Consider the following 144,179-nt stretch of genomic DNA (forward strand, 5'->3'; position numbering starts at 1 on the left):
TCAGTATGTCAAAAGGACCAAAGATTGAAAAGTAATTTTTTTGTTGTTTTGTTGTTGTTTGTTTTGTTGTGCTGCTGCAGCTATGCCACTGTAGTGCTTCAGTATAAGACATCGCCTATGCCGACAGGAAGGGTTCTCCTGTGATCCACCTCCCTGAGAGGTAGTAGCTAGGTCAGTGGATGAATTCTTCCATTGATTCAGTGCTTTTTAAATGGGGACTTAGTCATCTTAATTATACTGCTGAGGGCTGTGGATTTTTCAGCCCCCTGACACTTTGTTTAAACATATCTAATTATCTAGTGTAGACCAGGCCTAACGGTTTGGAAGTCTTTAAAAGCACAGTGCATTGATTAAGGATCAATCACATAAATACATTGTTATTACTAATGAAGAAAAGGATGAATTAGCTGTTTTAGACCTGGTAATTAATTTCACTAGAATTAGGTTCAGAAACCCTATCTATTCAAAGGTGTTAAAGATGGTTGGAACACTTGTGCAACACTTTGCATCCATCCACATCAGCTCTGGAGGGGTTTTGATAAGACTTAATTGTTCTGGTTGGCTGCAGTACCTGGGCCTATGGACCAGATCCTCAGATGGTATAAATGATTGTAGCGACATTAACTTCAGTGGAGCTACACTGATTTACATTAGGTGAGGATCTGGCTGAAGTTCTTTAAAAACAAGTTGAGCTGAACCATTGCAATCTGTGGTGACTTTTCAGTGGGGCTAGGAAACATCAGCTTTCCAGCTTCACTGGTTCCACAGGTCCTTCTGGCTCCATCCCATAATTCAGTCCCTCTCCTCTGGCAATTTTCTGAAAAATCCATGCTCCAAACACCACTCTTGGACAGTCTGGCATAGCTGTGTCCAGAGTCTCAGAATGTGCCACTATAACCGTGGTTGTAAGGGGTACTACACCTCTACCCCAAAATAATGTGACCTGATATAACACGAATTCGGATATAACGTGGTAAAGCAGTGCTCTGGGGAGGAGGGGAGCTGCGCACTCCTGTGGATCAAAGCAAGTTCAATATAACATGGTTTCACCTATAACACGGTAAGATTTTTTGGCTCCTGAGGACAGCATTATATCAAGGTTAGAGGTATATGTAGGGAAGCAACAAAATCATTCTGGGAGGGAGAGGGGAGAAATAGCTCTGTGGATCTGCTAAAACACTGAAAAGCCATTTACCATATGACTGGTCAACTTGCTTCTTGCAGTGAAAACACCCACACAGTATGTGTTATGGTAGTTGGACACAAAAGGTTAAGTGATTTACCAAGAAACAGCCTGGAGTTTAAGCTTTGACTCTGAATTTTCCTTGCTTTTGTAGCTTAGCTAAAAACAAGTTGGTTTTTTTTTAAATAATCAAAACAAAAGAAATCTTCGGGGGAAAAAAACCTTCCATGTCACCTGAGAAACATGGCTTGTAGTACAATGGTGATGGAGGCTTAATTAAAAAGCTGTAAGAGATACTACTTTGAGAACATAAATCCTTTATAATAATACTCAGTTGTCTGTTTGGTTAGTTTCTATGAGCAGCAAGTGCCATCTACAGTTTGGATCCAATCTGGAGAAGTGGCATGTCTTTTGTACTGCATTCCTCATAGCGTCCATAAAAATAAACAAATGTTGTAACCTAGTCTGGCAGCCTTGCTCCTAGGTTCCCAGTGACCTTCGCCAACATCCTCACAGCATCATACAGAATGCTTTTTGCCCTTTTATTACTTGTTATTACATGACTTGTACATACTCTTGTACATACTCTTGACTCAGCATCCTCTGAAATTTAGGTGCAATTTCCTTTCCTCTGTGGTACCAAAAGGATAACTAGATTTGGATGTGATGACTTGTGACAGAGTTATCTTTAAGAGAAACAAAGTGGGTTTTTTTTGGCATGCAGTAGAAATGAAGAAAAGTCAACACAGTAAACATTAAGCAGAGTGTAAACCTTAGTAGGTCAAATTAATCCCTACTATAACTCAATATACTTCACTGGAGTTACTCCTTAGCCCATCTCATTTAATGACTATGAAACATCTAGCTAGATAGGCTATATGCTTAATTATTTAGTATGGTATATATGAAAAGGGTTTGTTGTGACTCAACGTACAGGCTATCTACGTGAGCCATGTACTTAAGATGTACTTCTTTCTCCTCTCTTTGGCTATAGTCTCTTCTCCTTCTGAGCCAATAATAAATAGCCCAAAATTCAGTATACCATAGCATAAGTGACAACTGTGTTATTTGAGTCAGTTACCTTCTAGAATAATTTCCTCCTGTTTCATCCTAAATTAATTTTGAATATAGTGGAGTTACATCAGAGGTTAATTTGGCTCTTTGTGTTGTGTAACAGCTACCACTCATGAGTCATCAGCGAGGTTTGAATTCAGGAACTTCAGTAGTAATGCACAGAGCTAAAAGACTAACGCCATTAGGATTTGATCCAAAGCCCCTGGAAGTCAATGGGTGTCTCTCACTCCATCCTATTTATATCATCCACCTAAACTTAACTTTGTCCCTTAAAAGTGCAAAAATATATGCAATGAGCTTCTAATTATCCCTTTCCCTATCTACCTTATCACAGAGCAGTGGTTTTCAAACTGTGGGTCGGAATGTAAGGCACTGGGTCATGGTGGCTCTGGTCAGCACTGCCAACCGGGCTGTTAAAAGTCCCGTTGGTGGTGCTGCTCGGCTAAGGCAGGCTAGTTCCTACCTGTTCTGATACCGCACTGTGCCCCAGAAGCGGCCAGCAGCAGATCCAGCTCCTAGGCGGAGAGCCACAGGGCTCCGCATGCGGCCCCTGCACCAAACACCAGCTCTGCATTCACATTGGCTGCTTGGTGGCGGGGTGCCTGCGGGCAACAGCTGCACAGAGCCACTTGCGTGCCTCTGCCTAAAAGCCGGACCTGCTGCTGGCCGCTTCCGGGGCGCAGCATGGTTTGCGGTACCAGGTCAGGCAGGAAGCACGCCCGCTGTGCCGCTGACTGGGAGCCGCCTGAGGTAAGCCCGTGCCCCAACCCTCTGCCCCAGCCCTTAGCCCCCCCATACCCAGTGTGACAGGTTGGATCACAGAAGCTCCCTTGGGGCTGCTAACTGATGTGCTAAGACTACTTCTGCCCCTGCTTTCCCTGCCCTCCCAGCTTGGGACTTCAGTGCCCTGCCTGGTTTGAGTCAGACCCACTAGCTTGCTGCAAACCCAGACCCAGGTCTGAACCATGTTCCCTAACAGCTGTAGGCTTAAACTGAAAACAGCTTAAGAAGTGTTCCTCTCTTTAACATTCAGGTGCCCATCTACCAATGGGGTCCAAACCCCAAATAAACCTGTTTTACCCTGTATAAGGGTAAACTCATAAATTGTCCGCCCTCTATAACACTGATAGAGAGATATGCATAGCTGTTTGTCTCCCCCCGCCCCAGTATTAATACATACTCTGGGTTAATAAATAAGTAAAAAGTGATTTTACTAAATACAAAAAGTAGGATTTAAGTGGTTCCAAGTAATAGCAGAGAGAACAAAGTGAATTACCAAGCAAAATAAAATAGAACACTCAAGTCTATGTCTAACACAGTAAGAAAACTGAATACAGATAAAAACCTCACTTTCAGAGGAATTCCAGTAAGCTTCCTTTTACAGACTAGTCTCCTTCTAGTCTGGGTCCAGCAATCACTCATACTCCCTGTAGTTACTGTCCTTTGTTCCAGTTTCTTTCAGATATCCTTAGGGGTGGAGAGGTTATCTCGTTAGCCAGCTGAAGCCAAAATAGAGGAGTCTCTCAGGGGTTTAAATATACTTTCGCTTGTGGGTGGAGACCCCCTCCTCTCTCCTATGCAAAGTCCAGCTCCAAGGTGGAGTTTTGGAGTCACATGGGCAAGTCACATGTCCATGCCTGACTCAGTTTTTATAGGCAGCAGCCATTGTTTACATGCTACCCTGAACGTCCTCAGGTAGACTTCTTATGTTGATTGGAGCCTTCCAAGATTCATTGTCCATTAAGTATTTCTTGATTGGGCACTTGATTTGCACATTCCTTTCTCAAGAAGCTTACCAAATGCTTTACTGAGGCTACTTAGAAATCAAGCAAGTACACAGCCAATATTCATAACTTTGAATACAACAATGACACATGCATACAAAGAGGATGAATAGACTCAGTAGATTATAACCTTTACAGAGATATGTTACATGGCATATGTAGCATAAAACATATTCCAGTTATGTCATATATACATTCATAAGCATATTTCCATAAAGCCTTATGAGGTGCACCGTAACACCCAGAGCCCCCTTCTGCACCCCAAACACTTCATCCCCGGGCCCAACCCATAGCCTGTACCCCCAGCCCAGAGCCCTGACCTCCTCCTACACCCCAACCCAGTGCCCCAGCCTTGAGCCCCTCCCACAGCCCAGCCTTCTCAATCCCAGCTCCGTTGGGCCGAGGGCATCAACAATTTTCTTCAACTAGGTTGCCAGAAAAAAAGTTTGAAAACCACTGCCTTAGGGTATCAGACATTTTAATATAAATTTTATACTGTGTGTGTATGTATCCAAACTTTTTATATATTACTTTTGAATTTCCCCAGGAAACACTCCCTGGTTCTGCTCCATAGTGGACCCTTCCACCACACAGAGCCCCACTGAAGTAATAGCGATGTGTGGAAGCAGTGTGCAGAATTGGGTCCCATATTGGAGTTTCTAGGCCATGCTGTTTTGGAGATATAAAGAAGCCAAAAGAGTATGACTGTCGATTAATCGCAATTAACTCACATGATTAATTCAAAAAAATTAATCGCGATTAATTGCACTTTTAATCACACTGTTAATAAAATACCAATTGAAAATTATTAAGTATTTTGAATTTTTCTACATTTTCATATACATTGTATTGTGTGTTGTAATTGAAATTGAAGTTATTATTTTTATTACAAATGTACTGTAAAAATGTACTTTTATTACAAATGCACTGTAAAAATGATAAACAAAAGAAATAGTATTTTTCAATTCACCTCATACAAGTACTGTAGTGCAATCTCTTTGGCATGAAATTGCAACTTACAAAAGCAGATTTTTTTTTGTTACATAACTGCACTCAAAACCAAAACACTGTAAAACTTCAGCGCCTACAAGTCCACTCAGTCTTACTTCTTGTTCAGTCAATTGCAGGGCCGCCCAGAGGGGGAGGCAAGTGAGGCCCCAGGTCCTGCAGGGGCCCCCATGAGAATATAGTGTTCTATAGTATTTCAACTTTTTTTAATGGAAGGGGGCCCCGAAATTGCTTTGCCCTGGGCCCCCTGAATCCTCTGGGCAGCCCTGGTCAATCGCTAAGACAAATAAGTTTGTTTACATTTACAGGAGATAATCCTGCCCTCTTCTTATTTACAATGTCACCAGAAAATGAGAACAGGCACTCACATGGCACTTTTGTAGCTGGCGTTACAAGTTATTCACATATCAGATATGCTAAACATTCATATGCCCCTTCATGCTTTGACCACCATTCCTGAGGACATGCTTCCATGCTCATGACACTAGTTAAAAAAGTAATGTGTTAATTAAATTTGTGATGGAACTCCATAGGGGAGAATTGTATGTCTCTGGCTCTGTTTTACCTACATTCTGCCTTATATTTCATGTTATAGCAGTCTTGGATGATGACCAAGTACATGTTGTTCATTTTAAGAACACTTGCACTGCAGATTTCACAAAACGCAAAGAAGGTACCAATGTGAGATTTCTAAAGATAGCTACTACACTCAACCTAAGGTTTAAGAATCTGAAGTGCCTTCCAAAATCTGAGAGGGGCGAGGTGTGGAGCATGCTTTCAGAAGTCTTAAAAGAGCAACACTCCGATGCGGAAACTACAGAACCCTAACCACCAAAAAAGAAAATCAATGTTCTGCTGGTGGCATTGACTCAGATAATGAAAACGAACATGAGTCGGTCTGCACTGCTTTGGATTGTTATCGAGTGGAACCTGTCATCAGCATGGATGCATGTCCCCTGGAATGGTGGTTAAAGGATGAAGGGACATATGAATCTTTAGCACTGTCGGGGATCTCTCTTATTCCAGACGGCTCAGGTTTCGTTGTCCGACCGCAAAGAGACAGGCAACGACCAGCAAGAATCCAACTATCAAGTTATTTATTGTAGCATGCCATACAACAGAGAACTGCCCATCTCAATGCATACAGAACCAGCTCCTCCCCTCTGCAGATGCACACTGTTTTTATTAGCTACTCCGTCGCGTCATCACTTACGTCACGTCATTACTGTACCTTCCCAGTTATACGTTCCCAGCATACAAGAGAGGAAAAAAGAACAACTGTTTCTCTTGATAAACCGAGGTTTATACGATGAAATACAAATTACTTTAAAAAGTGTCTGCCAGCATTTTTCCCAGCATCTACAAGCATTCTCTTATCTCGCAAGGTCACACAGCTGGCCTATCTACCCCAGCCAGTAAATTTTTCAGTAAGCCTTGATCGGTTGCTAAGCTGAACTGGGTTGCTAAGCAGAACAGAGCCATCAAGGCAAACTCATCATCACTTTCAGGTGATATTGTAAACAAGAAACAAGCAACATTATCTTCTGCAAATGTAAACAAACTTGTTTGTCTGAGTGATTAGCTGAACAAGAAGTAGGACTGAGTGAACTTGCAGGCTCTAAAATTTTATGTTGTTTTATTTTTGAATGCAGTTTTTTAGATACATAATTCTACATTTGTAAGTTCAACTTTCACGATAAAGAGCTTGTACTACAGTACTTGCATTAGGTGAATTGAAAAATACTATTTATTTTTTTTTACAGTGCAAATACTTGCAATAAAAAATAAATATAAAGTGAGCACTGTACACTTTTTATTCTGTGTTGTAATTGAAATACCGATAATTATATTTGAAAATGTAGAAAATGTCCAAAAATATTTAAATAGATGATATTTTAGTATTGTTTAACAGTGTGGTTAATCACGATTTTTTTTAATCGCTTGACAGCCCTACAAAAGAGTTAGAAAAAATGTCAAAAGTGAAATTCAGATACAATTTTCAAAACATCAGTTTAAAACTCTTGTGGTTTTTTTTTTAATTTTTAAAAGCAGACATCCCAGAAGAATCCTACGCTGGGGTAAGATGTAAAAGTTAAAATGTCTGGAACAGTGCTTTCTTTTAGAGACATTAAGGGAAACAAATCAGTCCTATAATGGGAGCTGGCCTGGGGCCCAGTAGTGTGTGTCTGTGTGTGTGTAAGGCGGATCCCAGGGGGGGCACAGGGACGTGTAAGGGACCGGGAGGGGCACAGAGGGTGTGTGAGGGGCCGGCCGGGCACAGGGGTGTGAGGTGCACAGGTGTGTTGGTGTGTAACACAGAAGCTAAGACCCGACGTGCACCCCCCCATTATTATGTGCGTCACGGGCGGCGCCCTCAGCTCCGTGCTCCTCCGCAGGGAAGCGGCTGTCGCGCCCCGCCCCCGGAAGGCGGGTCCGAGGCGGGCGCGGCGGTGACGGAGCGAGGAGGCCGGCTCCGGTTCAGAGGCAGCCGCATCCGGAGGGGGAAGGCAGGGCCTGGCCGCTGCGGCAGGGAACCAGGGCGGTAGCCGCGAGGGGAGAGCGCGCGGAGGAGCCGGGCTTGGGCCGCGCCACTGTCTGTCCGTGGGCGTCCGGGATGGATCACCACCAGCCCGCCAGCCGCTACCAAGTGGTGAGTGACCGGCCCGGCTCCGGCTCCAGCTCCTTCCGCCGCGCGGGGATCCCCGCTGCGACCCAGGCGGCTCTGCGGGGCCGGCGCGGGGGGCGCTCACTGCGGCCGCTTCCCCGGCTGCGGGGCCTGTGGCTGGAGCCGGGGAGCGCGGATCCTGCCCGAGCCTCTCTGCCCCGGGTGTGGCGGGACACGGAGCTTCCGCCCCATGTTGGGGGGTCCATAGGGAGCCTGTCACGGAGGAGCCGGCCTGGGGCAGGTTCGGTGCTGTGTTGTTTCGCGGCCGGGACGCGGGGAGGGGAGCCGGGAAGCCCGGCTTGTTGTGGCCGCTGTATCGGGGTCGGGGGTGGTTAGTTCCCAGCTTCCGCGAGGGTGGGACGCTTGGAGGCCTTAGCGAAATGGTTCCGCAGCGCTTAACCTTGATCCCCTCTCGTGCCCCGGCGGCCTAGTGGCTGGCACGTAGGTCGTCCTCGCCCAACTGGGCTCGGCCGCCCTCCTCCTGGCTCCTGAACGGCCTTATTTTTGGAGAGTTGGGGGGAAGAGAGGGTGGCTTCAGCGCTTCTGAAAGTTAAATCACAGACCGATGTCTCCAATCATTGCTCGACAAAGGTTTATCCACAGGAGGAGTGAATCTCAAATTAATGATTTATCTTTACATCTGCCCGGCATTGAAAACATGGAAGGGAAATGAAGAGGGGCAGGGGAATTTCCCCAGTCTGGCCGGCCTTCCTTCATATGTGGGCTGGAGTGAATCTGTTTCTTTTCTTAAATCCTTTTCTGGGTAATCTGTAGTTACCTGATTTGGGAATATAATTTGTTTGTATATAGGCTTATTGGGAGAACTATTCTCCAGTTTTTCAAAGAATCACGTTCAGTTGCTTCTAGATGAAATGTACCTTCCTCACTGTGTCTTCTCCCTTCCCCAAAACAGTTCATTGTCAGTGGTGACACTCCATCCTGAATTGATTGTATTATGTCTCTAGTCCCAGTACCTATATTTAACATCACATACATTACAGTTGTAAAATGTAGGCTCAGCAATAGTCGCAAGAGTGAGTTAGAGGCAAGCCTGAAGTTTTAGCCTTACCCATTAACTTCCTTGTTTTTTGTGTCTTTTAATCATATTTTTAAAGGACCATAATGTTAAAGGTTAATTTTGTGTGATGTAATAATTATGTTTTATTAATGTGAATTGTAACTAACTCACTGGTTGTTCAAATTCAGAAGTAAATAATGAAAACAAACTAGTCAGTTTCAGGTTTCAAAGTAGCAGCCTTGTTAGTCTGTATCCCCAAAAAGAACAGGAATACTTGTGGCACCTTAAAGACTAACGTTTATTTCAGCATAAGCTTTTGTGGGCTACAGCTCACTTCTTCGGATGCATAGAATGGAATACACAGACAGGAGATACTTATACATACAGAGAACATGAAAAGGTGGAAGTATGCATACCAACTGGAAGATTCTAATCAATTGAGATGAGCTATTGTCAGCAAAGAGGAAAAAAACCTTTGAAGCGATAATTGAGATGACCCATAGAAGGTTTTTTCTCCTCCTGTTGATAGCTCATCTCAATTGATTAGACTCTTCCAGTTGGTATGCATACTTCCACCTTTTCATGTTCTCTGTATGTATAAATATCTCCTCTCTGTGTGTTCCATTTTATGCATCCGAAGAAGTGAGCTGTAGCCCACAAAAGCTTATGCTGAAATAAATGTTAGTCTCTAAGGTGCCACAAGTACTCCTATTCTTTTAGTCAGTTTTCACTTACATTTAGTCCATTTCCTAGTCTTTCTGGATCACAAACCTATTTGGATATAAACATTTCTACTGCATTGTTTGCAATCCAAAATAAATGTAGATATTTGTGTTGAGAACATTTTTACAGTCCTAAAAAACTTTGTTCAGAACCCACAGATGGGGTAGTTGTCAACTCTCTCTTTGATGGATGGGGTGTCTTTCATGTGTTACTTGATTGCTTAAGCTGGGGACAGTGCTGGATCCCCATCTGCTCTTGGAATATCACACTGCAGCAGCGTCCTGGAGCGTTTTTACCACCTGTACTTTGCCTGTAGTGTATTTCTTTCTGACATAGGCCTTGCTTCCATGATTGATGCCTTTGTCATGTCAAGACTGGATTATTGCATTGTATTCCATGGCTACACCTTAAATCTTTCTAAAGAATTCGAAATGGCCCAAACTGTGGCAGCCTGCTTGCTTACATACACTGCAACCAAGAGGCACTATGTTAACAAGGCTCTCTGATTTGCACTGGCTGCCTCTTGGTTTTCAGGTAGAATTCAAGGTTTTATCTTTGACCTATAGAACATTAAACTCATTTGGACCTGCCTACCTGAGAAACTGTCTCTCTCTCTGCTGTATTACTACAGTTGCAATGCATATGAGGAGAGGTTAAAAAGACTGGGACTATTCTTCTTGGAAAAGAAAGGACTAAGGGGGGTATATCATAGAGGTCTAAAATCACGAATGGTATGGAAAAAGTGAATAATGAAGTGTTACCCTTCACGTAACACAAGAACCAGGGATTACCCAATGAACCTAATAGACTTCCTAAAAGGAAGTCTTTACACAATGCAGTGTCAGCCTGTGGAACTTGTTGCCAGTGGATGTCGTGAAGGCCAAAACTATAACTGGATTAAAAAAAATTACATAAATTCATGGAGGATAGGTCCATCAATGGCTATTAGCCAAGATGGTCGGGGTGCAATATCCTGCGTTGAATGTCCTTAAGCCCTTGATGCTGGGACTGGATGTTGGATTGGATCACTTGATGATTGCCCTATTGTGTCAAAGGGAACTAACTGGTCTAGCATAGGTCACTGTCAGACAGGCTACTTTGGTTTGACCCACTATGGCCTTTTTTATATTCAACAGAGGTCTTGCATTTTGTTCCAACTCATTATAAACAGGAGAGAGGGATGCTGATAGAGAGTTCTTCATATGGGCTCCTTCCTCTAAAATACCCCATTGCTCGAAGGTCTGAAATAATCTTCTCAGCATACTGTAAAGCCTATCTGAGCAGAATTGGCAGAGGGAGGAAGTTGTTGAAAGTCTAATTCATATGGTAGGAGTTTGAAGTTGTATTATTCATTTAATAGATGTATGTATGATGGAAGGAAGAAGCATTAATCAATTCGTTTTGCATGTCCTTTTATTTTTTTAAATATGAATAAGGTGACCAGAATTTTGGATGAGTGCCATTTTGGGTGGAGTTCTGACAAGTGAAATTGAAATAAAGGCAAGACTTAGTTCTAATAGCTCACCACATAAATTACCTGAAAATGACTACATAAAGGTTAATATAAATGAATTTTGTAATTATAGCAATATTTGCTATTAACTTCATTAAACTTTTTTACATTAAAATTGTGTGGACTGAACTTGGATTAGGTCACAGTGAGAATAATATGCTTAACTTGCAGTATATGTCAACAATTGGGTAGGATTTTGTCATCCTCATCTTATGGGGATATGACATCAGCTAATTGTCACCCTTTTTTTCGTACTTTCCTCTTTTCCCCTCAGTAACTTGTAAACTGAAGTCTTATTGGTTCAAGTGCTTTACAATTCTAAAATCTCATTATGAACGTGAACAGTGCTGCTATGCCCTTTCCTGTTTTGTCCCTTTGTCTCCTTTTTCCTGCTTGGTTCATTGTCAGGTAATTGAAGGGAGACATCAACCCTAGTGGAATTGTAACAGCAGAGAGAAATTTCTTCAGCAATCAGTTTACCCACAACTTCTTATTTGTATGCTCGTTTTCTTCTTTAATTTGGATAGTATTATCCTGGTGTCTAATTGTTTTTATTTATTTATTTATTTATTTTTATTCAAGTGTGTCTGCAGAAAAGTGTGTTGGGTTGTTTTTTTTTGTTGTTGACATGTTGGTCCCTATTGGAGTAAAACAGTAGCAATAGAGTAGAGTAGTTAACTGCAAATATATAGAAGCTAGGGCTGTCAAGCAATTAAAAAATTAATTGCCATGAATCCTGCAATTAAAAAAAAATTAATGGCGCAATTAAACCATAATAAATACCATTTTTAAATATTTTTGGATGTTTTCTACATTTTTCAAATATATTGACTTAAATTACAACACAGAATACAAAGTGTACAGTGCTCACTTCATATTTTTGATTGCAAGTATTTGCACTGTAAAAAACTAAAGAAATAGTATTTTTCAATTCACCTAATACAAGTACTGTAGTGCAATCTCTTTATCATGAAGTTGAACTTACAAATGTCAAATTATATAAAAAAACTGCTTTCAAAAATAAAACAACGTAAGATTTTAGAGCCTGCAAGCCCACTCAGTCCTACTTCTTGTTCAGCCAATCACTCAGGGCTTGGCTACACTCGAAACTCCAAAGCGCTGCCGCGGCAGCGCTTTGAAGTGCGAGTGTGGTCGCGGCGCCAGCGCTGGGAGAGAGCTCTCCCAGCGCTGCAGGTACTCCACCTCCCCAAGGGGATTAGCTTACAGCGCTGGGGCACTGTTTACACTGGCACTTTACAGCGCTGTAACTTGCTGCGCTCGGGTGGGGGGTGTTTTTTCACACCCCTGAGCAAGAAAGTTGCAGCGCTGTAAAGCACCAGTGTAGCCAAGGCCTCAGACAAACAAGTTTGTTTACATTTGCAGGAGATAATACTGCTCGCTTCTTGTTTACAATGTCACCTAAAAGTGAGAACAGGCATTCTCATGGCACAGTTGTAGCTGGTGTCACCAGGTATTTACTTGCCAGATGTGTTAAAGATTCATATGTCCCTTCATGCTTCAACCGCCATTCCAGGGGACATGCGTCCATGCTGATGACAGATTCTGCTCGATAACATCCAAAGCAGTGCAGACAGATGCATGTTCATTTTCATTATCTGAGTCAGATGCCACCAGTAGAAGGTTGATTTTCTTTTTTGGTGTTTTGGGTTCTGTAGTTTTGCATTGGATTGTTGGTCTTTTAAGACTTCTGAAAGCATGCTTCACACCTCGTCTCTCAGATTTTGGAAGGTACTTCAAGTTCTTAAAACTTGGGTTGAGTGCTGTAGCACTCTAGAAATCTCACATTGGTACCATCTTTGCGTTTTGTGAAATCTGCACTGCAAATATTCTTAAAACGAACAACATGTGCTGGCTCATCATCCAAGACTGCTATAACATGAAATATATGGCAAAATGCGAGTAAAACAGAGCAGGGGACAGTTCTCCCCACAGGAGTTCAGTCACAAATTTTAATTAACGCATTATTTTTTTTAATGAGCATCATCAGCATGGAAGCATGTCCTCAGGATTGGTGGCTGAAGAATGAAGGGACACATGAATCTTTAGCACATCTGGCAAGTAAATACCTGGTGATGCTGACTACAACAGTGTCATGAAACGCCTGTTCTCACTTTTAGGTGATGTAAATAAGACGAGGCCAGCATTATCTCCTGTAAATGTAAACAAGCTTGTTTATCTTAGTGATTGGCTGAACAAGAAGTAGGACTGAGTAGGCCTGTAGACTCTGAAGTTTTTACATTGTTTTGTTTCTGAGTACAGTCATGTAACAAAAAAATAAGTATTTGTACGTTGCATTTTTCATGACCAAGAGATTGCACTACAGTACTTGTATGAGGTGAATTGAAAAATACTATCTCTCATTGATCCTTTTTACAGTGCAAATATTTGTAATAAAAATAATATGCACTTTGATTTCAGTTACAACACAGAATACAATATATATGAAAATGTAGAAAAACATCCACATTATTCAAACAGAAAAACAATTGAAATTTATTAACAGTGCAATTAAACTGTGATTTAATGGACAGCCCTTATAGAAACTAGTAAACAATTAAGTTTTAAAGTTCGGGATAGCTTTCATGTTTGTGCCTTTTTAGGAAATACGTTGTTTTGCATTACTAATAAATTCCAGGGTAAAATTTTCAAAAGCAGCTGAGTGCTTTAGGTGTCTAAGTCCTATTGAAAGTCAGTGGGACACAAGTGCTTAAGTCTCTTAAGGAATCTATACAAATTTTACCCATAGTACTTGACTAAGATCCTTGATTATCTTTGGGCAAGCAATGTTTTTTCACTACTGAAGAGTTGCCATAAGATCCAGAATGAAGTTATTGTGGGACCCAAGGCAAAGTAATATGGTTCATTCTGCCTTCCTCTTCAGCGATGAGTAAACCAACCATGTTCATGTACAGTTACACTCCCTGCCTGCCCATGAGCACCCCTCCATTATGAGGTTCAGTGGTCCCTGATGAACATTCCTTCCCACTTGCAACACACACAGTGAGAAGCCAGGAAATGTAACCAAAGCATAACCCTCTATTAGGAACTTCCCATTTAGCTTATAAAACCTGTTGCAGTCTGCCATCTCTGAGTCACATAAAACCACATATGGGAATTAGGGATGACGCTCTGGCTGCTAGGTCACGTATGTGTGATGTCAGGCTCTAAGTACAGGATGCTATGCAGGGTGTAGGCTACCGATGATTGCAGTGTTTTACCCTAGTGGTAGACACATTCATTACTCTCTACATTTTCTAAATAACTTATCTATCTTGATTAAAGTCATCGTATAAATGTAAGATAGTTGTTCTGCAAGGTACATGTCTGGACCTCTTGATGTTACAGTAGAGGCAGGTGTAATTTAGAAAATCTAACACCATACATAGAGCATTAAAAGATAAAAAATGTTCTTTCGCTTTACATGCGGTTATACATTGTGATGCGCAGTTATTTTGTGATATCCATCTAAACAAACTTTCTTTCAAACTTCTTCACATGCTAAATTTTCTTAGTTGTCTTTTCCGTTCTGTGAAATTGTGCATCTTTCTGTATCATTACAGTATGTTAAGTGCTTGTAGGGTTTTTGGTTTATAAAACATGCATCCAGTGTAAACTCTGGCTATATTTGCAACTAATTAAAGTACCACATGCTAGAAATAATAAAATACATCAAAGTCATACTCAGGAAACTAGGAAAAAGCTTTAGTCAAGTCGCCTCTCCCCCCTCCCCCCCCCCCGGCTCCCCATGGCACTGAGCCTAAAATTTGACTGTCAGAGAAAGATATTAGCTTTCCATTTTTTATTGTATTATGATATATAGAGAGACTGATATTGTTTACCTTAGAAATTCTGATTGTGTCAATCTTGGAGAACCTTCTGATGACTAGTATCACTGAATAGATCAAACTAATTATATAATGATATTCCACTGACTTTTTTTTTCCATTGAAGCAATTGTGATACAGTAGATACATGGTGTTGCTGCAAACAAGCAAGAGCAGCCACTGCTTATGAGCAACATTTCCTCTGAGAACACTTTTCCCTGCTGTGGAGTTATTGACGCCCCCCCCACCCCCAATAACAGCAATAGCCACTTAAGAGCAACATAACAAAAGGGCACCCATATGTTGCTATTATTGAGCATCCACTGTAGCGTAAATTGAAGATAGCGTTTTGCTTTTAAACATCTGTTTAAAAACAATGAAACATTGCCTCATCCCAGTGACCACCTTCACTGTCATCACTGTAATGCCTAAGACAGTCATATTGACATTTTTAATGAGTATAAATCCACTGTCCATTGAAGGTTGAAATTTTCTTCAATGCAAGTGGGCTTGTGCAAGACTTTGTCCCCCTTAAGCTCCATGTTATATAGCACAGAAGAACTAATGTAGTGAGATGAGTTGTAGCCTCAAAGAACAGGCCTCTTTCATACTAGCTCAGTCTGGAATTTAGTACTGCACTGAAATATAGAGAGAGTAACTTTTTAAAAATGAGAACGTGAGTTGATGTAATCATGAATGGGCAATACTTTCAGCTGCAAGTAAAAGCATTTTTTTGTTTAATGGCCCAAGTAGGTACATTTTTGTTTGAGTAACTTAAATCAGTTTTTTACCCTACAAATTGAAAAAGACCCTCTCATTAGTGAATCAAGGAAGATAGCTATCAAATTTCCTCTTGATATAACCTCAGATAGGGTGATGCTGTTTTAAATCTTTTTTAAAAATTATATATATATATAAATAATATAAAACAGCAGATTCTGTTTGACCTATTGTTTAACTTTTGGATTTGTACATAATTTCATTTGGAAGCTAAACATAAAGTACATGGTTTTTACATATGTGGTAAACTTGTATTACCTCACGAATGTAAACTAATATATGTCTAGCTTGGCCATGTACACCTGACAGATCAGGCAAAATGGAGTGGTAGACTTGTACTTTGAGTAATCCAGTAAATTGAGCAATATAAATCTGAGTTCCTCCGCTGTTCTGGGTTTCTCACCTTCATGTTCCCCAAACTTTATTGTGAAATGCAAGTGCTCATTGACCGCCAGTTCCTTTTTGAATTGCCGATCTATTCAGTAATAAGCCAATGTATGCCTTGGGTTATTGTGAAAGATAAGGTCAACTACTTTCTTATGTTTGCATCATACCTTATTTTTGGTATTATCGTAGCACCTAGAAGTCCCAGTCATGGACCAGTATATCTCGTGCTAGATGTACAAATGCAGAACAAAAAGACAGATCCTGCCCCAAACAGCTTACAATCTAATATGTCACAGTCAGGTATGAATACACCTAAAAGAATAATGCCAGTGAATAATAGTCAAATAGTCAAGGCTTGAATTATTCTTCTTCCAAATTATTTTCTGGTGATTAAGTATTCTTAATACTGACTGGCAAACCCATTGGTTAAAAAGGGTAAAGTGTAACATTGTGACATACCATATATTTTTTCAATTATTAGTATTTTTTCAAAGGTATTGGTTCTATGCAGGGTGGATTTGATTGAAATCAAATTGATTTAAATCATGATTGAAATCACTAGTCAGGAAGACTCAATTTAATAATGGATTTCTGCATAAAAGTGCATTCTTATTGGTTGTTATAACCTTAATATATATTCTTCACAACTCCGAGATGTAGGTTTCATTTTTAGAAGGTACACACTATACATTATTAAAGTGGTTTAGTTTGAAAACTTTTCAGATTAGTTTTACAGCTATATCAGAAATGAATGATTGTTTGGTTATTTCATTTACCAAAGGAAATTGAAGCAGATTTTATGAAATCATTGAGCGGTAAACTAGCTCCAGTTCAACAGGTTAATCTTTAATATTTGGTGGATTTTCTTGTCATGCTGTATTAGGAGGAGAACATCACCAGACATTTAAATTGTTTTATTTAACTGAAACAACAACGTTATGTATTCTGGATTTTTTTCTTCAACAGCAAACATATTTTAATAAAACCAAGCATATTAATTTTTTAATGTAGTTAAACATTCAAGTTTAACAAAAACAAACCTGATTTTTAAATTGTTAATTAAAATAGTTAAGTGAAATATTTAAAAAACAAAAATTAAATTGACTGTCAGCCAAGTGAACACGAGAAACTTTAAAATATTGGCTTCTGCAGCTAACTCAGTCGTCTTCACCTTCATTTTCCTGTTTGTTCATAATCGGGAAAAGAAAAGCAAGCTTTCCTGCTTTTTCAGGTCCCAAACCATTTCTCAGTTTGGAATGAATATTCTTTCTACACTGGCAGAAGAAGCTACTGCTGTTAAAAGTGGGATTATCACTTCAGCAGTCTCTGAATCCAGGTGCAGAAGTGACTTTTTCCAGTTCACTGGTGTGACTTGCTTTAAAACCTCATCTGCAAACATATATTTCTTGAATGGTTCACTTTTAGCTCTGAAGTTTATTATAGTTGGCATTATGGAGGGATGAGTGCTGGATGTCCATGTCATAGCCAACTCCTCTTCTTCATCAGTTAAGGTTTGACCCTAATACCGAGTATTGAGAATATTTGCATGAAAATGAGCTGGAGATAGTACTTGTCCCATTCATTTTCCGTCATTGCATATTTCTTCATAGAATCATAGATTATTAGGGTTGGAAGGGACCTCAAGTGATCATCTAGTCCCACCCCCTGCTCAAGCAGTACCAATCCCCAAATGGCCATCTCAAGGATTGAACTCACAACCCTGGGTTTAGCAGGCCAATGCTCAAACCACTGAGCTATCTTCCCCCCCATATGATTTTATGAAAATATGCTAATGAGTGAATATAATGTAACTGGAGTATGCTTCATGAAAAAGGTCTCTTGTAAGGTATCAATGCAAAGCTTATAATTTACTGAGTGTGTTCATTCTATATGTGCCAATATATATTTATGCCTGTATCTGTAATTTTCACTCCATCCATCTGAAGAAGAGGGTTTTTTTACCCACGAAAGCTTATGCCCAAATAAATCTGTTAGTCTTTAAGTTGCCACTGGACTCCTCATTGTTTTTGTGGATACAGACTAACATGGCTACCCCTCTGATACATTCAGACAAATAGGATGAAGTATCATTGTATCTGAAACTAGAAATATGGAATATAACTCTGAGGTCCTATTGTAATTATGCAAAGTGTGAGCCATTAATGGTGGTTTTGAATCTTGATGGCTCTGATTAACCAGGACAATTGACTGTAGACGGCTCTATTTACTTGCAAGTCTTCCTGTGGGTCAGGCCAGGAAGAATGAAGGCTTGGGGTCTCACAGGACATGTCACCTGGTCTTAAACTTGGTGCTTTTCCATTTAGAAGGAGGAGTGGGGACCCAGAGAGGCAAAAGATTCCCACCTTGTGCTAAAGCTATAAAAGGGGGTGGAACAGAACAAAGGGGATTTCTCATGACTGGAATCCCCTAGCTACCACCTGAGTCGGAACAAGGACTGTACCGGGGAAAGGATTGGGTCCAGACTAGAAAGAAGTCTAGTCTGTGAAAGAATAAAAAAAAAAATTCAGTAGTCTGCTTTTTGCTTACAAGGTTAGTGAACAGTTAAATCAGTGTCAGTAATTAGCCAGATTCTGGACAGCAGCCCTACTAGAATGAAATTAACACATGATTTTTTGAGGGTGAGGTTTCATCTGTAATCAGTTTCTTACTATATCAGGCTTAGACTTGAGTGTGTTTGTTTTATTTTGCTTGGTAATTTACTTTGTTCTGTTTGTTATTACTTGGAACCACTTAAATCCTACTTTTTATATTTTATAAACTCACTTTTTGCTTATTAATTAACCCAGAGCAAGTAAGTAATACCTGGGGGAGCAAACAGCTGTTCCTATCTCTCTATCAGTGTTATATAGGGCAAACAGTTTGAGTTTACCCTGTATAAGGTTTATACAGAGTAAAATGGATTTATTTGGGGTTTGGATCCCATTGGGAGCTGCGTGTCTGGGTGCTAGAGACAGGAGCACTTCTTAACTGAAAACAGCTTAAGTCTGCAGCTTTTTAGGGGACGTGGTTCAGACCTGGGTCTGTGTTTGCAGCATGCTAGCATGTCTAGCTCAACAAGACACGGTACTGAAGTCACAAGCTGGCAGGGAAAACGGGCTCAGAGGTAGTCTCAGCACATCAGGTGGCAATCCCAAGGGGGTCTTTGTGACCTAACCAGTCATAATCTCACTCAGTTCCTTCCAAATTTCAACAGCATCAGCAATAAAACAGCTATTTCCCTGCATTTTGTTCAAGGCTACAGAACTTTGGCTATGACAGTGCCATCTACAGTAACTCCCCACTTAACGTCCTCTCACTTAATGTTGTTTCGATCCTATGTCCTTGCTCAATAACAGAACATGCTCCATTTAAAGTTGTGCAATGCTTCGCTGTAACGCAGTTTGGCTTCCTGTTTTGTCCACAGTTGGCAGCCCCCCCATCAGCTCACCTACGCCCCCCTCTACAGCACCTCCCAACTGCTGGCAGACCCCACAGATCGGTGCCTTACCCCTTTTTCTCCTGCCCACGGCAGTCAGCTGGTTTGCGGTGTTCAGGAGGTAGGGGGGAAAAGCAGGACTCGGCGTGCAGGCTCCGCCTTCTTCCCCTGCCTCCCGAATGCCACAAGCCAAATGATTTGTCATGGGGAGGAGTGAGGCTGCGGCGCACCTCCCCCCTCTCTCCTCCCCGCAGCAATCAGTTGGCTTGCGGTATTCAAGAGGCAGGTGAGGGAAGGGGAGCCTGTGTGTTGTGTCCTTGCTCCTCCCCCCTGCCTCCTGAACACCGCAAGCCAGCTGATTGCTGTGGGCAGGAGGGAGGAGCGAGATGCGGCGTGCAGTTAAGGGGGAGGGAGGGGAAGAAGAGGTGGGTTAAGGGTGGGGAGTTGGGGGAAGGAGTGGCGTGGATGGGCTGAGAGTTGAGCTCCCTGCCCCTGGTGCTTGCAGAGTAGGGGAAGCTGCTGCTGCGCAATGTGCTTCTCCTAGCCAGAGCACCATTAGCCTCCTTGCCTGCCTCATTGTCTCCAATGCCAGTGGGCTGTGCCGTGTCTGTGTGTGGTAAGGAGGGGGCACCTCCCAACTAGAGTACTGTATGGCCAAAAAAAAAAAATCCCTGGAACCTAACCCCCCCCCCCCATTTATATTCATTTTTATGGGGAAATTGGATTAGTTTAACATAAGTTTCACTTAGTCACATTTTTCAAGAACATAACTACAATGTTAAGTAAGGAGTGACTGTATTTATTTTTTCACTATTTTGTTCAAACTGTCATCAGATTAGGCCCAACACTCTGCCTCAGCCCTGAACATCATCCCGCCCTCTGAACTCCTTGGTCCCAGCCTGAAGCACTCTCCTGCACCCCCAACTCATCCCCAGCCCCACCCTAGAACCAGCACCCCCAGCCATAGCTCTCACCCCTTCCTGCACCCTAACCCCCAATTCCATGAGCATTCATGGCTCACCATACAATTTCCAGACCCAGATATGGCCCTCGGGCCAAAAAGTTTGCCCACCCCTGCTCTAGACCTTTTTGCACAGTGCTCAATTTCTCTTTCATATACTTTATCCAGCAATTTGCCTGTGACAGCTGCTCTGTTGCATGGACTTTATCCTGGTCTTAATGACTGAACCATGTTAATGAAGTGTGGGTTTTCAATCATATGGAAAGGAGAGTGTTGAATAAACAAACCGGGCAATTTTTCCATCAGTTACCGTGTGTGTGTGTGTGCGCGCGCGCGCGTAATCTGCTGGTTCTTATCACAAACTTATCTATGGTTATTTCTGGATGATGGAGTTTTTTTTGCTACAGGTGATATACTGTGGCTATGTGACATACATGATGTGACTGAAATGCTATCATTGGCAGATAACTCTGAAACTATATAAAGTGATGGTGATCTTGAAGGTGGATAGTCTTCAGAATCCTGTATGTTGAGGATGGATTCTCCTAAACAAAATAAGTCAGTGCAGTTATTTAATTATTATTACCGTACTGCTCATTTAGTAGTATTCATTGCATTCACTGACACTCAGTACTACTTTAAAGGTGAAATTGTAAAAGGAAGATCTGCCTATTTCAGCTATTTATTTTTTATCACAACTGCATCTAAAATGATAGTACCATAGAGTAACAACTATATTTTTTTACTCAAACATGAGAATTCAAGGATAGTCCAGAAGGAAGATAGGCAGTCCTTAAGAAGGAAGTATGAAATAAAAAAGTTTACCAACCTGAAGATCCTGCATGTTCAGACATGTTCCTCTCATCTTCAACCCTGCTTCCTCCTGAGCATGTTATCTCTGGAGACACACGTTCACAGTTTGAGAACTGCAAAACTAAGTATCTCTGATGGTATCTTCTAGACTAGTGGTTCTCAAAGCCGGTCCGCCGCTTGTTCGGGGAAAGCCCCTGGCGGGCCAGGCCGGTTTGTTTACCTGCCACTTCCACAGGTTCGGCCGATCGCGGCTCCCACTGGCCGCGGTTCGCTGCTCTAGGCCAATGGGGGCTGCAGGAAGCGGCGTGGGCCGAGGGATATGCTACCGCCCTTCCCGCAGCCCCCAATGGGCTGGAGCGGTGAACCGTGGGAAGTGGGAGCTGCGATTGGCCAAACCTGCGGATGCGGCAGATAAACAGCCCGGCCCGCCCCGCCCGGGGCTTTGCCTGAACAAGCGGCGGACAGGCTTTGAGAGCCACTGTTCTAGACTGAGCATGGAGTCCCATTGGGTAGTTAGAAGATTTAGGTTAATTTTTCTATAAAGAAGCCCCTGGAAGCCTATATGGTTGGGTCCCTAATCCACACACTACTGGAACTCATTTAGAAAACTTTTCTTAGACATCACGTGAATATATTGTCTCATATTATAGAATTAGAGTTTATAATCCCTATTCCATGATGATATCTTTGAGCTATAATGTATCTTTGTGTTTTTCCCTCAAAAAAAGCTTTTTTTTTTTTTAAAACCATTGATTGATTTACCCTGGGTCTATGCATTTTTTTTTCACTCATTACTTGTTTTCTGGGCAAGTAATACCATTTTTGCTCTGGTAATTGTGATTCTCAGTGTTTGAGGGGAAAAAAATATCCTCTTACTTAGCCTATACTTGGAAGTTGTTAGTATATTTATATAAACACGTAGAAGTTATTTTCTCTTGTGGGCTTTCCAAGATGTCGCATCTTCTCAGTTGATAGAACCGTAGAGGACTATCATACGTTTGTCATCTTGAGTGCTTGAAACAAATTTAATTTCTTTTATCTTACTAGTAAGGTGGTTTAATTAAGGTAATGTAACATTTTTATTATTGGCTCATTTATTATACTTTTATTTTTAACTCCTTTCATAGAAATTTACATTAAAAATCAATGAATTGTGTGTCAAAGCAAAGAATCTTATACACAGGGCATGTAATGACACCTACAGTTAAGGTTGCACAGGTGTTTCCATTTTTAGCTGCTTAAACTTTGTCACTATTCTATCCCTGGGGCTAAAATTTAGCAGATAGGTTCTTATCCCTGGGGTGTGTGTTGTTTATGCAAAATCAGATGTTTTTGATGGCGAGAACTTATTTTCCCGCTTTTTTAAAAAGCAACTATTTTTGCACCAGCTTTAGGTGATAGATTTGAAATTTGTCTAGGAGACAATTCTTAGGTTGTGGCGGAACCTTTTGAATAATCTGCGGCCCCTCATCACAACCTGCACTTAGTGTGAAGCAGTCTTGTCTCTGCCTGCTGTAGATCAGCTCGCTGAAACCACCAGCCTCTGGCAGCACACAGCGCTACTTTCCAGGCTCACTTTTTCCGTACTGGTAGCGATAGACACACACCAACCCCCTTGTTGGAGCATTCCATACAGCATCCAGTCCCTTATCCCCTGAACACTCACAGAATTATCGGGCCTGCTAGTGTCAAAGTAACAATATACACCAGCTTGTAAGATTCACCCCATGACCAGCACTTTGCTACCACTACAGGCTTAGGTATATTTATTTTGTTAATATCACAGAGTCCAATTCCTTGTTTTCAACCATGCCTGGTTGTGACCCCATTTTCATGAAGCAAAACCACTGTCACCCCCCCCCCCCCCCCCCGGCCGAGTGAAGGGTGCCAGAGTCTTGTCTTGCCTCCAAATAGTCAAGCAAACCTTTGGAGTGCACCCCCCAGGTAGGATTTTCTCCCCCTGCAGATTTCTTTTTTTTTCCTTCCTGTTTGATTCTTTTGGAAGTCTCCACAATTCTTCATTTGCATTCAGTTAAGGTTTGTGATGCGAGGCATGTTGTGAATCAGTCAATATTCAGTTTGCATGGACATTTCTTGTCTGATAGAACCTGTTGGGCACCTTTGCTGGTGACTAATGCCTTAAAACAGGCTAAGGTCATATTTTGTGTATTTTTTTATATATATGTATGTGTGTGTGTGTGTGTGTGTATATATATATATATATAAACCACACATTATATAATATAAAAATTCCTTACATAGTATTTGTACATACGTTTCACAATAATATGAATAACCAGTGACACACTGGATTTCATTTGAGACTTCACATGGTTTTCTTTGGTGAACTTGAATGTACATACCAAAATCAGAAGATTGCTGTAACCCCCTTGCCAATTGGTAGTGAGGTTCTTGGGACATGTGTACATGTGCAGAGCCAACCATAGGAAGTTCATGGGCAGAGCTGTGCATTTCTCTGTGCTGAGTGAAAGAAGCACCATTAGTTTTGAGACTTGCGTTCATGCCTGAGGGAGAGAGCATTGAGAGAAAAAATCTAGGGAAAATGATTCTGCACAGCTACTTTCCCCACCAAAATGGCGTGGGGGTAAGAAACTGCAATTGCAGCAGTTTAAAGAAAGGTGTTTTCCTGGCTCAGAGCCTAGAACATTTAGTTACAAACGTAACTGGGTTTCATGAGGCTGAATGTTCACAGCCCATATTTAGCAAGACCTCACACCTCTAAGACAAATATAATGTGACTTATGCTTTGCAGATGACTGAGAATAGCAGTGGCCCACGGTTAAAGCAAGTTTTTGGGAGAATTGAGACTAAACCCAGGGTTTCTGATGTGGTAGATCCAAGTCTGCTCCATTATGCCCTAATGTATCAAACAAAAAAGTATTGCATCTCTGTGTTTGGCCTTGATATCTGAAAGATGTGGCAGCTACTTTGTGCTCACTGGTGCAATGCTCTTAAATCCTCTATTGAAAAAACACAATGTAAATCCAAACTGTCATGAACTATGTGTTTTCCAGATTTGGAGGGAGAAAACCAGGGATTGAGGGCAAGAATTTAAAAAATAGTGGTCTAAAGTTAGGCCCTTAAGTGAGATTCTTAGAAATGCCTAAGTCATTTAGGTGTGCAAGTTCCAATGATTTTCTGACAAATAATTAGGAGTTTCACATTCTACCCCTACATCTGTACTGAACTTTTAAACTGTTTTAGAAAAACTTGGCAATAGGCGTTTGATAGTCAATAAGCCTGGAAGCATAACCACTGGGTGTGAAATCAACAGGCCTTCTAATCAATATTTGAGTGAAAGTGTGCTGTGTTGTGCATGTGGGGTGAGCAAACTTAGCTGTGTAGTGAATGTCATTGATTGCATATTTTAAATGCTGCACTTCACCATGTGCATGCAAGCTTGGGCAGGTCACTTAATTTTTCTCTTTTCCTCTCACCTGTAAAATGATGCTACTTATTAGTACACATCTTTATAAAGTGCTTTTTAAACCTACAAATAAGTGCTGCTATTTCCATTTCATAAATGTGAAAATGGACACAAATTTGACTTCTCTGGTTGGATTTGTGGTTAGTGGATTTGTGTGAAAATTGGCAAATAAGCTAACTTCTATTTACTTTACTAATCCCATATCTGAAATGGGACTACACCTCAATAAATTGCTTTAAGATTTACAGTGGAAGCAGAAAGTTATTTCATAAGACTTTTTGCTAGTTTTAATTGATCTTGTTTTTTGCATCTACTCTGCACCAGTTACATGGAATACTAGGCACTGGATGCATGTAAAAGTGGATCCTGTGGCTTGACCCTTGCTCTGTCTTAGCTCACCCTATCGCACAGTCTTTCGTGCAGGTCTTTGTGGGACAGGCAAAGATTCTCTGATTTAGAAAAATAAAACACTAACTTTGAATGTTGTGGACCTAACAAGATGTGCAAAAATCTGTCAGTTTGTTTCTGTTTGCAGTCCCATTCCTCTCTTTTTGTGTCATCTTAGGTTGCCAGAGACCTGTCTCATCTTTTTTATTTTTATTTGGTGAATAAATATTTCTAAAAATATTTAATATAATTATGTAATGCCATTAATATTTGTAATAGTATAATACTACATTGACTCATAAATAGAATAACGGTCTTACTGCGAGCAGTATACCACTAGAGAAATTGTATCAGACTAAAAATTTGTGAGTACATTTTAAGGAAAATAAGTCAAGCCAGCAGACCACTTTAAAAAACAAACAAAAAAAACAACCCTTCCTTTCCCTCCCCATGCTTACCTGTCCAAGGCCTGTTCTACCAACCGTATGAGTATCTTAGCTTTTAGTGGTCCTATTGATTAGTCACAGAAATTGAGTGACAGTAAATATAGTGAACTTAAGGAACGATTAGCCTTGTTCTGAGTGAACAAGTAAAATTTTGCAAGAACTCTGCACATAAACTTTTGTTCAGTCTTAATCAGAAGTATATTAATTTCTTTTTTTGACAGGCATTTTTAAAAAAAAAATACTATTTGGTCTCTCTTCTGTGCTAAAAGGTGGATGAGTAGATTTTGTGACCTTTTTGCAAGGTTGATGTACAATATATTTCACAATTTTTAGTGTGCCAGAGCAGATTAACAGGGTTTTGGCAGTCATTAGTATATTTAATAATAATTGGCATGTTCACTTCCTAAAACTCTGTATTTTTTGGTAAAGGTATCATTTAAGCGTGGGTTTAGCAAGAAAAGAGAAATGGTACTAAGGAGGTATTGTTAAGTCACTTAAGTGTTCAGAGCCTGTCATCATCACATGCTGGAATTAATGTTTCCGGGCAGTGAAATACTCATGTTTTGACTAGGGCTGTCAATTAATTGCAGTTAACTAAAACAAATTAATTGCAATTAAAATTAATCTCTATTAATTGCAATTTTAAGCAATTGAATACCAATGGAAATTTATTAAATATTTTTGTGTATTTTTCTACATTTTGAAATATAGTGATTTCTATTACAACACAATACAGAGTGTACAGTGCTCACTTTATATTTTTATTACCAATATTTGCACTGTAAAAATGATAAACTAAAGTAATAGTATTTTTCTATTTGCCTCCTACAAGTACTGTATTACAATCCCTTTATCATGAAAGTGTAACTTACAAATGTAGAATTTTTTGTTACATTGTTTTGTTTTTGAGTACAGTTATGTAAAACTTTAGAGCCTACAAGTCCACTCAGTCCTATTTCTTGTTCAGCCATTTGCTAAGACAAACAAGTTTGTTTACATTTATGGGAGATACTGTTGCCTGCTTCTTGTTTACAGTGTCACCTGAAGGTGAGAACAGGCGTTCCCATGGCACTAGTGTATTTTTCTCCAAATGTCTTGAATGGTGGGCTCACTGTAGTGTTGTGTACTCTAGTCCTATAGTTCCTAGTATAAAATTAAGAAATTGGTGAGCATTTCAAAGGTCTCTAATATGCTCTTTGGTGTCTCAACACTTTTTTTCTAAATGAGAACATTGTGGAACGTGGAATCAGTTCTTGAATATAATTTAATTTTAAATGAAGCCTTTTTTGAACTTATTGAATGGTCTAATGATATGTGGCTTTTAAAGTTAACGTCACAAACATTTATTATTGCATAGGCATTACTAAAGTTATCTCCATTAGTCTGTTTACTCCTAGCATTACTGATTGTCACAGTTCCTAGGCTAACTACACCTCTGACTGCTTTTGGTCTCCTTGAGTGCACTTTCTCAGGCTGCTAGCTGTCACCTTTCTCAGGATAGAATCGTGATATCCCCCACTCTTGTACTGGGTTCTGTGGGAGTAGCCCTCTGGGTATCAATTGTGATTACCTCGGCTGGTCTGACGTTTGCCCAGCACCTAAAATCTGTTTCCTCCGGCAGTAATGACAGTGGTAACGAGTGACCAAACAGCCTTTTTAAAGTAAAATATTATTTACTTAGAACAAAAATATCTCAGCGAAAACATTTCAAAACAATAAATACTCTGCCTGTATGCTTGCTTCTTTCGAAGGCTTACCGTTCCCTGGAACTGGAGAAAACTCAGGCTTGTTTACATGTCTGCAGGACATGTGGCTGTCTGAGATCACTGACAACTTCCAGCCCCTGGCAACTGACAGTCACCCCACCTCTTGTCAGGGCTTTTAGCTGTTCAGTATCCTTTTGATCTCCAGGCTCCCAGCCTGGAAATATTAAGACTTGTTTATTTGCTGGAGACAGGACATAGAATTGTGAAAGTCAGTAGTTTCACCTGTTGTCTTTCAAGTGTGTGCTGCGATATTCTTATCTGAGGAGCAATTGATTTGCCTCCCTAAACAGTCTCTGTTGCATTCAAGCATTATAGATGAATAATAAACATATTGGGGCAGTAGAATAAGTAAGTCTATTTCTGTTATTAGGTTACATATCAGATCTTAAACTATTCAAAGGTATTTCCATGTCATCACACTTCATTTCAGATTTATTTTAAGGAGGAGTCTCATCTTTGACTCACTGTTGCATATAATTACTCTGATCTAGGAAAGGGATGTACTTTGTACAGGTCACAGCAGACTCACAAAGCTACATGCAGTGTAACTGTAGTCAATTACCTGTGACTGAACCGAGAAACACAGGTAATTGAAAAGTCAGAAAATTGAATGGTGGAAGCTAATTCAGTTTGCCTTTTTCCCCTTAAGCAATAGCTTCATACAGTTATTTCTGTGTACATCAGCAAGCATACACAAGGCAGCTTCAGAAAGGTACCTTTTCTATAAGTAGTTTTCATTTCTAAGTTAGCATGTTAAATAATAGAACTTAAGATTTAAATGTTATAAATTTGCATGTGATTTAAGCGAATGAATACACACACACACACACACGATAAAAATGTACTTGGATTTTTAAATATATCAAATTTAAAAATCCAAGTACATTTTTATCCCATATGTAATTTACATCTAATGTCCACCTTCTTACTGTGTATACCAGGGGTTGGTAACCTACAGCACGCGTGCCACCTTTGGCACACAAGCTGATTTTGCCTGGCACACGGCTGCCAGCCAGGGTCCTGACTGCCAGCCCCGCTCAGCATGCGCGGCCGGCTGAGTGAAGTGGGGCCGGCGGCTGGGACCCCAGACTGGTGGCAGGCGCGCCCCCCAGCTCCCCACTCACCGTGCTCAGGTTCTGCGGCTCCCGGGAGTGCGAGCTGCCGGGGCACGGGGCCCTGAGCCTACTGCGGGAGGGACGGCGGCGGCAGACCCCGAGGGCGGCAAGGGGGGAGCCAGGGGGTGCATGAGGCCCGCTGCCTGCATGCATCTGCTGCAGGAGCCTCCTCCGGGGGGGAGGCACCGGGCCGCAGCCTGGGCAGGCACGCCCCCTGACTTCCCCCCTCACCGCACTCGGGTTCTGCGGCTCCCGGGAGTGTGAGCCGCCGCTGCCTCTCCCGCAGCTCCCCCTCTCCCGCTGCCTCAGCACTCTGCGGGAGAGGGGCTGTGTGCACGGCAGCCCGGCAGCATGTTTTGCCTCCACATGGAGCCAGCGTCTCTCTGGCATGGGCATGGTAAGGGGAGTCCTGGGGGGGCAGTCAGGGAGCAGGGGGGGTTTAGATGGGTCGGGAGTTCTGCGGGTCCTGTCAGGGGGCGGGGAGTGGTTGGATGGGGCCTGGGAGTCCCCGGGAGTCTGTCTGGGGGCGGGGGTGTTCATAAGGGTTCGGGCAGTCGGTACAGGTGGGGGTAGGGTCCTGGGGGGCAGTTAGGGTCGGAGGGTTTCATGAGGGGACAGTCAGGGGACAAGGAGCGGGGGGGGGGCGAGTCTGACCGGGGCAATCAGGGTGGGAAGTGGGAGGGCGTGGATGGGCGCTAGGGCAGGGCTCTCCCCTCTATTTTGATTGTTTGTTTGAAAGATGGTAACCCTAGGCGAGGGGGGAGCTAGGGGGCACATGGGGGCTGGCACCTACATACATCCACTGCAGCCTACAGGCGCCCCCGGGGGGGCTCAGCTTGGGCAGGAGGGGCGCAGCTGCTCCCTGCTAGTGGTGCCACCACTGCCTTTGCAGGGCTCCTCTCCCCCTGCACCACGCTGGCTCCTCCATGGCTGGGGCTCGCTGCTGCTGCAAGCGGGATGCTCTGGCTCTCTGGTGCCTCCAGAAGGTGGCTCCTCCCTGCTGAGCTGCTGCAGTGGCCCAAACCCGACAAAGCCCATGAGTGGACTCAGGGCAGGGTCCACCTGGGTGGGGTTGGGAGGGCTTGCCGGGGGGCTGTGCACCTTCCAGGGGAGTTCAGGGGGCGGGGAGGGGGGAACCTGGTCTGGGGAGCAGCCCCTGGGCATGGCTGGCCCCTGGGGTCTATAAAGGCTTGTTGAGGATTTGCCCCTCAATGAACTGATGTGCAAGGTGGAAGTTTCGCTTAGGTGGCAAAATACCCAGGGGGTGCGTGCGCCCCAGGTTAAGAACCACTGCATTAAACTGATAAGATCTGCATTTTAATTAAATTTTAAATGAAGCTTCTTGAACATTTTAAAAAACTTGATTACTTTATATACAACAATAGTTTAGACTTAGAGAGAGACCTTCTAAAAATGTTAAAATGTATTACCGGCACGCAAAACCTTAAATTGGAGTGAATAAGTGAAGACTCGGCACACCACTTGGGTATACTGAAACATCTACAGACCATTTTATAAAAACAATTCCTCCTCTGTTTGGGTATGAAAAGATTAGGAAAAACTTGAGCTGTGTGCATGCATGTATGAGGTGTTCTTATATATCATTGGTTCTCAACCTGCAGCCCGCTGGCCACTTGCAGCCCAATCAGCACACAGCTGTGGTTCTCGTGACCTCATTGGCATACAGGTAGTGTGTGTGTATATATATTGTGTGGCTCCTGCCCATATAACCCAGAGAGCTGTATATGCAGCCTACAATGGTAAATAGGTTGAGAACCACCATTATATATGAGCACACATGGTAGCTGTAAGCTGGAGTTGGGAGTAGCAGGAAGTTCTGCTCAGGGAACCCAACCTTTAGGCAGCAAAGATGATCCACTGAAGAGCATAAGGCGGAATTGTTTACAGATGTCTAAGGCTGTGTGTCTGTCATGGAAGTCACAGATACTGAGACTTTCCATGACTTCTGCAGCAGCTGGTGCTACCTCAGGGGTTGCCTGAGCTGGGCAGGTGCTGGGGCAGCAGCAGCAGTTTGGGTGTATGGGAGGGGGCTCAAGGCTAGTGCTGGGGGTTGGAGTGTGGGGAGAGGAGGGCTCTGGCTGGGGGTGCAGGCTCTGGGGCGGGGACTGAGATAAGGGGTTTGGGGTGAGGGTGCAGGCTCTGAGGTAGGGCCAGGGATGAGGAGTTTGGGCTGCAGCGGGGAGAGAGGACTTCCCGCCCCGACCCTCTCTCACCGCAGCAGCCCGAGGCTGGGGGAGAGGTGCATCTGCACGGCCCTTGATGGCTTGCTGCATGGCTGTGCAGCTTAGAGGGAACTTAAGAGGGGAGGGGAGTTGGCGTCTTACATGGGGACTGATGCTGGAGACTAAAGACTCCAATATTTTGTATTTCTCACAGACTAGCAGGTTTAGTCTTCAGGTTGTTTGGAGTGTGGTAAAACATTCAATACATATGTTTGAGTAGGTGAATGTGAAGGCATGTGAGGGGACAGGTGGAAGAGAGATCGTATATAATAAGTTAAAAAGTCAAGTATTGAGAGATTTGAGAGTGAAAAGTGGAGAGAAAAAAATAGGTCAGAAGTAGACAATACAGTGTAAGACAAGAAGGTGGGGAAAGACAGCTATAAAGAAGTGGAGATAGAGAAAGAAAAGAAGAAACAAACACTAAGGAAAAGAGAGAGGGAGAGATTCCAAGATTTCTTTCAGGAAAGAAGGGAATAGAGGAATGAAGTCATGATGGAAAAGAGGGGATAAAAAAAATGAGAAATGTAGTAAGTTACACTTTTAAGTTACTAAATAAAAAGTTTTCATAGTTACTGTATTTAATGCTATGCAGCAGTGGTTCTCAAATTTTTGTACCGGTGACCCCTTTCACATAGCAAGCCTCTGAGTGCAAACCCCCTTATAAATTAAAAACACTTTTTAATATATCTAAGACCATTATAAATGCTGGAAGCAAAGCGGGATTTAGGGTGTAGGCTGACAGCTCGCAACCCCCCTATATAATAACCTCACAACCTTCTGAGGGGTCCCGACCCCCAGTTTGAAAACCCCTGAAGAAATGGTGCACAATGTTATTCCTTTAAATTGCAAGGGTCGTGACTGCTTAGATATTTTTCATCCTGGCCAGTAGGCACAGTTCTTGGGTCAGGTAAATTTTCAGATCTTGATAATACATACAAACGATGGGAAATCCTGAATAGGTTCTAAATTGGGCTGGCTGGAAACACACACATTCTGTTGTGAAAAACTTTGAAGTTTTTTCATTTGTTTCCATTCTGATGAAATTTTTGTAAACTTGAGCCACTCCAAAGTAGCCAGTAGCCCGCTGCTTAAGGCTGTCATTTGGGAAGTGGGGGACTCAATTTCAGGTCCCTGCTCCAAAGGCATGGAAAAGGCTGTAATGTACATGTACAGACTTACACATTTTAAAGTGTGTATGAAATTTTAAAATAATGAACCAACTTTAATCAGACTTGGATTCTTTCTCCATCCTATGTGAGGAATATGAAATAAATCAAATTTGACATTTGATATCATCCCTCATTGTCTTAAGCAAAAGGTCACCTATATGATGTGGAAAAAAGTCTCCTCTGTATTTTTCCCACCATCTCTGGGAATTTTGCTGAAACTTGATAAATATTTCATTTTTTTGGCTGAGATGAGACACTGAAAACTTGAGCCCAAATTAATTTGGATTAGGGAAAAATAAGTCGAGTTTAAAATAGAACCTGGAACTCAATATTAACTATAGAGTTTGCTACCAATGAAGCCCATACAGACAAACCCTGTCTCTTGCAAACTCCAGTTCTTTCAAAATTGTTTTTAGTCTAAAGCATCTGTGTGTTCCCCAGTCTTAAGCTACCATATCTCCCGGATTTTACAAAAGTCTTGCCTCCCCCGCCAAGATACTTGATTTTACAAAAGTTTACTTGTAATAGCCTAAGAGAAACTTTGAACCCCAGCACCATAGAGATGCTTATTGGCAAACATAATTATTTCTTAATGTGGAACTCCTGCATCTAAAATGAGTTGCTATTTATAATTATTTGTCTTAATTTTATCCAGATTTTCTGCCTGTCTAAGGCATATGCCCTCATTGAGTTCCAACTAGGTGGTGAATTTTATGTTAACTGGAAAACATAAAATGCTTTTTTTTTTTAAGCAAGCTTGTTTTAACTTCAAACTTTTTTTAATTGCAGCATAACTCCACAAATTTACCAGAAATATTTCTTCAGACAGATGAAAATGAGACGTTTCAGCACAAACAGCCTTTTTTAATATAAATGATTAAAAATAGTGTCTTACTATTTGACTCTGACAGATTTATTGATGGTCTCTGGAGTGAATTTGCAATAAATAATAGTTATTGGTTTGACAATTATATAATTTCTTGCTAGATATCCAGCAACTTATTGATATGTTTGATACTTGAAAATTGGAATTTTGGTCAATCCAGAGTTAACATTGACTAACTATGATGGCTAGGGAAGAGACATTCTGAGTAAAGTGAAGGAGAGGAAAGGGAACAGTTAGAAAAGAAGAAAAAATAATGGTAACTAAAGATATTTGCCCTTGTCATTCAGACTAGAAATATTGTTTTCTGAAAATCCGTTTTGAATGTTAATATGCAAAAGTATTTGTGGGGAGGGGTCAGTAACCTTAAGAAAGGAATGTATACATGACCTTTACTTCTAAATATTGACTTTCTCTCTCCCCTCCCCTTTTATGGTTGGATAAAGCCGGATATAAGTTTAATTTTAGACACACAGACATTGGGGTCTCCTTATTTGAGTGTGTCTGAAATTTATTTTCATGGTCTCTCTCCCTATCTAAGTGCTAGTACACCCTGTGGATTTTTAGGACAGCGTATCACAATGTGACACCTATTGTTTGTGTGGAATTTACTTAATGGAAGTCTAGTTTCAGCAGAAAAGCTTTTGTTGCAACACACTTTCAACCATATTCAGCCAAATATCCCTTTGGAGTCTATACAGATAAGTTTCCATGGCACCTAATACTTACTTAGCTGACACATTTGGTATTTCTACACAGCTGTAGAATACCAGCACTGGCTTTCTGTTCTGTTTCGTTGCTTGTGTAGACATTGCACCTATGATGGTATAATGGTACTGGCTACTACTGATACCCTCTGTCAGAGCAGTATCTAAAAAACAAACTGTCAGCACAGGCATACCAAATCCAGATATATATATAATGGCAAATACTTGTAGAATAATGGGGGAGGGGATTAGGGGGAAAACTTGCATCAACCATTTGAAGGTAGTAGTTCTGCTCCCAGAACCAAAAGATTGTGTATCAGTTTTACACATCTTAATATGCTTTGAAAACTTTTTATTTAGTAATAGTTTTGTTGCATGATACATAAAGACAAAGCAGTGAATGCGCCAACTTGGCAGGAGCCGATGTGCTTTGGTTTACTTGTTGAAATGCTTTAGCTATAGAAGATCTTTGATTAGCGTATTAGTAGGGTATTTAATGGTTTGGAAAGGTCCAAGAACAACATCCCTGGATACTGGATTGTTCTCTTAGGTAACAGAACTACTATGAGAATATAGAATTTGCCATAGTAGAACAGACTGGGGGTCTCTAACAGACAGTACTAGATGTTTTGAAAGGAAGTGCATTGGACAGTTACAAAATAAACTATCAAGGGTGGAGGTTTCTTCCTAACTCCCGTCAGTTAGGGATAGTCTACACTGCAGCTGGAAGGGTTTTTCCCATCATGGGTAGACAGATATGCTAGCTCTGCTCCAGCCAGTATGCTGAAAATAGCGTTGTGGCCATAGCGGTACAAGCGGCAGCTCAGGCGAGCCATCTGGGCACAAACTCCCCTGATGTCATGAGTATGTAGTTAGCCGCTGCTGCTGTGACCACAGTGCTATTTTTAGCACACTGGCTTGAGTGCATCTGTCTGCCTGCCCAGGATGGGAAGTCTGTCTCAGTTTTTGTTTAGATGTTACCCATAGTGCTTGAAACCATGAAGCTGAAGGTTTGTCTGTGCTGGGTGATACCATAGTAAAAAGAGGCAGTGCTTGATGGCAGGCAGGAATCTAGGTCCCAGTCAAGGTCTCATGGGAGTCCACAAGGAAGAAGGCAAGACAGATGAACCCAATTCTATAGTTGCTGGTCTGGTTGATGTTGGCAGCTGTTGCTGTGGAGCTTCATAGATTTCAAGGGCAGAAGGGATAATTATGATCATCTGCTCTAACCTCTTGTATAACACAGGCCATAGAACTCCCTGAATTACTTCCTATTTGAACTACAATGTTTCTTGAAAACAAATCCATTCTTTACTTAAAAGTTTCCAGTGATGGAGAATCAGTAAATCGTTAACTATTCTCACTGTTAAAAATGTACACCTTATTTCTAGTCTCAATTTGTGTAGTTTCAACTTCCAGCCATTAGATCTTATTAAACCTTTGTCTGCTAGACCGAAGAGCCCCAAAAGACTCTAGGAAAGACTGTTTTCTGGTGACTGTCATGAAAGAGAATTATTTCTTATAAAGCATTTCCTATGTGAAGGTCGTTGGTACTGTTATATGGCACAGTATCCCTTAAGATAAAATTGATCTAGTGTAACAGGATATTCTCATTATCCATATCTTACTTTAAATTGTTTGTATTTAGTAGCTCATTGTGGCCCAAATGCAGCAAGAGTTGGCCAATCCAGTTTTAAGCCACTACTCCTTGAGATGAGCAAAGGTGGTAAAATACAGTATTACATTATGACAACAGCAAAATAATGTTTGAAATCACATAGAAACAGATAGTTTGAGGAAAGGGTTGACAAGTGACAACCACATCCTGTATGGCTGCATAATTAGTTATGAAGATAGCAAAAATATGTTGAGACTGGAAACCAATAAATGTCAATGACGAAATTCATCTCTGTAGTAACTGTCAGCTCTTGTGAAGTAACAGGGATGAACTGGGCCGAATGTGTTACAGGATATGTCCAATTCTCCTGTATAGTTACTTTGCATTTTTGGCTGTTATGGGGTAACTGTGCTTAAAGAGATCAGCAAAATGTCACTACTATCTCAACAAGCTGAGAATTCAACATATGTGAATGAGATCCTTATTCAACTGCGTTGTTGTTCTTTCAGCAATCAGTCAGCATTACAACAGAGGAGAGGCAGACTCAACTTATGCAAGTAATGAGATTTATGCAAAACACACAAAACCTTCTGAAGGTAAAATGAAAGGTATAGACAGAGTATACGATATAGATTTTTTTTTGGTTTGTATTTAGATTTAGAAATATAATGGGGGAGGGGGGTAAAGCAGGCCACCTGCAGCCATTTCTTCTTTCTTCACCACCCCACTCCAAAGACTTTTGCAGGAGTAAGCAGATGCCATATTGTTGGTGTCACCAGGCATGGCCCAGTGTTGACAGAGGGGTGGAAAATGACAGTGCCAGTAAGGCCTCCCTGTATCAGGTCTTTGGCCAGCTTGCTTGTCCGAACCGCTTCCATGTTTAGACTTTAATTAACCCCACAGGCCAGATGGAGAGAATGGAATGTGTGGCAACTAGTTATCAGTACCAGGAGGCAATTATACAGCCTGCTTGCACCTGGCTGAAGGGAGTGAAACAAAATAACCGGTCGGGAAAAAGTTACTAACGAGATGATGTATTTTCTGCCAAGTATGATTTAACCTGTTTAGAGTAATTGCTACGTTATAATGTATTTGCTGTATGGGAACTAAAAGGGAGGAAGAAGGCGGGGGGGAGGGAGAGCTGGGCAGTGGGGGGTAATAAAGATGCTTAGTTGAAATCATGTATAAAGAGAGAGAGCTGCTTGTATGGGGTGTGCTTGATTTGAGACTTGTTGTCTCCAAGTGCTGGGCTTTGAGATCTCAAATAAACCTGTTTTGCTTCTCCACCCTGGTGTGTCTATTGGAGCGAGGCACTCCGGGCAACGAACCACTGTTGCTGTCGCCTCGGGCCTTTGTGCCGGCAACAAGGTGTTTTTATAATTACTTGGTAACTCTCTTTTCAAATAATGTATCTGCAGTGGAACTAAGTTTTTGGGTCTGTAATTCCCACAATATCTCCTAGTACCGTTTTAAAAAAGATAGGCTTTGGGACAATATTTACAACTTTTCAGTCCTCTCTGGTATATTAGGTGATCTTCAAAGTTCCTCCAAATTTTTGCCATCTGTTTGGGGACTTTGTTATCCCTTACCAAATTTATTCAACAACCTCCTCTTTTGACATATCAGTCTCCAATAGCACTTTATCTTTTTTATTCAAAGTAAGACTGAGATCGGTATCTCACCAATATCTCTTATAATGAAGGTTGATGTAAAGAAATAATTTAACTTTTCTGTAATGTCTTTATCTTCCTTAATTCTGTTAATCCAAAGAAACCACTAGTCTTCATATGCTTAATTTCATATGTTTTATCTTCTTAGCTTTTTGATCTTCAAATCTTTTAGCCTTCCTAATACCAGTACTTTCTACCTGCCATGGCGTGTGCTCCTTTATGTTGAATTTGTTAGATTGGATTTTCATTTTCTGAAGGATATTTGTTTTGGCTCAAATAACCACAAGGATTTTATGTACTTAAGGGTGTTAGTGCAGCATCATAGCCAAATAAGGTTTTTTTTATTTTTCTTTTAAATCAGTATACTTGCCTACCCAAATTCTTCTCCTATAGATCATGTTTACTTGTATACTTCACTGTAAAATATCTCTAAAACACAGAGCTTTAAAAAAATCCTATTTATACTGTAATTGATTATTATAAAAGTACACCTCTACCTTGATATAACGCAGTCTTTGGGAGCCAAAAAATCTTACTGTGTTATATTGAACTTGCTTTGATCCACGAGAGTGCACAGCCCTGCCCCCCACCCCACCTCGGAGCACTGCTTTACCGTGTTATATCCAAATTCGTGTTACACTGCTACCTCAATATATGTGGGAAAGAGATTCTTGGTAGAGGCAGGGGCTTTAATAAGAATCTAGACTGTTGCAGAATTTGAATTGAGAAGACCATAAAACAGAATATGCATAGGTACAAATCTCAGATAATTCTATAAACAGAATAGGGTGTATTACCTGCCTTTGGATTAATACAGTGAAAGGGTAAGAATTGTTCATCTGTTTTGTTTTTAAATGGATTCATTTTGTTCATCTACACATACATACCATGTATTCTTTAATGGTTTAGGATCTTCAATACTTTTTTTAAAAAGCGCTTTGCGTTTCAGTGAAACCCATTTTAAGCATCAGAATCAGTTTGATAGCAGAGGAGGTTTTAAAGCAGAATGGAATTGTACTGAATACATTGAGGTACTTTGGAAGTGACTGCTTAAGAAAGGTTGCTGTTAGAAGTACTTTGATAAGTCTCTTGTGTCTATTAAATCTTAACTGTTGGGTATATTAGCTTAGTCCCTGAATTTATTAGCAGAAGTTTTTAAATTATTCCAATAACCTAAAAGTAGTGCTAAATTTCTATTCTTTGGTAACATCTGAAGGGGTTAATGTCAACATTTGACTTGTATATAAAGAATTCCCTGAATGTGTTTTTGAAATTTTTGTCTTGTTTTTTAAGCTTCACAATGAAGATGATCCTCCAGAGTCAACTATTGAGGAACCATCCACTTCTACAGAGACTGCACAAAATTCTCAACCAGCAGCTTTATCTGAAGCAGATGTTTCTCCTCCACCTTATTGTAGTATTGCTGTAGAAGCAGCTGCAACCTCAGGTATCTTTCCTTTATTAGATAACAGCTCTAGGTAATATTACCGCTGGAGAGGTACAGATATTGAGAGGCAGCTACTGATTTGGGGGCATATGATGTCATCTGTTTTTTTTCCCCGTGCTTACTGTTACCTGATTAAAGGTGACCCACAGATGTTTTTCTCTTTTTCTGTGTTTTAAACCAAAACCCAGGCAATTTTTGGAATTGTGCTGACTGCCCAAATTACCAGACTGCGCAAGTAGCGTATTAGTTTCCCCCCCCCCCCCCTTCAAGTTCTGTGTACTTTAACTCCACAGTCATTCTTTGGCTCTTATTCAGAATAGTCACCAGGTTTGCAGGATCAGGGCCACAATGCATATATTTCCCATGTGAATACCATGAATAAATGTCCACTGTGATAGACCCAGGCCAGTTGGGAACAGCAGAGTAGTTGAAGGGAGATATACTGGCCACTGGATAAGCAGTTTTCTGTTCCCTGAGTGACCAGAGCAGGGGCTGCTCCAGGCTAATGAGAACACCTGACTCCAATTAACCGAAGAGTCAGGTGAGGCTGTTAAGCACCTGACTCTAAGGCCCCTCTGATGCTATAAAAGGGCTCACTCCAGTCAGGCTAAAGGGAGCCAGAGGAGAGGAAGTGCGTACGAGGAACTGGGAGCAAGAGGTGTGAAAGAAGCTGAGAGTGAGTAGACATACTGCTGGAGGACTGAGAAGCACAAGCGTTATCAGACATCAGGAGGAAGATCCGGTGGTGAGGACAAAGAAGGTGTTGGGAGGAGGCCATGGGGAAGTAGCCCAGGGAGTTGTAACTGTCGTGCAACTGTACCAGGAGGCACTCTAGACAGCTGCAGTCCACAGGGCCCTGGGCTGGAACCCAGAGTAGAGGGCGGGCCCAAGTTCCTCCCAAACCTCCCAACTCCTGATCAAACATAGGAGAAATTGACCTGGACTGTGGCCTCTACCAGAGGGAAAGGTTTCTGGGCTGTTTCCCAACCCATGGGGTGAATATGTGAGGCAAGCAAATCTGTGAAGCAAGCAAATCTGCGAGGTGAGCAAATCTGCCAATAAGCACAGGACCCACCAAGGTAGAGGAGGAACTTTGTCACACCACACATATGAAGTATTTGCAAGAGAAGCACCTCTGCTGGCATCATTTAATCAGCTGCAGAATCCTGTTATATGCTGATGCCGGGGTATAAAGGAAAGCCAACTACTAGACACTTATTAATATTGCTTGATTTTGTAATGTATTAATATTTTGTACACTTTGGAATATAAGTAAAACATCATTAAACAAAACTTGTTCGTTACTTTTTTAAAAGCAATACTTTACATACTAACTTAGCAAAATTGAGCCATTCCAAGAATAAGCAATTGTCCTGCCTCGGTAGACCAGCTGCAGTTTGCAGCAGGGCTCCGCAGTTGATAAGATGTGACATGATCAGGATAGGCCTCAGTTCACTTTTTTCTTTCTTTTTTCTTTTTTTTTTTTCTTTTTTCAACACTAAGAACCTGAAACTCTTCTTTTAGGATGTTTCTTTACACCCTTCTTCCACCATCAGATACAATAATTTGCATATGAGTGGAACACTTGCATTTGTTTTTCAGCAGAATGTAATCTTAGTTCCAAAACTCTTCGCCCTTTTGCAGTATCTAGGTCAAACTTTAAATTAATTACTTTTGCGCTGCAGCACTAGGCATCTTTAAATTTGTGATTCACTCTTTCCTGTTCATTAAATAAATAAATAAATAAAAAACTCAAAAAACTTCTCACAATGTCTGTAAACACTTATAGGTCAAGTTGTTGTAGAACAAAGAGACTGAAATTAATGACTCTGCAGTTTAAATGTCACCAGCCTTGCTGTTACTTTAGTTTGCATTCTTTAAGATTGCTGTAGTCTATGGTTCTTGTTGATATTTTTCCGGGATACAAAGCATTAATCTCATTTTTTGTTTTTAACAGAAACAGAAACACATAATGAATTTTATCCTGTACCACCTCCATATAGTGTAGCTACCTCTCTTCCTACTTATGATGAAGCAGAGAAAGCCAAAGCTGCAGCAATGGCAGCTGCTGCAGCAGAAGCTGCCCAAAGAGTAAGTGAAATATCTCTAAAAATCTTTTGGGGGAATCTGTGAACAAAGTTGATTTTGATAATGTACAGTACTCTAAAGTAATGCTTTAAAAAGCATTTAGGCCCACACTTCAACCTTTTTTTATAATCAGTGTTATCAAATGATGTCTTGGATGCTAAATATAGCTGTTTGCTAAACACTTTAAAAAGCCACATTCTCGGTTAGATTTTGACTCTCTAGCTCGTACATATCTGGAGGGAGGGGAGGAAGCAGATTCATTGAGTTAACAATTACAATTCCTGGGATAGTGCTGTGATATTGTGAATGGCTTCTGATGGTAACAAAGAGGTAACTTAAGTCAGAGAGGTATGTTGCTTTTTATTGTTGGCAAAGAAAAAATGGACAAATTAAAACCAATATTTTTGATCTTTTAGGGCAGGGGTTGGCAACCTCTGACATGCGGCTCGCCAGAGTAAGCACCTTGGCTGGCCGGGCCAATTTGTTTACCTGCCGTGTCTGCAGGTTCGGCCAATCGCAGCTCCCACTGGCCTGGAGCAGCGAACTGCGGACAGTGGGAGCCGCGATCAGCTGAACCTGCGGACACAGCAGGTAAACAAACCAGCCTGGCCTGCCAGTGTGCTTACCCTGGCGAGCCGTGTGCCAGAGGTTGCCGACCCGTGTTTTAGCGTGTTAAGGATGACGATATTGCACTGGCAACCTTAATTATGGTATTTCCTAACTTTTGAGTGCTTGACTTTTCAACCTTACTGTCTTTTTTTCATGTAGCGTTTTTGTGTGTAATCTGTTTTATATAATATCAGTATATGTGCTATTCCACCCTCTCCAGCCCCAAGTTTCCCCTTGTTAATTCATTCCCTTTGAAAGATTCTAATTGCACTTTCCTAGTTTTCATTATACATTTAAATTCTAAACTAAGTGACATTTAAAAAGTCATATAAGTGAAAACAGAATATTTAAAATAATTAAATGATTTGTTTGTCTGTAATAAATGGCTTTCTCTTAACACTGTTCTTTAGTTCTTTTGTCTTATGTTTGTTTTACATGCTTAGCACGGCCAGTTTAGGGAGTCTAGGAGTCTGTTTGATGAAATATTCCTCAGTCCACCAGAGGTATGGTTCAGTTCTATCTAGTTTAGAAATTGCTGTGAATTTTCCTGCTGGTAAACAATGATGGGTTCCCTTACCCACTTCAGAATTATCTTATCACCATTGAAATCTCAGAATTGTTGCATATGCTAAATATGTGCCATTTTAGAATCTGTGTATTTGAATTTACAGGTTTGCCCTGTACAGTAACGCCTCGCTTAATGCTGTAGTTATGTTCCTGAAAAATGCAACTTTAAGCAAAGCCATGTTAAGGGAATCCAATTTCCCCATAAAAATTAATGTAAATAGGTTCCAGGGAAATTTTTCTCACCAGACAAAAGAATAAGTTTTAAACTAACAATTTAATATTGTACACAGCTTGATGATTGTGAAGCTTGGTTGAGGTGGTGAAGTAAGAGGGTGGGATATTTCCCAGGCAATGCCTTAATGCTAAATGATGAACTAGAACAGCTGAGCCCTCAAGGGTTAACACATTATCATTCTGGGTTATGGCTGTGGGCACTTCACCGTGTGCAGAGTGAAGCTGACCACCTTTTGCAAATTTGTCCCAGTTGTCTGTCCTTCCTTTTGTAATAAAAACTTACCTGGTAACAGGAGGGAAGGGGGCACTCATTTTTAACAGCAGATGAATTAATCAGCTGTCTTATCTACAGATCATGTAGTGTTAGTTTAACACACTTGAAAAAGAGTTAGATGTCATGGAAGATACAAAGCAAAGGTTAGAACAGCATCCGGGAGGTATTTTTGATCATACCCTCTGAAATATTACTTCATTTGTAAAATTATATGTTTTTATTTTGTTGTGGATAAAAACAGTAAATAAGCAAATAAATAATCTTGCTAGTTTGGTATTCTGTCTGGTTTTCCATTAATGTAGATGAACTAAAATATTAACATAAAATTAGGGCTGATGGGCGGGGGGAGAATATTTAAGAAGCTACAGGAATTTATATTTTCTCTCCTGACCATTATGCTATTTGCAGCAAGAGGAAGCCTGTCTTGCCACTTTTAAACAACGGCATCATTATTTTTAGCTTTCACTTTTATGCACTTAGCCTTAAGTACAAATCTTAATTACACATTTTCCAACCTTCTATTAAAATTCCTCTAAACAGATAATACAGATTTCACATGTATGGATAAGAATTTTAGTGTGTGAAAGTTGCTGTTTCTAGTTTAGTATTTGAGATTGGACCTGGAATAAGGTCAAGTAACAGTGAAAGAGTCAATGTTTGGGTGCCCAAAGTTGCATGAAGTGGCTTTAAAATATGTATATTTTCTGTACTTTAAAGAGGACTGTTGTATACTATTTTTTGGTCAGTTACAACTTTGCATTTTTGCCATGTAAATTCATAATTCTCAAATTAAATTAATATATTTCTCTAACTTTCATGACACCTACAATTCTATGTGTAGGCAAGACAAATGCTAAACTACGTATACATCTTATTTCTTATCAGAATCGAAGATTGAGATGAGACGTTTAAATCATTAAAGCAAAACAAGGATTAGGGATTTCAGTGTTTTAACATGACTGAGGAATTTTGTGAATCATTATCTTGTAGGTGTCTCCTTGTCTGTGACTTGACTTCTTAAAGAAGTTAGAAAATAAACGGTAATGCTTATCCTGAGAACTGGTTTACAGTTGTGCTAGAGGTCTGCTAGGGCCATATTTTGAAGCCCAACCTGGATTTCCCACCCACCCGGAATCTGTCAGCACTACCATCTCTTTTGGGCTCTGCTTGGTGGGGACTTTTCTGTGCCTGTGATCTGTCTCTAGCTGCCTCTTGCCCACGGGGTGGGTGCAGCAGCAGCTGAATGCCCCATTCCTGCCCATCTACACCTCACTGCACTGTATGGCATGCCGAGTGATTGGCACTCAGATTCATCAGCACACTCACTCCTCAGCGTGCACACCCAAACCTAACACTTGTAATTGGCTCTTGTTGGGTGCAGGTACATGTTGAGTTGCAAAGTTCTAAACTGTGCCCTCTGGTGGCACCATGTTAGTGAAGCTTTTGATTTGCTTTGATATTTATTTTGAAGTGTGCTACCACATGTGAGATTGTCTAGGATGACAATCGTTACTGTAACAGGAGCTTATTTTGTGCTCATGACAGTAGTTCATGCTAGAATTTCCCAAAATGTATATCGGGAAGCCCTAATGCAGTGTAGTTAGGGCCTGAAAAAAAGTATATTTTGTCAGAAAAAAATCACAGCTCTAATATAAAATGTGTACTACATAGGTTTGATTGGATATGTTTAGTGGTATAGTGCATTTATATTTAAATCATTTTATTTAAACTTAGATTATTTTAAAAAGTGTGTATATAAATGTCTGAATTTGGGACTATGTAAGCCTGCAAGTTTAGCATCTTAAGAAACTAGGTACTTCACTGTGTGCTATATTAAACTGACTTTTCTTATTCCAAATACTTAAATTTGGAAGCTTAAAGCTGGAACTTATCTTAGTTTAGTCTACTTTGGTAGTGTAAAATGTTCTTATGTAAGTTGTCCCCTCTTCTAACCCAACAACTGAAAACTGTATGAAGATCTCACTTTAAAAAGATGAATTAAAATACTTTCTAGCTCTTGCATATGGATAAATATCTTAATGTCTTAGATTTTTGTAGGTTGCACAACCTGTACAAATACAAACTTATTGCTAGTGCTAGGATCTGAAGCTTCCAGTAGACCCTTAAAATCCAGTCTTCACCAAAAGTATTTAAATGTGATTGAACTGTCGTTACATAAAAACTGTTTACAAATAAGGAGCTAAAATGGTGGTCATAGCTATGGGAATTATTTTAAAATGTCTCTACAGTAGACATCCTTGTGTATAGTTTATAAAGTATGTTGTGATGAAAGATGACATTTTACTTAAAAACAAAATACAGAAACCTCTGTGAATTTTGTGGTTCTGAAAATGTGATGATCCTTTGAACTTTAGTAAAAATGTCAGATATTTCTAATATGGTGAATATTAGTCAACATACAAAATGTGAATTCCTTGACAACTTAGTGGTATCCTCTCAAGTTGGAAGAAAGTAATTACCTGTTACATGAGGATAAATAGCACAAACAGTGACAATGGACATTAGTTATTATATCTACATATTTGGTTGGCAAGTACATTGCAATTGTTTTCTTCTGTTTACACTGAGTACATGAACAGGGTATGTTAAAATACACTGGGCTAAATTCATCCACAGTATAACTCAACTACTGAAGATAGTGGAATTACATTGAGGATGGATTTTTTTTTTTCTGCTAGGTGTTGAACATAACTTTTTCTCTCAAATGGTCTGTAGCTCAATTTAAATTGAATAAATCAATTCCAATGTACGTGTTCCAGTTTCTTTCTCGGAAGTTGATTTGAGTTTCATTGATAACTGGGCTTTATCATAGTAAAGCAATAAACTTAATTTGTCTATAGCTTAATAGATTTAATAGTATTTTGTTCTTTTGAGGTTCATTTATGTAGATTTGTCAACAAATGTGAGTCTGTTTTGAAAAACACAATTAATAGTTTAAATCTACAAGATGGTGCTTTAGCCTAAAGTTAACTGTACTTCACTGAAATATCTCCAACCTATAAATTCAGGAAGAAGAATATCCACCTCGGGATGACTTCAGTGATGCAGATCAACTTAGAGTTGGCAATGATGGCATCTTCATGTTGGCATTTTTCAGTAAGTTATTTTTGCATTCTAGATCTTTGAGGTGTATTGTATAGTTTAGATTTCCACTGGACCAGCGGAATATGAAAGATAGCCACAGTAAATTGCATGAACACAGTGTAACAAATGGAATCTTTTTACTTGTATACAGATGTAAAACAGTACCTGTTACTCAGAAAAAGCAAGTATGTTGTGTTTTTTCAGTCACTTCTGAGAATGGTGTTAAAACTAACTTACACCTACCACAGATAGGTCTGAACAAATCCTCAGTTGATAGCCTCAGGAATATCAAGATTATACGGTGGACCGCATCATAAAGTTCTAACAGCTGCAGAACTGCTAACCTGAATTAAAAAATCTGGATGGCAGAAATGTGATTAATTACTCTTCTACCTGAAAATCTACCTGTAATACACTTATATGGGTGGCCTACAGACTGAACTGCTATGGAGGGATTTGTTCAGACCACATAGTATTAATTTTTTTTCAGGTTGAACTAACTTAGATATGTAAAATATAACTTTCTAAATTATAATCAGTTTAATAATGTAAAACACTGTCTCCAGATAATCTTTGGATTGCCACCAACACTGCCTTAGCACTTACATTCACTGAAACTGTGTGCTGTGCACCATTTATTTTCTATCAGATATACAGTAAAAGCTTTATCTGGCATGTTAGGGGAATGTGGGGGTGCAGGTAAGTGGAAAAATTGTGGTTAAGTAAGAGGGAAGGAGTTTGGATGTGGGATGGGATGCAGGAGGGGGTGCCAGATCCAGGCAGTGCTCACCTTGGGCAGCTCCCTGTAAGTGGCAACCTGTCCCTGCTGCTCCTAGGTGGAGACATGGCTAGGCAACTGCCTCTGCCCACAGGTGCCACCTCCTAGCCAATGGGAGCTGCGGAGCCAATGCTTGGATTTAAACACCCACAGGGAAGAAGGAAATTATTTGAAGTTCTGCAAGTGGCTATGTTAAAGAGAAATGGGGTGAAATAATGAAAGAGGTACTTCAGCATGGAAATAAAAACTACACACTTTCCAGAGGGTGAGATCTGTAAGAGCTTGGAGAATTGTCCCCATTCCTTGGGGTATGTAAAACTAGATAATTCTGACTTATTCCCTACAGTACATTTTCTTGTGGTTTGTCCTAAGAGGGACATAACTCATTTTCTGTTGCTATGTCTACACTGCACATCAGTGGCAATGGTGTGTAGGGTATGTTTTGGTACACACCACAGTGAAAAGTAGGTACTGTTCACGCTGCACTGTGTAGCTACATGCTTCTGTGAAAGGCCCTGGTGAGTAGAGGCAGCAAGGAAAGGCTCGGCAGTGGGGAGCTGTTTGAGCAGTGAGGAAACTACACTGCTAAAAATAGAGTTGATGTGGAGACACTGCTTGAGTGAGTAGGGTTCAGATGTGTCCTTACTCCATTCGCCTAAGCATTGCCTTACCATCTGTAGTGCTATTGCTGGGTTCGTGTAGTGCATGTGCTGTACACACTGCTGAAAGGAGTGTGTGGTGTAAACAGACCCTATGACTGACTGACCTAGCTTCCAGCATTACATTGTGATTTTTGAAACCAAAGGTCCCCTAAAACCAGATTTGCTGCTTTTAGTTTTAATTGTGTAAAACAGCAAAGAGGTCATTCATTATCTAAACTTGTTTTAGCCCAACTGAGAGAGAATCAGACAAACTTTTACTGTCAAGCTGGTGTTAAGAATCAGTTTATGATCTGTAGCTACCATCTAGTGGTAAAACTCTAAATTGCACAAGCCATCTAGTGGCCATGACTGTATTTTACGAATGGAGGTGGGGAACCTGAGGGCTGGTACTTTATTTTAAAAAAAACAAACCCCACCATATAATCCAGAGTTCTATATAAGCAAAAATGTTTCCTCATAGAAATATAAATACAGCATGTGCTGGAAGTGGTACATTGTAGGAGTAAAATAGTGATTCATATAGATAAAAATGACAGCAGAATGAATAGTAAATACATCTTTAGTAGAAGCTGTCGCTGACATTATCTGCCTATGATTCATGTAAAAAATTAGACATGGGAGTTCAGTAGCATCTTATTTTTATGCTGTAAAATATTTGTCTCAGAAGCATTATAGCTGAACAGCAAATCTGGACATAAATTATGTTCAATATTTTTACTTTTAATCATTTAATTTATTTTTTTCATCCAAAATATATAGCAAAATTGTATGTGTCTTTAGCTGAGCCCTCTTCAGGATCACATCTTAATGTAGACTGGTTATGCGTTGAATTCCACATTCAAATAGATTATCCAAAAATCAGATAGTATAAGGATAGAAATGAATAAATATGAGAGAGAGCCAGGATTAGCAATGTTGAAGAACATGGCAGTAGTTTGGAACAATAAATGAATCCATCAGACCAGATTATGCCACGTTTCTACCGATATTTGGACATAGTTGTAAAGGGAAATGCTGAGCTTAAGGAGTATAAATGAATAACCAGAAAAAAGTGCCATGCAATGAGGCTTTATGGCACATGGTAGAAATTGTGGGGCTGTCAAGGGAGATATTCCTAATTGTTCTTAGGTGTGTATTTCTGGTATCCTAGAGCTTAAGAGTAGCTAGTTCTTGTTCGAGTAGCGTCCCTGTGGGTGCTCCACTTGAGGTGCACGTGCACCCCATGTGCCTTCAATCAGAGTTTTTTGGCAGCAGTACTTGTTTGGTCTTCCCATGCACCTCAGGCATCCTCTTGGCCTGTACTGACGGTATTTAGAACTGCGACAGCTGAACTGCCCTGAGTTCCTTCTCAACCATGCTTGCCAAAGATGGAATGTGCATAGTATTCAGTACTTGTTCTTAATATTTTCTTTTTATAATAGCTTTTCTCTTAGTTTGTTAGTGTTATTTTCTTTTGGGGGGTCTTTTTTCCATTGGTTGAGGCTTTTGCCTCCTACCGCCACGCCCCCCAGTATAGGGTAATCCCCTGTTTGAAGAAACCTGTTTTTATTTGGGGCATGCCTAAGTCCCCAAGCTTCTAACATTGCCTCATTTGCTGGGAATTCTTCCCGGTTAGCGATGGCACCTTGCACTGTCTCCTGTCTTCAAGGATTCACACATGCTTTCATAGTGCAAAATCTGCTTTAGTTTTAAGAGCTGCTCCAGAGGGGGGCAGGGAGATTAACTTCATCTCCTTATGATGAGACGCTCCCTTTGTCCAGTGTCCAATCCAGCTCTGGAGACCACATCCCCCACCCCACCCAGTACAGTGGCTTCCAAGCGACCATTGTTCCCCATCAGCCTCTGGGAGACCTACAGATGACATGGGAAAGACTTCTGCCTAGAGCAGTGGTTCCCAAACTTTAACAACCCGTGAACCCCTTTCATTAAAATGTCCAGTCTCGCAAACCCCCTCCTAAAAATGAATATTTCCAGGGATTTTTCTCCTTTACCTGAGTATAAATTAGAAAAGCAGTGATCTTGGAAATATAAAATTGGTTTTTAGGACATGGCTGATTACACACTATGTATTATTAATTATTTATCATGACAGTATTTTTATTACATTATGAAAACAGCAACACTCTTCCAAGCTCTCACTTTCGTCGCTTGTATCACTTTGAATAAGCCTGTTATAATATAAGGGTCATAGGTTTCATCAAGGAGTGTCAGAGGTGAAATAGCATGATGGGATTTAAGAAGCCAACTCACAGTTCCTCCTACACAAGTATTCAAATCTTGAACAGTCCAAGCAAACAATGCTCGTTACAACAAAGCTTAAACTTGTTCTTAAAATGATTATGAAGAACAACACTAGCTGCCTATTTAATTTTAAAAACAGCAAAAAATATTCACCTCCCTTTGCATTTCTTATAAGGAATCTTGAAGTTTAAATTTCAGTGTGATCGATTATGCTTGCTTTCATCTGCTTAGCTCTTGGAAGTCCAGGGGCTCTGGGCTGCTGGCCCTGGGGTTCCTAGGGACAACTCTGTCCACCATTAGGGATTTTTTTCCCCGAGAACCCCTGTAACATTTTGCGAACCCCCACACAACTGCACCCAGTGTTGCAGGAGTTCAGGTTTTCCAGGGATTTGCTTGTCTTCAATGAACTTGTCTCCTTTATTGATCTCTGTCAGACCCCCAGTACTGCAACCTCCATTACCTCACATGTGACAGGTATATCTCCATATTTCTACCCATCTCATAGAGCTGGAAGGGACCCTGAAAGGTCATTAAGTCCAGCCCGCTGCCTTCACTAGCAGGACCAAGTACTGATTTTGCCCCAGATCCCTAAGTGGCCCCCTCAAGGATTGAACTTTCAACCCTGGGTTTAGCAGGCCAATGCTCAAAACACTGAGCTGTCCTTCCCCCCCAGGGAATACTACCTGATTCCCCAGTACCCATGCACACACAGAGACAAACCATCATTCCTCCCTTTTGCCTCCATGAAACTGTGTGGATGAGAGCTCTTCAGACTCCGATTTTGTTCAAGGCTCTTAAGATTCCTACCTAGACCACCCTGTCCTGAATTTGCTTCATTGAGGGGTAGTTGTAGGCTTGGGAGACCTCTATGTGCTCAGCACCCTCTTCGGTACAATCAGTCTTGGATGCCTCTTCAGTTCCGTTGTTGCTCCTCTTTGGCCCTATTAGGACCCTTGGGCTGTTTATCACCAACAGTTCTCCAAGTTCGCAGGAAATGCCAGTGTCAGCACTCATTCGATTCCCTCCATTCCCCCAGAACAATCTACACCACTGGAGGAGAAGGTTGAGGATCAAGAAGGAGAGCTGATAGAGGCAGCCCCAGAGACTATTATTTCATCATCCTCCCAAGATCAAGTTGTTATGCCATCTCTGTTCCATAGGTGACTTGAAATAATTTCAGGAGTTGATACAAAGAGTAGCCGATGCTCTTCATATCTCATTAGAAGGATTACCGGAGACTCAGCACACATTGCTGGTTGTTCTTCACACACCATCTTCAACACAAATAGCCCTTCCGGTAAACCAAGTTTTGTTAGAGCCTGCCAAGACAATTTGGGAGACACCTCCCCCCTGCCCCACCACTGGCTCCCTGAACAGCTGAGTGAGCAGACACAGTACTACATTTTGGCTAGTGGTTCAGACTACCTTCCCATTTTGCCCCAAACTCCCTAGTTGTGGATTCAGTAATGAATCCATAGTCCCAAATGATAAAGGCCAAAAGTGCAAAGACTTTGGTTGTAAAAGTTAGTTGTCTGCCACCCTGCAATGCAAAATTGCTAATTGCTAGGTGATTGACAAACCATAACCACATTAACTATTCAAAATTTAATTCCTTTATTGAACATCTTCAAAAGCAGAGGGAACATCTTCACGCTCTCATCACAGAGGGAAAATTTCTTGCAAGGACATCTTTGAGAGCTTCTCTTGATTCTGCAACACAGCAGCCCACGCTGTCTTCACAGCTGTAGTTCTGTGTCCAGTGTTGTGGCTGCAGTCTTCAGGATTTCCACATGAAGTCCAGAACACTGTAGAGGACCACCCCCGTGATTGTCTTAACTTATTCAAGTCCACAATGATTTCCTGCATTTGTTGAAGGAGTATAGGGCCACCTTTTGGTTGTTGGGCATATATAGGCCTGTAAACAAGGAGATTTAGTTTGGTTTCAGACAGCTCAGTTTCCCATCTCTACCATAGGATGCTGGAGCCACCTAAAACAAAAAAAAATTCAGAATGCAGAGGTGAAAGTTCTTGATCATTGCACCTGAATTTGATGCAACAGCCTTCATCTACAAAGTTTTCATTCTGACCACAAATATCTCCATTATCCAGATCTGATGCTGTACATCCCTGCCCTCTCAATCCTCTCAATTTTGGGGATCATCAAATTACCTCCAGCAAATGGATTTTGGAGGTTATAACATTGGGCTGTTCCATCCATTTTTTAGGACCCTATCAGTATAGGCTCCTCCCTTGAATTCTCTACCGTCCTCACACAGCTTCGCCAATGGTGAATAATAATCTTCTTCGAGTGCTTGCATGTGTCCATTCCAGTGTAGGTGTGTGTGCGTCCCTAGCATAGTTAGCATATCCTTTGGGTCTGCTCTAGCACCCCCTGGTGTTACATACTCACAGCATCTGTATAAAGGGCCCTGCCGAGCCCACTCCCCTTCAGTTCCTCCTTACTGCCCATGACGGCTGCTGGCACCCTCGTTGCCTAGGCAATCCTTCTCTTAGTGGATTTTCTGTCAATTTTAGTGTAAATAGTTGTTATAGTTTTTAGTTATTAGTGGAGTTTTAGTAGTTCTATATAGTTTGGGCTCCTCTGCTCTTAGATAGTGGAGCTGTCCACTGTCCTGGTGCTGAGGCTTGCCTCGGTCACTGGGGTTCAGGCCTTGCGCTTCATACAATAAGTCTATGCCTTTGGGCGACCTGCACTTGATCTGTCTCAAGTGCTTAGGGAAAGCTCATGAGAAAGTCCACTGCCAAATTTGCAAGGAGTTCAAGTCCCGGACTCAGAAGGAGTCGTCTTTTTTTTTTTTTTTTTTTTTTTTGGAAGGTCCTCCTTGTGGAGGCATCCCTTAGTCTGGCCTCAGAGCTGTGTTCGGAGTCGGCACCAAGTGCCTTGACCTTCATGCAGAGCGCTCCTCCATCTTAGGTCTCCTGGCATCGATCATCTTCCCCAGTGCCCAAGAAAAAACATGTGCAGCAGTCCTCCGTGATTCCTGTTCAAAGGATAGAGTTCATGGGGGCAGTACTTGACTCGATGCAAGCAAGGGCTCTACTTCTGGACAAATGGTTCCTCTCGATTGTATCCCTGATAAGATCTCTCCAAAGTCATTGGATGATTGTGGAAAAGTGCCAGAGCCTTATAGGTTACGTGGAGTCATGCACATACATAGTGCAACATGCAAGACTAAGACTCTGACCTCTACAAGCCTGGCTAGCCACAGTCTACTCCTTGTCTTGCCATCACCTGGCCTCTGTGCTCATGGTTCTGGTACAGGTCCTAGAGTTGCTGACATGATGGCTGCACAGCCACATGGTATGTGCAGGTGTAGCCTTCTCAAAACCCTAGCCATCCTTGTCTCTGGTAAGCAACACATCAGCCCTTGGCTGGGGAGCCCACTTGGTGTCCCTCAGATCTCTAGGTCTTTGAACTCCAAGAAGAGCTCTTCCTGCACATCAATGTCGGGGAGCTCAGGGCCTGCCAGGCATTTCTACCCGACTTGACACACATCTATTTTGATCCTCATGGACAATATGACTGCTATGTTCTACATAAACAGGCAGGGGGTCATGTGCATTCTTCTCTCTCCCACCCCAACCAGGAAGCAATCAGCCTGTGGGAGCTCTGTGTCAATCACTCTGTCAATCTAGGGGTATCTTGCCTTCCCAGGACTCAGAACCAGCTAGCAAATTGCCTCAGCAGACCTTTCTTCTTTCACTACGAGTGGTCTCTGTCCAGACATTGAGGAATATCTTTCAAGAGTGTGTGTGGGGGGGACTCTTTGTTGCACTTTATTGCATGAGTCCAAATGAGCCCATGGGTCACTGCCAATTCATGCCTGCAGCTCCTCAGGCACATGGCAGCATGAGCTTTTGTAACAGTTAGTGCCTGTTTACATTTACTCTGCTTTCAGGATAGTTTATACCCTTAACAGAGACACTCTGAACAAGTTGCTCTCTGTTCTCAGCCATGTGCTAATTTCTCTCAACTAGTGGAAGAATCTGAACAAGGTATGCTCAGGAGTTCCCTTCGGCCACCTCTCTCCCATTGTCACAATAGTTTTGGATGCATCGCACAGGACCACGCTGTCCAGGGCACATGGTCCACCAAGGAGTCTGCCCTACATATCAACTTTCTGGAGCTCAGGCCTGTAAGATGCTTCCCACCATTTCCTCCCTATGGCACAGTCCTGGACTCGACAATGGCCAGAGCTTTCCTACCTCAGGTGAGGCTTCATACAACGCCGAGCTTTATTGTAGACTTTAAAGGCTCATCCACTCACCACAATGAGAAATTGTTCAGGGCTACTCAGTAACATGTCAGAGTGCACTTAAGTAGTCCAGTATGCCAGACTGCATTTCAGACTTCTGCCACGCTGGTTGGCTGAGGTGCACTCATCAATGAGGCACCACATAGACATGTTAGTGCACATACCAAATTGGATCCAATCTGCCTTAGATTGGAGGATGGATCTGGCCCATGTCTGAGGAATTTCCCTCTATCTTGTCTCAACTATCTTTTACCTTAGTCACAGATGTCTCGGACCTGGGATGGGAAGCTCAATTGGGATCCCTGCAGATATAAGGTTTCTGGTCTCTTCCAGATTTGTGTCTCAACTCCCTGATATTTGTGAAGCTATCTGATTAGTTTGCATGGTGTCCCTTTTGCTGATGCACAGAAGGAACATGTTGGTGCTGACTGACAATACCATGGTCATATTTTATGTAAACAGATGGATGGTGGGATGTCCAGTCCTCATTACTTTGCCCCAAAGTTATTCTGTTTTGTCTGCATTGCCAGCTCTATACTTTTGAAAGCAGCCCACCTCCCAGGGGCTCAGAATAGGCTTGCAGATTGCCTTAGCATGTTGTTTATCACGACGAGTGGTCCCTTCACCCAGATGTAGTAAGGTCCATTTTCCAGCTCTGGAACACTCCAAGTGGATCTGTTTACAAGAAGACAACAGAAAACATCATCAGTTTTGCTTCTGGGCAGGTTAATTAATGGATATTTTTCCACTGCAGTGGTCAGGGGTTCTACTGTACGCTTCTTCCTCCCCCTTTCTGCGCAGAGCTCTGTGCCAGGTCAAGCAGGACAAGGCCCATGTTATACTGGTGATTTTGGTATGGCCCATCAGCATTGTTTTTCAGAGCTCTTGGACTTTTCCATCAGTCCACCATTGTCACTCCTGCTTCACACAGACTTGATTTCACAGACTTGTGGTCATTACCTCCACCTCAGTCGTCAGGCCCTCCATCTGACAACCTGGATTCTTCGTGTTTAACGTTTAGCAGAGAAGTCCTGCACTAGAGAAGTTCAAGATGTGCTGCCGAATAGTGGAAAATCATCAACTAGAATCTGGCTAAATGGAACAGATTTTCAGTCTGGTCCAGACTGGAAGGGGTTTGCCTGGTTCTTGCTTCTATTCAGCATGTGCTGAATGTACTATCTTCTGTCTCTAAAACATCAAGGATTGGCAGTTAGCTTGGTCGACATCTAGAGGCTATATCAGCATTTCATCCACCTGTTGATAACCGTTCTTTTCCAATCCAATGGCTGTAAGATTTTTCAAGAGTTTGGGCTGACTATTTCCACAGGTATAGAACCCCATTCCTTTATGGAGCCTGAATCTAGTCTTAACAAAGCTGATGGGCGTCTCTCTTCCCTGCCCCCCCCCCTTCCCTCCCACAGTGACCTATCTGTTGCACCTTTTGATGAAGCTGACATTTTTAATAGCCATTATGTCTGTTAGGGGGCTTATTCCTTCACCCTCTCACTTCCCTGGTCCTTCTCGCATGAACAGAGAGCAACAATACCCGAAGTCCAAAGGCACAAACAATTTGATGTTTATTGGGGTGAACTTCCAGCAAGCATGATTCCAGTTTCCTTCCTTAGTGTCTCCCTTCCCAGCTCTGACACCACAGAGCCTTGCCCGTGTCCCTGTTCCTGTTCCCATCCCCGTTCCCATTTCTCCTCTTTAGCAAAACATGATCCCAATTCCCCCACCCCCATCCCCAGTCATTGTTCCTATTTCCCCCTTACTTCCTGATTGACTGCAGACTATATAGTAAAACTTGAGCTCTGCTTAGCTATACCATAACCAATCATTTTACTGAAATTTAACTAACCAAGCCTAACATATTGTAACATGGTTATTTAACCAATTATATCCCACCACCTTAATTGGTTTATACCCAACAAAATGAATTGTACAGCAGGCAGAAACAATCACAGAACCCGAGATTATACAGACAAACAATAGGGAAGTGGAGACTACAGTGACAGAATAATACAGAAATGAGGATTTCACATCCTAGCTATTGATAGGTGAGTTCTTGCCAGACAGGATGCTATCAAACTAAGTTTCCTTTTACATCTTCTAGGCTCTTCCCTTTCTCTGGCGGTGATAGAAATATCAGGACAGGATTGTATTCATAACAGCCCAATAGCACCTTATTTCAATGTGACTGGTTTGGAATGTGAGGATGTGAGCATACACTTCCCAGCTTATGGCTGGTCTCTGCTGCTTAGCTGAAGGCCTTAGCCTAAGGACCAGGCCTTACACTGTCACAGTAAGAGAAGGCCATTACACAGACAGACAGTGATTTTGATTGTTTCTTTTATACCTCTATAACTAGCTAAGTGATAAGAATGCACCTAAATTCTTAAAGTATAGGCCTTTCCAGACAGACCTGAATATCTATATCCTAACAATGTCATCCAGGAGAGTGGTGGAGTTGAGGACGCTAATATCAGATCCGGCATATATGATTTTCTATGCAGAGAAGTCTGTTTTGTCATCACCCAAGATTTCTTATGAAAGTGGTCTCCACTTTTCACATTAGCTAAGCAATCTTCTTAATGACCTTCTTTTCAAAGACTCGTGATAATACGGGGGAGGAGAAACTGCATACTCTGGATGTTCGAAGAGCTTTAGTGTTCTATCTGGAATGGACTAAACCTTTTATGACTTCAACTCAATTGTTCATTGCATTTGTGGACAGAATGCAGGCCAGTCCTGTTTCCACTCACTGGATTTCTTCTTGGATATCCAGTTGAACTTTTCAGTTACAAGTTGGCTAACATGAATCTGCCAGCTACCGTTGGGTCAATCAACTAGGTCCCAAGCAACCTCCATGACTTTTTTGGCCAGCGTTCTGGACATTGATGAAGCGGCAACCTGGTCATCATGTCATGTTTTGGCTTTCACTACACTACCTCTCAGCGACCTAGAAATGGTGCTAAATTTGGACCAATGGTTCTCCAGTCCCTCTTTAAAATATACTCTGAACCCACTTCCAGTTGGAACTGCTTGTGAGCAGCTCCTTATAGTAGAATGGACATGTTCAGTCACTCAAAAAAGAAACTGTTACTAACCTTTCTGTAACTGTTTGAGATGTTGTATGTGTCCATTCTACAACCTGCCCACCTTCCCCTTTCTATTGGCGTCTTCCACTAGGAAGGAACTGAGGGGCGGGGGATTGTAGATGGCTCCACCCTTTATGCCTGAGCTCTGTGCACAAGGCACCAGAGGGTGCTTGAGCCACTCCAACTGGTACCACTAAAGGAAAAATTTTCTGAGAACTGTCAATTGGAGTATGCACGCACTTGCAGTGGAATGGACATGTGTAACGTATCTCGAAGAACAGCTGTTATGGGAGGGTAAGTAACTTCCTTTTGTTTGTTTTTTCAAGGGAAACTTGTCTGAGCTGTTTCTTTACCAGTTCTCCCACCCTGCTGTAGTTGCTTGGAAGACTTCTTTGTCCTAATTTGGGCCCCTACATTATTTAGTACAGTAATAATGAGAAGGAATGGTTGAGAATCTGAGTAATGGTGTATTTTCATGTGCTCATTTCTCCTTGAGCAATTTTATAGTCTCTTTATACAGCAAGGATTTTTGTATAGGATACTGAAGTATACACAGAAGAGTAAAATGAAAATGAAACAACTTCATGAAAAATTGCTGATATCCCTTTTCTCTTTGGTCTGCGGATGTGATCCCTTGATATTTTTAGCCTGGACCTTGGCTCATAGGTTAACGCATCACTATTTAACCTAAACATCTGGCCCCCCTCTAATGTAAATGTCTCGTAATGTACTATTTCAGAGAAAGATGCAGATACAAATGGCAATCTTAACCCATTGCCCATTTTTGTGAGAATCCTCTTAGGATGGCTCATTATTATACTACTATAATTTCATGAGCCTGGGCTTGGAATTGAGCACTAATATATCAGGTGTTCAATAGTAGAGTGGAATATTTTTTTTTAGTCTTCATTTTGAAATCCAAAGACTTTGGTAGGTGTTACTTTTGTAGGAGCTTTAAGTGAAAGTTTTAGCTGTTCTTTATCCTTAGAATAAATAGATAAGTATCTACTATTCAAAAATTTAAACAGTATAAAAAGTTAATGTATACACCTGCCAAGTATCAACTCTTGGATGTAAATACTGGAATAACACATTTGTATGTATTAACAATACATGGGCATATTGACATGTGAATTGGCTAAAATAAAACCTTAAATGTCAGATATGCAGGAAGGCATCTTTAGTTTTGCTTCAGCTCTTCAATGTTGAATGAAGCACATGTGCATTGTAGTGATGCATCATGCTTCTTGGAGGCTGCTGCTGTTGATTTTAAAAAAACGGATTCCAGTGTTGTCATTGCAGGTAAATTAAAAAATGTTTAATTCTGAGAGCATGACTTTAATGAAAGCCAAGAAATTCGAATAAGACAGGCATTCTGTACTTAACTTTAATGTTACAGAGGCCGTGTCTGCAGGAGTGTGAGGGATAGAGAACTGCAAGTTCAGAGGACATTAACATGCAGCTATGTCTTGAAGTCAGTTGAGGGTTGCCTTGCCCCTTGCTTTATGGGTAATTTCTGAAGTCTAATGGTGTTCTTACTCTACTTACAGACTAGTTTTAAACATTAATACAAAAAGTTTTCTTTGAATCTTTTTTTAATAGTGCAAGTTTAGTAGACAATTACACATTAATAGTGTTTTTTTCATGTTTTATAAATAGCCAAAAACTATTTTGGGGAAAAATGGCTTTAAAACTGCTGCAGAGACCTTAGCTAAAGTAATAGTTTAAGGCCAGGAGAGAAGACCCCTAGATCTAGTCTGACCTCCTGTGTATTACAGGCCACCAAAACCACCCTAAACCCTCACTAAATCCAACAAACAAAACTAGACCAAAGTGTTACAGCCCAAAGGAGACTAAAATATTGTATGCTCAATTAAGAGACTAGGCAGGACCCAGGTGCGCCAATGCCTGAGCCCCCTGCGATGGCAGGAATTAATTGAGATATACCCAGATAATTGGGATCAACTATCTGAATTCCATGCTGCAAAAAGAAGGCGAAAACGTTCCAAGGTCACTGCCAATCCCACATATAGTGATCAGTTAGACCCTGATCATGTGGGGTGGGGGAAACTGGTGCCACTTCAGAGCACTCATCCAGCATCCTTCAGAGTAAGGAGACCAAAACAAACAACCAAAAAAAGCAGAATATACTGGCAGTAGGGATTGGAACCCCTTCCTTACCCTGTAGCTGACTGGCTGAAGCCCTGAAGCACAAGATTTTAGTGCTGCGGAACCAGGTGTCAGGTCATTGCAAGCAACCCAGTGATACAGAGTCATAGAATTCAAGATCAGAAGGGACCATTATGATCATCTAGTCTGACCTCCTGCAAGATGCAGGCCACATAAGCCGATCCACCCACTCCTTAGCAAGCGACCCCTGCCCCATGCTTCGGAGGAAGGCGAAAAACCTCCAGGGCCACTGCCAATTTTCCCTGGAGGAAAATTCCTTCCCGACCCCAAATATGGCGGTCAGCTGAACCCCGAGCATGCAGGCAAGACTCTCCAGCCATACCCTCTGGAAAAAGATATGACCCTGTTCATAAATTTGTTCATCTTTCTTAAAAGTATTTACATTGTTTGTCTGCACAGCTTCTAGTGGAAGGCTGTTCCAGATCACGTTTTGCCTCTTTTGCAGCTGCATCCCATTGGTGACTCATTGACGTCCTATGATCAACCAGTACCCCAAATCTTCTCCTGTTACTTCCAACTGATGAGCCCCCAGCTAGTAGCAGAGATTATTAGGCACTAAGTGCATGATCTTGCACTTTATGCTATTTGAATTTCAGTCCATTTCTGTTACTCCAGGTTTCATGGTCATCAATGCTTCCTGACCTTGTACCATCAGCAAATTTCATTAGGACATTCCCACTTTTTGTGACAATAATACAAATATTAAATCACATTGGTCCTGGGGAACTCCAGTAGTAACTTCCCTCCAGTCTGATGATTTACCTTTTAGCACAACCTTTGCCTTCTCTTTAAGCAATAACTTACCCATCTTACTGGTCTTGTCCTAAATCCCATTTTTCTAATTTAATTAATAATTTCTTACTTCATTCATACTACTTCAGAGTATGAGGGGCAGGGGAAACAAACAAGGCCTGCCTCTGGCCTTTCCTATTTTCTACTAAGTTCTTACATATTATTTTCTTTTCCCTTTCATTTTCAGTGGCTGATCTGTCTCCTTGTTTCAGCTGTCATAGTATCCCTGTCATTTCTGTATTACTGTAAATTTTGTCTGTCCAATCTTAAAGTCGGTATGCATTTCTTTATAAATCATGACTTTTTGGATTATGTATACTCATCTGAATATGAATCCAAATAATTTTCCAAGTAGACTTTGGGCCCTGGATACAAGCTCCTGAATATGCACTAAAGGTATAAATATTTATAAGTGTTCTGCAGTTGTGTATCACTTAATCTCACTTCTTGTGTTCTACTCTAGAAATGTTATTGCCATTTAGATTGTGCTTGTGTATATTCTTTTAAAGCTTAACATTTCAATGGTTGATATTACTGTTGGTTCTTTAAGTAGTTAATGTTTTTGCAGTTCAAATCATTGAATTGTTTTTTAATTTTTAGTTTTCTTTGATGTATTAGATTTTTTTTCTTCAGAATGTGTCCCCCAACATAGATCAAAGTTAAGTTGTCATCAAAGCTGTTTTAAAGATGTGAGGGATAATCATACCACTAACGCTTGCAAATATTACTCTTGCTTGATTCTCTCAGAAAATCTATATTAGAGAGAGCAACTACAATGCCTTTGTTATGAATTTAGGAGCTTCTGAGCCTCAGTTTCTCAGATCAACAGCCAGACTTTCTAAAGAGCAAAAGAGGAGTTTTATTAGTATTGATAAATACAAGTTCCAGCTTCTTGTGGGCCATTGAGTCTAATGACCGTTTCGCTGCCAGAATCCATCACACTTCTCTCTTCTGTCAATTTTGATGATATTGAGATTTGAGCCTGTGCAATTCAAAAACAAAAAACAAATCCTACCAAACCAAAAACCAAAACCCACAATTTTCCCCCGGAAGAGGGTCTGAGGGGGAGAATAAACATGTATCAGATGTTAGTCTGGTGATTTAGTGTACTGCTGAAAGAGACTCAGATAGTGGTGGGGGCAGTATAACAATCGGTGTAAAACAGAATGGAAAGGGAGTAGAGTAGAGCTCCTTTGGCACTGAAAATATTAGTGGTATTTTAACTGCTGACACTTTGAGGCTTATGACTTTTTAAAAAAAACAAAAAAAAAAACCTTATGCATCCTTTGTTGCATGCAGTTCTTCTCAGTGAAGTTGTCCTGTTCCCAAGCCCTTAAGGACACAGAAGGCCATGTTTGACCCAAATAGGATCATAATAGGAAGTGGCAAAAAAGTTTCTTCATAATTTTTCTTGAGTGCCAGAGAGATGTTACTTGTAAAGGTTTTTTTAAATGTGGCAACTTATGTTGCTGACTGACTTCTTAAGGTATATTCAGCTGTTTGAATACTGAGTGAAGTGGTAGTGTTTTTTGGCAAATCTTGGATGGACAGTCTTGGAGACTGAAATCTTTCCATGGTACAGTACAGTATGAGCCGCAGTGGTGACAGCTGCTCTGCTAATAGGCTTCAATCATATTTTGAAACATCCTTCTAATGAGAGCGAAGAACCTAGAACTCCTTTTTGTCCCTTACACGGTGGTGCCTCCTAGCCCACAAGATAGTGTATTCTATACAGAGGACCAAAGAGGGGCTGCATTGCAACCTGTCCCAAGGTTGGCAGAGGGTAGAGTAATTCCATCTTTCCCATCAACTTAATTCTGTGCACAATCCTCTTTATGCAAGACATGGCAGTTGGGAGGTACAACCCTAGAGGGTAACTAAACTGTAAGTGAGAAACCGCATGGGCTTTATATAGCACTAGTAATGCCAGAAAAACTTAATCTTTTTTTAAATCAAACTACAGAATTAGTGGAAGAAAGGCAACAGATGTTGCTGAACTTCAGAAATCCATCTTATGATACTTCCTTGAAAATTTCATATTATCTGGAGTCTAGGAGGAATGTTATTTAGAAATGAACACTGGCAAGAAGTGAAGACTACAAAGGTTTAAAAAAAATTTGCACTTAGTCAGGAAATTTATGCTGAACACTGCCTCTAATCAGGATAGGGCTTTGTGTGCAAAAATAAGTTTGGTGGTGTGGTGTTTTTTTGTTGTTGTTTTTTGTTTTTGAACTTGCAAGTTTTTAAATGGTAATCACATATATTGAAAACTGTTTCCACAGCCTTGTTATAACCTTGGTAAAGACTTGAGGGCTTTCAGGACAAATTTCTGGGTTGAATTCAATTTTACTTCGTGTGCACTTCACATATAAAGTAAACAAAATGTAATGATAAATAGGTTCCACTACAGTAGATAACAAGAGTGCTTTATATAATAAAACTAAGGGTATGTTCCCCCCCTCCCCCCGCCTGCCACCTCCCCCCTTATTGATATGCTTGCGAGATTCTTTAACCTTGATGCATGTTTGATAAAATAACTTTGGACTTCTGTCATTTTCCCTTCAAAATGTTTAGGCAATTCTATATCAAGAAGGGAAATTTTTGTCATACTTAAGTTTCACTTGAGTTTTCGCAAGTGAGTGCACAGAAGTTTGTAATAGCTTGAAAGTAAGCTCTTTATTTTTGAAGTAGAACATCCACTTTTGATATTTATTTTTTGTCAGTTAAACTATTTTCCTTGGAGAGATTTTTATACAATTCTTTAGACCAGTTTTTTTAAAAAATGCTTAAGAATTCCAAGATGTACTGATATCTAGCTCTATCGTACTATACTATAGACGTGCTATTTAATTATTATTGTTCACTATTGAGTGCAAGAGTCTGCACTTAATACCAAATAATTTGCTGTCTAAATAACTCCTCCCATTGAAAAACCTATTCTTTTCAAGAAGGAGTAATAAAGTAAAAGGGTTTTGATCAATGTAGTTGTAAGAGTGAGTGTCAAAAGTATTAATTTTATTTTGTAAAGCACCTTTTGTGTTTCACAATTGTGTTCAGAGTACAAATAGCAGCAAACTAGCAAGATTGACTGCACAAGTGATATAGTGCTAAAAATGAATGTCACCAGTCTATAAAGAAAGCAGGATAGAAGTGCATTAGTGAGAGAGTAGCTGGACTAACTGAAAGAGGTGTGGTCTGTATTGTAGAGTTAATTGATTTTTCAGTGAGAGCACCCACTGCAGGAACCCTGGGCAATGTTCCTGGAGCCCAAGGCCTTGTGAGAAGGAGCATGTCAGAAGAGCAGTAGCTGCTTTATCAACTTTTGCCTGTCTAGATACTGTCATGGACCCACATCAGTACTGTGAAGCGGCAAGGAGGTGCCAATGGGGCCTGTTGTGCTGGTGGGGAGAGCTGGTCCCTTGACAGTGGGGCTTGGCACGTCTCTGGTCAGTACCCATAACAGATATTCCCATTGAACAGCATAATGGGCAGCTGTTTCCCACTGTCTAGCACATGGCCCAGACCTGCTCTTCTAGCTGTACCCCTTTATTGCCCTGGGGGATTCTGTGGGGAAGAGTCACCCTGATGTGCTTTTACTCTGTCCTGCCAATGAAGTTACTGCAATTGTAACTTTGCAATTGTAATGTATGTCACAGCAAATGCTTGGAAGGATTGTCTTTAACAAAGATAGCACCTGCAGCTCATCAACTCAGCTTTGCCTTGTGATCATGACCTGTTCAGGGCAGAGAGTACTCCTTGCCTGTTGTCCCTATGCAGGAGGTTGCTTTAACCCTTACGGGACAGGAGTCAGTTTTGCCACTGAATCTGTTTTGAGGGGAGGAGGAGCAAATATTAAGAGGGGACTGGAGAGGGAAAGAGCCCCCTGAGGCGTCTCAGTGTTGGGGAAGGCAGGGACTCCTGAGCACAGAGACCTTAATCTAACCCTGGACTGGGGGGTGCAAGGACCTGCCTTATGGAAAGGGCGGGCCAAGGTCACAGACCCTTCCTGGATCTTGGGCTACTGTATATCTCGAACATTGGTGTTGGGGGGACTAAAAGTAGGGGGAAAAAAAGTATGCAATTACCTCCAGTGTATTCAAATATCCAGAAACCAAGCATTTGAAGTGCTGCTTTTCTGACTAACATTAACTGTAGCTCCAGTCAGCTAAGTTACAGTGAAAAGTATATTGTTTTACACTGGATTTCATTTATGGCTAGAAATTCTGACTACTGAAAGACAGCTCCCTTTGGAATATAAATGTACTAGACAGTAATCAGGAGGGGACAAACTCAGCTCACATCAGCCCTGTATGGCTAAGTCATTGAAGCTTACAGCTAGATATTTGTAAGGAGATTTTACTGATCTCCCTTTCTTTAAGCTAAGCAAGCATTCTGGCGGACCAACTTAGCCTCTGTAGTGTCTCCCAGGTGGTTGATGAATCAGGAAGTAAGACACAGAATGTCTGCGCTGCAGATAGGGCCATGCCTCCCAGCCCAGGTAGACAGATATGTACTACTTTTGTTTGCACTAACATGCTAAAATAGTTACAAGGATGCTGCAGAGCAGGCAGTGACACAGGCTACCCACCCAGGTACGTACCCATGGACTTAGGCAGGTTTGTACTCAGGCAAATAGCTTATGCTGCAGCATCCGCACTGTTCTTTTTCACACACAAGCTTGAGCAGAGGTTGCATGTATCTGTCTACCAGGCTCAGAAATTATGCTCTCAACTGCAGTGTAGCCAATACCCTTTGATCTCTTCAGTTTCCTATTGTCTCATCCACTCCAGAACTCTTTAATCTTTCTTGTCCTACTCCTCTCTAAGTGTTCTGGTCTCTTTAAGAAAAGAAAAAGGCAAAAAGCTTCCAGTTACTCCCACGGCTTGGAGACCATTTTACTGAGAATTCGTGCACATTGTCCATCACATACAAGCTGATGTCCGCACAGACACGATCATTCTCACTTGCTGACTGCTGCTAAAAATGTAAAAGGCCAATCATTGAGAACTTGGATGAAGAATGAGATTGGTCTGTTAGTGAGAGCAGTATGGAAAATTTTAAGCACAGTGGTATTTGTTTGACTTCCCATGAAAATAAGAGATGTTATCAAAATGTATCCCATTTACCTGAATAATATATTGCAGATTGTATTATACCACCAAGTCCTGGTATCAGATTTCATTGATACCAAATCATGGTGATCAGAGTCCTGTTTTTGTAATGTGTCAGCCTCCCAATAGATCTTTTTTCATCCTATCAATTTATAGTGCAAAATAAATATAATTTTTTATCCAGACTAGGCAAATCTCTGCATAGAATCACTCAAGTGTTTGTAATTGAGTTTTCCTTATTGTTAGAGCTATGAAAAGCGTAGCAAGATTAAGACAAATGTATCACTTCATGTATTTATCTAATTCATAGTGCTTATTTGATCATTCCTGTGGTTCTATAGCTTCCAGTCAAAGTTCTGTGGAGGATATAACACTTTTTTAAAGAGGGAATCTACTTTTATTTGGTTTTCTTCTCTGTTTTAAAATAGCTGGTTGATGGATATTAACTAGTGTACTTTTTAAGATGTGTATATACACCTAAATTTCTGAAGGATACTATTTTATTATCTGAAATAGTAATAGGGATCAATAATCTTTTATAAATATACTTGCTTATTAGTACATTAAAGTAAATTAGTTATATTTTATATGGCTAAACGAGTGAACTGTCACTAACACAACTACTGTTTCTCTTGGTCTTAGTGGCATTTATTTTCAACTGGATTGGATTTTGTTTATCCTTCTGTATAACTAACACCATAGCAGGAAGGTATGGTGCAATCTGTGGATTTGGCCTATCGCTGATCAAATGGATTCTCATTGTACGGGTAAGGTTCTTGATGGATATTTTGTGCCTATGTCTTTACGGAATGAAACTAGAAAAAATGATTCATGGTGTCTAGTTTCTTTAAATACAGTTTAAACTGATGTATTGACTTTTATTACATGTTCTAATATTTTAAGTTAATGCAATAAATATTTACTAATGTGGAAATTGCAACATTTTGTCAGTGAACTGGATTGTTTTAATTCTCTTAACAGCTTTTACTGTCTTCTAATATGTAGATTCTTGAATGTTGTTACTTTTTATCTGCTGTAATAGTTTTACCTTGTTACGTGCCTATTTCTGTCAAAAAGGATTCAACTGTGAAAGATTATTTGATTTTTTTTGTGTAAAGGTGCATAATAAGTTTAGGTTCTTATCTGCCATCAAATCTATCTGTACAAGAGCCTATGTAGAATATAATAGAGGACTTTTTAAAATGGTTCAGGGCCTCCTTTGATCTTTTGGGAGGTGAAGGCATCTTAAGGCTCTGTCCCCTTTCTGAATAGCTCCAATGCCGTTTTCTGTGACATTCCCCAAATCTGTCAACACAGTGACTCCACTGGCAGACCTTTGTTTTCCCACTAGGATACTTGCTTATATGTCTGTCTTTTTAGATTTCCCCCATTGATTATTTATATTAGAAGAGAATAGACTAAGAGGAGACAATATGGTAAAGTATATAAAATAATGAATAATAAAGAGGAGGTAATACAAGACCAAGGAGGCATTAAATGAAACTGAAAAGTGAAAAATTTAAAATTAAACGAACACTTTAAAAAAATAAATAAAAAAAAAAACTATGGAACTCATTACCATGCTGTTGAAGCCAATAATTTGTCAAGATTCAAAAAAGATTTGGATGTTTTATATGGATAACAAGAATAGCTAGAATGATACTGGAATACTGTATCCAGTTCTGTTAACTTTTTTAAAAAGGATTTTGAAAAATTCAAGTGTGTGCAAAAAAGAGCTGCAAAAAATGATTTATGGACTGGAGAAAATGCCTTACCATGAGAGACTTAGAGCTCAATCTCTTTAGTTTATCAAAAAGAAGATTGAGAGGTACCTTGATTAGTGTATAAATATCTTCATGGGGAGAAAATGACACCTATGAAAGGTCTTTCTAATGTTATGCCTTTTCCCACTACAAGAAGCTGGAAGCTGAAGCCAGACAAATTTAAAATAGGAAAAAAGGCACGTTTTTAACAGTGAGGATTATTCACCACTGGAGCAAACTACCAAAGGAAATGAGAGATTCTCCTTCTCTTGATGTCTTCTCTGGATGCCGTTCTGGGGGATGCGCTTTAGCACAGCACAAGTTACCAGGCTTGATGCGGGGTTAACTGGGAGCAATTTAACATTTTGTGATGTGCAGGGCAGACTAGATGACCTAATAGTCAATTCTGGGCTTAAACTCTATGAATCTGTGAAACTGCAGCACCTCTTTAGAGGCACAGCACAGAACTTTCAGCCCAATCCAAGGAAGGTGGAGGCTAAGGCATTAAGCCATCTTTTGTGCCCTCCCAGTTCTGGGCTGTTCCAGGGGCTGCAGCAGCTATTGATGTAATTCAGCCCTGGAGGGTTGTCTAATTTATGACAACCTTATTTGGCTGCCTTGAATGCAGCATCATTGCCAAGAATCTCTGTAGCACTATATGCTGTGGCCTCTCCCTAATATGTCCTACCCCTCCCAGCCATGCCTCCTCTCCAGTACTTCTGAGCGGCTTCTGAGAAAGACAGCCTATAGCTGTTCCCTCACTTTCTGTGCCAGGGGAATTTTCTCTTTGCTGATTCGGGACTTTGAGTCCTTTTACGCTGCTTTGGTCCTTTTTACCTAGTGTACAAAGGCCAGGATGGTGTGTGTGTGTGTGTGTGTGTGTGTGTGTTTCAGAATCTCACCCTTGTTAGAAATTAGGAGGATCTCCTGAGACTATTCAAAATAAGCCTACTATTGGGTTTCTTGCATATGAATGGTCTGTTTACTTGGTCCTGCCTCAGTGCAGAGGGTTGGATTTGTGACCTCCTAAGGTCCCTTCCAACCTGCATTTGTATGATTCTGTGTGTCTGAAGCAACTGATGCTAACCATCTAGGAATCCATGAGATATGGATTTGAGACACTTCTATAACGGTTTCAGTTATCAACGCCCAATTCCAACACTGACTCTGACTCTTCTCTTGATTTTTTTTTTTAATGTTTTTTTCTTGGAGTGAGTGAATGCTGTTAGAAACAGAAACCTTTTGTAATTAACTTTAAAGAATGAAAATTATTTTTACTCTGAAAAAAATATTAATGAAAATCATAAACTAAATCCTCACTCGTCTAAATCTATAGAAGAACTCCATTGATTTACTTCAAGTGAGGATCTGAGCACATATCTTCATTTTAGTATAAGTGATGTCTGGACTTAAACATTAATTAGCTATTTTACAAAATGTGCTGGAAATGTCTATATAGGCAAACTCTTGATGCATATTGTCACAACATGCTGAGTAGTGGTAGGACAGGAAATGTACAGAAAATTATTGAACTACAACTAAACAAATTATTTTTGTTCGTTTTTAATAGTTTTTAGAGAAGAGTTAGAGTTGGAAGTAGGAGTAGCGAGAGATCTGAAGTAAGCTCTGGAGGCATTTGATGAGCCTTTTTTATCAGTGAAGCATGCAGTCTGGTAAAGGAAAAGATACCGGTCTCCAATACCATCACACCCTGCCCTCCAGCTGCCTGTTCATATTCCCACATCACAGAGAGGACAAGACTGTCTACCATAGTCACTAACAGGAACAGTTGAAATGCCACTTCAAGGTTCATTTAGCTGTGTTCAGTTCACTGCTGGGAACTGAATGGTGGAGCATCTAGTTTGAAAATGAAAAGACTTTTTAATGAGTTGGGGGTCTTTATGGGACTGGTATTCTTGGCAGCGATTAACAGTAGGGGTTGTACAGAAGGTCAAAAGCTCTTCTTTTGAAGGGTCAGCAGAACATCCCTGTCTGATAAGATTAAACTAATGTGGCTTTTAGTGTTAATATCTAAAGCAGCAGGCTGCTGTAGTGTGTTTGGGATGGCAGACACTGAAAGAGCTGACAGTAATTCATTATAATAGAAAATGTCAGATGATTCAAATGGGTAATAAGATATTTTTTTCACGAGAGCTTGAAAATCCTTTGGTTGAAAAACACAACACTGAAGCGATTTGTATATTTTACAGCTTCTCAAAATACTCGTTTGCTTTTCTACTCAAATGCATTTTTTTATATTTAAATGTGCTAGTTCACTGTTTTTTCTTTTGTCCTAGATGCATTTAAAATATTAAATGTAATTTATATTGTGTATTACTGTGGTTAATCCTTGTCTGTTTTAGTTCTCAGACTACTTTACTGGATATTTCAATGGACAGTACTGGCTTTGGTGGATATTTCTTGTACTTGGTAAGTTTTTTTTTATAATTCAAAAATCTTATTTTGATGGAGAATTTCTTAAAGATGAGTTGGGTATATGTTTAAAAAATCAAAACATTACAGTAAATACTAGAAAGCTGTGTGTTTTTTTCTCCATCTATTAAAAATCGTCTTTTGTACTTTTTTCCCATTGGTGAAAGCAAAGTCTTTGTTGCCGTCCTATTCCTGTGTGAATTTCTGATTGCTCTATTGATCTTCAGTTCAGAGTTCTATGCTGGAAATATTATAATTATGCAGATGCCTGTGATTTGTAACTTGTGTTTTAAAACAAAAATAAACAAACATGGCTGATAAGAGTATAGAGTTACAGTTAAAACTATAAACTTAAATTAGACATGGTAGCTATAGGCGTTAATTTTCAATATCTACATGTGTAACTTGTACATATTCAGTCATTAAAGTTCTCAGAAGATTTTAAGGGATATGACAGATACTACCGTCCAAAATCACTCTGAGTCATTAAAGTATCCTTTTTTTTGCCTTTGAAATACATATTACATTAATCATTACTCAGTCAGGCAAGGGGGAAGGCGTCATGCTTCTTCTTCACAGTACTTTTGTTCAGTCTGTTCTTGAGCATGAAGCTAAACAGACTTTTGAGAAGTTTTCATAGATTTCTAATTTTTGCTCCTTTGTCTCTGCTTTAGTTAAATAATTATGCTGTATAAACTTACTACCATTGTAGCTTTTTCCTTATGTGAGAGTTCAGTCTATACCATTAATTTATTTTAATTCCTGCCATTTTCTAACTGGAGAAATGCATTAAAATGTGATGTTGCTGAATCAGTAGGTGGCACTCTTTCCTCTGAGATGTAAGGGACCCAGCAACAGTATGTTAGGGGCCTTACGCTGTTGGGCGAGATGTAGAACCCAGATATTGACTGTTTATGATCATTAAAGATCCTTGGAACACTCTAGCAACTTAACATTTCCCCTTTCACTTTGTTAGCTGTGAGGGGTATTCTTCACTTTTTATCCTCAACTTGCTTTTGTTCTGTTGCGGTGTGCTGTTGGGGCCAGAAATCAATGGGAATTGCAATTGCTGAAAATCTCTTAGCAACAGGTCTTTAAATAGCTTTAATGTTTTATGCCAGAGGTGACTGCATTTCAGCAGTGGATGAAATGATTCCTTGCATACATATAAAATAATTTTAGGTCAAAATTTTTAAAGGTGGGTTCCTAAAGTAAGGACTTTTAACTCATCTTTTCCACCTATATAAGAGGAGGGTGCTTTTCAGAGGTTCTGTGCACCTGCAACTCCCATTAATTTCAGTAACATCTTGTGGGTACTCAGGACCTCCACACACACACACAAAAAAATCAGGCCACTTTTGTTTAGATGCCAGATACAAATTAAGAAGCTTAACTACAGTTTCAAGTTTGAAAATGTTGACCTTAATTTATAATAATTTTTGGAATCCTTTTGGGATGAAAGGCACTACCTGGCATTTAGATGTATTGAATAATTAGAATTCACACTTTCTAAAGATAGCTATGTCAGTCCAAACATTAATTTTTGTGAATATTTTAAAATTACAGTCTTTTAATACCTTGGGCTATGTATTACATTGACTGCATTCTGACCCTGTAATTTTTGTCAAGTAGAGATTCTTAACAGAACATGGAAAAGAATACTGTGAGCTTGAAGGGACATAGACATTTTTATTTTTATTTTTACTTTATTTATTACTACTTTAAAAAAAACAAAACTTTCTGGTTGGAACACCATTTAAAGGACATGATCTGTCCTTTTTCTTTTAAAATCCTTTAAAAAAAGGAAAAACAACTGAAAGTTTTTCTGCTGTCCTGCTTATATTCAGAAGGATCTTTTGGACAATACTTTGAGTAGCACCATCAAACATGCTCAGGCTCATTCATCTCCCTTCTCTTTTTTTCATGGTTTAGACGCCTGCTCCATGCATACTTCTCTTTTTTTAGGGTCTGGAGAGAGGGGTGTACTACCCACAAAAGAGTCAGACTGGCTGCTCACGAAGTACTGTCAAATGCACAAAGTAAACACACTGGGAAAAAAAGAATACTAATTTTTTTTAAAGAATTGCTTTGTTTCACTTCAAACCACTTCTCCCCCCCTCCCCCAAATATTCACTGCTGGCTACGTTTCCCAATTGGGAGAAATACAGAACGTTGATTGAGCTTGGATCTGCTGCTCAATATACATGCTGTGCAAAAAAAAAAAAGCTTTCAGTTGTGGCTCCTTGAAAGCCACCTGCCCTCCCTTCCTGTTCTTGCACAACCCCCACAGCTGGACATGGAAGCAGTTTGTGTTCATGGTTGCAGGTTCATGCAGTAGAATGCCAGTCTAAACTTCACTTCTCTGTTCCCACAGCATTCAACTTAGTCACAAAAACATATGACCTGATCTTAGGTAGAGCTGGGTGAAATGTTTTGGCTAAAACTTTTTTTCACCGAAAAATGCAGAATCATATCAACCGAAATATTTCAAGAATTCATGTTGATTTTGGTGAATTGTTTCAGTTGAAAAAAATTAAATGTTCATTGGACCAGAAAGAGTAAGTGAGAATGATTGTTTTTAGTTCAGTTAACAAGGTACACGCTTTAGGGATTGGTGGGGAGACACCTAGGTTCCAATCCCTGCTCGAGTGAATACTTAGTTTATACAAAGCAGAACAGCTGCAATGGGAGAGAGAGACACCACCACAGAATAGTCTGGTGGTTAGGGCACTCACCCGGGAGGTGGGAGACTTGGGTTCAAATCCGTGCTCTAGAATGGGAATTTGAATCTGGATCTTCCACATCCCAGGTGGGTGCCCTGATCACTGGGTTATTAGGCATGTGGAGGGCATCCCTACCTACTCAGTCTTGTAAATGTTCCCTTGTGAATTTAGCCCTTTGTTTCCAAATTTCCTTTTTGTTTTAAAGGGTTAAAAATGCCCAGAAATGAAACATTTAATTTCAGGTCAAACAAATGTTTAATTTGACCCTAAACTTTTTTTCTATTTGCTGAACACTCAGGAAAACTTTGGATTTGGGTTGTTCTGAAATTAATTTTTTCCAGAGGTTTTTGGAACTGCCAATGAACCAAAAAACAAGTTATTCACATAACTCTACTCTCAAAGTCAACAATCTGCAAAACTTTCCCTGGCCCCTAGCACCATTTGGTGGTGGCTGGGTAAATGAGTTTACTTTTTTTAGTAGGGTGATTTCTACACAACAAAAAGCAAGAGTTGATTGGTTTGGCAGGGCGGGGGGGGGGACACAGGAAAGAAATCAGTGAGAAGGAAACAGAAGTCCTAGGCATGGATAGTGGGGGAGGGGGGAATGAACAAAAGCAGGGCAATTACAGTAACTGCTTTGGGACATAGCCTGTTGGTATACAGAGGAGGGGAGAAAGTGTGCCATTCCCAGAGCAAGAAGTGGTTTTGACTAACACAAAAGTTTGGGATCCATTGGTATATAAACTTCAAGACAAATGTAAAATATTCAGTCCTCAGATGAGCATACAGCTCTAATTATGGTCTGGTCTATACTACAGAGTTAGGGTTGACCTAAGGCAGCTTATGTCAACCTAACTTTGTAAGCATCTACTACACTAAATGTAGCTCCGACCAATGTAACTCTCCCACAACACCAACGTAATAACTCCACCTCTGCAAGAGACATAGCGCTTAAGTTGATGTAGTTTGTGTCGACACAGTGTTAGTGTAGACACCGTGTTGCTTACATCGACTGATGCCTTTCAGAAACACTCCCACAATGCCCAACACTAGCAGTTAAATTGGTACAAACATTCCTGGTGAGAATGTGCACCACTAACACAAGGCATAGTGTGGATGTGTAAAATAGATTGGATTACCTTGCTGGCTGTATGTCGACGTAACTTAGGTTGACTTAATTTTATAGTGTAGACTTGCTCTATATAAGCTTAGCTGTACTAGTGAGAAATGTACACATGGGCTGGTAAAATTAATTTTTCAGTATTCTAAAAGAAGCTTGCTAGCCCTAAAGGGGCACCGTCAACTTGAACATAGGAGTTGCTGTGCTAGATCAGACCCAGAATCCATCTAGTCCATTGGCCAGAAAGTGCAAAAACAAACAAACAAACAAAAAAAACCCTCACAATCGGCAGATGTAGTATTAGTGTCCTCTTAATGCCTAAAAGTTAGAGACTGCTTTAAAACCAGAATCATGAAGTGTGATGTACCTTCTACAGCTATTTTTTTCAGTATTTACTGTAATAATAATAAATAATACCACCTAGCTCTTAAATAGCCCCTTTCATCAGTAGATTTCAAAATGTTTTACTTATCTCCTTTATCCACATCTTATAGATGGGGAAATTGAAGCACAGGGCGGTAAAGTGAGTTGCCCAAGGTCACCCAGCAGGGCAGTAGCAGAGCTGGGAATAGAACCAAGGTTTCCTGAGTCCCAGTATAGTTTATCCCCTAGGCCATACTACCTGCCTTATACTCCTTGATAGTCTTTTTAGTCAAAAAATGTCCAGTCTATCATTGAATTGCTAAATTGTCATCAACATCATATGAAAGTGAGTTCATCTAATTATGCATTGAAACTTGAAAAATAACTTTCACCTGACCAGTTTGTACCTACTGTTATAAGTAACTCCCTCATCTTTCAGCTCTAATAATTTAGAGAAAGTGTGGTGTTAATTTCTAAATGACTTGCACCGAAAAATCATGTGTTTACAACTAATGCTCAACAAATCTTGTGTTAATCAGTCAACACTCTGCCTCTTCTTTTAGCCAGCCAAAAAACTTCACCCGTCCAAACATCAAGCAGTCAGCTACTGCCATTTAGTATCTTCCTGCTAGAGCATTTTATTTATTTATTTGGCTGGAAGTACATTTACTCTCCTACATCATCTATATATTTCTGGTTATGTTTTAGAATTCAGATGCTCTTCTGATACAGCAGCAGTTTTATTGTTCTGAGTTAAAAGCTATATTTAAAAAAAAAAAGGAAGACACATAGAGCAATGCTGTAAAATTGTATTGCAAACATTCTTTGTGTACGTGAAAAAAATTGTTTTGTATGTTGATACTTTACATGGTTAGTAATCTAAAACCCTGAAATACATTTTAAATTCTTTCCTGATGTTAGAACTATCATATTTATATAATCTGTATATCTAGATATAATGGGCTGAGACACTACTTTTGAGACTCTCAGCTCATGAGTTGATTTGTGGAAGATCAGGGTTATACAAATAATACTGACTTCTTACATTATTTTAATGCAGCTAATAATCTAAGTACATTAGCACTTCTCATGATGTGTATTTTAAATGTTTTCAGGTCTCCTCCTGTTCTTCCGAGGGTTTGTCAATTACCTTAAAGTCAGAAACATGTCTGAAAGCATGGCAGCCGCTCATAGAACAAGATTTTTCTTCTTGTATTAGAGGTAAGCATTTTTGTAAATATTTAATATTAAAACTTGTGTCTCTAGAGCAGTGGTTCTCAACCTGCGGCCCAATCAGCACACAGCTGCAGCCCACATGACATCCCTGGGGCCATACAGGTAGTATTGCATGTGGCCCACAATGATAAATAGGTTGAGAACCAATGCTCTAGAGATAAATGCTGAGCACAAAGAAGCTGAAATCAAGATTTATTTCAAGGAACATTAAATCTTGGTCAGCAAAAAAAGAATTGTGCCATGCCTTCTGAAAGTACTTCAGAAGTATGATGCTTTTTATAACTCTACATTTTGAAAGTCAAACTATTGTTTTCTTTTGAAACTAGGATTCTAAAACTAAAACAAACTTAGAAATTAAAGTGAAAATTGTTCATCTTGCATAATCAATCTACAGCTAATCAGGATAGAGGCATTAGCAAATGTGAACTGATTTGGCTCATCAGTCAGATCAATGCTTCCTTACTGGCGATCTCAATATTAAATTTGATTGACATGATTGACTCTGTACATGACTGTTTTAAGCCAGTTGTGAGCCATGATTTTTATTATGTATCTCACAGTGTACTCTGTATAACCTTAAGTTAGCTGACTAATCAGTTTGACACATGCCCACTTTTATGCTCCTGGAGACTTTTTATCCATTAGGTAGATCTTTTACAGGGAGACACCTTTGCCTTTAGCATTACTAAATACTATCTTCATGTCCATAAGTAACTATTGTAGCATTTTCCTTATTTCATGAACAACTTGAAATGTTTGGTATTGGTTTTTAATTTGATTTCATTTAGAAATTATATTTAACTTAATAAAGATTATTTTTCTTAACTTTTTTTTTCAAGATTGGCCGCAGGATCAGTATGAAGTAACCAGCAACACAGTATTGGAAGTCTGGGGGAATAAAAACTGAGACATTTAGTCTAGAAATGTTGGGTCTTTTATTTAAGATGGTGACATCCACTTAGACACCTACAGATAAAATATGGGAAATAATTACTTGTGCTGTGCTTTACAGATCTTGATCAAGAAATAAATCTAAGTGCGCGAAATTGCAATGTACTGTGTTTTTACTTTGTGCCATTTTGTCAAAACTATGCAGTAAGGTAAACTCTTAATAATAAAGAAATATATGGCATTTAAAGATCAGCCTGAGTTAGTGGTGTCCACACTGCAGTATTTTATTCTTTTCATAGCAATAACATCTCTTTCATTTTCTGAGCAGTACAGTGGCCTCTACATAGTAAGGAAAAGTTTAGTAAACACTGCATGAAAACCTCTAGTATCTATTTCCTAAATAATTAAGTTATGGTGATGAATAAAATATATGTGCAGGCATAAAACTTTTAAAACTCAGGAGTACTAAAAATTAACTGCATACATTGTATCTGAACACAGTGGCTTTGAGGAAGAACTAGGAGAAACTGTGATGGTTTGGTGATGGATTGAAATCTGGTATAGGATGGAAGACGGGATTTATGCAGCATCCGCTGACGTCAACTCATTGACTTCAGTGGCTGCTCGGTTGGTCCCCAGACTTCTGACCTCATCACAGTGACGACTGTGGGGGGAAAAAAAGCTCTTCAAGAGCTGGAGAGAGTTTATATTTGTTCAAATGTTTTAAGTATTAAATTGAAATAATACATTCAAAGCAAATGCCAACAAGCATAAATGAATAAATTTTATTAATTTAATACAAGGAATAATTGTCCTGGACAGAAAGTTACTTACCTGTCAATGTTAACAACTCTAAAATATCATGATACACACATCTTTCAAGAGAAAAACTATAGAATATTTTTGAAAGTTAAGGGTTGGTTTTTTTTAATCCTGTCACTTACTCTCCAAATCAGGATAACAGAAGAAACTGCTCCCCTCACCCCCTGCTGTAAATCTTAACTCAATTATCAGTGTTGCTTACAGGTAATCAGTCTGATGAACTGAAGTATGATTCTTTCTTTATCTCCAGACTGCATCAACCAGACATTCCTTTCCTTTACCAATGTGAAATTTCCAGATGATCGGTAACCTTCTATCTTATTAACTTGGAGGACTACTAAAAACAGAAGACAAATTTGTGAAGAAAAGATACAGCTTCTAAAATGAATGACAGGGTGGTTTTTGCTTAAGTGCCAGTTCTGTTCATTCTAGTAAATATTTATATTAAGTATTGCCTTTGTTTTTGCACATTTGAATATGTGCTAACTAAAGGATAGGATTGAAATGAGAACAAACCATACATACAGTCTAATTATAGAGCTTAAGTACAGTCAGACTTGGTTAATCTGTGTTTGTTGTTTGTGAAAGATTTAAGTGACGGGTTGTCTCATAGCATGTATGTACCATTGTCTTGTTGACCTGAAGTTAAATTGAAAGTAAAAATGGGATACAGTAAATGATTCAGATTAACCAGGTCAGACTTATAGGTTTTTTTATATATATATATAATTTAGGTTCATCTAATGATTGTGCAACATGCAACCTTTTTGTTATAAAGTTTACTAAAACTTGCAGCTTCTGATTATTATAAACCTCTATTGATCGGCTTTTATCAAACTCTGACCAAAATATCAATTGATTTAAAAATGAAATACCCCTTCTAGCTCTTATGTAAATAACTATGCATAGATTACTGTTTAGATTGCTTCTTAGGAATTATGTCAAAATATATTTGTAACCACAGTATTTTGTCATTCACTGTAAATTTTGTTTAATCTTAATATGGACAGTATATATACACACGCTATTTTTTTGCTAATTTGGATGTTAAAGTATAATTTTTTATTTTGGGTAATTCTAAAAGAGGGCAAAAGCTTTAAATGTCCATCTGAACAATTTAGTTTTCTCACAGTATGATTTGAATAACTAATTTGGGCCTGATCCTGAAAACCCTTACTCGTATGGAAAGTCCCATTAAAAGGGACAGCGCTACTTTCACAAGAAAGTATTGGGACATCAGGCCTGATTCTGTAATTGGATCCATGTAGTTGGGCCTCTGCTTCTGCATAGGTGCAATTGCAGATTAGTTCCTTGGTTTGTAACATTGATCATCTTACTTAAGAAGATTTGTGTTTATATAAACACAATCTGTTTTATTTAAATTTCTCAAAAGGGCTTTTATAGTTGTCTTACCATGCTTGTTTAGAATAAATACTCCAATGTTACATAAGAATGAAGCTGATGAGTAAATTTTTATTGTCACTTTGGAAATAACATTTTTTTTCTTCATGGGTGTTTTTATTTGTTAAGGCTGTACTAGCAAAAATAGGAACAATGGGCTCTTGACAGTATTTACTTAAAAGTAGTGGTATTACTCTAAAATATATCATCTCTAGAAGGGTGCATTCTCCTGTTCATACACATACATAACTACCACTAATGTCTGTGAGACTTATGATTCTGACGCAATGGGAGAATAGACCTCTTAATTCTTTACTACAACTGGAATCTCCGTTACAACCAGTAATCAATACATTTTGCTTCTTTGAAAAACATTTTATTTCTTTTTTGTATTGGAGCTTTGCTTTAATGCTAACATTAAAAGAATGAGATTTATGTTGTCTTAAGTTAGTGCTATATTCAATTTTGTATCTATACTGAATGTTTTAAAAAATGCATATGTAAACTGGTCACATTGCTCATTATTCTTAATCTTTCAAAACTACATAAAAGGTAAATGATCATGGACTAACACTTCAGGGGAAAACTCTTCTTTCCAGCCTTTCCTGAAAAAAATAAAATAAAATTCATTATGTTTAATAGCTGATTTGCATTTCCCTTTGAATTTCATCTGTATTTTTTTGCATTCATTGTCCTTATGAGAGAGAGCAAATCAAACATTACGTTTTGTTTTGCTAATTATGATGTTTGCTTTTGGATTTTGCACCTTACATTAGAGAATTACACATTTGTAGTATTCACGCATGTCATTTAGCATGTAATTACAAGTAAATTTCTGGCTAAATGAGTACAAATCCCAGCCTTCTATACTTATTCTCCCCTTCATTCCATGCTTTATTACTTAAAACTACTATATTGACATTTCTTTTCACTACTTAGTACAAACATGAAAAGCACGTAATGCTGATTTCCGTTTTAAATTTACCTTGGTCACCTACTACAGTAAATACCAATTTTCCCAAGTTAAATATCAACCTTCCAGTTCATTTCTCTGTTTACACCAGTACATTTCACAGTATTCTTTCTTCTGAATCAGAATGTTTGTTATTTTTGGGCTAGCTTGAAACATTTCTCCTTTGTTCTGACAAAAAGAATGGGAAGAGTTAAAGCCTACATGTTATCTAATCCTCTATAGATGATGTAGCATGTTCGTATCCTGAAATCTCATCAGCAGGAGGAAAGGAATTAGGACAATATTTTCAAAGACTATGCAATCTCTTCCAGATGTGTCAAATGCTGTGTACTTTTCTTGCTATTTCCTGTGAACTTGGGTAGGAGCAGCTGCCTCCATGGTTTGGAGAAATTTGGCCAGATTTGCTTTGTGCTTTAAAGTTGGAAAACAAACTAATAGAGTGAGGTTGACTGTAAACAGTTGTATGAATGCAGAATAGAGCTTTGACATTTTGAGGAAAAAAACATAAAATTTTTGAGTAACTTGCACAAACCCTATTTATATAGCTTTCTTCTTGCCTGTTTCCTTTGTCCAGGACACCAGGAATGTGGTTCAGCTAGGCCACAGTTTATTAATGCATCTGGCAATAACTTGTCTGATGCAGATGATCCTTTTGTAATCCGAACCACCTGGTGAGGGCTCCCTTCACCCATCCTCCTCAACCCAATTAAGATGGTCCCACTGCTGTTGCTGGGACCCCGTACTGCCATTCCCATGTACGCAGGTTAATGAGGTGGGGGAAGAGGGGTTGACCTCTCCTAACAGTCATTAGGAACCCTAACCCCATTCTCTACATTCTTTTAGAGATGCTCTCCCCTAATCCAGTTCCGGTTTATCGAGGAACCAGACTTGTTCTGGACATCTACCAGATTGCCAGAACAGGAACTTTACAGCTGACCCTAGCCACTGGGTCCTGGGTTGCTGCAGGCCAATCAGGCAGTGAGGGAAGTATTCTTTCCAGGCCAAAAGCAACTAGTATGGTGCCCACTGTAAGGACCAGAAACAACTAATCCCAAAGGGTGGAAGGATGGTAGCTATTGCTCTCCACTGCAGAATGGTCCCCAAGCAGGGGAAAGGGCTTACAGAAACACAACCATCCTCCTGGATGCATGGGAACCAGTGGGCTTCTGATGTGCCCTTCCATCCAGCCAGTTCATTAGGAACCCCCAGTGCCCCAGATGCCCATAACAAAGCTGAGCTCCCACAAGGAGTGAAAGGGGAGGGGAGCAATCCTTACAGGTGCACCAGTGTTTTCTTTCCCCTACTGACCCAGACAGTTTTCCCCACCCTTGAAGTTCGGAGTGGAGAGAATTTTAGCCATATGGCATATGTGTCTTGGATAATACTTAGGGCGTTCTGATAACGGAACTACAGAAGGAGCCTACTCACTGTCAGCCACTCTGCTGCATTGTTTTGATATTTATAAATGGCTGGATTGGTGTGTTTTTTACCAATTTCTAGCTGATTTGGTTTTAATACATATTTAAGCTAATACTAAATATGGGCAGCTAAAGTTAGTCTCCTAGGTCCATCAGCACACTTGAAAAGCAGACTACTTAGGGGGCTACATATGTATTTGGGAGCTTAATTTTAACTTGCATCTACTACTGAAAATCTTACCTAAGCTTTTAAGGGGGAAACCCTTCACACAAATGAACTCTGGTCCACAATCTGATTTTTATTTTTTATTTTTATTATTGTATGTTTCTTTTGACCTAAAGTTTAACAGACTTTATTCCTCCACAAAGTAATCTAGGAAGCTCTTGTCACATGTTTATGTATTTTTCACAATAGAAAGTTAAACCATTTTAAATATTAGTCAAGAACTAATATATCTATTCCTGGCTTGACAGCTAGTCGAATGGATCTCTGTTCTATAATACCAACAGAAAGCAGTTGTCAGCTAGCAATGTCAGGCTTGTATCCATGCAGGTATTTTCAAACATAATTTGTGTGATGGTACATGGGTAGGTGTAGTACAGTGGTTGCAGTTAAACATTTTTCCACCAGTTTGATTTGTTTTTACTAACACTGGTATTGTTCTTTATGCATAGATCCTTATTTATAAAGGGAACTCGCTCAAACCAGTGACTTTTGAACAAGTGGAAATTTTACACATAGCCACTGTGTGGTTGCCATTCTGCACCTCCTAGAATTGTTACATCTGTAAGGGTATGTATACACTATGGGATTATTCCGATTTTACATAAACCGGTTTTGTAAAACAGATTGTATAAAGTCGAGTGCACGCGGCCACACTAAGCACATTAATTCGGTGGTGTGTGTCCATGTACTGAGGCTAGCGTCGATTTCCGGAGCGTTGCACTGTGGGTAGCTATCCCGTAGCTATCCCATAGTTCCCGCAGTCTCCCCTGCCCATTGGAATTCTGGGTTGAAATCCCAATGCAAAAACAGTGTCGCGGGTGATTCTGGGTAAATGTCGTCACTCAATCCTCCGGGAAAGCAACGGCTGAAAATCATTTCGCACCCTTTTCCCCTGGATTGCCCTGCCAGACGCCATAGCATAGCAATCATGGAGCCCATTTTGCCTTTTGTCACTGTCACCATGTGTGTACTGGATGCTGCTGACAGACATGGTACTGCACTGCTACACAGCAGCATTCATTTGCCTTTGCAAGATAGCAGAGATGGTTACCAGTCATATTGCACCGTCTGCCATTGTAAATTGGCGATGAGATGATGGTTATCAGTCGTTCTGTACCGTCTGCTGCTATCATGGGTGCTCCTGGCTGGCCTCGCTGAGGTCAGCCGGGGGCGCATAGGCAAAAATGGGAATGACTCTCCGAGTCATTCCCTTCCTATGTTTTGTCTAAAAATAGTCAGTCCAGCCTAGAATATGGGGCAAGTGTACTAGAGAACCAGAGAGCACAGCCGCCCTGTGTCAGAGCCTCAGAGATCCCGCAGAAATGATGAGCTGCATGCCATTCTAGGGAGTGCCCCTGCAACAACCCCACCCATTGCTTCCCTCCTCCCCCAACCCTCCTGGGCTACCGTGGCAGTGTCCCCCCATTTGTGTGATGAAGTAATAAAGAATGCAGGAATAAGAAACACAGGCTTTAGTGAGATAAAATGAGGGGGAGGAAGCCTCCAGCTGCTATGGTAGTCCAGGCAGTACAGAATCTTTTCTTTACACATGAAAGGGGGGTGAGGGGCTGATGGAGCTCAGCCCCCAGTTGCTATGATGAGGACAGTTACCAGCTGTTCTGTACCATCTGCTGGGAATGACCAGGAGTCAGGCGCCCCCGGCCGACCTCACCGAGGGCAGCCAGGAGCACTCACAGGATGATGACGAGGACGGCTATCAGTCCTTTTGCACTGTACCGTCTGCCACCAGGGAGGGGAGAGGAGAGGATGCTGCGGTTTAGTGCTGCGGCACCCCGTCTACCAGCAGCATGCAGTAGACATAAGGTGACATTGAAAAAAGGCGAGAAACGATTTTTTCCCTTTTCTTTCGGGCGGGGTGGGGGAAGTGTGTAAATTGACGACATACACCCTGAAACACCCGGGAACATGTTTTTAACGCTTCAGGCATTTGGAGCCCAGTCAAGAATGCAAGTGCTTTCCGGAGACTGAGCGTCCGTTTGATTCTTTGGCTTTCCGTTATGCTTCTCACGCAGCACTGTGCTGTGGCCTCTGTCTATCATAGCCAGGAGACTTTCAAATGCTTTGTCATTTCGTCTTCTGTAACGGAGCTCTGATAGAACAGATTTGTCTCCCCATACAGCGATCAGATTCAGTATCTCCCGTACGGTCCATTTTGGAGCTCTTTTTGGATTTGGGACTGCATCGCCACCCGGCTGATCAGAGCTCCCCGCTCGGCAAACAGGAAATGAAATTCAAAACTTCGCGGGGCTTTTCTTGTCTACCTGGCCAGTGCATCCAAGTTCAGATTGCTTTCCAGAGCGGTCACAGTGATGCACTGTGGGATACCGCCTGGAGGCCAATACCGTCGATTTGCAGCCACGCTAACCCTAATCCGACATGGCAATACTGATTTCAGCGCTACTCCTCTCGTCGGGGAGGAGTACAGAAACCAGTTTAAAGAGCCCTTTATATCGATATAAAGTGCCTCATTGTGTGGACGGGTGCAGGGTTAAATCAGTTTAACGCTGCTAAATTCGGTTTAAACGCGTAGTGTAGACCAGGCCTAAGTTACCACACAATACTGCAAGTCAGTACTGGCTTGAGAATTATGGTTTGGGTGGGTTTTCCTTTGCTTCCACTGCCTGGTCAACCTCATGCCTTCTGATATCACACAAGAAAGAACAATTAAACAGTGACAATCTCATACTCCTTTTCTGTATCTTGTGCTCCTTGTGTGTAACCTCTTTCTAGACTAGCAAACTAGTTACCAGTGAGATTTTAAACTATTACAAATAGCAAAGGCTGCGCAGCAGTGGTTAATATTAGGGTTGTCGATTAATCACAGGTAACACACTTAACTCAAAAAAATCGGGTTTAAAAAAAATCTGTTTTAATCACACTGTTAATAGAATGCCAATTGAAATTTATTAAATATTTTGGATATTCTACATTTTCATATATTGTATTCTGTGTTGTACTTGAAATCAAAGTGTATATTTTCATTACAAATATTTGCACTGTAAAAATGATAAAATAAATAGTATTTTTCAGTTCACCTCATACAAGTACTGCAGTGCAATCTCTTTTACTGCGAAAGTGCAACTTACAAATGTAGAATTTTTTGGTTACACAACTGCACTCAAAAACAGCAATATAAAACTTTAGAGCCTACAAGTCCACTCAGTCTTACTTCCTTGTTCAGCCAATCACTAAGACAAACAAGTTTGTGTACATTTACAGGAGATAATGCTGGCCTCTTCTTATTTACAGCACCAAAAAGTGAGAACAGGGATTTGCATGACACTGTTGTAGCCGGTGTTGCAAGATATTTAGGTGCCAGATGCACTAAAGATTCATATGCTCCTTCATGCTTCAGTCACCATTCCAGAGGACATGCTATTATGCTAATCATGCTCTATATATTCTATCACATATTTCATGTTATAGCAGTCTCGGACAATGACTTGTTCATTTTTAAAAAGACTTTCACTGCAGATTTGACAAAATGCAAAGAAGGTACCAATGGAGACTTCTAAAGATAACTACTGCACTCGACCTAAGGTTTAAGAATCTGAAGTGCATTCCAAAATCTGAGAGAAACGAGGTGTGAAGCATACTTTTGGAATTCTTAAAAGAACAACACTCCAATACAGAAACTACCCCTCTACCACTCCAATACGGAAACTACAGAACCGGAACCACTAAAAAAGAAAACCTTCTGTTGGTGGCATCTGACTCAGATAACGAAAATGAGCATGCATTGGTCCATACTGGATTGTTATTGAGCAGAACCAGTCATCAGGATGGATGCATGTCCTCTGAAATGGTGGCTGAAGCATCAAGGGACATATGAATCTTTAACGCATCTGGCCCGTGAATATCTGTGACGCCGGCTACAACAGTGTCATGAGAGTGCCTCTTCTCACTTTCAGGTTACATTGTAAACAAGAAGCAGGCCGCATTATCTCCTGCAAAGGTGAGAAAACGTGTTTGAATGATTCACTGAACAAGAAGTAGGACTGAGTGGACTTGGAGGCTCTAAAATTGTATATAGTTTTATTTTCGAATGCCATTTTTTGTATATAATTCTACATTAGTAAGTTCAACCTTCATGATAGAGATTGCACTGCAGTATTTGTATTAGGTGATTTGAAAAATACAATTTTATTTTTTACAGTGCAAATACTAGTAATCAAAAATAAATATCAAGTGAGCACTGTACACCTTGTAATTGAAATCAATATGTTTGAAAATGTAGAAAACATCCCAAAATATTTAAATAAATGGTATTTTTATTGTTTAATAGTGTGATTAATTGTGATTAATTTTTAATGGCTTTACAGCTCTAGTTAATACCCATCTCTTCATTAAAATGAAAATGGATACTTGATTAAAGACCACATTTTAAAATATTTTTGGTTGGATATAGCAACCTTGTACCTCTTCTTCTGTCTGCCTGTCTTTGTTGTTCATTTTTCTTTTCCTGTGGGCTAAAGACCTGTTTGTTTTGGGTGGGACCCTTAAACAAATGAGCAGTTACTCGTTGCTTCCTCATTATACATGACTACTCAGATGGATGTCCCTCTTGCTTATAGTTTTGTAGATTGGTATCATTCTGTGATTTGCAAATATCCAGATGTGGTCTCATAAATACAGACTGCTGCTGGCATAATTTGTTCAGTTTAAAAATAACACAGCTATAAAGCAAATTGGCACACATACACATTCATCTGCAATACTCATTTGGCATCTTCCCGTTGCTCGCTTTGTTAAATGTGCTCCCCTTCTTCCTTCTGTCTGCTGTAGTATCAGTCAGCCGCTGCTGCAGCCACTGTATTGTTCTTGGCAGCTTCACAATCCATATTCTGACGTGTGTATTATATTTTTCTATCAGTGGTGTCTGGGTGTTGCAGAGTTAAGTTGGCAGGCCTTTCTGGGGCATCTATTGGAAGAAGTCACTGCTTAACTATTGTAAAACTACTCATGGGAATGTCTGTGGGATCAGTCTGCAGCTCAGTTTTGTCTTCCAAGGTTTTTTCTTTAACTTATTTACCCTTGCATTTGAGAAAGTTTCCTGCAATTTTCTTAGAAGCTTAATGTGCAGATTTATTTTATAATTACATCGGGGTGGGCAATAATTTTCACAGGGGGGGGCCACTCCATGAATTTTGGTTGGTCATCATGGGCTGCACATTTCTACTATATTAATGGAGGGGATGCGAGGTCTGGGAGGGAATTTGGGTGCAGGAGGGGGTTGTGGCCTGGGGCAGGGGATTGGGGTGCACAAGGGGGTGGGATGTGCAGACTCTGGCCAGGAGGTGCTTACCACAGGGGGCTTCCAGCTGGTGGCAGCAGGACTTAAGCAGGCTGCCTGTATGCCATGGCCCCACGCTGCTCCTGGAAGCAGCTGCACTGCTGCTGGCATCTCTCCACGTGTCCCTTAGGGGCAGGTGGATAGTGGGTCTCTGTGCGCTGCTCTTGCCTGCAAGCACCACCCCCGCAGCTCCCATTGGCCAATTTCTGGCCAATGGGAGCTGTGAAGATGGTGTTAGGGGTGGGGGCAGTGCATGGACCTGCCTTACCTTCCTCTCACCCCCCCCCCCCAAGGGCATGCAGAGACGTGCTAGCAGTAGTTGACCACTGCTGGGAGCAACTTGGGGCCACGGGGGACTTTTACCAGCCCGGAGATCGCGAGGGGGCAGCCAAAGAGCCTGGCAGGCTGGACAGAAATGTTAGGCCAGATCCAGGCTGTATTTTGCCCACTCCGATCTATATGAATGAAGAGAGGTGGAGCTAATTATTTTGCCTGGGTCAAATTCATCCCTTATGTAACTCCAGTTAAATCAGTGGTAATACAGTACTGCTGAATTTGGACCAATGTGTTCATTTTCTGTATACTTCTTGCTTTTCAAAGTCATTGTGCATCTCATTGATAACCCAAAGACATTTATTTGTTGTAAATTTAGAATAAAGTCTGTTCTAAGTCATAAACTATTTCAGAACATGGTCTGGGTGTGTGATTCAATGCGATCTAGAATTTGCATTTATAAATAATTATCTTGTTACTAGCTAGCTAACATTCTATTTCCCTGCGTTTTTGAAGTAGTGTCACTTTTGCCGTTAGCATGCTAGAGAGTCAAATTCGCTGGTTAGATAGATATTTTGAATGGATACTCTAGGTTTCTTAGGTTGGCGCTCAGCACTGTAACACTGTTTAATGAAGTCCATGACATTTGGACTTTTTCATTTAATACATACTTTTGTAATGTTAATGTAATGCCGTGGTTGAGAAATCCCAGTATAGGTATTCAGGAAACTCAGTTAAGGGACCAAATTCAGACCTGTTGGAATTACATCAGGTCCCTATTTGGCACATTGTTTCTCATGTAGTGTTAAGTTTGTCACATTACGCATCCTGGATATGTTAGGGTATTGCAAACCTTAGATATTGCTTTTAGTTTATTTTCCACTATTTTGTATCAGAGAAGTGTGCAAAATAAATAACTAGCAGTAATTTTGACTTGCTGGAGACCAGCTATGAAACAACCTTGCCCTTTGTTCTGGACACTGAAGGAGGCCTCCCATTTGTTGCCCAGTACTCTGAGGCTTTGTCTACACTAGAAAGCATTTGTTAGTATACAGAGATGACCCAGGCCTGCGGATAGTGAGGCGGCAGAGTGAAGGCAGCTGGCTTCAGCAGTGTTACTGAGCATGCTTCATATGAGCCAAGCAGCAAATCTGGGTGGCACATGATCCCGTATGTTCCCCCATACGTTGCCTCTGCTGGTATAGATAGCCAAGTATAACTATATTAGCAAAGTGACAGGTTTCAGAGGGGTAGCAGTGTTAGTCTGTATCAGCAGAAACAGCGACGAGTCCTTGTGCACCTTAGAGACTAACAAATTTATTTGGGCATAAGCTTTTGTGGGCTAAAACCCACTTCATCAGATGCCTGGAGTGGAAAATACAGTAGGCAGACCATATGTACACAGTACATGAAAAGATGGAAGTTGCCTTATCAAGTGGGGGGTCAGTTCTAATGAGACAATTCAATTAAAATGGAAGTGAGCCATTATCAATAGGAGGAAAAATCACTTTTGTAGTGGTAATCAGGGTGGCCCATTTCAAACAGTTGACAAGAAGGTGTGAGTAACAGTAGGGGGGAAATAGCATGGGTAAATTAGTTTTTAGTTTTTGTAGTGACCCATCCACTCCCAGTCTTTATTTAGCCCTGATTTGATGGTGTCTAGTTTGTTAATTAATTCCAGTTCTGCAGTTTCTCGTTGGAGTCTGTTTTGTTGAAGAATTGCCACTTTTAAGTCTGTTATTGAGCGTCCAGATAGATTGAAGTGTTCTCCTCTGTCTGCTGCTGGCTCAGGAGCAGGGTTGGGTAGGCTAGGCCAAGGCCTGGGGTGCCTCAGGACCAGGGGTGCCTTTCCTTCCCTCCCCCTCCCCGCTGCTCTGCTGCCCTCTGCAGCCGCTGCTGCTCTTACCCTCTCTTCTCCCACCACTTGGAGCTGCTCCTGGCCAAGCTGCTTGGGACCAGGAGTCTCCTGTCTGCTGGAGGGAGGTGGGGGCTGATGTCACAGTGTCTCCATTCCCTGCCTATGTGACCGATCTCCACTGAGCTGGGGTGGAGGGACAGGGAACCTGTCTCTGCTGCTGCCTGTGGGTCAGGAGTGGGAGCTGCTGGTGGCTGCTGCTGTCTGAACAAGCCTTCAGGCTAGTAAGTGCTCTGTTTAAAGAGGCAGTATGCTGACACGCACTTCCCCCACTACACACTGTCTCTCCTACATGCTACACACACACACACACACACACGTCTCTCTCACCCACTTTCCCAAAACACAGTCTCTCCTACACACACACTTCCCCTCAACATCCAAAAATATTTAAATAAGTGGTATTTTATTATTCTTTTACAGCGCAATTAAAACTGACTAAGCATGGTTTATTTCATGGATTGTACATAATAGTACATGTATGTGTGTATCTTCCACTACGTTGCCTTATCTTAGCATACAGCCTCACATTTGCACTTGGACTGATTTATTATTGACATACACACATATGTAATGTAAAGTATTGGATTTTCATAACATAATCAGCATTTTCATGTATGTAACTGGTCCAAAATTCAGGTGAAAATCAGTAAAAACTGAAAACAGAGGCCTAAACTAGCTTCTGAAAGAGAGGCCTTTGTCTGACTCAAGACAGGGGCTTTGGAAATCTGGGTTCATTTCCAGACTTCCTGTGTGAACTTCAACAGGTCATGTGATCTCTCTCTGCCTCTCTTCCCCATCTCTAAGATGGGAATAATAATACTCCCTTTCTTCCACCATTTTAGGTCTTCACTATTTAGGCTAAAAGCTCTTTTTGCAGCAAAGCATTTGTGTCTTGTACAATATTTAGCATAATATCTATCCACAAGGCTTGTTACCCTGTCAAAGAAAGCTATCAGGTTGGCTTGACACGATTTGTTCTTGACAAATTCATGCTGACTGTTACTTATCACCTTATTATCTTCTAGGTGTTTGAAAATTGATTTCTTAATTATTTGCTCCATTATCTTTCCAAGTACAGAAATTAAGCTGACTGATCTGTAATTCCTTGGGTTGTCCTTATTTCCCTTTTTATAGATGGGCACTATATTTGCCCTTTTCCAGTCTTCTGGAATGTCTCCCGTCTTCCATGACTTTTCAAAGATAATTGCTAATGGCTCAGATATCTCCTCAGTCAGCTCCTTGAGTATTCTAGGATGCATTTCATCAGGTCCTGGTGATTTGAATACATCTAACTTGTCTAAGGCCTGGTCTACACTTGGGGGGTGGGGAGAATTGATCTAAGTTACGCAACTTCAACTACGTGAATAACGTAGCTGAAGTCGATGTACTTAGACCCACTCACCACGGTGTCTTCACTACGGTGAGTCAACTGCTGCCACTCCCCAATTGACTCTGCCTGCGCCTCTCTCGGTGGTGGAGTACAGGAGTTGATGGGAGAGTGCTCGGGGTTGATTTATCGCGTCTAATCTAGACGCGATAAATCAACCCCTGCTGGATTGATCACTGCCTGCTGATCCGGTGGGTAGTGTAGACATACCTTAAGTAATTTTTGACTTGTTCTTTCTCTATTTTAAGCTCTGTTCCTATCTCATTTTCACTGGCATTCACTATGTTAGATATCCAGTCACCACCAACCTTCTTGGTGAAAGCTGAAACAAAAGTCATTAAGCACCTCTGCCACTTCCACATTTTCTGTTGTTGTCTTTCTCCCCTCATTGAATAACAGGCCTACTATCTCCTTGGTCTTTCCCTTGCTTCTTATGTATTTGTAGAATGTTTTCTTGTTACCTTTTATGTCCCTAGCTAATTTGATCTTGTTTTGTGCCTTGGCCTTTCTAATTTTGTCCCTACGTACTTGTGTTATTTGTTTATATTCATCCTTTGTAATTTGACTGACTTGCCACTTTTTTTGTAGGACTCTTTTTTGAGTTTTAGATCATTGAAGATCTCCTGGATAAGCCAGCATGGTCTCTTGCCATACTTCCTATCTTTCCTACACAGTGGGATAGTTTACTCTTGTGCCCTTAATGTCTCTTTGAAAAACTGCCAACTGTCTTCCCCCTTAACTTGCTTCCCATGGGATTTTACTTACCAACTCCCCGAGTTTGCTAAAGTCTGCCTTCTTGAAATCCATTGTCTTTATTGTGCTGGTCTCCCTCCTATCATTCCTTAGAAACATGAACTCTACCATTTCACGATCACTTTCACCCAAGTTGCTTTCCACATTCAAATTCTCAACCAGTTCTTCCCTATTTGTCAAAATCAAATCTAGAACAGCCTCCCCACCAGTAGCTTTCTGAAATAAAAAATTGTCTCCAATACATTCCAAGAACTTGTTGGATAATCTGTGCCCTTTTGTGTTATTTTCCCAACAGATATCTGGGTAGTTGAAGTCCCCCATCACCACCATGTCCTGTGCTTCGTTAGTTATTTTAAAAAAAGCTTCATCCACCTCTTCTTCCTGGTTTGGTGGTCTATAGTAGACCCCTACCATGACATCACCCTTGGTTTTTTTACCCCTTTTTTCCTTACCCAGAGACTTTCAACAAGTCTGTCTCTGATTTCTATCTCAACCTCAGTCCAAATGTATACATTTTTAATATATAAGGCAACACCTCCCTTTTTTCCCTGCCTGTCCTTCCTGAGCAAGCTGTACCCTTCTGTACCAATATTTCAGTCATGCATATTATCCCACCAAATTTCCATGATGCCAACTATGTCATAGTTGTGTTTATTTACTGTCACTTACTAGCTTGACTGTGAACCACTGATAACTACTCTGATGCTCAGATTCTGCTAAGAATTTACAATCTCATAAGACTCCTACCCAATTTTTGGATGGTATTTGTAATTAGGGCTGTCAAGCGATTAAAAACATTAATCGTGATTAATCACACTGCTAAACGGTAATAGAATACCATTTATTTAAATATTTGTGGATGTTTTCTACATTTTCAAATATATTGATTTCAATTAACAGAATACAAAGTGTACAGTGCTCACTTTATATTTTTGATTACAAATATTTGCACTGTAAAAAACAAAAGAAATAGTATATTTCAATTCACCTAATGTGAATACTGTAGTGCAATCTATTTATCATGAAAGTTGAACTTACAAATGTAGAATTATATTAAAAAAAACTGCTTTCAAAATTAAAACAATGTAAAACTTTAGAGCCTACCAGTCCACTCAGTCCTTCTTCAGCTAATTGCTCAAACAAGTTTGGTTACAATTTTCAGGAGATAATGCTGCCCACTTCTTGTTTACAATGAATCTTTAACACATCCGGCCCGCAAATATCTTGCGTTGCCAGCTACAGGGGTGGCTCTAGGCATTTTGCCACCCCAAGCACGGCAGGAAGGCAGGCTGCCTTCGGCGGCTTGCCTGCGGGAGGTCCCCGGTCCCGCGAATTCGGCGGCTGCCTGCGGGAGGTCTGCTGAAGCCGCGGGACCAGCAGACCCTCTGCAGGCATGTCGCCAAAGGCAACCTGCCTGCCGCCCTCGCGGCAAACGGCAGAGCGCCCCCCCGTGGCTTGCCGCCCAGGCACGCGCTGGAGCTGCCCCTGCACCTGAATGTGAAAACAGGTGTTCACATGGCACTGTTGTAGCTGGCAACGCAAGATATTTGCGGGCCGGATGTGTTAAAGGTTCATATGTCCCTTCATGCTTCAACCACCATTCCAGAGGACATGTGTCCATGCTGATGACTGGTTCTGCTCGATAACGATCCAAAGGACTGTGGACAGATGCATGTTCATTTTCATCATCTGAGTCAGATGCCACAGCAGAAGGTTGATCTTTTTGTTTTGTTTTGTTCAGGTTTTGTAGTTTCCACATCTGAGTGTTGCTCTTAAGACTTCTGAAGCATGCTCCACACCTTGTCCCTTTCATATTTTGGACAGCACTTCAGATTCTTAAATGTTGGGTCGAGTGCTATGGCTATTTTTAGAAATCTCACATTGGTACCTTCTTTGCGTTTTGTGAAATCTGCAGTGAAAATGTTCTTAAAATGAACAACATATGCTGAGTCATCATCCGAGACTGCTATAGCATGAAATATATGGTAGAATGTGGGTAAAACAGAAGACATACTGTTCTCCCCCAAGGAGTTCAGTCACAAATTTAATTAACGTGTATCATCAGCATGGAACCATGTCCTCTGGAATGGTGGTCAAAGCATGAAAGGGTACACATGTTTAGCATATCTAGCATGTAAATACCTTGCAATGCTGGCTACAAAAGTGCCATGCGAACTCCTGTTCTCACTCTCAGGGTACATTGTAAATAAGAAGCAGGCAGCAGTATCTTCTGTAAATGTAAACAAACTTGAACAAGATGTAGGACTGAGTGGACTTGTAGGCTCTAATGTTTTACATTATTTTGTTTGAGTGCAGTTATGTAACACAAAAATCTACATTTGTAAGTTACACTTTCATGACAGAGCTTGCACTACAATACGTGTATGAGGTGAATTGAATAATACTATTTCTTTTGTTTATCATTTTTACAGTGCAAATATTTGTAATGGAAAATAATATAAAGTGAGCACTGTACACTGTACACTTTGTATGCTGTGTTGTAATAGAAATCATTATATTTGAAAATGTAGAAAAAAATCCAAAAATATTTAATAAATTTTAATTGGTGTTCTATTGTTTAATAGTGCGTTTAATTGCGATCAATTTTTTTTATTTGCAATTAATTTTTTTTTAGTTAATCGCGTGTGTTAACTGTTATTGCTCACTTGCTGGATAAATTTAAGATCTAAAATGATCCAAGTCTTTGTGATGCCGCAGGTCCCTTAGATTCCTGAATTAATCTCACTGCAAAAAAAGGCAAGGGCTCTGCCAGTGATGAGTCCTAACATGCAGCTTGTCTCATATAGGGATTGCTGAAACCCATTGAAAAAGGATTGCTCTGAAAATATTAGTGAACAGTGTATGGACAAGGTTTAGGAAGGTATGAGATGTTCTGTTTGTTACTAGTAAAACTAGTTTTTGCATGTGTTTTGGGGGTCTTTTTTCAGACCCTTGTGAATTTATTCTGAATTTATTGTGAATTTATTCTGTGAATTTACTCAGTTGCAAGTTCAGGCAGGTAATCCTGGAGCAAGGCCATACACGCATTAAATAGGTAACAATAAAACTTTTAAACCCGTCTCTCTGAGCTACTGGGAGCCAATTCAATATTGAGTTGAATACAACCAGCACTAATAAAAGAGAGATTTCTTGAAGGTATTTCTTCAGATGCTTTTGTGTATTGTAATGACTAAATCTGAACATTTTAATCTTGTATGTGAAATGAGACCAAGGTCAAGGAGCATGAAGACAGAAATGACTAATACTGTCATAAAGTAGGGAGAGATGTCAAGCCGTACTCCACAAAGGTCAGTATGGTATGGGAACCAGGGTTAGAGAATATTTCGAAACCTCCAAAACCATTAAGTTTGCAAAACGCAAGTCAGGTAGCAGGAGATGCACATTGTGCAGTCTAGATTGATAGGCATGTTATCTACTATCAGGCCCCAAATCTTTTTCTGTGGCATCAATTCCTAACCAGTATTCTTGGAGTAGAATGTTAGGTGGTGTAAATTTGTCATAGCCCCATTGAAGTCAGTGGGGCAGCACTAATACCGGGGCTATTGTTTTGGGGAGTATGTAGAGTAACTTGTGTGCTGATTGTTTTCAAATAGGGAAAGTTTCAAATTCCAGTGTGAGACTGTATATCTAGTTTCACAAATTCTAAGGCCCCCATCCTGCAAACACTTACACACATGCTTAGCTTTATATGTGTGAGTAGTTTTATATGTGCGAGAGTCAGTGAAACTACTTGTGTGCGTAGAGTTAAGCACAAGGGTAAGTGTGTGTAGGATTGGGGCCTAATTTGTTAGGGTCCTTCCTTTGTTTTTCAGGTTGCTTTATAACATTCCCTTATTGGTAAGAAGCAGCATGAAGGTGACTTGTTTAATATTGTAGCCAAGTTTTACTACTTAAGGTTTCTGTAAAGAGGAACAAAAATGATTACTGAGTTGTTTGCATAAGGGTAAATAATAACTGAATGCTTACTGAGTGGCTAGATAAGTATCTGAAAGGTAATGTTTTATGTAAGCTTTGGATTCTGCCTGATGGTTGTGCCCACCCAGAAGGCTCAATAAAACCCTTTTTTCTTTACGGTTGTTCAACTTAGAGGTGGCCTTCCTGAATTCAGCTATATAAACTTTTAATGAGTGACCTATTTGCGAAACTCTTTTCCGGATTGGCAAATAAGAGTTGATATGGAACTTCTAATGCCTTTTGTTTTGTAACCTCCCTTTCCTCTCTTTCCCCTCTGGCTGGAACATGACCAAGGCAGGAATAGCATAAAGTAAACTTAACAGCAATGAAATATAGTGCTGACAACAGCTGTCCACAGCATTTCTGCACTTTGCTCTCACTGTGCAGCAAATTAGGCACATTGTATTGATCCTGATGTTGTGTGTGCTGTCTGCTTCAGTCTATGTGGAAGTTTTTAGGCTGAAAGTAAATAGCTCTTGCTAAATGCTGGGCCCTGTGCAATTGTTGATAACGATAAAGCAGCGTTCATAGAGTACAGTGTTTTCTTTCAGTGCTCGATTCCTTTTTTTTTTTTAAAGGTGCTAGTGACTCCTGGAACTAAAAGAGCAATGGATTTGGAGATGGAATGTGTTCTTTAAAAGGAAAGCACTAGTGTTCATCTTGATAGGGATAACAATGTTTAAAAACAGCGTCTTTTTTTTCTTGCTGCAAACATAGGAAACTTTTTTTAGTTTGTCCATACAAAGAAAAGGCTCTTTACCTGTGGTACTGTTTACTGTACACTTACATTCTTCAGAGGTAGTATATTAATTGCTTAAATGGGTATTGTGGACCATAAATTTCAAAAAAAAAAAGACGAATAATGGATAAAAAGTGACTTTTAAAAAAAAATAGTTGAGTTGCCCTGGTTTCAGGCTATGCAGGAAAACATGGTAGAAGTAGGTTTCAGAGTGGTAGCCATGTTAGCAAAAAGAATGAGTACTTGTGGCATCTTAGAGACTAACAAATTTATTTGGGCGTAAGCTTTCTTGGGCTTATGCCCAGATAAATTTGTTAGTCTCTCTGGTAGAAGTAGTTTCTAATGGAACAGCCAACATATCTTATGGCACTCCATCAAATATTGCAAGAAGAGCATCGCTGCACAAGTGCTTACAATTAAGTGCTTTGATATCATGGACAGGAAATAGGGAAGAAGACATCCAGACTTGCCTTGAGGTTCTACTTACACAATGAGAGTAAAGTGCCTGTTTTAAATATCCACTGAGACACTGTCTTAGTATCTAGTTCCCTCCAGTCAGCAGCGCTGTGTGTACACCAGCAGTTCAGGAAGTACGATATAAAAATATTTATTCTGGGTGTATTAAATGATGATTTGCACGCACAGTTCATTGTGTCTGAATAGTCCTTCAGCAGTTGACTTCAGGCACAAAATTAGATTCAGTTTTTGAAAGTTTGGCCCTAAGATGCCAACTTTTTGGTCGCTATGTAATGCGGGGGTTTGTGTAGCTGTCTGTCACCTTGAAACTTGAGTTCAAATACTAGTTTGGTCACATGTCAGTAAGAGTTTGCTGGTTTAGTTGTGTGCCTCTCAAAACCACTGCATAATTTGGCACAGGTCATGAATAGCTGAGATTTTGCAGGTCAAGAATTGAGGTCAATTGGCAGAGCTGTGAGGAAGCTTGCACAATACCTCCCCACAGCATTTCTGGCTCTAGCCAGTACCAACAGTCCCTTACTGTCATGAACAAGAAAGTCTGCACCCACAAATAAAAAAAAAATAAAGGAAACCCCAACAACTTTGTCAACGTTTATATAAAACTGCCAAGAAAGGTGCAGTTTATCAATAATCTGGGGATTAGAGGGGGAAAGACTCAGCCTTTTCAGACCCTTTCTGTCCTGCTGTGTGCATGTATTTGGATTCAGGTAAGGTCTTCTGGAGCTTTGCTGTCAAAAGCCTTAGTGAAGTTCTCTGCAGGAACATGAGGTAATAGAGTGGAGGCTCAGTGAGAAAACGAAGGGGACAAAGCTAGATTTATAGAGCTGGCCCGGCAGACCCTTCTTCCATATGTTGTCAGCATTAGCTGGCTGGAGAAATTAACTGTTGCTTCCTGTACACATTTTGAGCCAACGCAACTTGAAAACAGCTTATAATAAATGAAAAAGGTAAAATGAGTTTTTGTCAAGTGAGAACTGATGGCAACTTTCCAGGCTTCCAAAGTCAGAGCAAAATTTACCATGAGCAGAGGCCTGTACAGTCCATGACATGATGAGACCACATTCTGCTGCATGAACTAAATTATACAACACCATTATTTCATCACCTTGACCTTTTTGTAACCATCTTCCCTCCCACAGAAGCAGTCACAGCTATGGCTTATAGCTAAAAACACTCATGGGACATAAAATTCCTTGATGTCTTTTTTGCAACAATGCTTTCTACTCTGGATGTTTTTTTCCCCTCACTGTTCTCCAATGGTTCAGGCTCCCCAGGAGGGAGCAGTGATGTTGTCCAGACAGAACAGCTCAGACGCTCTTTCCCTTCATGTGGGGAAACTTGTTGTTGGCTTCAGCAGCTCATCTCCCCAGCAACCTGGGCCTCAGCTGGCCAGCCTATACTTCTGGCTTCCTCCACTCACTGGTTACAAGCTGGAGACGAGCTTTGGTTCCTCAGACCCCTATTGCCTGGCTCCATGAAACAATGCAGGGAGCACACAGTGTAATCACTTGTGGGAAAAGCTAGAGAGTGAGAGGCAGCTGCAGGCATTTCCACATGAGAAAGAGAGATTGAAAATTAAATATTGTGAACTACCTGCAGCAAATTGGTGATCTTGGAAAAATGCCAAATGTCATGGTTGTAGAATCACAGACCCGATGTGACCCTGAAGGAGCTGAGTGGAGCAGTTCATATGTCTGAGCTATTGTTTCAGGATGTTTGCAGGCACAGGCAGACATCACTGCAGTAATTGTACACCAAGTTCATGTTTTCAAGCTTCTCTTTGCCACCAGAAAGGCTAGAAAAACAACGTTTTCAATGTAATCTGAGGTTCTGGAGCATAGTTCTACAGCAAGCGGTGAATTTTGGGGACTCATGGAATACACAAAGCCTTGAGTATAACTCCTGTTTGCCAACAACTGGGCTCTCATTTGGCCTACATCTAGCACAAGTTAAGTAAGCACACACCACTTTGAAGCCTCAATAAAATGATGCAGACTTGGAGGGGAAGACTGAAATGTTGCACCAACCAGCACCAGTGGACTTAATATTACTATAAACAAAGGGTATGTCTACACTACGGGATTATTCCGAATTTACATAAACCGGTTTAACAAAACAGATTGTATAAAATTGAGTGTGCGCGGCCACACTAAACACATTAAATCGGTGGTGTGCGTCCACGGTCCGAGGCTAGCGTCGATTTCTGGAGCATTGCACTGTGGGTAGCTATTCTGTAGCTATCCCATAGTTCCCGCAGCCTCCCCCCGCGCTTTGAATTTCCGGGTTGAGATCCCAGTGCCTGATGCGGCAAAAATCATTGTCGCGGGTGGTTCTGGGTAAATGTTGTCAGTCACTCCTTCCGCTGGGAAAGCAACGGCAGACAAGCATTTCATGCCTTTTTTTCCCTGGATTGCCCTGGAAGATGCCATAGCATGGCAATCATGGAGCCTGTTGCGCCTTTTGTGACTGTCACCGTATGTGTACTAGATGCCGCTCACAGAGGCGATTCAGCAGTGCTACACAGCTGCATGCTTTTGCTTTTGCATGATAGCAGAGATGGTTATCAGCCATATTGTACCATCTACCATACCATAAATTGGTAATAAGATGGGCATGGCTACCAGTCCTTTTGCACTGTTCCATTTGCTGCTGTCATAAGTGCCCCTGGCTGCTCTTAGCCAGGGGCGCAAAAGCCAAAATTGGGAATGACTCCCTGAGCCAATCCCTCCTTTTTGGTTTCTAAAAATAGAATCAGTCCTGCCTAGAATATGGGCAAGTGTACTAGAGAACCACTGTATCAGAGAACTAGAGAGCACAGCTGCTCTGTGTCAGATCCTGCATAGATTATGAGCTGTATGCTATTCACAGGGGGTGCTCCTGCAACAACCCCACCTGTTCATTCCATTCTTCCCCAGCCTTCCTGGGCTACCATAGCATTGTCCCCCCACTTGTGTGATGAAGTAATAAAGAATGCAGGAATACTTGTTAGTGAGAAATGAGTGGAAGGCAGCCTCCAGTTGCTATGATAGTCCACATAGGACATTAAGGAGTGTGGAGGAGAGGAGCCCAGCATCCTGCTGCTAGTCCAGGGGCAATTGAATCTTTTCTTTACACATGAAGGGTGGGGGCTGATGAAGCTCAGCCCCCTGTTGCTATGATGATGATGATGGTTATCAGCCATATTGTACCATCTACCAGGAAAAATTAGGGCCAGGCACCCTTGATCGACCTGACGGATGCTAGTACGCATGGTTACCAGTCCTTTTGCACTGTCCCATGTGCCAATAGGCTGATGATGACGATGGGTATCAGTCTTATTGTACCATCAGCCACCCATGGCGGGGGGGGGGGAGCAAGGATGTTGGTGTTGAGTGCTGCACCATCGCGTCTATCTGCAGCATTCAGTAAAGATAGGGTGACATGTAAAAGAGTCAAGACAGGATTGTTTTCCCTTTCACTTCTGGGGGTGGGTGGGGGGGTGCGTAAATTGTCTAGCTATGCCCTGACCCACCGCGGACACTGTTTTTGACCCTAGAAGCATTTGGAGCTCAGCCAAGAATGCAAATGCTTTTCAGAGACTGCAGGAACTGTGGGATAGCTTGAGTCCTCCAGTCCATGAGCGTCCATTTGATTCTTTGGCTTTCCGTTACGCTTGCCACGCAGCAGTGCGCTGAGTCCCTGCTATGGCATCTGTCTGGAGATGTTTAAAAAATGATTTTGAATTTCGTCTTCTGTAACAGAGCGCTGATGGAACAGATTTGCCTGCCCTTACAGCGATCACGTCCGCATCATCCATGCTGGAGCTCTTTCTTTATTTTGATTTTTAACTGCATCACCACCCGTGCTGATCGGAGCTCCACTCTGGGCAAACAGGAAATATTCAAAAGTTCGCGGGGCTTTTCCTGTCTACCTGGCCACTGCATCCGAGTTCAGATTGCTGTCCAGAGCGGTCAGTGGTGCACTGTGGGATACCGCCCGGAGGCCAATACCGTCGATCTGCGGCCACACTAACCCCAATCCGATATGTTAATACCGATATTAGCGCTACTCCTCTCGTTAGGGAGGAGTACAGAAACTGGTTTAAAGAGCCCTTTATACCGATATAAAGGGCCTCTTAGTGTGGACGGGTGTGGCGTTAAATCGGTTTTACGCTCCTAAAACCGGTTTAAACGCGTAGTGTAGACCAGGCTAAACTTACTCATGATTCCAGTGTGTATCTGTGTAATCTACAATTTTACTTGGCTCTCCACATTCCCCTCAACGGAGCCATCTGCCATGGCAACCGGGACAAGCACTGCAGGAAGTGCGGCTACGTGAACGAGACCCTGCTGCACGTCCTGTGTGGATGCAAGCAGCACTCCGGAGCTTGGCGGCACCACCACAACGCCATCCAGAACCAGCTAGTGAAAGCCATCCCACTGTCCCTAGGGAAGATCACCATCGACTCCTCCATCCCCGGGACAGACAGCTGACTGCGACCCAACATCGTCGTGACGGACGCAGAAAAGAAGGTGGTCCTCCTGGTAGACATCACGGTGCCTTTCGAAAACCGGTCACCAGCCTTCCACGAGGCCCGAGCATGGAAGGAGTCGAAGTATGCCCCGCTGGCCGAGACCCTGAGAGCCGAGGGCTACCAAGTCCAGGTACACACCCTGATCGTGGGAGCCTTGGGCTCGTGGGACTCCCGCAACGAGCCGGTTCTGAGAGCGTGTGGGGTCGGTCGACGCTACGCTCAGCTCATGAGACAGCTCATGGTGTCTGACACCATTAGGTGGTTCAGAGACATTTATGCTGAACACATCACCGGACACCGCCAATACCACACCGAGTAACCGAGACAGCCGACCAGGGAAATAACACACTTCCTTCCCTGACGGACGAAGGGACGGACCCCACTTATGTACTTACCTGCTACACCGATATCGACTTGGACTCCTTATTCATTCCATGGGTGGCGTACCCGAGCCCACTTATTCACTGACACTTTAAAAACCCTTGCACCTTGGGTTATGGGGGGTTATGCGATATGTATCTTTTCATCCTTGCAAACGATATCTGTAACCCCCCATAACCCAAGCCTGACCCCAGATGTACAGTAACTTCCCTCTCAACCTGTGTATATTTCATTTCAAACATTTACTTTAATAAAATTTTTAAATCGGAACTTCTCAGGAACAAGTTATCCAGTCATGTAACAACTGGCCAGGAAGTTGGTTGTTTATGCTAAAAAGTCTTTCTTTCATCAGACAAAAGAAATGAGCATGGATGAAGCATAATATTTGTCTAAAGATGGAGATCAAAATTTACCATGCAGACATGATGATCTTCCATGATCTGAGGAAAGTGATCTATCCCCTGTTGCCCATTCCCAGCGTCTGGCAGACAGAGGCTAGGGACACTTCAGAGAGTGGTTTTGCATCCCTGTCCATCTTGGCTAATAGCCATTGATAGACTTATCCTCCATGAACTTATGTAGTTCTTTTTTGAACCCTGTTATAGTTTTTGCCTGCACAACATCCTCTTGCAAAGAGTTCCACAGATAGACTGTGTGTTGTGTGAAGAAATGCTTCCTTTTGGTTGTTTTAAATCTGCTGCCTATTAATTTCATTTGGTGACCCCTAGTTCTTGTGTTATGAGAAGTAGTAAATAACACTTCCTTATTTAATTTCTCCACATCGGTCATGATTTTATAGGCCTCTATCATATCCCCCCTTAGTTGTCTCTTACACCCTGAAAAGTGCCAGACTTATTAATCTCTCCTCATATGGAAGCTGTTCCAGACCCCCATTTTTTTATTTTTTGTTGTTGCCCTTCTCTGTACCTTTTTCCAGTTCCAATATATCTTTTTTGAGGTTGGGTGATCAGATCTGCATGCGTGGGCATGCAATGGATTTATATAGAAGCAATATGATATTTTCTGTCTTCTTATCTATCCCCTTTCTAATGATTCCCAATGTTCTGTTAGCTTTTTTGACTGCTGCTGCACATTGAATGGATATTTTCAGAGAACTATCCACAGTGACTCCAAATTCTTTCCTGAGTGGTAACGGCTAATTTAGACCCCATTATTTTATATATATAGTGGGGATTATGTTTTCCAATGTGCATGACTTTGCATTTATCAACATTGAATTTAATCTGCCATTTTGTTGCCCACTCACCCTCTTGTGTGAGATCCATTTGTAACTCTTCACAGTCTTCTTTGAACTTAGCTATTGAGTAGTTTTGTATCATCTGCAAATGTTACTATTTCACTGTTTACCCCTTTTTCCAGATCATTTATGAATATGCTGAACAGTACTTGTCCCAGTACAGATCCCTGGGGGACATCACTATTTACCTCTTTCCGTTTTGAAAACTGGCCATTTATTCCTACCCTTTGTTTCCTATCTTTTAACCAGTTACTGATCCATGAGAGGACCTTCCCTCTTATCCCATGACAGCTTACCTTGCTTAAGAGCCTTTGGTGACGGACTTTGTCAAAAGCTTTCTGAAAATCTAAGTACACTATGTCCATTGGATCACCCTTGTCCACATGCTTGTTGACCTCCAAGAATTCTAGTAGTTTGGTGAGGTATGATTTCCCTTTACAAAAACCATATTGATTCTTCCCCAACAAATCATGTTCTTCTATGTGTCTGATAATTCTGTTCTTTCTTATAGTTTCAACCAATTTGACTGGTACTTAAGTTAGACTTACCAGCCTGTAATTGCTGGGATCACTTCTAGAAGCTTTTTTAAAAAAATTGGCATCACATTGGTTATCCTCCAATCATCTGGTACAGAAGCTGATTTAAATAATACCACAGTTATTAGTTCTGCAAATTCACATTTGAGTTCCTTCAGAATTCTATGGTAAATACCATCTGGTCTGGTGACTTATTACTCTTTAATTTATCAATTTGTTCCAAAACTTCCTCTAATCACACCTCAATCTGGGACAGTTCCTCAGATTTGTCACCTAAAAAGAATGGCTCAGGTTTGGAAATCTCCCTCTCATGCTCAGGTATGAAGACTGATGCAAAGAATTAATTTATTTTCTCCGCAATGGCCTTATTGTCTTTGAGGGCTCCTTTAGCATCTCAATCATCCGTTTGCACTGATGGTGTAGCAGGCTTCCTGGTTCTGATGTACTTAAAAAAAAAAAAAAAAAAGTTACTTTTTGTGTCTTTGGGTAGCTGTTCTTCAAATTCTTTTTTGACCTTCATAATTACATTTTAGCACTTCACTTGCTAGAGTTTATGCTCCTTTCTATTTTCCTCACTAGGATTTAACTTCCATTTTTAAAGGATGCCTTTTTGCCTGTAACTGCTTCTTTTACTTTGTTGTTTAGCCATGGTGGCTCTTTTTTGGTTCTCTTAGTATGTTTTTTAATTTGGTGTATGCATTTAAACTGAGTCTCTATTGTGGTGCCTTTTAAAATGTTTCCATGTAGCTTGCAGAGATTTCACTTTTGGCACTGCACCTTTTAATTTCTGTTTATCTAACTTCCTCATTTTTGTGTAGTTCCTCTTTCTGAAAATAAATGTTACTCTGGTGGGCTGCTTTGGTGTCTTCCCCGCCCCGGGATGTTAAATTTTATTATGTTATGATCACTATTACCAAGTGGTTCAGCTATATTCACCTCTTGGACCAGATCCTGTGCTCTACTTAGCACTAAATCAAGAATTGCCTCTCCTCTTGAGGGTTCCAGGACTAGCTGCTCCAAGAAGCAGTCATTTAAGGTGTCAAGAAACTTTCTCTCTGAATCCTGTTCTGAGGTGACATACCCAGTCAGTATGGGGATAGTTGAAATCCCCCATTATTATTTGTTTATTTTTATAGCCTCTCTAATCTCCCTGAGCATTTCACAGTTACTATCATCAACCTGGTCAGGTGGTCGGTAGTATATCCCTGCTGCTATATTCTTATTATTCAAGCATGGAATTACTATGCATAGATATTCTATAGTACAGCATGGTTTATTTAAGATTTTTACTTCGGGTGACTCTACACTTTTTCACATTTAGTGCCACTCCCCTCCCCCAACCCCCTGCTGCCAATACGTCCCATTCTGTCCTTCCGATATATTTTGTACCCTGGTATTACTGTCCCATTGATTATCCTCATTCCATTGAGTTTCTGTGATGCCTCTTATATGAATATCCTCATTTAATACGAGGCACTTTAGTTCAGTGGTTCTCAAACTAGGGCTGCCGCTTGTTCAGGGAAAGCCCCATGCAGATCGGGACAATTTGTTTACGTGCTGCATCTGCAGGTTCGGTCGATAGCGGCTCCAACTGGCTGCAGTTCGCCGCTCCAGGCCAATGGGGGCTATAGGAAGGGCAGACAGCACATCCCTTGGCCTGCGCTGCTTCCCGCAGCCCCCATTGGCCTGGAGCGGCGAATTGCAGCCAGTGGGAGCCGCTATCGGCTGAACCTGCGGACGTGGCAGGTAAACAAACTGTCCCGGTCTGCCAGGGGCTTTCCCTGAACAAGCGGTGGCCCTAGTTTGAGAACCACTGCTCTAGTTCACCCATCTTAGTATTTAAACGTCAAACATTTGTATATAAGCACTTAAAATGTCATTTTTTTTAGTTGTCTGCCATTATGTGATGTAATTGAATGGAACACTTTCATTTGACTGTGTCTCATCAGATCCTACCTGTATTTAATCTTCCATCCTCTCCTCCTTACTACAATATAGAAAAACTTCATTAATAGATCCTCCCCTAAGGGATGTCTCTGTCAGAAGCATGTGCTCTTCTGCACCTGTCAGCTTTTCCCCAACCCTTCATTTAAAAACTGCTCTATGACCATTTTAATTTTATGTGCTAGCAATACTGTTCCATTTTGTTGTAGGTAGAGCCCATCCTTTCTATATTGGCTCCCCCTTTCCCAAAAGGTTTCCCAGTTCCTAATAAACCTACAAGTACTATGACCACTGGCTCCTCCCCAGCACGACACATAAGTCTGTCTAGATGGCTCAAGATATCTGCAATCTTTGCACCCGGCAGGCAAGTCACCATGTGGTTCTCCTGGTCATTGCAACCCCAGCTATCTATGTTTCTAAGATCGAATCCAATTCCCAATAACTGGAGTTCCCTCCTCTAGAGATGTATCCTCCATGCGGCGAGAGGATATCATGACATCATCTGGAAGGAAGGTCCCAATTATGGGATCATTTCCCTCTGCTCCAGTTTGATGTTCTCCTTCTCTGAGAATTTCATCCTCCTCAACAGCACAGAAGTTGTCAGATAGGGGTGAGGATGGGTGGGACTGTTCTGCTGTGTCCCGGAAAGTCTCATCTATTTATCTCTCTGTCACTGTAAGCTCCTCCAGTTCAGCCACTCTGGACTCCAAAGTCTGTGTGCAGTCTGAGGGCCAGGAGCTCCTTGCACCGAATGCGCACACATGCCACCCATCCATAAGTCAGGTAATCATACATGCTGCATTCAGCACAATAAACTGGATAGCCCCCACACTCTTGCTGAACTTCTGCCTGCATTCTTTTTTTAATCCTGCAGCTCTTTCCTTTTGTTGTTGTTTTTTTTTTTGTTTTTATCGGGGAGTGTTTATTGCCTTAAGTTTAAAGAACGTTACCAGTTGCATTGTGCTGAAACTGAATAGCAGAGTTCTAGAATTAATTTTGGATCTACACAATGCATACCCTTAGATTTTAGCTCCGTATGCTATCAGAAAGTGATCTGTGCTGCCAGTTGAGAGGTCAAATAAGCATGCTGGAATGACTTCAGCCTTAGCTTTTGGGTATGGCTGTGTCGAGGGGCATTACTGCTCTCAGTGCCAGACTAGAATGGGAGGTTGCACCAAAAAGCGTTCTTTTGAATATTAGAGAGACAAGGTGGGTGAGGACCAACTTCTGTTAGTGAGAGACACAAAATTTTGAGTTACACAGAGGTCTTTTTCAGGGAAACTTATTCAGAAAGTCCCTCGATTTGAGGATGATCTCTATCACAGGTTTACATATGGATCCTGAGATGACTCAGGAGTCCGATCCTGGAACCACAGATACACCTGCAGTAGGTGCAGACATTTCATGGAGGGTCAGCTACCAGCTGGAAGAAAATTCTTTTTTTTCCTTCCTTCCTTCCTTCTCTCTCTCTCTCTCTCTCTTTTTTTTCCAGCTTTGAGGGCTATTTGTGTATATCCCAAATGGATGTTTTTACATCTTCAAAAAACAATCATCAGACTTTGGGTGTCATTCATGAAGGACTGCCCTTTGAGTTTCAATTGTCTGTATGACTCTCCCATTCTCCTCAGACTTCTCTGTAAACTTAACACTTGCTGGAATGTGAGACTATGTACCACACTTAGGGGAAGGGGAATCCAGATTTATAGAAATATTGCAAGGATTGTACCTGTCTGAAGCAAAGACTGAGTCACTATTTCCTGTACTGTATTACTTTAGTTATCTATAAGTAGGAATGTCATATTTTGTCTGGAGTTTGGTCTTCATGGTTTCTTATAGTGGGGAAAGGAGAGTTTTATTATTTTAAGTAGCGCTTGGAGAAACTTCAGTGGATCCATATTCCATTGGAATGCCTGGGTCTGTTAAAATCAAAACAGGACGATTTTGCTGGAATTTCATTTCAGAAGAAAACTTGGGGGGTGGGGGATGAAGGGGGGAAAGCTCTGACAATGTCTCATTTTGACATTTTTTGAAATGAAACGTTTTGTTTCTTTTGATAGGACTGTTTTGAGTTTTTTAAATTTTGTATTAAAACACAAAATAAAGTTAAAATGAAAATTTGTTTGAAATTTTTTTTCAGAGAACTTAGAAATGTTAGGGTTTTGATCCAATTCAGAATGAAGCCAAATTTTGAAATCTCAGTCTCAGAATCCTTCATAAAACAGAACTTCCATTCTCTGCACAGCTCTGAATGTAATTATTCAGGGTAGGAGCAGACCTGTGGCTGACCCAGAGCTGCAGTGACTTTGCAGCAGTGAAGAAACTCATCTGACTGTATATAGTTTGGTTATAGTGAACTACAAATGGATATTACTATTTTTTTATTATTATTTGCATAGCATATAAGACCCCTAGTTGTGGACGAGTACTCCATTGTGCTGGGTGCTGTGCTGGCCTCAAAGAGCTTCCAACCTAAGTATAAGATAAGAGACAACATATGGATATAGACAAACAAGGTGGTACAAGGGTGGAAATGGACAACATGGTCAGCATGGTAGGCTGTGGTCTCAGCATACCAGCAGCTTAGCCATTGTCAGTGTTTTTGTAGGTCTCATGGCAAAGCAGGGTTTAGAAGGTTGATAATGAGTTTGTTTTGTGGGGAACTTGTCCCAGGTGTGAGGGGCAGCATAGAATAAAGCAGGAAGGTGTTTGTTTGAAAACCTATCAAGTGGACAATATAATCTGATATCATGGGCTGAGTGGAGGCAGGAGCTGACGTTTCAATACTGAATGGGAGATGATAGGCCATGAAACTTCTGTTTGCCAGAAACTGGGAATGGGAAACAGGGGATGGATCACTTGATTATTACCTGTTCTGTTCATTCCCTCTGAGGCACCTGGCATTGGCCATTGTTGGAAGACAGGGTACTGGGCTAGATGGAGCTTTGGTCTGACCCAGTGTGGCCGTGAAGAAAAGTAGCTTATCTTTGGAAGGATGCAAAGAGAGGGTGATGTGATCAAAGTGATGGGCTTGGAAGATGATCTTTGCAGCAGTATTCTGAATGGATATAAGTGGGTCAAAAATTCATTTGTCAAGCCCAGAAAAAAGGATGTTATAGTGACTGAGATGTGAGAGTAACACTTTTGAAGGTGCTTTTGAAAATTTTATCCCAAGTCTTACTAGAGCAGTGTCTTAATCACTGGAAGCTGCTGTCTGCTGTACTCTGCTGGAAAGCTATTCTCTTTGAATTCTGTTGCTGAAGTTTAAAAACATGGCCCTTCTACTCAATATAAAGGGGTCAGAGCAAGGGTGAGTATTTCTCTCTCTAGTCCACTCTCTCTTTTTCTTTAATGAGTAATGAATGTTGGGAATCCAGCAGTAAACAGTAATCTAATTATGTGAAGGTATTAGTGAGATGGATAGTACAGATATTTTCCTTTCATCTGCTCCTGAAGAGCTTCTGGGATCTTTTCTCTTCTGTTTTACCCAGAGCTATTTGACCATATATACACCTCTACCCCAATATAACGTGACCCGATATAACATGAATTCGGATATAACGCGGTAAAGCAGCGCTCTGGGGAGAGGCGGGGCTGTGCACTCCGGCGGATCAAAGCAAGTTTGATATAACACGGTTTCACCTATAAATGCAGTAAGATTTTTTTGGCTCTCGAGGACAGTGTTATATCAGGGTAGAGGTGTAGTTTTCCCTCACTACATGACAGGCACAAGGATACAACCAATAGTTTGGTCTTAAGAGCTGTAAAATCTCCCTGCTCACCCTTGTTTTCTACAGTGCTTTCTCTGCTTTGTTCAGAAGTGTATTCTGTCTCCATTGCATCTGAAAATAAGTTTTCACAGAATGAGTCAGAAAGAAGGTTAACTGAGGTCAAAACAGACATAGGAGAACTTCAGCCTATGCTGTGGAGTCTCTGCCTACATTGTCCCCAGGGTTCCATACCATTAAGTGAAGCATTCTTGGAGGTACCTATTAACCCAATATCCTATGCCTAAGAAGTAACTCAGAAAAGGCCCGTAGCAATAGGTTGAACTGGTTCTTTGCTGCACAGAGAGGTAAGAAACAGTCTTTTCTATTCTTAACTTCTCTGCGGGGAGGTAGTACTGTTATGGGGGCCACCCTTGACTTACATCGGTAGCCTAAGGTGAGCCTAACTTGTATATTATGGTGGGTTTCATATAGGGCATCAAATGTTGCACAGTATTTGTGTTTTCCCATCATGCCTTCCTCTTTCCCTTAGGCCACACCTCCATTAGATTTTGTTTTTTCAGATAGTCTATAGTGGCATCATCATCTCTAGGTTTGATTTGGGGGGCCATCTTATGGTACAGGTGTGGAAACATTGAGCATAATTTAGAAATAAGCTGCACATTAACCACAGGAACATATGAACCTAAATAATTCATTTTGTAGCCCTCAAATGGTTGTGTAACATGATTTTCTATATTTAGGATATCATTAATATTTTACTTTTCATCTGGAGAGAGGCTGTGTGGACCACTGGATAAGGCACCTGAGAGTGAGAACACCTAGGTTTTATTCCTGGTTCTGCCACTAACCTGCTGTCTGATCATGGGCAAGTCACTTCCTCTTTTTCTTTTTCTGTCCTGTCTATTTAGATTGCGAGTAATTTGAGGCAAGGTGTGTCTTTTGCTAGGCTTATATAGAACAATGGTACCCAGATCTTGGTTGGGCCCTCTGCCCTGTGTCACAGTTACAGGGCAGCTGTGCCTACGTTTTCTTTGTGGTCTCTTTGAATGGATCCCCTCAGGTGTCAGACCTCGTGCTTTTACCTCTCCTGATGTGGAATTCTCCCACTCCTAGACCAATCCCTGGACTACAATATCTTTCAAGTATATCAATCTTGCTTCCCCAGCAGATCAGACTGAGTGCAGGCACCTGCATCTCTTCCGTTTTCTGGAGTGTGGCCAGTGGTGTGTGTAGTGACCAGACAGCTTTCTCAAACCGAAGTATTGTTTATTTAACAGTAGGATCAAAGCGTTTTGAGAAAAAGGATTTTAAAACAGTCAATACACATCTGTCTGAACTAAAGGTTTGTCCTCCCCTGCTGATAACTTGAGTGTTGACAGCTCCAATATTGTTTTCACAAGTGACAAGATTTTGGCTGAGCCAAGTCTTAGGATGACCTGAGAAGCTCTAGCCCTCCAGTGAATGGCTGTCTGCCCCATTAAGCAGTCTCCTAGGGCTGAGCAACCAATCAGAGCTGCTTAGAGACAAGGTTCTCTTTCCTGCCTCTCAGCAAGTGACCTGAAGTCATTCTCACAGGAGGGGAGGAGAGAGTTAGGGTATGTCTACACTACAAAATTAGGTCGAATTTATAAAAGTCGATTTTTTTAGAAATCGATTTTATACAGTCGATTGTGTGTGTCCCCACTTAAGACCATTAACTGGGCGGAGTGCGTCCATAGTACCAAGGCTAGCATCGACTTCCGGAGCATTGCACTGTGAGTAGCTGTGGGTAGCTATCCCACAGTTCCCGCAGTCTCCGCTGCCCATTGGAATTCTGGGTTGAGCTCCCAATGCCTGATGGGGCAAAAACATTGTTGCAGGTGGTTCTGGGTAAATGTCATCAGCCCCCCCCCTCCCTCCATGAAAGCAACGGCAATAAATCCTTTCTCACCTTTTTTCCTGGGTTACCCGTGCAGACAACATACCACGGCAAGCCTGGAGCCTGCTCAGTTCACTATCACCGTATGTCTCCTGAATGCTGCCAGACGTGGTACTGCATTGCTACACAGCAGCAGCTCATTGCCTTTTGGCAGCAGACGGTGCGTTATGATTGGTAGTCATCGTCGTTGTCTCCTGGGTGCTCTTTTAGCCGACCTCGGTGAGGTTGGTCGGAGGCACCTGGGCAGACACATGTACTTCTGACTGGCCTCGGTGACGTCGGCTGGGGGTGCCTGGACATAAATGGGAGAAGACGATGGCTAGCAGTCGTACTGCACTGTATTCTGGCAAGCAGCCAGGAGATGACAATGGCTAGCAGTCGTACTGCATCGTCTGCTGCGAGCCTAAGATGTATAAGAGAGATGGAGTGGATCAAAACAATAGAGAGACCAGATTTGTTCTGTATTCATTTGTCTTCATTTGTTCCCCCCTCCCTTCGTCCCTCTGTGAATAGTGGGGGGAGGGGTAGCTCAGTGGTTTGAGCACTGGTCTGCTAAACCCAGGGTTGTGAGTTTAATCCTTGAGGGGGGCCATTCTGTGTGACAACCCGGTAAGCCATGTTGTCAGTCACCCCTCCCTCCGTCAGAGCAACAGCAGATAATCGTTTCTTGCCCTTTTTCAGCGCAGACGCCGTAGCACGGCAAGCATGGAGCCCGCTCAGATCACTGCCGCAATTATGAGCACTGTAAACACCACATGGATTATCCTGCAGTATATGCAGAACCAGAACCTGCAAAAGCAAAACCAGGTGAGGAGCGCAGTGATGAGGACATGGAAACAGACTTCTCTCAAAGTACAGGCCCTGGCAATTTGGACATCCTGGTGTTAATGGGGCAGGTTCATGCCGTGGAACGCCGATTCTGGGCACAGGAAACAAGCACAGACTGGTGGGACCACATAGTGTTGCATGTTTAGGATGATTCCCAGTGGCTGCAAAATGTTTGCATGCGTAAGGGCACTTTCATGGAACTTTGACTTGCTTTCCCCTGCCCTGAAGCGCAAGAATACCAAGATGAGAGCAGCCCTCACAGTTCACAAGCGAGTGGCAATAGCCCTGTGGAAGCTTGCAACGCCAGACAGCTACTGGTCAGTTGGGCATCAATTTGGAGTGGGCAAATCTACTGTGGGGGCTGCTGTGATCCAAGTAGCCAATGCAATCAAAGAACAGCTGATATCAAGGGTAGTGACTCTGGGAAATGTGCAGGTCATAGTGGATGGCTTTGCTGCAGTGGGATTCCCTAACTGTGATGGGGTGATAGATGGAGCCCATATCCCTATCTTGGCACCGGAGTACCAAGCCAACGAGTACATAAACCGAAAGTGGTACTTTTCAATGGTGCTGCAAGCACTGGTGGATCACAAGGGATGTTTCACCTACATCAACGTGAGATGGCTGGGAAAGGTACATGACACTCACATCTACAGGAACTCTGGTCTGTTTCAAAAGCTGCAGGAAGGGACTTTCTTCCCAGACCAGAAAATAACCGTTGGGGATGTTAAAATGCCTATAGTTATCCTTGGGGACCCAGCCTACCCCTTAATGCCATGGCTCATGAAGCCGTACACAGGCAGCCTGGACAGTAGTCAGGAGCTGTTCAACTCTAGGCTGAGCAAATGCAGAATGGTGGTAGAATGTGCATTTGGATGTTTAAAAGTGTGCTGGCAAAGTTTACTGACTCGGATAGACCTCACCAAAACCAATATTCCCATTGTTATTACCACTTGCTGTGTGCTCCCCAATATCTGTGAGAGTAAGGGGGAGATGTTTATGGCAGGGTAGGAGGTTGAGGCAAATCGCCTGGCCGCTGATTACGCGCAGCCAGACACCAGGGCAGTTAGCAGAGTACAGGAGGGTGCGGTGCACATCCGAGAAGCTTTGAAAACCAGTTTCATGACTGGCCAGGCTACGGTGTGAAAGTTCTGTTTGTTTCTCCTTGATGAACCCCCTCCCGCCCTTCGTTTACTCTACTTCCCTGTAAGCTAACCACCCTTCCCTCCCCCTTTCGATCACTGCTTGCAGAGGCAATAGAGTCATTGTTGCTTCACATTCTTTATTAATTCTTTTCTAATTCAATTCTTTATTAATTCATCACACAGATAGGGGGATAACTGCCAAGGTAGCCTGGGATGGGTGGGGGAGGAGGGAAGGACAAGGCCACACTGCACTTTAAAACGTATTGAATGCCAGCTTTCTGTTGCTTGGGCAGTCCTCTGGGGTGGAGTGGTTGGGTGTCTGGAGGCCCCCCCCAACCGCATTCTTGGGTCTCTGGGTGAGCAGGCTATGGAACTTGGGGAGGAGGGTGGTTGGTTACACAGGGGCTGTAGTGGCGGTCTGTGCACAAGCTGCCTTTCCTGAACCTCAGCCATATGCCAGAGCATATCAATTTGTTCCTCCAGTAGCCTCAGCATTGCCTCTTGCCTTCTGTCACCAACCTGATGCCACCTATCATCTTCAGCCTGCCACCTATCATCTTCAGCTCGCCACCTGTCCTTGTGTTCATATTGTGCTTTCCTGGACTCTGACATTGTCTGCCTCCACACATTCTGCTGGGCTCTTTCAGTGTGGGAGGACTGCATGAGCTCAGAGAACATTTCATTGCGAATGTGTTTTTTTTCACCTTCTAATCTTCGCTAGCCTTTGGGAAGGAGAAGATAGTGTGAGCACTGAAACACTTGCAGCTGGTGGATGGAAAAAAAGGGAGAGTGGTAGTTAAAAAGACTCTTTCCTGGTAAACCTCGCTGTTAACATTACATAGCACATGTGCTTTCGGTACAAGGTCGCATTTTGCCTCTTATTGAGGGTATGCCGGTTTGGTGTGAGAGATCTTTCACGCAGGGCCGGGCAACAGAATTTGGCTTGCAGGCAGCCATGGTAAGACACAGTCTTTTGGCTTCTTTAACCTTCATAACATGTGGGAATGGTTTCAAACAGCAGCACCCTCATTTCCCATACCAAGCAGCCGTCGGGTTGGCCATTTAAAAGGAGGAGGGACTGTGGTTTTCGGGTTAACATGCAGCACAAACCCAACTAACCCCCTCCCGCCCCGCCCCAATTTTCTGGAATGATCGCTTCACCCCTCCCCCATCCGCATGGCTAACAGTGGAGAACATTTCTGTTCAGCCACAGGCAAACAGCCCAGCAGGAACAGGCAATGTGGGGGGAGGGATAGCTCAGTGTTTTGAGCATTGGTCTGCTAAACCCAGGGTTGTGAGTTCAATTCTTGAAAGGACCATTTAGGGATCTGGTGGCACACAAAAAAAGCTGGGGATTGGTCCTGCTTTGAGCAGGGGGTTGGACTAGATGACCTCCTGAGCTCCCTTCCAACACTGATATTCAATGATTCTAACCAGGTGACCAGGAAATTATATCACTCTCCTGAGGATAACACAGAGGGATAAAGAACGGATGCTGTTTGAATGCCAGCAAACACTGGGACCATATGCTGCCATGCTTTGTTATGCAATGATTCCAAACTACGTGCTACTGGCCTCACGTGGTAAAATGTCCTACCATGGAGGATGGAATAAGGCTGCCCTCCCCAGAAACCTTTTGTAAGGGCTTTGGGAGTACATCCAGGAGAGCTTAAATGGAGATGTCCCTGGAGGATTTCCGCTCCAGCCCCAGACACATTAATAGACTTTTCCAGTAGCTGTACTGGCCGCGAATGTCAGGTCAAATTAATCATTAAACATGCTTGCTTTTAAACCATGTATAATATTTACAAAGGTACACCCCACAGAGGTCCCTTCTCTGCCTGGCAGGTCTGGGAGGCAGCCTTGGGTGGGTTTGGGTGGTACTCGCTCCAGGTCCAGGGTGAGAAACAGATCCTGGCTGTTGGGGAAAACGGTTTCTCTGCTACCTTGCTGTGAGCTATCTTCAGCCTCCTCCTTATCTTCCTCATCCCCAAAACCCGCATCTCTGTTGCGTGCTACTCCATTGATGGAGTCAAAGCACAGGGATGAGGTAGTGGTGGCTGCACCACCTAGAATGGCATGCAGCTCATCATAGAAGTGGCATGTCTGGGGCTCTGACCTGGAGTGGCCGTTTGCCTCTGTTTTTTGGTAGGCTTGCCTCAGCTCCTTAAGTTTCACGCGGCACTGCTGCGGGTCCCTGTTATAGCCTCTGTCCTTCATGCCCTTTGAGATTTTTTTCAGATGTTGGTCATTTCATCTTTTGGAACAGAGTTCTGATAGCATTTGTCTCCCCATACAGCAATCAGATCCTGTACCTCCAGTTCAGTCCATGCTGGAGCTCTTTTGCGATTCTGGGACTCCATCGTGGTCACCTCTGCTGAGATCTGCACTCACCTGCAGCTGCAGTTCCTGGGCCTTTTCCTGTCTACCTGGCCAGTGCATCGGAGTTGAGAGCACTGTCCAGAACGGTCACAATGGAGTGACCTTGCTGGGTCAAATTGCGACCACACTACCCCAAATTCAACCAGGCAATGTTGATTTCAGCGCTAATCCCCTTGTCAGGGAGGAGTACTGAAATCGATTTTAACAGCCCTTTAAGTTGAAAATGATGACTTCGTCGTGTGGAGGGGTGCAGGGTTAAATCAATCTAATGCTGCTAAATTTGACCTAAATTCCGTAGTGTGGACCAGGGCAAAGTTAGACACATGTCAGCTTAGGCTGTTTCCACTCCTTCTTTCCCTTCCCTTCCCTTCATGGGATCAATGGGGACATGATGATTCTGCTCTTCCCCCACTCCCTGCAGCATCCAGTTTTGGGAAGGGGCAGAGCTGGGTGCAAAGAGCTCCTCTCCAGTCTGGAGAGGAGGAGAAAAGATCCTGCTGTAGCCACTCCAGGCTTGAAAGGAGGCTGAAGAATAGGGTGACCAGATGTCCCGATTTTATAGGGACAGTCCTGATTTTTGGGTCTTTTTCTTATATAGGCTCCTATTATCCCCCACCCTGTCCTGATTTTTTTACATTTGCTCTCTGGTCACCTTACTGAAGCACCCCAGCAGAAGCAGAAGGGAGACTGGGGGGCTGAACTGATGGGTGCTGTGTTGGGGTGGAATTGGGGCTGCTGGAGGGCTAAATTGATGAGGGGCTAAATGGAAGCAGGGGTTGGATGGAGGCAGAATTAATTGCTGAGCAGGGGATGGGTAGATGTGCAGAGTTGAGAACTCCTTCAGCAGGGGGCCAAAATAATCCTACCTAATACATTTGGGAGAGTGGGCATAAGTCTCTCTTTCTCTCTCTCTCTCACACACATGCACGGAGGAATTCAAACATTATAATAAAAAGCATAGTTTTTGGCCAAAAAATCATGTTTTTATTAATCTCATGATTTTGGGGGGTTCAGCTCATGATTTTTGATCTTGAAGTTGGCAAATATAACCTTGACAATCCCAGCTTCTGCAGTCACCCTTGTCAGGTCTCTGTGTCTGTCTAGTTTTCCTCAAACACTCCCCTCTCCCCCCACCCCTTGAGTGAAAGTTCCTTTTTAAACCTGCCATGTTTTTTTAAAATTTCCTGTGAGTGTGGCCCTCTTCATGTCCTGGTTCAAACCAGTTTTGTAGGTTAACTGCACAGGAGGCAAAATCTCTTAAGTTAATAGTCCTGGTATTGTCCCTTAACACCCCTCAAGTCAGGGGTCCCCAACGCGGTGCCCGTCAGTGCTATGGCGCCCGCAGGGGCATCTAAATGTGCCCGCGTCCTGGCCGGTGGTGGAGCATCCGCCAAAATGTTGCCGAATTTCTGTCGGCGGCAAGTGGCGTCACCGAGAGGCGTCGCCATCGAAACGCCGCAGAAATTCGGCGGCGCTGCCTCTCGATGACGCCACTTGCCGCCGACAAGCAACGTCATCGAGAGGCGTCGCCGCCGAAACGCCTCAGAAATTCGGCGGCATTTCGGCGGATGCTGCACCGCCGCCACGGTCCTTCGTCTGGCACCCGCCAGACGAAAAGGTTGGGGACCGCTGCCTCAAGGTGAGGATGGCTGATTTTGAGCCATTATTTCTTTCCTGCTTGTTTTTCTTGAGCACTCTCCCCCAAACTCAATCAATATATTCATATAGCAAAATAGCCCTATAACCAGGTCAATATGAGGTATTCACAAACTTTCAGAGCAGCTCCACATTTGTCATAGCCTCTAGGTGCTACTGTAATACAAATAATAAAAAATAATTTAGAGATGAGCCCAGGCTGACAGATCTAGAGATTGAAACACCCTGAATTTAAAAATGTGGATGTATTCCTAGCTGGGGAGTTTGGCCCATTGTGGAGGTTGCCCTATTCCACTAATTGCACAGCACTGAAATACAGATCTGAATACAAATTTAAGTTCACTTTGAGAAACCCTTGGAAATTTTAGAGGGAGGGAATAAGTTGGAGCTGGGATTTCAGTATTACCTTTGATTATGAACATTTTGAGTCACATGTGACTCAGTCTCTTGCTGCTCTGCGATGTTTAGATTTAGCCCTTTGCAATGGTTCATTTTGTACTTTGAATTAGTCACGAGAAGAAAAAGTGACATTTTCCAGTGTACGGTCTTTTCATGCATTACTCTGCATCTTTTCTAATGGTTAAAATAGCTATAATGACAGAGGCGGCATCAGACATAATAAGCTGCAAGCTGTCCAGCTCAGAACTCCTTTCTCACGCTATTTCCTGCAGAGTGAGATTGTATGGATAGCCGCAAATATCTAAACTTGGGGCAGCATTTGAACATCCCTATTACCTTCCTGAGCTTTCGAGCCAGCTCTTTGATTTGTTCTCTCAAGCTCCTTAAAGCTACTTCTCTGCCAGTTTGGATGGTATGTAGGAGTCTGTGATGAATACATTCATTATCGAATACAAAGTGGCATAGAACACTCATGCCATGAACCCCACCACACAACTCTACCCTGCTGCAATTCTCTGATTCATGCTGCACGAGATTAATAGCATTTATGTTATTCATATATCTTGGTTGACCTTGATCTGCTAGAAACTCCCTCCTTTTTATCTCTGTCCCATACTGGGGAGGTTTTGTCCCACATTAACAATGGATCTTTTGTACTTCAAAGCACATTCCCCCCACACCCAACATGCTGAGTTTTAATTTTCCTTACATATATATCTGTTCCTTTCTCTTTCCCTCTCATATTCTTACCTATGTTTAGCAGACTGATAATATCTTGGGAGCCGAGAGCTTTTATTTTAGTGTTGTTTTTTTTAAAGCATTGATGTTAACCCTTCAGAAGCTAACTGTGGGAAAAAAAGACTTGGATCCTTTTTTCTTTTTCCACTTAAAGAAATGTGCACATCCTTTCTGAAGAAAAGAATACTTGTTGAGTTTCCTTCCTGTAGTTTTTGGGATGGTATATTATGCCAGATGGTAAGATGTAGAGTGAGGTGTATGTGTGTAGGGTGGGAGAGAATGCCATACGTATCATTTCTCATGTGGCTCCTGGGGCAAATTACAAACTGGCATGTTTGTGTTTATTGTTTTCCACCTACACTGAGGGCGTGAATTATTCTCCACACTCAATCAGCTTTCACCCTCTCCCATCCCAGCATGCTATCCTCATGTCCGCCACAGGCAGAACTCTCTACCCTGCACATTGGAGTGAGAGCTACTTCACATTCTATCTGGCTCATGAGATAATAATTTGGGGACTTTCATAGGGTCTGTCCACTGCTGCTGCTCCAGGAGAAGGTCCAGGCTCTGGAGGATGCTAGCAGGGCCTCAGGAGTCACTTGGGGGAGCGGGGGACAGAAAGGGGGAAAGAAGGCCAGATGGGATCAGTGGCTTTCTTCTTGGATGCTCAGACGGAGAGGAGTTGGCCTAGGTAGCATAACAGTGCTGAGATTCCAGTGCGATTGCTCTTACTATAACCAGACAAACCTAGTACTGGGCCTGGTATTGGGGAGTGTGCCTTTAAGGACAGAGCTTCCCAGATTGTGAGTTTGGGCAGGATGCTGTGAAGCACTTGTTATGCCCAGCCAGCAACTTGAAACCAGAGGCCGAGTAAAGCGGATCTCTTGCAAGCACATTAAGCACTGAGTAATCACTGACCACTACAGTCAGTGTTGAATGAGGACTGAGAGGGGACCGTGCTGAGCTGTTGAATGAGGACTGAGAGGGGACCGTGCTGAGTAGCATGGAATTGGACAGAAACAGACAAAGAAGGATGGGGAAGGAACAGAAACAAAGGGCAAACGTAGTGCTTGTCCTAAAGGTCGGCATATCTTCTCAGCAAGATATCGTATGACAATAAAGTACAGTGAAAACAATACAAATTGAACATTTAGTTAAAGGCCAGATTCGACCCTTGATATTTGTGCAAACCTCCCAGTGTTGCCAGTGGGGGCTCAGCTTTGCATTGAAGATACTATGCAATCCTGCATGTGTACTGGCCACTGACCATAATTAAAAATGGAACTCCACTCCTTCCACTGAATGAACTTGACACCCCTCATCTAAAGCAATTGCTATAAAATCAGCTTTGGTACAATTGGGAATCATAGTTCCTGTCTCCTTTCTCTTCTCTTCCTCACCATATGCCTGCATTTGCAGCTGTCAAAAACAGGTATGCTCCTGCATCAAAAAAATGTAAAATTGGCTCTAGGCAAGTATCATTTCATTCTTGACCTGAAGTAATAACAAATGGGAAGATCAGCTTTCTGCTTTATTTATTTATTTCTCTGGGCCCTCTGGCTCAAGATCAACGGCCCATTAATTTTTATTTCCCACATACTTTCTAAGAGGTTGGAGCTGTTAGAAGAATTATGACAACCCAGAAAGTCTGATCCCATATATCTTGTTTTGTAAGAGATTGGCTGAAAAACAAGAACTGTACCTAGCAATTAATACAGATCCTGCTAGTATTTCACTACAGTGAATAAGGGAAGTTCTGCAAATGTCCTGTTGTCTTAGTTCTGGTAATTTACAGTGCATGGCTTGCTGTGACCAATGATTCCAAAGCAGATAGGATTTTTGATACAATTTAGGGTCATCATATTTGTTGTCCCTCAGGTCTGCCAGCATATTAACTTTGTGTCATCTACACTGTATCCTGTAAATTAAGTTGAAAGAGAGAGAGAGCCCAATTAACATACTATTTTTCTTTTTAAACATGCGTTTTAATTCTGCAAGGGAAACATGACCCTTTCTGAAAAAAATTCCTGGGTGATAACCTTATCAGTGTTAGACAAATAGTTTAACTGTGCTGTGTCTGTTAAGGGAAAACACTGTTGACTCTGGATTTGAAAACAGAGCATGTATTACTTTCACTGGATTAGAAACCCATATACGTAGGCCTTGTGGAATTGTTTTGCTTTCTGTGCATGTTCCAACTTATTGGGGAAGTGAAGGACTTCCCCTGTGAAAGACTCTGCTGACTTCATTTCTTTGTGCTTCAAGTTTCTTAGATGATCAGTTCTTTGTTCATTTTATGTTTATTTATATTTTTAATCACACGTTTGTGTCTCTTCTCTTTATTTTGGCTCCATTTTTTTAACTTTCCTCATATTTCCACAGAGCCAGACCCTCAAATCCTTTCTCAGGGCTGGCCTAGTCCTTTAAGGCACAGCTCTACAGTAAGTTAAGTTAAGGGAATGGAGAAGGGACTACTCTGCAGAAGGACCCCCAAGAAATATGCTGATTGACTCAACCACCATGCCTCTGGGGCCCTGGGGGAGTTCTGCTACTCTCCCCCTCCTCTCCTGAGTGCAGCATGCACTTCTTCTTAAGCCTTGCCTCAGATTGGACAAATGTTTCCTAAGTTTGTGACCCACCATAACTCAATTCACTTTAGGCCTGACCAATGGGTTTGGGATCAGGCCCTTTAAAGCCTGTATATGTGTTGGTTGAACCAGTGGCTCAATGTGAAGAATTCTTGCAAAACTGTTCATCCTCTTGTAGTTAAACTGAATTCAGATCCTAATTATAATACTTAGCACTGACATAGTATCTTACATTTCAAAGCAACGCAAAAGCATTAATTAAGCCTCAAAAGTCTCTGCAAGGTAGGCACATAAAATGTGTAGCCATTGATATGAGGCTGAGTCAAACAGCTCTAGTTTTGCCTAAGTTAAGAACACAAATAGGAAAAAAGACAGCATTAAGAGAACTTATTAATATTGTCACCCATCTGCTGAGTGATAGCAAGGCCCTGCAAGTTGGCTTCTCATTCAAGGAGCAATCAGGGATACAGAGTCTGGGTCTTTGGTTAGCATAAGTTGTTTTATTTACACATATACAATAGTCCTGGAACAGAGGTGGTCCCAAAAGGGAATGCAGGCAAATCCTCCCTTTCATAACTCACAGCCAAATACCAATGCCTGGTTCCCAGGAAGCAACTCTGCCCCAAGAACTGAGTCTTGTTAGAGAGAGAAAAGCAGAAAGCAAACTATCTTGCTGGCTTGCAACAGTTCCCCAAAAGATTCATCATCATCAAAACTATCGACACCACAGGATTCCTTCAAAAACTGAACACAGTTCGTGCACTAAAACGTAAAGATCTGTATATCACCACAATTGGTGAACCCCCTCATGCCAATATATTTTAAAACAACCAACATATTCATCTTTCTTGAATAGTTTTAAACCCAGAAAATTGTAAGAAAAAAAATGCAAATGCACATCCCATCCCCAGAAGGACAATCTAGTTTATGATACTCTTTTTAGGACATTGCTTTTCCAAATAGCAACGTTTGTGTAATTCAGTTGGTTGGTCATCCCTTGGCATTCTCTGTGTCCAGAAGAAAAGAAGTATACTTTGGTTTATAGTATTGTTAAATGTTGAGAACTGACAGGGGATTCTAGTCTAGGAGAATTAATGTAAGTATTTTCCCAAAATTTGCTCGAAGGTACTTAGAATGGATTGTTTACAATATATTCAGCAACATTATTACAGAAAGCAAGAATAAATATAACTGCGTGTGACAGTATGTGTATCTGCAAGACGTGTATCAGAAGTGAATACGATAGAAGCCTTTGGGTAGGTTTTTCAAAAGCACTTGGCTTTGGCCTAACTCTGGTCCTTTAGAAGTGAATGGTTTAGCTCTCATTGACTTCAAGAGGAACAAAGGTAGGTCAATTCTAAGCACTCTTGAAAACCCCATCCTTTTTGTTCAGTTGAAAGAGCAGAGAGAGGCTGATGTCTGGAACCAGATGCTACCAAAATAATGAGGGTGAATTTTTATCTGAATCCTGACAGTGGGCCAGATTCAAATGCAGGCTTAGCATGTGAACCCAAACGGTGAAAAATTAATAAGAACACATTTTTCTGATGAGATCTCCCTTATTTCTGCTTTCCCTCAGCACCCTCCCTATCCTTTGTTCCCTCATCCCAACCTTTGTTGTCTTTTGAGGGTCAGGTCCACAGCCATCCATCAACCGTCTGGGTATCTCGAGAGGTACACTTTCCAACTGGTTGTTCAGTTGGACTTTCCGTTCAGACCTTCCCATCTCCTAATTCAAAGGGCTTTCATAGGTGTTAGTAAGTCCAGCATGCACTTATGGGTAGGACTATGTTTTAGTCATGGGTATTTTTAGTAGAAGTTATGGACAGGTCACAGGCCATAAACAAAAGTTCATGGTCTGTGACCTGTCCATGACTTTTACTATATATCCTTGACTAAAACATGGCGGTGGTGGCTTGGGTGTGCTGAGGGGCTGCCACAGATGCTGGGGGGCCTTGGCCCGGGGGGGCTCTGTGGGTGCTTGGTGGGGGTGGGTGTCTCAGATGCTGGTGTGTGTGTGTGGCAGGGCCAGGGCAAGTTCCCTACCCGGCTCCTGGGAAGCGGCAACCTCCAGCTCCTATCTCCTTGTGCTGCCTCCGCTCCACCCCAAGCCCAGTTCTGCAGCTCCCATTGGCTGGGAACTGCAGCCAATGGGAGCTGCAGGGGCAGTTCCTGCAGGCAGACGCAGCACAAGGAGTTAGGAGCTGAGGGAGGACAGTTCCTGTCACTCTTCCAGGGATCCCCAATCTCAGCCCTGAGTCCCACCACACCCAAACTCCTGCTGCTGGGGGGTGGGGAGGGCCTGAGACTGCCACTGCAGCAGCCAGTGTGACTGGCCCAGGAGCTGTCCAAGCTGTTCAGGTGGCTCCCGGGGCAGCCGCATGGGCTGCTGAAGAAGTCCCGGCAGTCGCAGAAAGTCATGGAATCTGTGACTTTCCGTGACCTCCGTGGCAAACATATGGAGCCTTACTTATGGGCCATGGGGATGACAGCATAATCTGCTTCCCACTGTTTGTGACACTTACTGGAACTGAAAATGCCAGAAGACTTTGCATGCCCCTCAGAAATGGCTGACCAGATTATCCTCAAAATCTTGGGGAAAAAAAAATCACTTGTAGGCAGAGGTCACAAACTAACCCCAAAAGAGAATTCTTCACAAAATGGAGTGAGTGCAAATGGGGGGTTATAATGGAAGTCTGAATCACCACTGTTTTACTTATTATTCAGCGGAGTAACTCCTCTTAAATCAATGGAGTTACCTGGCATAAAACTGGAGTAATGCATTGGTGAGCCAGACCCTTTGAGGTGCAAACTGTAGCATTCCTTGGTGCCAGCTCTATAACATAGATCATTTAGAAAGAATGTAAAAAAAAAAAAAAAAGAAATTCGAGGAAATGAGCTGAAGTGGATTAGTTGCTATTTCCATGAAACCAAAGCAGAGTGTGTGTGTGTGTGTGTGTGTGTGTGTGTGCGCGCGCACTCACATGCCTGTAGCCCTGCTACTGAGCCCCATACAGCCATCTGTGATTGTGGCATGCTGGACACTGGCTGTATTTTTGTCCTTGACTTCAAATGTTGTCAGTGCTTCGCTCCAAATTGCACAGTTTCTTGAGATTGCCAATATTCATTGTTTGTGACTGGAGAGTCTTATGTAACATTGATTTGGAACATATAGTACATGGGTAGATTTGAGCTTCCCCAGTGCCTCGTCTCTGCAGTCACAGTAATTATCTGATTTTATACCTACCTGGTCATAGTGATATAGGTGAAGCCAAAATCCCTCCCAATATGACCTGAGACAAGCAGGGGGAAATTTCTTACTGCCCCAGATGTTATTTTATTCTACCATATTATTGTGAGCAAAAATACCTGAAATTAAACATCCAATCATATATATAGACAGACAGATACAGAAATTTCCTGCTTAAGATCTACATATCTGAGATTCTGTTGTGTCCAAGTTATTGTCCATTTTTTATTGAATCCAGTTAAGATGGGTTCTGACAAAACCACTTAAGCAGGAGATTTCTAACACTTTTGAGGGGGCGGGGAGCCTCTGTTAAGTATCTAACTCATCTTCAGGAGCTCAATCCTTCACCACTGAAGTCAATGGGAGTTTTGCTATTGAATTGTATTGGAGTTGGATCAGGTCCTCGCTCAGTAGCATACTAAGATTTCTTTGCAGAACACTATTGAATAGGCCTGAGCCACTTCTGTAGAAATCTGGAAATTTGGTAATGTACTATGCACTCACATGTACTGTAGGCATTGATAGTTTTTAAACAGACATCTAATCAATTGTTGCTCTTGATAGAGTGGTGAACAGTATTATACATGTCGTATTATGTGTTTACTTTCAATTTATATTGTTAGCACTGTTTATTGCCTTTTATTAAAGCTCATTAAGATGATTGGTTTAAGGTCCTGTTATGAGAGGAGAGACTAACACAAGCATGTAGAATGACCACAAAATAAACCAAAATTGGTTGAAAGCTTCTATACTCAAAAGTACTATATTTGTGTTTCCTGTGTGGGAGTATTTACTTGCGAAAGACAGGAAATTGATGATCAAACATACAATTAACTGGAAGGGTTCTGTACATGTTGTATTAGAGCAAAAATATATTGCACAAAGACTCTAGTGTTTTTTTTACTTATTCTAATATTTTCTGAGTTGCTCATATAAGTAAATTAACACTAGGTGGTGTTGCAATATGTTATAATAAAAGTTGAATAAACTGACAGGAAAATTTGGTAAAGCATTAGATTCTGTGGAATCTTTTAGGTAAAAGGCTAATTCCTCATCTGTATGAGCAAATCTGTCCTTTCATGATGATTTATACCTGGGTCATTCAAAGATTGTTTTTTCAGGAGACTATGATCCTTCTTGCTGACTGGCTGTGTAACACAGGCCATAGAACATCACCAAGTGGTTCTTGCACCAGGCCCATAGTCTCTAAATGAGCTAGGCCATCTTTTACCAAAACATCCGGGCTTGATTGACACTGTTTAAGTGCAGTACACTATTACTTGAATTTTAACCATTCCACCGTGTTTCAGAAGTGTTGATTATGTCCCCATTCTCTTCCATTGCCAGGCATTATAATACCCTGGTGTTTTGCCTTATGCTTCCCACAGTATGTTACAGACATGCGTAGTTTTTATTTTTGCTCATTTGCCTATTTGTGCTTTACTCCCTGCTACTTTTCTGGAATGCACCTGTGTAATCTCAGTCTTTCCCTCTTTCCGTTCAGTTGTCATTTCTATCATACCCTTTACTACCAGATACACAGTTACCTTTGTATTATCAACATCTCTAGCAGACGTCTTTGTCTGACCTGTGTGCTCCTCAGCACCTGTCAGCTTTTCCCCAGGTCCTAGTCTTAGTATTCCCCCTAAAAGGTGTCAGTTTTCTGGACCAGCAGCCTGGCTCCACTATGTTTGGAACCATCCCTTTTGTATGAGCTTTTTGCTTCCCAAAAAATTCTTCAATGCACTTAACCCCCTTCTCTTTACAATGTCTTCCTATCCACACACTAGCGCCAAGTCTACATTAGAGGTTTTTGCTGGTATGACAATGTTGGTTGTGGGGAATGATTTTTTGGTGACCTTTCTGCACTGCCAAGAGCCCCAGAGTCGACACAGTTATACTAGCAAAAAAAGTCCTTTTGACAGTATAACTTGCTTCATTCAGGGAACTGACATAAGCTATAGCAGCAAATAAACAAAATTCCCAGGGTAAGCCATGTCTCCACAAGAAGGGTTTGTCAGTACAGCGATATCAGCAAACCCTTTCTAATGTAGACGAGGCCCAAGACCCTGAAGTTCCCGCTGTCCAGTTGGTTCTGCATGGGGATTTGGAAGGATTGAAGAGATCCTGGATTTAAGCCTTTCTCCTAATAATCTAAGTGTAGCTTCCATGACCTCTCTTTTATGCCTCCCTATGTCATTGGCACCAATGTGTATCATGACCACAGACTCCTTTGCAGATGAAGCCACGTTGATACTTGAAACAATTCTGTCAACTTAGGAAACAAGAAATACCTGAAAACATTCTTTAATACAAAGTATAACCATGGGGCTAATGTTTTTGTGGTCAGCAATTTAGTATACTTTTATCATTGTGTTAAATCTCTCAGCATTGTTATCAGACAAACAGGAAAAGAGTAAGTAAGGTAAGTCATTTTGAACACTCTGTATGAAGAGCGGTTTAGCACATAGAATAAAACAGTATTCTATTTAAAGCTGAAAGTGACTTTGCTCTTTGCACCTATTGTTGTGAAATTTCTTAAGAGAATGTTTCTTCTTACTCAAAAAAGAATGTGGTGATTTCAAGAAAAGCTGAAAACCACTTGACCTACCACAAATTCTTCTTCGTGTTTGCATGTGGAAATATGACCTATGCAAACAGATCTAGCAACTGGCTTTAAATTTTAACAGGACATCTCAGCATTTTTTAACAATACGATGATGCAGTACAACTGTTTGAATTCAAAGGTGTTTTGAAGCTCAGGGACCATTTGAGAGATTGATACCCATTCTGCTCCCAGTCACTTTTACAGCCACTGCAAAGAAGGGCAAGATGTTGCCCTTAGTTTGAAGACATGGAATATTTTTCTTCACACAATGACTTCATCTGGACATTGGCCCTTGTTCAGCAATAAACTGTGCATACGGGCTTTTTTGTTTGTTTTGCTATGGTTTCTTAATGAAGGACAGAAATACATGGAAGACGTTGGAAGGGAAGGAGGCAAATACCCCATGAGTGGCACCACTGATCTTCCAATGTTTTTAACCTTACTTGGACCATACAGCCACTTCTCCATATAACTTAGCAGATGTAGGGCACATCTGTTCAGGGCCTGCAGCTGCATTGACCTTTGGATTATGACATCAAGCATGGCATTTGTACAATTAAAAATGTTATCACTCAGGGCAACCCCTGTTGCCCTCTGCCACCTTTTGGTAAATTGTGTTGTAAGAAAGATTAAAAAAAGTTGCTGGAACTGATTCTTTTGCTGAAACATCTAACAAGTATGTCAACTTTCTCTGATCTTGGCCACGGTAGAATATTGCTCTAGTTAACATCCTGTGCTTTAACTCACTGTCTGAGATCCTCTTTCCTGCAGTGTGTTTTCTTCATCAGTTTGTATTTCTGCCAGTCAGTGTCACAAAGCACTTCCTGTTTCATCCCCACTTGACAAGGTTAAGCCATGCTGATGATCTGCAGTTGTGTGCAGCTTCGTTTTTCATAGATTCTTTCTGATAACCATAACATGAACTCTGGAGTATGTGTTAGGAACTGAAAACAGGCCAAGTGTTTTGTATTAGAGTCTGTATTCCCACATTCACCAATTCTCCAAGGGCTGAAACTTCACCAATGACATGTATGAGAAAAAAGGATCAAGGCTAAAAACAATTTTCTCCCCTCTAGTTTACATTAAACAAAATCAAAAGCACAAAGAGCCTTATTCTCCTTTCACTCACACTGGTAAAACTCCACTGAGTTCAATAGAACTACTCTTGATTTACACCAGTCTAACTGGGAGGAGAATCAGGCCCAATACTGCAGACATCTATGGCTTGAAAGCAAATTTATGTACAATAGTTCAATCTTTTTTTAAAAAAAAACAAACATTTATTTAGTCTTCCTATTTTTATGCATTTGTACAGACACTGGGAAATCAGATTAACAGAATCTTTAACCCCAAAAATAAACCATTGATACTTTTAATACATGATTGTCTTTGAATATAGTAATGACTGCTACAGAAGAGTGTGCGTGGTGCTAAATTGTTAATTTTAAAACAATAATAGACACAAAACATAAGTGCATAAGATTTAAAAATACAGCTCTAAATAACAAAACCCTTTCTTACCCCCAGTTAGCATTTTCTATAGAGTTGGTTTCTTTGCATTATACAGCCCTTACATCTGTTGACAAAAAGGGGACTTGAAACCACAATGGTTCTTTAAACAAAGTGGAAAAACTATTTTTGTGTAGGCACTATTAATAGCTGTCTGTTCCTAGAAAATGATCATTAACTGTGTTTATTCCCTACAACTCTCAAGGCTCTTGCAGAGCCACATTAACAATTCTGCATCATTAGCTTTCAGGTGGATTTCCTGTGGCCCATTTTTAGCTGTGTGTGCACACAGTCAATTAGTGTATATTAGTCAGATCTTTTAAAAATCAACAGCCACTATAATCCAGAAGCATACGTTAACCTATGTTTTGTGGGAATTTTGATTTTCTTGGCATGTATCCTATTGCTCACCAAGATGATGAGAGCCAAAGAATTGGATGTAATCAAGGGTGGTTGGCTGTCAGGGAGAAAAACAGAAAAATATTATGATGTTCTTTGTGCTGTTGAAGCACAGGAAAGGAGATGGAAGGCCATTCGATTTCCCTGGGTGATGGGGAGTCCCGATCTGGCTGTTAGTTGTCTGTACCATCTCCTCCTGCAGCCCTTTGGTGCAAGAGATGTGTTGAGTTATGGAGGGTATGACTGCAGTGCTACCACATTTCAATTGCCCCTCCACTAGCTAACTGTGGTACTTCACAGCCACCCTTCGGCTGCTCTAGTTTAAACCATGGCCAGGGCTGGCATAGAAGTGACCCCTAGAATCAGGTAGTTGTAACCATCTCCCCACTTCAACCAAGTCAAGCATTGAATGGTTTCAGCTGAGAATATAGCCCAGTATTTGAATTAATATTGGGTTGTATATCATGGCTATTATGAGAAAAGTCCAATTAATTTAATTTATATTGCAATAAAAAGAGGTTTCCATTTTTTGTCATGTGACAAGCACACAAACTTAGGTCAAATGAATGTGTAGAATGGGGCTGTAATGCATTTTTGCAAGCAGTAGTAAATGTTTGTGCCAGAATGTTTTGGATTTCTCAAAGAAGTTAATCTGAACAGAGGCAAGTGAGATATCTGGCACTGGCAAAGTGAATGTTGTTTATGCCACACTTTGATGATGTAGGATAAAAAGTTACCACAGCCAGAAATACAATAAAAGCAAGAGCATCTGAGAGACTGGCATGTAGGGCTAATGTTCGAATGCTGCAGTAACGGCTTTCAGGCTTTTCCTGCCAATTGTTTTGGCTACCAGGGACCATACTGAAAATCTTCTACATGCGCCAAACATTTTAGAGAAGGACAAAGAATCAGGAAGATTTAATTTATTAGGGGAGATTTCTAACATTGTATCTGTGCCTGTGGAGTCAGGCCTGCTTCCATTATTGTCAATGGCAAAATTCCAGTGGATTACAAAGGGAGCAGGAAGGGGCCCTACATGGATACTTCTTACATTTTAAGCCTGTATTTTCAAAAGGGTTTAATGATTTTGGGTGCCTCAATTTTTGGGTACCAAACTTGAGACACCTTACAATTTCTTGATTTGTAGAAAGTGCTGAACACCTGACGTCTGAAAATCAGCCCCCTTTTAAGTGTCACAGCTAGATACCACAAAATGGCAGTGCCCAAAATCATGTCACTTTATGAAATGTAGGCTAATTAGTTAATGTAATGCTCTGGAAAGAAACTAGCTTGATGGCCATGATGACTGAATTCCACTATTTTATTTACAGAACAGGTACAGCATTGGCAAGGTCAACAAACACATCATCATTCTGCTCTGCTGTTGCTATCACATATCAACCTTCTTTGGAAAGGACAATCTGTGTGGGAAAGGGGGTATTTCAGTCTCCATATCCATTCAGTCCTCGGGTCCTTTGCTGAAAATACTAGTAAAGATGCCAATCAATATCCAATGTGATAGTAGTAGTTTACTGATGGGAACACCTGTGAGCTGATTATGCTCTCACATAGGTTTTTCACCATTGTAACTCCAGTGATCCCAGCAGCTCCACTCTTGATTTAGGCTAAATCAGATCATCATCAGAATCTCATCCTGTGGCATCCTTCCCTTCTCTCCTTTCTCTCCACTTCCATGCACTTTCTTTCAAACTTTCATTTTATTCCAGTTCAATTTAAATAGCAAGCTCTTTGGGGCAGGTACAGTGTTTAAATATGTGTTTATAATAATGACCAATAAAAAGTAAGTAAATATTCAGTAGGATCTGTAAGGAAATTCAATTAATTTTCAACACACACAAGCCAAGCCAGCCAGCAGATGATTTTTTTTTTTTTTCCCTAAGGCCTGGTGTGCATTTTGATTGATTGATTTGATTTGATTGATTTGATCATCACACATGGACTTACTTTTTTTTTTATCATATCAGCTAGACTTTTGTATGTGTCATGTGAAAACACATTAGCCCAGTTCTGCTGTTACACTTGTGATACCCCATTGATTCCAGTTCCAGCCTTGATTGCCTGTGCACATGATAACTAGCTACCTGTCAATTTGAAGCTACTTGTGCCCTTCTGCAACTGCCTACCAAGTTCACTGATGATGTGTCTCAGTGTAAGTCCGAACAGCCTGATCCTTCATGTAGGTGACAGATGGGGAGGGCATCTTTCACCTCATGCTTGCTCCTCTCACACATTTACTTTGGCTGGCGCGTTAGAGTCAGATGCAGATGATACTATGATTTTGTCATTGTTAGGGCTGATTCAATCAGCTTGACTTTTCAAGCTCCCGAACATTTTTCACATATGTTATGAGTAAACTAAGGAATGAAAGTATCAGAGGGATAGCCGTGTTAGTCTGGATCTGAAAAAAGCAGCAGAGAGTCCTGTGGCATCTTATAGACTAACAGACGTATTAGAGCATAAGCTTTCATGGGTGAATACATCTGACGAAGTGGGTATTCACCCACGAAAGCTTATGCTCCAATATGTCTGTTAGTCTATAAGGTGCCACAGGACTCTTTGTTGCTTTTTAAGGAATGAAAGTTCATTCTGCTTGGAGGCACCAGCAGAAATGCTTAGGATAGAAATTGTATCAATGCTGATTAGTTGAATCTGAGCTCTGCTCTAAACCCCAGATTGCACTATGTGGTGATAAACTGCTAAACCTTTTCCAGCCATTTCTGTTATCCAGTTTGAGATATTGGAAATATCCCAATAAAGTGGAAATTAATCTTTATTAAATAAATTTCAGGATGTGGATTCTTGGCCATGTCTTTCATTTAAACTAACGCCTACATAAGTGTGTCTTGTTTAAGAGGCATTGACTCTAATTACAAATCGTAAGGGTGTCTCAGTAGTTCAGTAGCTTTTATCATTGTTTGTTATTTGTACAGTACCAACAGTCTGATGGGCTCCTTAAAGGCAAGTTTCTTCGAGCCCTGGAGAGTTTACAGCCCACCTAGATAGTGCAGGAGAGAGAAGAGCCACAGATTCACTACTTAGCAAATTCATCTCTCTTCCCTCTGGCCTGCTCAGCAAAGTCATGGCTGAAATAAGATAGTGGGCAAAGAGGGAGGGAAACTGAAGGGGAGGGAGGTAGAAAGGACAGCAGGGAGAGTGAGGCAGAGCCATTGCTGTGGTAGGTGAGGGGCAGGATGGAAGGCAATCAGCAGCCTAGGGCAATAAAGTAAATGAGAGCAATGCAGCCAGAGCTGAGTGAGTGAAGATTCCAGGAGGCTCTTAAGGCACATCCTAGTGGCTGCTGCTGTCACACCCCATGTGGAGGAGGAAGGGCTGCCACTGTGCCTGGTGGCTGAATTTGACCCTTAGCACATTATGGCAGCTGTGTGCAGCAGAGTATATCCCTCAGTCTACGAAAAGGACATGATTGCCAAACAACCTACTGCCCCAGAAAATCTTTAAAATGCATAAAGCTGAAATGAAGCATAAAACCAACTAACAAATACATTGCTGATTACCACCGTGGTCCCTACTTTTGATTCTTATTTTTTAGGGGAGTGAAAAATATATTCTAAAAAATAGGGTCACCGAGAGAAGCTTTCTTTGGCAAAAAAGAAAAAGGATTTTAAAAGCAGCAGGAGACCAAATACCAAGGCAGCTCTTGGACAGCAGTTGCTATGGTAATCGTAACACAGAACTTTCCTTAGGCGCATGCAGGACATTTTGGATATAAGTGTGCAGGTCATAGGATGGAGAATAGCTTGTGTTTTGGGGAAATTTTCAAAACCTTGAAATAATGGAAGATCTGTCCCTTTAAGGGACAATACAGTCAAAGATGTCCTTCCGCAACATAGAACATGGAACAAAAGGATGGTGGTGGTGGTGATGGTGGAGAGAGGTTGTTTTAAAAAAAGATTTGGCACTGCTTTCTCAAATGATATGTGAAGCAGAGGTTGACTTTTTAAAAACACAATACTCAGAGACATTGAAAAATAGAACTCGTTTCCTAACTGCTGCCCAGTAGCAAAGTTCCATCTTAGGTGTTTAGAAGGCAGTGCCATTTTCTCTGAGAGTCTCACATCTTTAATGTATCTAACCTCACACCCCTCTTGTGAGATAAGGACATACTATTCTCCTTGTTTGGCAACTGGGGAGCTGAGATACAGAAGGGTGAAGTGACTTGCCCAAATTCACACGGGAAGTTTGTGTCAGATCAGAAACCCAGGCCTTGACCACTAGCCTAACCCCTAGACTATCCTTCCTCTCTATTCCAGACATTGAGGTCAGAAGACATTAACTAAGTTTTTATTTTAAATGTAGTTGATTTATAAATCTGGGGAATCTGTCAGTACTGTGGTAAACTGACCAATAGGTGAACACCAAATGAGCTAATACACAAACTGAACTCTGAGAAAGGGCTCCTGGGACTCACCTTGCATGTCATTAATGACTGTTCTTAAAAATGAAGAACAGAATTTAAGACCATAAGATCATCCTGTCTGACTTGCGTATCAGAGACCACCAACACCCCGCAAGCAAGCCACACACTAAACCCAACAGCTGAAATTACACCAATGTAGTGGGACTCTCAATGGACTAAGCTAAGGAGTATTGCTGTAGCAAAGCTTTTAGTGTTTTTGGCGGACTCTGGAAGGGTTTTGTGTCATTGTTAGGAAAATAATCAGAAATAGGTCAATAACAACTGTAGTCATATGGGCTGCTGAGCAGGGGTTGCTACAGAAGTACTGTTATTTAACGATGGCTACTATGTATGCAACCTTGAAACAGACTATTGGGACTTAAATAAAGTCAATTCTGCTGTTCATTAAATCTGTTTGAATTATTCCCTACCGAGACCAGTCTGATGAACCAATACTTGTTGCGCTAGTAAAGGGTTTTAAAATTAGGAAAGAGCTACATTTTAGGGTTAAACATTGAATTCAATGACTAAGCTAATTTTGAACCCAGCTGCTTTCACCGGGGGTTAGGCTCCATGCTCATTGGAAGAGTGGTCTAGATTAAAGAGAGAAAACAGTGGTTTTAATTGTGGATTTTAAAAAAAGTAAGTGAGAGATGACAAATATAGTGGGACAAGGAATCCCACAGGCCTGAACACTGTCTTTTCCCCCCCTCTCTATTAAACATGGATATACTAAAAGATTTTTGAGGGTTTTTTTTTAATGGTGAATGAAAGTGAATTCTGATAACTTCACATTTCCCCTCTATTTTTATCATATGTTAAGATTTAACGTTTTAGCCTCTAATACAAATTAACCTTTGTATTCTGATCAAATCTGTATGTTTAGTGAGGAAGTGACCAGAATAAGACATAAATTGTCCTCTGTGTCAGTTGCTGCTTTAGCTACCGGCCTATGCCATATAATGCATAGAGAAGCAGAATGGCCTACTGAAGAGGTCCCCAAATTTTTTACCATGCATCCCCTATTACCGCTCTCCACGCTCCCACATCTGGAGCTGTGGTTGGGAGCCGGGGCCATGGTTGGGTCTGCAGTTGGCAGTGGGTCTGGGGCCATGGTCAGGGCCAGGGGTTGAGGCTGGGGCCGGAGCTGCGGCCAGGCTGGGAGCTAGGGCTGAGGCCAGGGCTGCAGCTGTGGGCAGGTCTGGGGCCAGGAGCGGGGCTGGGAGGCAGTGCTGGGGCTGTGGCTGTGTGTGGCCTGGGCCCCACCGTACCCGCCCCCCCCAATGTTCCTCCATGACCTGCTATGGGGGCATACCCCACAGTTTGGGGACCACTGGCCTAGTGGATTTCTGGGATTGATGTCAGCATGATCTAGTGGCTGGATTGCTAGGAATCAAGAGAACCTGATTCTTTTCCTCACTCTGCCATTGGCCATGAGCATGTCATGTCATTGCTTTGTGTTGCAGTTTCCCCTTAGGTTATAAACTCTTTGGGGGCAGGAACTGTTTCTTCTTCTTTGACTAGTGTCCCCATGGGTGCTCCACGTCAGGTGCGCACGTCCCCCATGTGCCACTGATCCGAGATTCTTGGTAGCAGTGTCCATTTGGCCCATGCACGCAACCCTACTCCTCATAAGCCATACCAAGGATGTATAGGGCTATGCAGGCTAACACCCCTCAGTTCCTTCTCAACTCCTCTACAACCTAAGACAGAGCTTTTGGCAGTGTCCGCCTTCTGCTTAGTAGCTATAGCTTCAAGTTCTGGTTTTGAAATGTAGTGTTTTCATTTATCGTCATTTAACTGGATTGTATTTTTGGAGAGTCTGGAGCTGTTCGGTTTCATAGCTGTAAACAATACCACACCATGTCTACGCCTGGTGATAAAGAGCAAAAGCTCCTCAATCATTTTGGACACAAAAGCTACTCTTCTTCAACCCTCCAGTTCAGAATAGTTAATTATCATGCTTTAAAGGAGAAATATAATCACACAAAGTACAGCAAGGTAAACACTTTCATTGAACCTCTTCCCTAGAATATTGAGAGCAATTTCAAGCCATCATAACTGAAGGGTCAACTCTTGGTTAGGACAACATTGCAAGCCCCCCTAGATGCATCCAACTCAGTCCATCTCTACTGTGGTCATTGTGTGCTGAACATCTTGGTTGCAGCTGTTGGGTTTTCCAGGAGAAGTCCAAAATACTGTAGAGGACCTACGTTTTGATACTCTGAAACTTTTTAATGAATCTGCTGATGAATCCTTACACATGTTAAAGGAATCAAGGGCCACTCTCAGGTCTTTAAACACTTGCAAGTAAGAGAAAGTCAGTCCCATATGGTAGAGATCCCATCAATTCAATTCTTCAGTTCTCATAGATCAGTTGATCCACTTAAAAAAAGGCTGAGGTATCAGAAGAAGATGCCTCCTGCTGTGAGCACTACCCGCCAGCTGTCCTCATTATCAAAGGGTCAATTTTGATGGTCTGGTCAACGGTCAAGAACATTCCCATTGGAAATTTCAGGTGCTAATTACCTCTCTGTCTTTGGAGACCACTTCTCCCATTTTCAACCTCTATGAGATCAAATTACATCAGACAAATGAGTTTTGGAGGTCATAACATCAGGTTACTCCATCCATTTTGTCTCCATTCACCCTTCTCACCCACCTTCTTCATTCGTCTTTAAAGGACCTCTCTTTCAAGCATTTGCTGAGACAGGAAACCATATCCTTTCTATGCATAGGGGCCCTAGAACCAGTTCCGGTCCAGTAGAGAGGGAAAGGATTTTATTCCAATATTTTCTGGTTCCAAAAGGAACAGGAGATGGAAAATAATATTAGATCTAAGACTCCCAAAGTCCTTCACAAAGTCACAAAAATTCAAGTTGGTAACACTTGCAGCTATAATTCCATCATTGGATTCTGGTGATTTGTTCATGGCACTCAATCTTCAGGTAGCATATTTCAACACTCCCACAAGGGGTTTCTTCATTTTGTAGTTGGTCAGGGTCAATTCCGGTATTGAGTGCTTTCCTTCGACCTCACATCTGCCCCAAGGATATTATCCAAAGTCTTTGCAGCAGTAGCTGCTCACGTGCATCAATCGTCTTACCATTTCTTGATGACTGGCTGTCCAAGAGCAGATTGTACATAGAAGTCTTTGATGCAATACAGATGGTCTTGTTCCTGGTAAGAAAATAAGAACAGCCATACTGGGTCAGAACAAAGGCTCACCAGCCCAATATCCTGTCTGGTACAAGGGCCAGTACCAGAGCTTCAGGGGTTGTGTACAGAACAGGGCAATTAGAGTGATCCACCCTGTCTTCTCTTCCTAACTTCTGGCAGTCAGAGGTTTATGGTTGCCATGAACATGGGGTTGCATTGCTGATCATCTTGGATACTAGCTATTTATGGAACTATTGCCATGAATTTATCTAGTTCTTTTTTGAACCCAGTTATACTTTTTACCATCAGAACTTCCCCTGGCAATGAGTTCCACAGGTTAGTTATGCATTGTGTGAAGAAGTACTTTCTCTTGTATTAAACCTGCCATCTATTAATTTAATTGGCTGACCCCTGGTTTTTTTTACTGTGTAAAAGGATCAATAACACTTCCCCATTCATTTTTTCCACACCAATCCTGATTTCATAGACCTCTATCATCTCTCCCATTAGTCATCTCTTTTCCAAACTGGACAGCCCTAATCTTTTTACACTCTCCTTGAATGGAAGCTCTTCCATACCTTTGATCATCTTAGTTGCCCTTATCTAAACCTTTTCCAGTTCCACTATGTTCTTTTTGAGATGGGTTGACCAAAACTGGACACTGTATTTAAGGTCTGGGTGCACCATGAATTTATATAGTGGCATTATGATATTTTCTATTTTATTTTCTATCCCTTTCCTAATAGTTCCTAAAAATTCTGTTAACCTTTTTTGACCACTGCTGTGCATTGAGATGAAGTTTTCAGAGAACGATACATGGTGATTCCAAGATATTTTTGAGTGATAAAAGCTAACTTAGAACCCATCATTGTGTATGTGTAGTTGGCATTATTTTTTTCAATGTGCATTACTTTGCACTTATCAGTGTTGAATTTCATCTACCATTTTGTTGCCCAGTTACTCAATTTTGTGAGATACCCCTGAAACTCTTCACAGTCAGCTTTGGACTTAACTATTTTGAATATTTTCACAATTTAGGACTTCAACTCAATATTGAAAAGTTTGTTCTAACTCTAGTTCAACAGATAGACTTTATTGGGACTTCTTTGGATGCCACAACATCCAGAGCTTATCTTTCTGTGAACAGATTTACAACACTAACAAATCTTATTACTAGGATTCAAATAAGTCCCCAAACTACAGCAAGCAATTGCCTCCAGCTGCTGAGTCACCTGGCAGCTAGTACTTTCATAACACAACCTACCAGACTACATCTACACTGACTTCTGGGTTGACTCAGAACAGTTTAGAACATGGGTTAGACAAGTTCATATTTGTCCCTTGTCAGGTGTTAGATTTTTTCTGTGGAGTTAGGATCCATCCAAAGTCTGTGCCGGAGTCCTTTTCACCCAGCCTGCACCTACAATTACTATAACTTGTCTTTAGACACATCACTTGTGGGGTAGGAAGCTCATTTGGGGTCACATGCCATTCAAGGCAAATGTCTGCCTCAAGAGTCACTCTTTCATATCAACCTCCTATAGTTGTGAACACTCCTAAATGCCTGCATTCATTTTATTCCATTAATCGGGGACAATCCATCAAAATCATGACAGACAACATGGCCTGCAAGTTTTAAATAAATCATCAGAGAGGGCCAAAATTCCCTTCCCTGTGTGCCAAAGCAGTAAAGCTGTGGAACTGGTGTGTAGTAAATCACATTCTCATTTCAGCCTCTTCACTTCCAGGCATACAGAATATCATGGCCTATGATCTGAGCAGACGTTATCTGGACAGCTCTTTGGACAAGTGGGACTGAACCTTTAAATCCTCAGGCAGATATTCCTGATGTGGGGGTTTCCATAAATGGACCTTTTCATGACTGCCATCAACAGGAAAAGCAAAGGGTTCTGTTTGAGAGGAAGTCTGGGTCCTCAATCCTTGGGAGATGCCTTTCTCATCCCTTGGACCAGGAGCCGTCTGTATGCATATCCCCTGACACCACTGATTTTGTTTTGAACAAGATCAAATAATTCAAAGCCAAGGTCATTCTAGTGGTACCAACTTGGCTGAGGCAGGTCTGGTACCCTTACCTGATTCACCTCGCTGCTTGTCCAGCAAAGCAGCTCCTGCCCATTCCCCATCTGCTGTCCCAGGATTCCAGTTTGTCTCTCCACCCTACCATGGCCATCCTCTGACTCTGAGCGTGGCTCCTTGATGGTTCTTGGGAATAGAGGATTCCTGTTCATCAGAAGTAAAACAAACCTTATTAAACAGCAGAAAGATCTCTATTAAAATATTCACCTTCAGAAATGGAAGGGTTTTCACCATTGCTGTTCTCAGCATCAGTTTTCACCTGTTCATTTACCCCTCTCACCTGTTCTTGATTACCGATTGGAATTAAAGAAGTCAGATCTTTCTATGAGTTCAGTCAGACTTCACTTGGTGGCTATTATAGCCTTTCATTCCCCTATACAGGATCTGAACTTGGTCCTTAATGGTCTTATGAAACCTCCCTTTGAGCCATTAGCTACATACTCTCTGTTGCATTTATCTATGAAAAGCATTTTTAGTGGCTATCAGCTCCTCCTGCAGTGAATCAGATCTGGTGGTCCAGAGAGAAACTAAGGGCAGGTCTACACTAAGGGCGGGGGTCGAACTAGGGTACGCAAGTTCAGCTACGTGAATAGCGTAGCTGAATTCGAAGTACCCTAGTTCGAACTACTCACCCGTCCAGACGCCGCGGAATCGAAGTCCGCGGCTCCAAGGTCGACTCTGCCACCGCCGTTTGCAGTGGTGGAGTACCGGAGTCGACCGCAGTGCTTCCGGAGTTCGAACTATTGCGTCCAGATTAGACGCGATAGTTCGAACTCCGAGAAGTCGAACTCACCGCGTCGACCCGGCTGGTAAGTGTAGACTAGCCCTAAGGGTCTTGTTCTAGTCTTGTTCTGTGCATGCCATGTCCACCATCAAGCTTCTGTTCACAGATCAATAGCAATGCATGATCTTAATGTAATAAAGGGGCACTTACCTTTACACTTAAGTATTTTATCATATCAGATCTCTTACTAGCAGAAAGAAGGAAAGCCGGCCACTACAAAGTTAAAGGAATTATAGGTATCATCCAAATTTTCAAACAGGCCAGCCTTGCGGTCATTACTCACTTCTTCAAGTAGAAGTGCTATTGGTCTTGGGGAGTGGGAGAATTGCCAGAGGAAAGATTGAGTGAGGGGTGGAGGATGGGGCCCTTTTACATTATACTAGCTCTGTTTGTAAAATGGGATGGCTTGCGTTTGTTGTACTTTAATTGGAACTGTGCGACAGGACGGGTACTTTTAGTGAAAAATGTCTCTTCCTAAATGGGATTTTCATGCCTCCTGGCATTCTGCACGTTTTGTGATATTTAAGGGCAGTGGCTATTGTTCAAGTTAAAAAGTCACTTTTATGCAAAATGGGCTTGTGAAATGGGCTATGAGCTGCAGAAGTGGCAAGCAAAACTGAGATATAAGCAACCTTTGCCCCCTCTTTTTGGAGAGGAGAGACAGAGTAACATCCTATATACATAGTTTTTTTTTTAATGGAAGTGGCATATAGGAGGATGGGGCAGAGAGCAGCAGGGGAGGGAAGGTACACATAAAGTGGTAGAGAAGGTAAAGGAATAACTTACCTTGGATGAAAAACAGACCTTGCAATGTTTTACTAAATGCACTATATGAAGGCTGGAGGTGAGCCCTTAGCCTGAGTCAGGCATAGGAACTACAGCAATGAGCATATGCTTTAAGAACCTTTCCAGAAAGGGAAGGTTGGATTTTTCTTTCCTTCATTAGGATGTGTAGAACATTCCTTTGTGAAGCCTACATAATGAATACAATTCGATTTCAGTAAAAATAGAGAGGCATATGAAAGAACACTGCATGCTGTAAATTTTATTCATCGTGTGACCTTGACATGTTTCATTATTTTAAATCCTAAATTGTACTGTTTAAAACCTTTTTTAATCATCCAGTTCTCTAGCGGAATAGTTATGGTTTTTGCACAACACTCCTATGTTGGCCCTTAAGCAGTTATTGAGGAAATCCTGTGAAATACTGTATTGGAGAACCATTATATGGGTTAGTTATAGTATAATGACTATTGTGGATACTTGCTAGCTTCCTGTGACTATGTATGATGCCGAACAACTTTATCTCTTGTTGAAGTCAGATTGCTCAGTAGTTTACAATAATCTGAAAGACAGCCAGGCCTTCCCCGCTATTGGAGTAACTCAGGTATATCCTACATGGCTAAACTTCTCATCCACTGTCCTGAAGAGCCAGCCTACTCTGCTCCACAAGCCCTAAGATCCCACTTGCAGGTCTGAGGGTAAATTTATATTGGAACCCTGCTCTCAGGTCTAGCTGTCTAAAACTGGAAACCTTCTCTCTGAAACTAGCTGCTGAGGATCTAACAAACAAATAACAAGAAAACAAAACAAGTTTGTTAACAAATGCTGGCTTCTTCTCCCAAGACCTTTTCCTTGTCTTCAGAGACAGACTGCCCGGTCACATGCTCCTTATGGCCAGGGGTGGCTCTAGGTATTTTGCCACCCCAAGCACGGCAGGCAAGCTGCCTTCCGCGGCTTGCCTGCAGGAGGTCCCCGGTCCTGCGGATTCGGCGGCACGCCTGCGGGAGATCCACCGAAGCCGCGGGACCAGCGGATCCTCTGCAGGTATGCTGCCAAAGGCAACCTGCCTGCCGCCCTCGCGGCGACCTGCAGAGCGCCTCCGTTGGCTTGCCGCCCCAGGCACGCGCTTGGCGTGCTGGTGCCTGGAGCTGCCTCTGCTTATGGCTGGAGCACCCTTCCTGAACAGTTTTGCAAGGTTCCTTCCCTCTCCGCTTTTAAGTTCCTCAGAAAATTCCACTTCTGCCACAACATCTGCATAAAACTAGGCAACAATGGAGAAAGTCAGAAAATGTTTTTCCCCTCACAGAAAAATTCAAAGTTTCAATGAAAAATTAAAAAGGGTTAGTTGAAAATTGTTGGTTTAAAAGAGAAAAATTTTGATTTGGAAATAATGTGGTGCCTCGTGGGAATTATAGTTTGGGAATTTCACGTCTTCCTCTGTAGGGTGGGCTCCTGTGCCAGACTATATATATCCCATGAGGCAGCATAAGCTCCCCTCTTGCTGAGCCACAGCATGCATCATAGAAGTCCCTGGCTGTAATGGATGATGGGAGATGTAGTACAGCTGGGGGACCCAGTCCATAGATGCATTGTGGCAGCATTTCTGAACTGAATTTTTTCAGTTTCCAGCCAAAAACAGAAAACTATTTGGTTTTCAGGTGTTTGGATATTCAATGAAAAATCAAAATTTTCTATGCAAGCAGGTGATTTTTGCAAAAAATTGTGTTTTGTTGAAATTCTCCCATCTCCTCAATCTTTCTTCCACCGTGTTCTCCTTACTGTCTTGTTTCCCCCTTGTTATATCACGTCTAATTTAGGGTCAGATTCTTCTATCTTTATTTGGGAGGTATAGTACCTCATTCTGCCATTAGACCCATTGATTATATACAAAGTAAGATACTACTCAAAAGGAGGCAGAATCTGACCCTTAATTTATGAACTCCTTGGGACAGAGTTAATGCTTTTTCTCTCTTGGGAGGCAGAAATAATAAATACTTATAATTAATAAAGAGTCTCAAGCCCATCTCTCTCCTCCTTTTCAGCTCAGCTAAAAGTTAGCATGCTTTAATCTTTTTCTCTGATTAAATCTCTTGTATGTTCCCCTCTCTTTCTTATGGTCTCGTGTTGTTTTTTAATTTCTTCCATGCTGTTGCAGTAGTGCTGAGTGATAATGAAACAACACCAGGGTATTACAATAATGTGCTCCAATATTATCCTTAGAAGTGCCATCTTGTAAAGACTGGACCAGGCCCTCTCAAAGGTCCAGAGAGGCCCGGGCCACTTCCAGCCATAATTTAAAAAAAAACAAAAAAACGACACGTGGTCTAATCTTGTGCCTTCAGAATCAATATAATTTATTAATATTTACGAACATCTTTTACTCTTTAATATGACAAAATCTATATCAGTTAACAAAAAAATTGTCTTTTACCAAATCACATCATTTATTTGCTTAAATTTGCAACTCTAAGCTGAGAGAGTGTGTCACATTTTGATCTGATCAGGATACACATAAAAACAAGTTGTGAAACTTATCAAATGCCAAAAAACTAACAAGTGTCTAAATTTGAGGCCCCCTTTGAGCTTGAGGCCCGAGAAAAAAGGCCCTCCTGGCCCACCCCTCTGATTGGCCCTGCACTGGACCATGATGTTCATTTGAGGAATGTCCCTGGGCAAAGCAGATATTTTTAGAGGCCAGCAATGAGCGGTTCAAAGCCAGTTCACCACCATGTTTAAAATAATCAACATCTTCCTCTTTCACCCTGTGGTTCCACAGTAGTTTTGTCTTATACATGCTTTAGATTGGTCAGTGGCAGCTGCATATATTTGATCAGACTCAGCTGAATTCCATTAGGCTGCCATTGTATTTTACAGCCCCCTCTTCTTTATGAATACAAATATTCTAGCACTAGAATTTTCTAAATTGCGTTGCTAAGACTGACCAGCATGAGAATTTTGCTACTGCAGATTGAATAAGTGCCTTTCCTACAAAGCTCATATTATTTTAATTCCCATTTAAGTCACCAAATTGGAAATGTGATATGTTCAGTTAATCTTCAACAGGCAATTTCAGATATTATAGATCCACTTATATCTTGTGATGAATTACTTCAGTGTTTGGCAAATACTAAATAACATTTTTTGTTGACGTGGAAGTGTGACCTGCAGGCTGCAGCTGGTTCCAGTGTTTGTTACTGTTCATGTCCAGCCCGTCTGTCTCTTCTTCTCTCTATTCTCCCTTTCTCGAAGCACAGCTGGTTTATGTCTGTCACAAGCAATGGAAGGACATTTCCGAGCTGGAAATTACTGACAGGATCCGGTGCTGATGGCTTTTGGAACTGCCAATCCAGAGAGCAGCTTTTGGCTCCTGCTGAGTACAGTATGTCTGCAGTTTGACCATTTATCTCACTTTACATACTTGAGCTGGAAAAAAAAGGGTTGTGCAAACACTCACAGCTCATTCCCTCACACCTCTTCCTCCCCACCCTCTCCTTATCAAGTATTGCAGCAGCACTAAAATGTGTCAAATAAGCTGAATGAAGCTGTCTAGTTTTGAGAGATTAACAGGGAATTACATCATGGTGTAAAATGTCTGACTTTGAAATAATCATTCGCTAATGATTATGTGAAAAAAACAATAAAACTCTCCCAACCACAATGGGCAATGCCAGACTAAATTATAGTTAATTGCTTTAGGCCCAAATTTTCAAACTTAGGTGCCCAAAGATGGGCATCTAAAGCCACAATTAGTGAGTAAGTGAACTGCTGTTCAGAGGTGCTGTGCTTAAGGTGTTTAAGAGCAGCTGGCATTTGGGGGGGTGGGAGGGGAGAAATATCAAGCCATATATTTAGATGCCTAAATATGGATTTAGGTGCCTAACTTCAGGCATCCAGTTTTGAAAATGTTGGCCTTCAGACTATCTGGGGCAAAAGGAGAATATCTCCAGCTTCTAAGCTGCGAGAAAAAAGTGAAATATATATTCCAGGATTTTGCTGCTGAGCATAGAAGAAGAAGAGATCAGAATTAACAATGGGGAGGCAACATCTCCACACCAAGCACATTCTGTTTATTTTGGCCTATCGCAGATGGTTCTACAGAGGCAGCACACCCTGCTTTCATTGTTTCAGTAGAAGGTCAGGAATTTTTGAACCAGACTATAGTGAGGTTGAAGGAGCTCTGCTAAAATAAATGCTGTTACTGTTTGTTCTACCTTTTTTATTAAATTTTAAATTGCTGCTTAACGTTCCTTTGGCTTAAAGAGGCCTTGTTTGTCTGCCCAGTCATATAAAACAAGAGTAATCTTGGCTGTTTAATCTCTATGATATAGTTCTTTATGCATTCTTCTCATTCTCAGTCTCTCCCATGCCCTTTGTTAAAGCCACTTTAGCTTTAACCAGTTGTTACTCTCCATCATAGTCTTCATTTCCTCTCCCTCTGCCACTACATTACTCGGTAAAAGTATGTTTATACAAGGAGAAATGCTATCTTCCTGCCCTGGGCATTTTAGCTCACCTGTTGGTCAAAAACATTCACATCCGCCTGCTTCTCAGACTCCATGGAGACTGCATGTAAAGCTGAAATGAGGTGACAAAAACATCATAAAAAGGTCTGTTTGCTTCAGGTCAGATATTGAGGAACTCCTGATATGTAGCCACCAGGTAAGTGGAAGTAAACATCCTTCTGACTATACAAGATAAAGAAAGCTCACAATAATGTCTCTTGTTTCTTATCTTTAGTCTTCAATGAGGTGTCACCAGATGTCAGGAACTGAAATGAGCTTCACCGTCCTCCACCTCCTGCCCCATTTCACTGGCAAATTATGCCAGCTCTGTATCAACTGAGTTCAGGTGTAGCATTTGTCATGTTTGACAGAGATGAAATACCCATTTATAATTTCTTTAATCAATGCTTTCTTTCTCTTCTACTGATAGGCTGTGGAGATAGTCAAAACAACTGCTATGTTTTGCAGAAACAGTGAGAACTGAACCAGCCTACTTACACCACACACCCCTTCCAGTTGATGTTCAGATACACATGTAAATAGTGTGACATAATAAATATAGAGAAAGAATGGTGAAAATTCTAGTCCACCCATGTCTACTATACCCTGGGCTAGTGCATAGATTTCAGGTAGGATTGTACTGAAGATCCCACTAAAGAAGGAATAGTTCAGCTCACATTAAGTACTAAAATAATGGAAAGACTCATTCACGAATTAACTATTTGCAGATTTACAGAGAAACATTTGGGAATGATTTGATTACTATTGTTTGCTCAGTGATGCTGCAGGACGAACAATGGGAGGGAAATTATTTGACAATTGATGGAAACAACTGCTCTATTTACTATTTATCCTAAAGCATGTTTTTATTGACTAGAAAAGCTCTCTAAGGCTTTTCTGGTCACATATCTGGATACATGTGGGTGGACCCCTCAGCCCATGCAGAGCCAATTGGGCTTCATGCAAGTGCAAGGGTCTGTCCATGTGGATTCAATTGCAGGGCCAGGCCTTGGCCTCCCTCAGTGTCTGAGCAAGTGGGCTTGCTTGCTTTATGATATACATGTCAGACTTTCGCAGAGAAGAGTGAGGCTCAGTTAATGCAGTGTTGAGGGCAATATAGATAAAAAAGTTGGTATTTTTATCTTATATCTACCCCAGTTGCATACAGGTTGTAAGTAAAATTGTCAATAATCAAAAAATGTTCTGTGCAATAGAGCCCACACAAACATGGTAGAATGATATCAACCATCCTTTGAAATGATCAACCAGGGAGAATTCCACTGACATGTAGATATTTACCTCCAACTGCCTCGGAGACCTTAGCTATAGCATATAGCCAGCAGCAAGGCAGCAGTGTCCGACCTCTTCCCAGGTTCTTCCTCAATTAAGCTGGAGACTCCATCTCTTATATTTCCTGTTCTGCCCCTCTGCTTCCGGTGCACCTGGGGCGGGGGATGGTTCCTCACTGTCTGCATCAGACGGACCTCACTAAAAACTCCTTTCTCTTATCAACTCAGCTAATTATTATTGCAATTTACTTAGCAGGGAAAGAGGTGTGCAGTGGTCGAGGACTTTCTTCCTTTAATAGGTAATCATTTAAGATAGCTACATTATGTTGTTACCCTATGTATGATTTGGCAGATTTGTTGTACAGAACACTTGTTCTTTGGATAGCCCTGTTTCCTTAATAGATATTTGCTAAAGTAGACTCTGAGGAATGGAAATAAAACTTTCATTATGATGCGTTGTAGGGTTATGTAAACTTAGATTTATGTTTGTCTCACTTGCTTTTAATGTATTTGTGCTACTTTCTCAAGTAACCCTAGAATGGATTTTTTGCCTACTTTCACTAAACACTTTTTACATCTAGAGTTAAAAATGACAAAATCAGGGCAAATATACCTATTCAGCCAAGTAATTCCTGACCACCAGAAGTCCTATACTTCAGTATTTACAAATTCGGATGAAAATATTGGACAAAGGAGTCATTTCTCCCCTGCATTTATAAAAAGGTTGTTTAAAGAAGCCGCACATAGTAGTGTACATTACAGCCTTATAGTACCTACCATCACAAAGACTTTAAAAACTGCAGCCTGATTCTACTCTCATTTACACTTGCAAGAGAATCAGGTTCTATATCACTCTCTTTTCTTTGACCTAACACTGAAATAGTTACCCCAGCAATGGAGCATAACTCACTATTATAATAACAAGAGGAGAGACTGGAATCCAACACAGAGGTTCATATTGTTGGGAAGGAGGTGACATGGTAGGAGAAGTTGATGGGGAAGATAGACTTGTGAGGTACAGTGCAGG

General features: G+C 41.4%; 1 protein-coding gene across 6 annotated transcripts; it reads left to right on the top strand.

Annotated features, from left to right (window-relative positions):
• The first annotated feature begins 7,425 nt into the window (after positions 1-7,425).
• Positions 7,426-77,302, top strand: NDFIP2 (Nedd4 family interacting protein 2). Of its 6 annotated transcripts, none has more exons than XM_039510753.1 (10): positions 7,426-7,699; positions 35,482-35,568; positions 37,936-38,089; positions 40,047-40,180; positions 41,230-41,289; positions 44,891-44,978; positions 64,758-64,882; positions 68,242-68,308; positions 73,633-73,738; positions 75,717-77,302. In XM_039510753.1, exons 1-9 carry the CDS (start codon positions 7,664-7,666, stop codon positions 73,734-73,736), a joined length of 855 nt encoding a protein of 284 aa, XP_039366687.1. In that variant the 5' UTR covers positions 7,426-7,663; the 3' UTR covers positions 73,737-73,738; positions 75,717-77,302. The 6 variants fall into 6 exon arrangements, with proteins under 6 accessions (XP_039366687.1, XP_039366695.1, XP_039366730.1 ...); XM_039510761.1 differs by lacking the exon at positions 75,717-77,302 and adding an exon at positions 74,593-74,885; XM_039510787.1 differs by lacking the exon at positions 7,426-7,699 and adding an exon at positions 7,812-7,955.
• Positions 77,303-144,179: the final 66,877 nt, after the last annotated feature.

This window comes from Mauremys reevesii, linkage group 1 (assembly GCF_016161935.1).
Source record: "Mauremys reevesii isolate NIE-2019 linkage group 1, ASM1616193v1, whole genome shotgun sequence".
NCBI classification, from domain to species: Eukaryota; Metazoa; Chordata; order Testudines; family Geoemydidae; genus Mauremys; species Mauremys reevesii.

Excerpts from the sequence above, each read along its gene's own strand:
- NDFIP2 (XM_039510753.1), top strand. The coding sequence starts at position 7,664 with ATGGATCACCACCAGCCCGCCAGCCGCTACCAAGTG. Across the intron at positions 38,090-40,046 it reads AGAAGCAGCTGCAACCTCAG|AAACAGAAACACATAATGAA; the intron begins GTATCTTTCCTT and ends TGTTTTTAACAG. Across the intron at positions 44,979-64,757 it reads CTTCATGTTGGCATTTTTCA|TGGCATTTATTTTCAACTGG; the intron begins GTAAGTTATTTT and ends TCTTGGTCTTAG.